This window comes from Rattus norvegicus, chromosome 1 (assembly GCF_036323735.1).
Source record: "Rattus norvegicus strain BN/NHsdMcwi chromosome 1, GRCr8, whole genome shotgun sequence".
In the NCBI taxonomy this organism is placed as follows: Eukaryota; Metazoa; Chordata; class Mammalia; order Rodentia; family Muridae; genus Rattus; species Rattus norvegicus.
The window spans coordinates 36,900,884-37,045,062 of NC_086019.1; the positions used below are offsets into that span (position 1 = coordinate 36,900,884).

Here is a 144,179-nt window from a genome sequence, read left to right on the forward strand (position 1 = left end):
CTATTATTTCCCCCATCTACCAACACTGCAGCCAAAATTTGGGATGCTTTATTACTAATTTCACAAATTGAAAAACCCAAATAAAATTGAATACATTGAATACCCTATCAATTTTAAAGTACATCTTAAAGTACAGGTAATTTGGTCACAGGATGGTTCTAGAGAAGGAAGGTTCGTTAGGTATATGGTTAAGTATATATGTAGTACTATTTCATGACATGGGACTAACACAAATGAGAAATGTAAGCACAAGCATTTAGGACTTTTAAAAATAATTTTGTACATGTTTTACTCTTCCTCACTCAAGTCTTCCCAGATTCAATTGCCTTCACATTCTACTCATGATTGTATTCTACCTCCTCACAAATGACTTGTCCTTTCTAATATTCTTCTATGTGTGGCCTTTCACTGGAGTGTGGTCAACTTATTTATGGCATTATTTTGAGAACCTTGACCCTTCCCACTCAGTAGGACCTTCGGTAGTGGTAGAACTTTGTAGTCAACTGCCCTATTTAGTCAGGTTTACTGCTGCACCAGTCTTAAGCGTAGTATGAAAACTCCTTTGAGTTTCTATGTGCAGTTGTTCTGTGTGTTCAGAAGACATTGTTTCATTGTAATCATTTACTGACTCTGGCTCTTACATTCTTCCCACCCTCTCCTAGACAATGTTCCCTAAACCTTTGGAGGAGCAGATGGGATATGTATGCTCAATTTAGTATTGGATGTTTATACAGTCACTTATTCTATGTATGTTGTCCATTAGGGGGTCTGTGCTGATCATGATCTACTGCAATAAGAAATTTTACTGATGAGAGAGGAAATGCCTTAATCTATGGGCATACTTATCAGCTGTTAGAAGCAGGTTTAATAATATGTCCACATAGCTCAATAATTGAGTAGGTTCTCCCCTAGGGTCTATGAGCTAACTAGCTGTAGGTTCTTGTTTTGATGAAGGATAAGTGAAAAAAGTTTGGGAAGCCTGTAAATGCCAGAGCTGTTAGATTCCTTCTGCAAAACTGTTTCCATTGAATAGACTAGCTCATGGCAGCTGACTATATGCATAACACCTGGATAAGTTAAATCCAGGCAGACAATGGTATGGATCAGTGAGGGGCTCACGAATCCCTAAGCTTAGTTGTGGTGCTTGTGGCAGGTACTGGGGAACAGTGTCGGTCTCAGAAGTTTCCCACACTTCAATTATTTGTCCAGTACCACTCTATATACAGGCAGCCATCAGCGGACTCAGTATATTTTAACAAAGAACACAGAAGGTTGGGAGGCAGAAGAGGAGGTAGTGAGTGATAGTGGAGAAATCTGAGGAAAAGGAATGGAGAGGGTATATATGGCTGAGACACTATATACATGAACAATGTTCTCAAATGATATAAAATTATAAAAATAAAGAACAATGACTTTTAAGGAATACTCAGGCTTAACTAGTTTCAGTAGTGATTAAATCCATGGATCTGACTGTCATAAGGTTTTCAGAGGGACATCATCTTACTATGGAGAAGAACGAAACAAGACAGAAGGGTCCTCTAAGGTCTCTGATTCTAAAAGCCATAGAGGTCTGCATCAATACATCCTCAGGGAACAGAAAGGAGATGCTCTCTGGAGATTATATGGGGCAAGACTAACCCTGTATCTTCCATTTGTTTTTTTTTTTTGACATGAATACTAAAGAGGAATTATGAACAACAGCTTTCCCAATCTTCCTTTCTTCCCCTTTTCATACAGTTGGTTTATTTGTTACCAATCACTATTAAACTTGGAAATCAAATATGCTTGAACAAAAAGCCTAAACAAGAAACCACATGCCATCTGTATTAGATGTTTTGCTGAAAACTTATAATTACAGATCATCAACAAATCTGAAATCCCATTCCTGACCCTCTCTCCCTGTGAACATTATTGTGCTTTTCAATCCCTTTAAGGCTTGTTCTAAACACAGGGTTAGAAAACTAAGTGAAGGACAGGTAGTAATCTCAATGGGCTCTATGCTTTAAAGTTTTTTCCCCCACCCATGTATATGGATGTTTGTTCTGGTTCTGGAAGCCACAGGTGTCTATGTCAATTTAACATTAGAGAACAGACGATAACTGTGTACTGTAGGTATGCAGTACCCATGGAAGTCAAAAGACGGAGTCATATCCACTGCAACTGGTGTCACTGATAGTTGGAAGTCGACATGAGTTCCCTGGAAGAGTGGAACCAGTGACTCATTTCTCCAGACCGCAGTAAAGAATGTTTTAGCTGATGGCTTAGTAAGGATAAATTCTAAACTCTCCTACCCCTACTAGTTCACGTGCTGCAGTTAAGACACTTTACAATAAACCACAAGGCTTCTCAGGGCTTTCTTTTTTCAAAAAGTACTGGTGTATCTTCAACGGAGGGTTGTTTGTTTGTTTTTTCCTATTTGTACTATTATAATACATAAGAGTTAGTCTGTCAATATAGTCTTGTGAAACTGAATACAACTGTTTCCTATGACAATTATGGGAAAACAGCTTGTAATTTCACCCAGGATAGAAAATGCCACCTGTAATCAAAATGAGGTGGCAAAGGTGGTACTTAACTTTTTTTCCATAAAGGCTGACAAAAGGCTCAAACCAAAAAAAAAAAAAACAAGGAAAAAAGATTAAAGGAACAATTGTAAATTATGTTGCTATGAAAGGTTTGATATTGTCTCTTTTTCTTTTAAATAAATTCAGTATTTATAAGCCTTTTGAATATATGCAAATAATCAAGTAAGAACTGCAATTACAATGATTAATATTTGATGAAGTATCCAATAACTAAATCCATCCTAACTTCTGAATGAGTATGTGTGGATTGTGTCCCTACTTTACTATGGCTCTAAAACAGGAATTGTGTGTCATTAGACAAAAACTACAGTTCTCACCTAAAAGGGGATAAGACCTTGTTTATTTTGGAGCCAAATATGAATGACATGTGTTAATTTAGCTATCTCTAGACATAAACAAATGCCTAGTCACTACAAAGGGGCCCATGACATACCATCTTAGGATTTCACTACAGCCCAAGTTGGTGAGTTAGTTTTCTTACAGACCAAAGGGGAAGGATTACTTACAATTGGAGGACCCAAAGGGGCGGGGGGATATGCCACACAAGGCATGGCTCAGGAATCCAGATTCAGATTATCCAGGTACAGTCTGACAACATGGCAACAGTTTCAGGAAACATTTATAGTTAAAAGAGCAATTAATCAATAAATCTTGAGAATACATTGCTTAAAAGAATACGTAGATTACAGCTAATAGACGTTTCTGCTATAGGACTCATATGTTCTTAGCTGATGCTAGGAGTCTAATTTTCCATTACAAAAAAATAAATAAATAAAAAGACACTGTGACATTCTTTCCAGTGTGAAGACTGGTGATAACTAAGATATAAAGAGAAAAGCTTTCCCGTATTCATTGCTGTCTAACTTTGACTTCTGTTGCTGTGATAAACGCCATGACTAAGAAATAAGAGAGGAAAGGGTTTATTTCAGCTTAGGAATTAATCAACCACCTCAGCCAGGATGAGAGTTCAAAAACCTTGAGATAGGATCTAACGTAGAAACCATTGAGGAATTCTGCTTACTGGCTTGCTCCCTCTGATTTTTGGTGGCCAGAATTCTCAGTCACTCAGGGTCACCTGTCCTGGGCATCAATCAACATCCAAGAAAATGTCTCAATGGACACATCTGTAAGTTAGTCTGATCCAAATAACCACACAGTTGGGCTTTCCTTAGAAAATGCAGAGAGATGTGAAGTCGAACAGTGAAGCTTATTGAATTCTTTGGTGTTGACAGAGACTTGAAATATTATTTAAAAGTTTGACACATTATCTGTATGTACTTTTTCTCCAGTATGAAGTTTCTGAGGATAATTAAAGTATGAAAAATAGGTAAAGGCCTTGCTATAAGAGTGTGTGTGTGTGTGTGTGTGTGTGTGTGTGTTTTTGGAGTACTAATTCTTTCATGCTAATACAGTGGCAAACTATAGCTAAACACCTGGCTATATTTTGCACATTTGTAGAGATTCTCTCAAGTGTGAATATTATGACATTCACCAAGTACTGAATGATGAATGAGATCTTCATAATACATTTTACCAGGATAAGGTTGTTCTTCAGTACCAATACTTTTGTGTTACTCTATGAAGAGCATTTAAAAGCCTTGTCTATTTGTTCACATTTGTAGTGTTTTTCCCCAGTATAAACTTTAAGGAAGTTAGAAAGTGTTGATTAGTATAGCACTTGTCACATTCTTCCCAAGGATTTGGTTTCTTTTTACTATGAATCCAATTGTGTTGAATAACCAAAAGCACACCTTTCACACTTGTAAGGTCTCTCTTGAGAATGAACTCTGTTCATTTATATTTTAAGAGTAAAGAATTTTCCAGCATATCCACTTGTATAGTGTTTCTGAACAGAAAGCACTACCTTGTGCTGAGTAAGGTTAAAAAGTTTAGTAGAAGCTTTCTCACATTTGTGGTCTTTCTTACTAGTATGATTCTTTTGATGTTTACAAAGTCCTAAGTGAGAGCAAAAGACCTTGTTACAGTCCTCACTCACAAGAGAGTGATTTCCCTCCAAGAGGCTTAAGGTTTGGAGGATAGCAGACATTTTGCCATTCTTTACATGGTTAAGAATTCTGTTCAGGATTTGTTGTGAGGTAAGGATGGATGAGTTAAAAAGCATTTCCATACCCTTCCCAGTTCTAGGGTTTTATCTAGAGTGAATACTCAGGTGGGAAACAAGTTCTAAGTGAGCACTTAAGACTTTGCCACACACTTCACACTTGTAGGGATTCTCTTGAGAATGAATCCTTTGATGTTCCTTAAGGCGAGAAGGATAGTAAAACATTTTGCCGCACTCCTCACACTTGTAGGGCTTCTCTCCAGAGTGGACTACTTTGTGTTGAGAAAGGTATGAATGAGTAGAAAAGGCCTTTCCACATTGCTCACACTTATAGGGTTTCTCTCCAGTATGAATTCTCTGGTGTCTAGAACGTCCTGAGCGAGTGCAAAAGTCCTTGCCACATTCATCACATTTGTATGGTTTCTTTCCAGAATGAATTGCTAAGTGTTCCTTAAGGATTGAAGGATAGTAAAAGGTTTTACCACATTCCTCACATTTGTAAGGTTTCTCCCCAGTGTGACCTAACTTGTGCTGAGTAAGATATGAGTGAGTGTAAAAGGCTTTGCCACATATTTCACACTTGTAAGGATTCTCTTGAGAATGAATTCTTTGATGTTCCTTAAGGCGAGAAGGATAGTAAAACATTTTTCCGCATTCTTCACACTTGTAGGGTTTTTCTCCCATATGAAATCTCTGGTGTTTAGAAAGTCCTTTGGGAGTACAAAAAACATTGCCACATATTTCACACTTGTAAGGATTCCCTTGAGAATGAACTCTTTGATGTTCCTTAAGGCGAGAAGGATAGTAAAACTTTTTGCCACACTCCTCACACCTGTAGGGCTTCTCTCCAGAGTGGACTACCTTGTGCTGAGTAAGGTATGAATGAGTAGAAAAGACTTTTCCACATACTTCACACTTGTGGGGTTTCTCTCCAGTATGAATTCTTTGGTGTCTAGAATGTCCTGAGCGAGTACAAAAATCCTTGCCACATTCATCACACCTGTATGGTTTCTTTCCAGAATGAATTACTAGGTGTTCCTTAAGGATTGAAGGATAGTAAAAGGTTTTGCCACATTCCTCACATTTGTAAGGTTTCTCCCCAGTGTGACCTAATTTGTGCTGAGTAAAGTATGAGTAAGTGTGAAAGGCTTTGCCACATATTTCACACTTGTAAGGATTCTCTTGTGAATGAATCCTTTGATGTTCCTTAAGGCGAGAAGGATAGTAAAACTTTTTGCCACATTCTTCACACTTATAGGGTTTATGTCCAGTGTGAACTATCTTGTGATGAGAAAGGTATGAATGAGTAGAAAAGGCCTTTCCACATTGCTCACACTTGTAGGGTTTCTCTCCAGTATGAATTCTCTGGTGTCTAGAACGTCCTGATCGAGTACAGAATTCCTTGCCACATTCATCACACCTGTATGGTTTCTCTCCAGAATGAATTGCTAGGTGTTCTTTAAGGACTGAAGGGTAGTAAAAGGTTTTGCCACATTCCTCACATTTGTAAGGTTTCTCCCCAGTGTGACCTAACTTGTGCTGAGTAAGGTATGAGAGAGTATAAAAGGCTTTGCCACATTCCTCACACTTGTATGGTTTCTCTCCAGAATGAATTCTCAGGTGTTTAGAAAGTTGCCAGCAAGTTCTAAAGACCTTGCCACATACTTCACACTTGTAGGGTTTCTCTTGAGAATGAGTTATTTGATGCTGCTTAAGGTTCGAAGAACAGTAAAACATTTTCCCACATTCTTCACACTGATAAGGTTTCTCTCGAGTATGCCCTATTTTATGCTGAATCAGGGAAAGATGACTAGCAAAGGCTTTCCCACATTCTTCACACTTGTAGGATTTCACTTCACAATGAATGTTCACTTTAGATACTGAATGGAGTGTGCAAAAGGCATTGCCACATTCTTCACACTTGAAGGCTTTCTCTCCTGGATGAATTCTCGGGTGTTCAGAAAGTAATGAGCAAGCACTAAAAGCCTTAACATATTCTTCATACCTGTAGGGCTTCTCTTCAGTACAAAAGGTCTGGTCTTTAGAAAGTTCTATGGGAGCACAAAAGATCTCGCTACACACTTCAATCTTAAAGAGATTCTCTTGAGAATGAATTTTCTGATGTTCTGTAAGGTGAGAAGGAAAATAAAACATTTTCCCACATTCTTCACAGTTATAAAATTTCTGTCCAGTGTGCTCTACCTCATGCTGAGCAAGATACGAATAAGTAGAAAAGGCTTTTCCACATTCTTCACACTTGTAGGGGTTTTCTCCAATACAAATTCTCCGGTAGCTAGAATTTCCTGAGCACGTACACATGACTTTGCCACATTCTTCACACTTGTAGGCTTTCTCTTCTGTATCAATTATACGGTGTTCAGAAAGTACTGAGCAAGAACCAGAAGCCTTACCACATTCTTCACACTTGTAGGCATTCTCTCCTGGATTGGTTCTCTGATGTTCAAGAAGGAGTGAGTTCCAATCACAGGCTTTGCCACAGTCTTTACATTTATATGGTTTTATATCTGGTAAGTAAAAGTTGAGATATAAATAAACAGTAAGTTTTTCATACATATTTATGTTGCTTTTGTACATGTTATAAAATTTATAATGCTTATCTTTAATATGCAGACCATTAATCATATTTACATAGGTAAATGAGGTTACAAATTCCCACACCTATGTTCACAGCAGTGTAATTTGAAAATGCAGTAAATAGAAACAATCTAAATTTCCACTGAAATAAGAAGAAGATCAAATATAACACAGAAATAATGAAATATTACTACAGTTAAATAGCAAAGAAAGTCATACCATTAATAATAATGGGAATTCTTGGGCTGGAGAGATGGCTTAGAGGTTAAGAGCACTGACTGACTGACTGCTCTTGCAGAGGTCGTGAGTTCAAATCCCAGCAACCACATTGTGGCTCACAACCATCTGTAATGGGATCTGATGCCCTCTCCTGGTGTGTCTGAAGGCAGCTACAGTGTTTTCATATACATAAAATAAATACTTAAATCTTTAAAAAATAATAATAATGGGAATTTTCTTAAGGACATTAACAGAAATGAGCCCATTAAAGATAAATTTATGATCAGGCATACATAAAAATAATTAGCTAAATACAAAAAATATTAGTGGTGATTTCTGAGGTTGAAAGAATGTAGAAATACATACTTTATATCCCAAATATAGTTTTAATTTAGAAGACACAAAATATATATTGCATGATAATTAGACTCTCCATAATATCATAAGTATTATATTTCAAGAAGTCAGGAAGCTCTAGGTTGTATTTTCACAAGAAAATCTGAATCATATTATGAAAAGAAAAAAAAAAACAAAACACTGTAATGATAGAATGCCTGCTGGAGGGACATATTAATCAAAGTCTAGATAACAAAATTAGCCTAAATTCTAAGAAAATTTGGTTAAAAAGATAACATAATCTTACAATAACCAGTGAAGAAATTATATACAAGACTCATCCTAACACATGAAGTAGAAACACCTGGTTCTGTTGCTCATGGAACCAGAGCTCACTGATTTATGCTAAAGTGTTTAGTATTGTATACTCTATCCACAAAAACACATAGCTTACATATAAACAAATTATTTTAAACAACCTAGACTTCCATAATGCAAAAATAAACTTGTAAATTAATGAAAAGAGAATCTTGAACCCACTCAATTCTGAAAAACAATTGGTCAACTATTAAAAACACTCTTTTGGACATATAAAGTTTCAACCTATAAAATATATCCACAACGGATATGTATTTTAAATCAGTAACACTGAGTATGTAAGAGAAAACTTTGAGAATAAATTATAATCATTATAACGTTTAAAAAAAGGATTTCAATTACTATTCACGTAAGTGATGAAAAGAAATATATTTGTGATTATATTATATTATGATGGCTTCACATACATGTCTTTAAACACATGTACAACACATGTACACATTTTCAAAAGTATAAGAAACAGTCAAAATTCCGTTGACAGGCAGATTCTCAGCAAAATGACAAACTTTGTCAGTCACTGTAAACAAAAGCAGTGTCATCTGGAGGGGTAAATAAAGCTTAGAGACCTAGGAAGCATCATAAAATAGATGCCTTCTGATAAAAATGAATGAATACATAAATGGAACTACTTTGATTTCCATTACAACATAACATCTCAATGCATATGGTAGAGTCTGGCTTTCTGTTGGATTTCTGACCTCACTTTGTCCTCTGACCTCCCTCATTCTTACATACCTGGGTGCATGGTGGTGGCTCCTACTTGTTTCTTCTCATCTGAAGGCTCTTGTCTTTGCTCCAGAAATGTGACCAGGTATGGCTTAGAGAAAGCAAGACCTGTTTGTGGGAAAAAGGCATAAGATTGATTGTGTGCTATTCACCTGGGAAATAACATGTCTATTCCAGGATTCTGCTATTGTGGGCATGGGGAGGATATACTGAACATCATTTCCTTCATTTATGAGAAAAAATATTAAAAATTAAGGATATAAGGCCCTGGGTTCGGTCCCCAGTTCCGAAAAAAAAAAAAAGAACAAAAAAAAAAAATTAAGGATATGCCTTGTGCTTGTGAACATTACCACCAGAGTAAAGGATACTTCTAAGAAACAGCCAGGTTAAAAACACAAAAAGGAAAAACAATTATCTTAGTTACATCAACAATCTCCTAAGTTCTCCCTGGATGAAGGCCCATAAACCTCACTGTTGGAAAATACAAGCTCCCATGAAATTTTTTATGAAATAAATTTAATATTCACCTTGAATTAAGAATTCACTATGAGCCAGGCCTGGTGGCACTTAATACTGGCACTTGAGAGGCAGAGGCAGAAGGGTCTCTGAATTCAAGCCAGTCTGGTCTACAAAGAGACAGCCAAGATGGCAAAGAGAGAGCCTGGCTCAAAGTACAAAATAAACAACAACAAACCCATACACATATGAAGTGGGTTGGCCTAATGTTGTTTGTATTTTAATGTTACTTTGGGGTCCCCAAGACGGGTTGTCCCAGAAAGTCTGCACGTAAGATGCTGAGTGACCCTGGCCACAAGTGACTTCTAATGGGTAAGTAAAGATGCTAACAGTCAACAGCTGGGTATAAGAGACATGGATGGGGTTTAAGTTTCTCAGGCTTGTGGGGAGAGGTGGACCAGAAGGAAGAAGAACATGCAGGAGAGGTGGCAGCAGAAGCTACCATGGGTTAAGGGTCAAGAGAGCATGGCCCTGAGGGCTGCCCAGTTAAGAGTTAGGAACAGCCCAGATGGAATATCCTAAATAATAAGTAATAACTTGGGGCTATCGATAGGATAGTGGATTCTAACAGCATGGAGGGTAGGCAGCTGCCCAGCTACGGTGCTGCTTAGAGCTTATTACAAATATAAAGGCTATGCGTGTGCCTTTCATTGGGGAACTCAATATCCAAAGGCAGGGATTTTTAGATACTTTATACAATACACACATACACACACACACACACACACAAGAATTTACTGACGGAAGTGATCCTTACCCAGGAACACAAGGTTGCTATAATTCTCCAGCATCACATCTCTGTACAGATTCCATTGAGCAGGGTCCAGACATTCCCACTCCTCTGCAGAGAAATCAATGGCTACATCCCTGAATGACAGCATTTCCTGAAATAAGGACAATCAATATCAGATTATAATAGTAACTAACAATATAAATACCAATAAGCATGTTGTACCTATGAATACATTCTGAGGAAGTATAGCAATAACAACATTTTGTTAATATTTAAAATAACTAGGTATCACTCTCATTCTTTCACTTCTCCTTTTCTACCATGTGTTTATCTTTCTTAAGCATGTATTCATGTGTTTACCATATTCATAATGCAGCCTTTGAAATCCTGACAACTTTATCTGCTGAATTTTAAGAATTATAATTTGTGATTCTAATTACTATTCTCCCTTATTTAATTATTTTTACATTTTAGTGTTGGATTGCTTTCATCTCATTAAAAAAAGTTCTCAAATGGTCAATGACAGCAGTACATTATTCCTTTTGTTCCATAGCTAGATAATAGAAAATCACAGATTTACATGTTTAAAGGGGTATTCTGCTATAGGTAGACTCATCATTGTCTTTATATCAACTTTTAAATGGTCATTTCCTTGAACACTTAATGTTATTAAGTTTAAAAAGTCCACAGTTCTTCGGTCAGGTGTTGTAATGCATGTCTTTAATTTCAGAACTTGGGAGGCAGAGGCAGGTGATCTCTATGAGTTCCAGGTGAACCTGATTTATACAGCAAGTTCTAGGGCAGCCAGCACCACATAGAACCTGTCTCACAACAAACAAACAAAAAAAACCCAACAACAACAACAAAAAAACCCAACCAAGCCAAATATGTCTTCTAATCTTCTATGATATGTACTACAAAATGGTGACTTATACTTACCATTCTGGGCAACATTTACTATTAAGCTTCTTCTATTTAACTGTATAAGAGCACTGACTGACCAATATTTTCGGCCTCCCTTTCCTGATGGGCAAAAATCATTATTTCTCCAACTTCTGTAAGTTAAAATTCTTAAGACTCAACCTATGTTTGAGGTCATGTGATTTTTTATCTTTCTGTATCTGAAATAATAATTTTCACTCTCTTCTATATTGACCCAAGTTGTAGCATTTCATTGTTTTGTGTGACTGAAAGATTATAAACATGTGTACCACAAATGTCATTGTCAAAAAATCAAGTAAATTATAGAATTTAGATTTCAGCCACACTTGGACAAACTCAAAATTATAGAAAAAGAAATATAAAGTAAAATTTAAGCACTTATACCAAAAGAATTCTGAGATTAGTTTTGCAACTGAAATGAGTACAGGGAAGCTCAAGGGTCAAGAAAACAAATATAGTAAAATAATATTTACCCTTGCTGTGGCACTAGTGATGGTAGAAAGAAACCACAGAAAAGCTTTAGAAAGTCTATGTGGCTCTGACAACAGAAAATGGGCAACTGTGCAGAGCCTGCATCACATGAGGATGGCACTTTTGTTCTTTTTAATGACATTTGTTTAATGACATGACAGCACTTAGACAAGTGTTTAAGAATAAGAATGAGATAGTTGATTCCTCATTTCCAGTTACTTATAATTTTTTTTAGATTGACTTGTCAACATTCTCTTAATAATTCCCCTTTATAAATTCCCTGCATGGATGCCATGTATCTTCATACATACAAGCTACACTTAGTGATTCAGGAAAAGCCATGATCCTTTGCTTTTCTTAAGTGAGCCTGCAAGGCAGAGTTGGGAAGATAGCCTCCAATTTCCTAGCTCCTTTCTCAGGATGTTAATCCTGCAGGGTGATGGCTCTTCTAGTCACCTGCCAGAGCTCTCTGGATTCTCGAATGAAAGACACAGATGCTAGTTATGCTAGCCAAAAAATCCTGTTTACAATGTCCTATACCTAGGCTAAAGGAAGCCTGTCCCCAGTTGGCTCTGATTGGGAAATAAAGTTGCCAATGCCCAGTGGTAGGACAGAATGAAAGAGGTACGACTTTTAGGATTCCTGGGCAAGAAATGCAGGGGAGAAGAAGACGGATTCTGTTATGAGAGTGGGTAGGGCAGACCATGCCATAACAAGGAAGCAGAGAGATTAACGTTAAGAGTCTGCCGATATATAAGAACCCGGGAAAGTGGCTCCAGGGGCCACTCCCCCGATTGGGTCTGAGGTAGCAGAGATGAAATATAGATTTAAAAAAATGTTAACTAAGGAATACCAGAGGGGAGTGTGTGCTAGCCATGGGAAGGTTTGGAAGTGTCCAGCCATTGAGCTAATAAGGCATATTAAAAATAGCACTGCGTATGTGTGTCTTTAATTCTAGAATCCAGAGAGCTCCTACAGGTGGTAAAGAGGTGCCATTACCCACTGAGAGCCAGAGCGGATTAACAATTCACCGCTACAGAAAGGCTTCTAATTTCTTACAAGACATTTGAAGGTCCTATACATTCTAACTCAAGATGGGTGGTCACTGTTATTCCCAAAGGCCAAATAAAAATAAGTACTATAAGGAATACAGATAGGAAACATGGATCAGACAAAGGAAAAACAAAACATCCCAAAGATGCCTACCCATGTTAATAATCTAAAGAATTCAAACAACTAAATAAAAAGGCACGATAATCACTCCATATGTAACAAGAATATCGGAAACCACCATGCAATAAACTATGAGAAGCACAGTGACACAGCTGAAAATGCCATATTGAATGGCAAATAACAAAGGAGCTCCAAACACTAGAAAAAGTCTGGCAGGAGGAAGGATGCCTCAGCAAAGAGGAAGCTGCCAGAAAAGCATGAAAAAAAGACACTAAGAACATGGAAGACCTGTGGGGAGACTCAGCAGGTAAAGGTGCTTGGAGTGCACTGTAAGGACCTCAAGTGGGTCCCTAGTAACAAGGTACAGTGTTTCTTAAACTCTGCCCCTACATAAGCATAGCATGATATGTGGTCCTACATATACAAACAGATTCAATAAGGAAAGAAAATAATATAAAGAAGAAAGTAAAAGAAAGGACTGGGGGGGGGGGGACGACCCTGAAGAGATCCTGTAAAGTATTTATGGAACACTCTACATAGAATAAAAAAAGAGGACAAAATCAGAATGGTGTTACATGTTTGTAATCTTAGTTCTTGGATGGTATAGGCAGGGATACCAGGTGTTCAAGGGCAGCCTCATCTGCATAGGGAGTTTAAAGCTAGTCTGTGAGATACGAAGAGGTCTCTTTAAAAAAAAAAAAAAAAGCAAATAAAAAAGGAAAAAAATTACATTTTAAGAAATGTGGTATTTAAACTTACACTGTGTAAAATAAGTGATGGAAACTAAAACTTCCAACAAATGCCAGTCTAGGTAACACTGAAGAAATTCAAGAAGACGAAGCAAGCTGTGCATGCAAGAGTTCTGGCTTTCCGCCAGGGCAGCCATCTTCCAGTAACTCACCAAGATGACGAACACAAAAGGAAAGAGGAGAGGTACTCGGTATATGTTCTCTAGACCTATTAGGAAACATGGAGTTGTTCCTTTGGCCACATACATGCGAATCTACAAGAAAGGTGATATTGTAGACATCAAGGGAATGGGCACTATTCAAAAAGGAATGCCGCATTAAGTGTTACCACGGCAAAACCGGAAGAGTCTACAATGTCACCCAGCATGCCGTGGGTATCATTGTAAACAAGCAAGTTAAAAGCAAGATTCTGGCCAAGAGGATCAATGTGCAGACTGAGCACATCAAGCACTCAAAGAGCAGAGACGGCTTCCTGAAGCAGGTGAAGGACAATGATCAGAAGAAAAAGGAAGCCAAAGGGAAGGGCACCTGGGTTCAGCTGAAGCGCCCACTTTGTGAGGACTAACGGAAAGGAGCCTGAGCTGCTGGAGCCCATTCCATACAAATTCATGGCCTAATGTATACAAAGGAAATAAAGGACCTGGACTGCAAAGTGTTTTCCTTAGGTTGAAGTGTGGTGTCTTCTCCCTGAAAGAAAATGTTAAAGCAAAGTTTCATTGTCTTTGCTGTTCAGATTTTACTAATTGTTCTTCTAAATGATATTGCTTAGTGTGCAGAAAATATATTCTTGATTAGAAAATAGTAAAAAAAAAAAAAAAAAAGAAAAGAAAAGAGTTCTAACAGGAGCAGGAAAACAACAGCTCCTTTACCCAGGAGGTGTGTCTGTAAAATCCTTAACAGTTTACCTCAGCAGAGATAGCAGGGAAGCTGAGGGATGTTGTGTCACACAGGGTGGAAGGAAAAGAACAAGAAAAGCATGGATACACAGACCAAGTTGGTCCCTAACAGACCTGGAGAGCAGAGAAGTCAACAGAACAAAAACCGGAGCCTGTGGGAGAGTTGGAATGAGGAGAAACTTATGCATTACAAACAGTCAAAGCAGCAGAGGGAAACTGCAAGGAGGAGGATGTCAGCAGACAGACTTGCAAGTCACTAGTAGAATGATAAAAAGTCGCTAAACCCAGTCCCCCACCAACTCCCTCCCTTGCAGGGTTTTTTTTTTTTTTTTTTGAGGCAAGGTCTTAAAATGGACCTGGAGGTCATGGAACTCATAATGTAGATGAGGCTGGCCTACCTTTTCCTTCCAAGTGTTGGGGTTAAAGACACATGCCACCTGACCCAGTCACTCTGAAGAAAGTAGACTCTGGTAAAAGCATCTTTATAACGTGAGAGACAAGAAACACATTTTCTACTTTCTTTACCTGTGAGATGGCATAGGCCAGGTTGTGAAATTTAACTTCCCTTCTTTTGAATGGAGGCTGGTCCTAGACACAAGCCTGGACCAATAGAATAGAGAAAAGTAGAAGTCCGAGAACTCTTGCACACCATGAATGTGTCCCTAAAAGACATTCCTTTGTTGAAACCGAACAGTCCTGACTAGCAGGAGCTTATGGGGAAGTAAAAGCTAGGTGCAAATAGAAGACTGGATTCCCAATTAGCTTCTAGCTACTAGTGACTCCCTTTTGGACACAGAATATCTATGGATTAAAGAACATGTTGCCTTGGGGGCTGGAGAGATGGCTCAGCGGTTAAGAGCACCCGACTGCTCTTCCAGAGGTCATGAGTTCAATTCCCAGCAACCACATGGTGGCTCACAACCATCTGTAAAGAGATCTGATGCCCTCTTCTGGTGTATCTGAAGACAGCTACAGTGTACTTATATATAATAAATAAATAAATCTTTAAAAAAAAAAAAAAAAAAAAAGAACATGTTGCCTTAAAACCACAACAAAGTGTGAGAAAGTAGCCAACCCACAGGTCTCTGGCCCAGCTTTTGACCCCACATGGATGTCATAACATGCAGCAATCAGTAATTCTTGTTTTTAGCCAACACATCTTATAATAATATAACTTAAGAGTGCCTATTTGGAACATTGGACATGGTAGGGGAGACCATAAGTGTTATTTACTTGCAAACTAATATGCTTCTAAAATATGTATTCCAAGTAAACAACACATGTTTTGCTCTGTATGTTCAATTTACAAATCTACCAGTGGTTTTAAATATTCAGTACAATGTTACTACTTGTTCCTAAAGAAATATTAAGTGCAGCCCATCCTGTAAACAGCTGAGGCTGAGAAGCTCATCCGTTTAATTTTTATTTAGCCACCTCATAGAAGATAATAGTTGTATGTCTTTGAAAAAGTCTGCCAAACCATCTGACTCATACTTTTCAACTCAAAATATGTCACTGCATTTGAGAACAACTACAGATAGACTCAAGAATGGAAATATTTATAAACCAAAAGGAGAAAATGCTAAAAATCTGTGCTTCATGTTTTTCACTTTGCATGTTTCTGTCTCCCATTCAAGTCTACACATATAACTTCTGTATCTTCTCTCCATGTTACCCAACATATGTCTCACAGATCACCAGAAAATGAACATCATCATCCCACAAAGTTTCCTTTTGGAGTTTTCCCAAGAACAACATGTCTAACACAACAATGGTCACTATATGTGAGTTTCTAAAATGAGTAACTCCTTCCCTCTTATCTTTACTTGCACAAACATTAGAATACAAACAAAAGAGCCTTATAGGAAAAGGCAAAACTGCACATCATGGGAGTCTGAATTCCTCACCCAAAGAGGAAGAAGAAACTCACTTTAGCAGCTTACTGGTTGAATGTGACCCACAGAGAACGCAGTTGTCATTATCCACATGCAGAGCTACAATGATGTTCAGGCTAAGTATAAGAAAATGTTCCACACACAGTTGAACCTGTTGTGCAAATCCTGGGCAAGTCATCCAAGCTCCATAGACAGACAGAGGAGTGTAAACACTGGAAGGCTACATTGATTGCAGTAGAAAACTGGGAAATGATGGATGTCTCAGATGGCATGGAAAGGAGCAGATTGGAAGACTCCAGGAAAGAACAGAAGAACGCACTACGAAGTCATAACAGAAATGAACTGAAATTAACAAAAGCACGTTAGTGAAAAAATATTAAATTCCAGGCCAAACAGTCAAAAGAACTTCTCCACCACATGTAGAAATTTTGAAAATCAGCAAAGTGTCGGTTGGATGGGTTTCTGTCTGGTTGCTGGTGCTAAGTCAGATGACAGGGGCCATAAAATGTATTTAGCGTATCCATAAACTACTATTTTAAAATATTTTTCACAAGGCTCATTTCACCTAGGCTGACCTTAAACTTTCTAAGCAGAGTGAAACTGTGAACTCCCGATTTCCTACTTCTACCTCCCAAATTTCCAATGGCAGGGTTACACCTCAGAATATGCTGCAATTGCAGGTGCGCTTACTTAAAATTATGCCTACATGAAGGGTCTGCACATTGTAAGGGAGCATGCTCCTGCATCTATGCATTGTAAGAGCTTTGATGCATAAGGCAATGAAAACAGTGATGTTCCTACAGATTGGCGACATTTACTGGGAAGTATCTGTATTTTAATTATAGTTACAAAATCCACAGAAAATTCTGATACATGAGCATGGTGGTCATACAAGACTTAAGAGAAAAAAAAAATGCAGTGAAATTAACGAGACCCAATGTCTGTTCACCTTAACTGACTTCGATATTGTTCGAGTGGCTATTCTAGGAAAGCTTAATAACACTTGTTTTTTTTTTTTTTTTTTTTAATACCATGTTTTGTTTGTGACAGGTGTTTTGTGTAGCCCTGGCTGTCCTGTAACTTGCTCTGTAGATCAGGTTGGCCTCAAACTTGGGGATCCACATGTCTCTGCCTCCCCAGTGCTGTGATTAAAGGTGTTTATCACCACCACCATTGCTAAAAACACCAAGTTCCTCATGAGTAGACTTTTTAATGCCATAAGTCAGTTTCTAGCACATAAACACTTGGTTTGACTGACGTGTAACAAATTAGGCACACAAAAGACTGAGCAGCCTACCCTGTACAAACTACAGGACCCCGAGTGAACCGAAGCTCTTCAAATTCATCTTTTACTTTAAAAAAATTTTTGTTTTTGTTTATTTTGTTTATTTACATTTCAAATGTTATCCCCCTTCCCGGTTTCCCCTCCAACCCCCACCTCCCATCCCACACTCCCTCCCCCCATCTTTTACTCTTTTGACACAGTATAAATACTGGGATAAAGAGTTCAAGAAGAACTGTTTAAGGAGAATCATGGAATGCAGATACCACATCTAGTGACAGTCAGTTTTAGATGTTCTACACAGTAGACAATGACAGACTAAAAGCATGGATTAGAGAGTTTTGTAAGCATTCTGTCAGGTATGCGGAGCTATTTCTCTTTCCCAGAGAAACTCAAGCACCTTTGTCTGTTTACTGTCAATTCCTAGATACACTTGTAGCTTCATTACCATCTCGTAAGAATTAATGACATCATAATTCCCAATGGAATTGGATGAGTTATTATTCTTTAGTACAGTATAGGATCAGTAATTTCTTGTTGTGCAAAACTAGAGTTTTTTTCTTTAGAGAATCATTCTAGGTCTACATGGGAGTGTTAGGCTGAGGATTCAGGTCACAGAGGTGATCATGAAGTATTCCTATTTAAAACAGCAGTTCATAAATCTAACTGTGCTCCAAAGAAAACGAGACTATCAGCTCACACATCAATCTCCCTCGCAAAACTCTGGGTTCTTAGAAACTAGTAACTTTATAAACTTCTATCAACGCAAACTAAAAGTACTAGATCGACTATAAAGCACAGGAGGGATCGTACCTCCACTTGGTCTAGGTGTCCTGAGAAAACTGACAACAGCAAGGAAGGTGTGGGCCAACTAGTCCACAGCCAATCTGTAATGTGTGAGCCCACCATCACCTCCAGGTGCAGGCTGTGAGCTGACACGCTTGGCCGAGCAATCCTGGATTTTCCACACTTCCTGATTCCTGTCCTAACAATCCAGCCCCTATAACAGAAGCTCAGTGTGGACCAAGGCAGCCTCCTGTGCTCACAGAGCATTCACTTCCAGCACCAACCGCACGACCTCTCCCAGGCCCCAACAGGCTTCCAGGCGCTGTGGCCCAGCCTAGAACAGCAGGTCTCCACCAAGTCTGTTCTTCCCGCCTCGGGGCCAGCCCTCCTCCGCTTCCTCAGAGCTGGACCCGCCCAGGGTCCCTGCAACCTGCATGGGTGCGTGGCACCCTGGACCAACCTCCATGTCAGCGATGCAACCCGAATGCGGAGCAGGACCAGAGAATCGCCCAACTTTGCGAGAAAATGCACTAATGCAGACGCAATGCGGAAGTGCCGTTTTCACAATGGCTCCTTGTGAAGCGTTACAGCGGAAGACTACACTTCCCACAGGTCTGTGCGACGAGGCGCCAGGAACTCAAGCTGGTGACTTGCTTGTTTCCTGTGTATCGCCCCCTCTGCAGGTGAGGATGGATGGGAGCTCGAGCTGCCCCTGCCTTGGGACAGGCATAGGGAATTGGGCTGCTTTAAAACTCCCGGATTCAGAGAAAGGACTGGAAGAGCTTGAAGGGGCTCGAGACCACATATGAACAACAATGCCAAGCAACCAGAGCTTTCAGGGATTAAGCCACTACCCAAAGACTATACATGGACTGACCCTGGGCTCCAACCTCATAGGTAGCAATGAATAGCCTAGTAAGGGCACCAGTGGAAGGGGAAGCCCTTGGTCCTGCCAAGACTGAACCCCCAGTGAACGTGATTGTTGTGGGGAGGGTGGAATGGGGGTAGAATGGGGAGGGGAAGCCCATATAGAAGGGGAGGGGGACGGGTTAGGGGGATGTTGGCCCAGAAACCGGGAAGGGGAATAACAATCAAAATGTAAATAAGAAATAATCAAGTTAATAAAGATGAAAAAAAAAAAAACCAAAAAAAAATCAGACCATATACAGAAACATATACATTTGGTGTCCTATATTTGTATTATATACTCTAAACATACACATATCTCACAGGAGAAAGTCATCATATGGGAAGAGGTACTTCTCAACAGAATAAACACAATCACAAATAAAAAAAAAAACACTGAAAATGCAGATTCTGATATAGAGGCTCTGGCTGAGGTCTGATTTTCGAGCATGTACAGAGTTCGGTAATGACAGCACATGATGGACCTCAGTTTAAGCAGCCAATGGAGACAACAAGGAAGGAATTACAAGCATTTTAAAAATCCCAGCAAGTATAGACATAACTTTGAATGTTTAAAATACAGTAGATGTCACTCTTACACTGTGATTTCTTCTTCCCTTGCTCTTATTTTTTTCTCATACAGGTATTCATGTATTTGGTATATTCCAAAAGCAAGCTTTGTGATATCTGTGTATAGTAGTACCCATTGCATTACCTAAATACATCCCAGTGGCAGTGGCATTCCTTGCTACCACCCCAATGCTCTGAGTTCCTGAATGAAACACAGACACACACACACACACACACACACACACACACACACACACACACACACACACACTGTCTGGGCCACTCCCTACCCTCCATCTACCTCTCTCCAGTATTCCTGAGTTATTACTTACAAAATCCTATACTCTCTCTTTGCCGCTGTGGACCCAGTCAGGCATGCCTTTTGGGCTGCTATCCCCTAGCTATTACATGATGGCTATGCTCTCTGTCTTGCAGCTTCTCAGGCATCTTTCCTCTCCTCCTTCTCCCAGTATAGTGGATCACTTCTCCTTCTGCTGTCCCTAGCCTGGGAGTCCTAAAAGTCCCACTTCTTTTTGCCTTGCCCAGCCATTGGCTGCCAGCAACTTTATTTACCAATCAGAACTAACTGGGGACAGTCCCTCAGTGTCTTTCATGTGGAAGTGCAAACTCTCATGAAAATAATTTTGGGGCCCCAACTTAACCCAATATAAGCAGCATTAGCACTGCATCTGTGCCTTTGTCTGCCAAGTCCCAAAATTTTAATTTGTGATGCTACTTACGAGTCTGTGTTATTTTAAAATTTCTACATTATAGTTTTTTAATCATCACATCACATAAAAGTCCCAAATAATCTATGAAAGCAGTAATGTTACTTTTTCTATCTATGATTAAATGACAAAAGCTCTGAAATTTTATATATTAATGAGGTATTTTGAAACAATTGTTAAAGGTATAGTTTTCAAAATCTTCTTATCTGTTTCAATATATTTGCTCATCTTTTTTTTCTTTCTTTTTTTTTTTTTCGGAGCTGAGGACCAAACCCAGGGCTTTGCGCTTTCTAGGCAAGCGCTCTACCACTGAGCTAAATCCCCAACCCCGTATTTGCTCATCTTATCATTTTTTTTTCTGCTTAAAATGTCCAAAATCCTGTCTTCTGGGCTTCTGAAATAGATAGCACATAATAATTATCCACAGTTAACATTCTGGACCACAGTAAACAAGCTTCTTTCTATCTACCTATAGTGGGGTATACAGTGATCATCAGTTCTTCAGGTCTTCTCTTCTAATAGAAGTGATTGGGGTGAGAACGCATTCTATATCCTCCAATTTCCTAGTTTATTCTTCAGGATATAAATAGTGGGACAGATATCCAACTTCTGTCTGATTTCAGACTCGATCAAGGAATTGACTTCTGATTTGCCTCCCTTAGGGAGCTAATTGGAAGGGAAGACCATTATAGTTTGAACGGTATGGTCAAGACCATTGAAAAAGGCTGCAACAGTGTAGAGATGTTCCTATAATACATTTGAGAAATCTTAGATATTTTAGCCTAGAACACTCACTGTTATTCCCAAAGCTCCCAAATCACAAAGCAATATAAAACGTATAAATAGGAAACATGGGCCAGACAAAGGGAAAAACACCCCCTCCACATACACACATCCCCAAAACAAAACACACAAAAGCCAGAATATTCCAAAGATGCACTGAACCTCTGTTAATGTTAATGACTTAAGAATTCAGACAACTAAACAAAAAGTTAAGATAATAACTGTATATGTAATCAAGATCAGAAATCAATAAAGTACAAAAGTATAAGGATGGGGCTGAAAATTCCATACTAAGTAGAAAAACAAACAAATATCCTACCACCAAGTTTGGTCCTGCAGAAGGGAGCCTTGACAAAGATGAAGACTGACAGAAGTTAAAATTAGCATGAAGGCCACCCTGGCAATAAGTACAGAGACAATTTTTGTTGGTGCTGTTGTTACATCAGTTATCAGTTGGAGGTCCTTTGTTTATCCTAGCTTGATGCCTGGCTTAGTGGCCAAAGATGTCTCTCATACCTAGGACTCATAAAAATCAAACCAAATCAAATCAAATCAAATGCAGTGAGGAAGAAGACAGAGACATGTGGACTACCATGCCACCCACAGCCCATGGCAGCACTAGTTCATAGACAGCTGCTTGCCACCATGCCATGCAGCACAGATGGAGGTTGTCACCCAGGGGCCCCACTCACGTGGCCAGCCTAGAGCAGGCGTCAACACAGTGTGCACGTAAAAGAGAGATATATGGTCTTCAACTTAAAGAATTTGAAGAAAATAATGGACACCAAAATTTGAACAAAAGACAGTCCAGAAACCTCTGAAGATAGTTAAGCTTAACAATGGGTTAAGTTAGCTGTTTAAGCTAAAATTCTGATAGACACAGGAGAACAATGGCTCCTGACCCAGGAGCTTCTGTACAATGTTCACTAGATTATCATAGTAGAAACAGCAGTCCAGAGAGCTGAGGGATTACACATCACACACAATAGATCAAAAAGAACAGGGATTGCAAAGATTATATGGATTCATTTCTAATTGTGAGTTGCCAATAATATGCCAGTGCAAATTAAAGAAATTTTAAAAAGCACTGCCTTTTGGAGTCTTTTAACCAAGAATGCATCTGGATTCGATCCTTCTACTTCATGTTCTTCGTGTCTTCTGTCATCTGTCTGTCATATGTGTTAACAGCATAAAAAGCATCACATGGGTGAAGGAATGGAGTACTGTATGGAACCTTTTAGCAGAGTTTTACAAGTGATTAAATTACTTGCATCAACGGATTCCAGCAGACCCAGATAACCAACATAATTGTTTATCAACCAAAATCCATAAATTATGCTTTCAGTGCTTATGATAGATTCCAAGAAGTTGCCTTGAAATTCTGTATTTGCTGCTTTCAGCATATGATACACATGCATTGTTCTGGGTCAGAAACATGGTGAAGTACATGAAAGAGCAGAATGAAGATGGAAACATTATTCTACAAGAGACTAGAGCATAACCGCAATGGAGAATTAGCTGTGAAGATTACCCCTGAATGCTTCCAGCACAGACTACCATTTTTAACTGTTCTGTATGGGAAGTGTCTGATGTGCCTAGACCTCTCTCTTCCTTGTGCAATGTCTGTGTGTGGACAGCAGAAGGCCTGCCATCAGGACATTGTTTAGTGGGGTTTTAACTGAAGCAATTAAAGGCAACATTTCAAGGGTACTTAAGACTGGCAATTTTTCATTTTACCTGGAAAAGTATAAATGCTTTCTGGTCAAGAGCAAATTATAATTCATTAAAACTCAGAATTCTCACTAATTCTCTAATAGAGAGTCCAAGTTTTTCCCATTGAATGGAGGCCTGTCCTAAAGACAATCTATCTGTAAGAGATGCAAACAGATGGCTGAATTCCCAATAATCTCCCAAATATTGGTAACCCTCCATGTCAGCCTTGGGCTATCTATCAAATACAAAACACTGTTGCTGTAAAATTATAAAAACCTTCTTTTGTCCTCACTAGATCTGACACCTTAGTGCCCTATGACATCTTAGGTATTTTCATCTCAGGCAGTAAAGCATCTCACCCACTTTGCTCCATCCCATATCACACTGCGGATGGCTACTCTCTGAGCCTGGCAACAATCTCTCTACCCATCTAATCCCCAAGGCAGGTTGCCACCATACCAGACATACACATCCAAATTCCTTGGCGGTTCAGTGTCTCTAGCCACCACATACTTTCTTGAACTCAATTAAATCACCACATGAAAGAACAATCAAAACAATAACCTCTGATCCAATTGATAATATATAATTGCCCACCTAGATATGCAAAGTCCTGTACACATCTGTCCCTTAAGAATAGTCATAACAACCTGCAAATGTGCAGAGAGGAATCTTAACATCTGCCTCCATGTTCTCTTGGTCTCCCCTCCTGTCTCCTCCTCCTCTCTAAAACTTTTCTCCCACTCATCCTTCCTTCTCATCCAATGATAGGCCTCCTCCTATCTTGTACCTGCCTTTACCTGCACAATGACATCATCCTACAGAATACAGTGCCATAAAAATACACTCTTCTCTGAGAGCAGCACATAATCCTCCTCTGATTTTCAGGATATAGCAGTGTGAGAAGATGGTCATGTACCTTTAGATGTCTCAGGAACTGAAAGTTCAGAGACGGAAATGTCTCACACCATCATGATCCTGATGAGTTCAACAGCTGTGATGAATTCAACTGCTGCATCCATTATTTCCCAGCAGAGAGGAGAGAAATTAATTGCAGCTATTAAGAACATGACTGTTCCAAAAAAGTCTTTTCCCCCTTTTGGGAAAGTTTTGTTTAGCATGATTCAGAATAATAGTGACTCTTTTAGAAAGGTGGATAAGTTCCAACAAGTTGAACAAACTTATCAAGAGTTAACTAGAAGGAAAAGAGAAATTAACATTGAGCAAGAAATGAAAGAAATTATAGAATGGTCACAAACGTTTCCATATTATTCTGAGGGGCCATAAATATAGAGTTTAAATTTTATTAAAACAAAGGTAAATGTTGAATGGATATCTGGTGCCCACAAGTCTGGCAGTATAACTGCAGTTTTCTAAACTATTGTTTGCGGCTGAGAATTGTTTCCTAGACTCTACGTTCAGCTTTCCTCCTTGCAAGGGACATTTGGTGAGGTGATGAATAAGAACTGGATGATTGCCAATTATGATGTTCTTGTTCTAACTGCTTAAATCTATGCCAAGAAGTAAAGCTTTTCGCAGCAGCACACACCTCGAGTTTGTGTCTGTCTGTTGCCCCGAATCCTTTCTCTACCTGAAATCCAAGCCTTGGTCCCTCTGCTGACACACTCCCTTGGGTGGTCTGCAGCAATCAATGAACTTTAAATTTTTGGGGAGTGGTTGTTGCTCAAGACAAGATTCAAAGGCAATATCCTTTTCAATATTTGGGACATCAAGTTATATCCTAAACAAATTGTGGCACAGAAAATTCAAATAAAAAAAGGACATTTTACTTACTTTAAATGATTTTCAAAAGTTTTTAGGAGATGTTATTTGACTAAAACCTCATCTTAAGCTTACCACAGGAGAACTTAAACCTCTGTTTGATATTCTTAAGGGGATGCAAATTTTAATGCCCCTTGAAAATTAACTATTGAGGGACAAATAGTTTTGCAGAAAGTAGAGGAAGCTATTAGTCAACACCAGATACATTATATAGATTATGATTAATTGTTGGCTGTTTGCACCCAAAGTAGTCTTTTGGCAAAAGACCATTGGTGTAGATTCATCTTTCTTCTCCAAAGAAAGTTTTAACACCTTATTATGAAGCTGTTACTATGTTAATACAAAATTATAGGATGGAATCATGAAAGTATTTTGGGAAAGAACCTGCTGAAATATTTATCGCTTATTCCAAACAGCAATTAAATTGGTTATTGCAAGAATACTGGTACTTGGCCTATTGTATTTGCAAAATTGATAATCATTATCCAAAAGAGAAGATGTTACAATTTTCCTTTATGCATGCTTTTGTATTTTCTGTAAATTTACACATGCAACCCACAGAGAATGCTCTTACTGTATTTACAGATGGCTCATCTAAGGGGGGACAATATATATCATTGGATCACAAGTTTATTCTCTTGAATTTCCCCCTGCTTCAGCACAAATTATTGAATTATGTGCTGTAGCCACTGCTTCTTGAAATGTTGGAAAGTCAGGCTTTCAATTTGTATAGTGATAACTAATATATAACTTATGGTTTTCAATTGCTTGAAATTGTTTCTGTTTTAGATACTACTAATTCTCAGATTTTGCAATTATTTACATAAATACAACCTAATTTAAGAGGATATACTGTTTCTTCACTTTACAGGACATTTAAGAGCTCATACTGGATGGCCCAGACCCCTTAGTGAGGGCAATGCCACAGCAGATTTGTATCCCAGGAGGTTATAAGCTTTACACAGGAACAATTAGCCAAACATTCTTATTCTTTACACCATCAAAATAGTTGTAGCTTGAGACAACAAACAGGCATTTCTAGACAATGTGCAAGTTAAATTGTAAAGACTTGTCCTGAATGTCCTCAATTTCTTCTTGTACCATATAATGGTGTTAATCCTTGAGAACTTATATCTAATCAATTATGGCAAATGGATGTTAACCATATTTCTGGCTTGGGGAAATTAAAATATTTACTTGTCCAGGATCTTCTAGCTTTCATAGTCTCTTTAATAAGTCTGGTATAATTGTGATAGGTCTGCCTTTATATGTTATTTGACCTTTTTCCCTTACTGCTCTCAATATTCTTTCCTTGTTTTCTGTATTTGGTGTTTTGACTATTATGTGGCAGGAGGTGTTTCTTTTCTGGTCCAATCTATTTGGATTTCTGTAGGCTTCTTATATGTTTATGGGCATCTGTTTCTTTAGGTTAGGGAAGATTTTTACTATAATTTTGTTGAAGAAATTTACTGACCCTTTAAGTTGGGAATCTTTAGTCTCTTCTTGGGTTTGATCTTTTTGTTGTGCCTCAATTTCCTGGATGTTTTGGGTTAGGAGCTTTTTGCGTTTTGCATTTTCTTTGATGTTTGTGCCAATGTTTTCTATGGTATCTTCTGCCCCTGAGGTTCTTCCTTCTATCTCTTGTATTCCATTGGTAATACTTTCATCTATGACTCCTGATCTCTTTCTTACGTTTTCTATCTCCAGGGTTGTTTCCCTTTGTGCTTTCTTTATTGTTTCTATTGCCATTTTTAGATCCTGGATGATTTTGTTCAAATCCTTCACCTGTTTGTTTGCGTTTTCCTATAATTCTTTAAGTGATTTTTTATGGTTCCTCTTTAAGTTCTTCTACCTGTTTACCTGTGTTCTCCTGAATTTCTTTAAGGGAATTATTTATATCCTTCTTAAAGTCCTCTAACCTCATAATGAGATATGGTTTTAAATCAAAATCTTGCTTTTACAGTGTGTTGGGGGTATCCAGGGCTTGCTGTGGTGGGGGAACTGAGTTCTGATGATGCTAAGTGGCCTTGGTTTCTGTTGCTTAGGTTATTGTCCTTGCCTCTTGCCATCTGCTTATCTCTTGTGTTATCTGGTTTTTCTGCCTCTGTCAGTGGCTTGACCCTCCTGTAGGCCTGTGTGTCAGCACTGCTGGAGACCAGCTTTCTCCTGGCAGGACCTGGTTACAGAGAACTGTGGCATAGGGTCAGCTCCAGGCACAGGCGGAAACTGGAAGGATCCTGTCCCAGACTGCTCCTTAGTTTCTATGTCCTGAACGCTCTAGTGGGGTTTCTTTTGGGCCAGGAATGTGAGCAGAAGTAGTGGTCTCACCTGTGCTCTCAGGATTGTCTGCACTTCTGAGAATCCAGCTCTATCCTGGCTGGATCAGCTCCCTCTTCTTGCTTTCATAGTCTCTGTTGAGAAGACTGGTGTAATTCTAATAGGCCTACCTTTATATGTTATTTCGTCTTTCCCTTGCAGCTTTTAATATTCTTTCTTTGTTCTGTGGGTTTAGTGTTTTGACTATTGCGTGATGAGAGGATTTTCTTTTCTGGTCCCACTTATTTGGTGTTCTATAGGCTTCTTGTACCTTTATAGCTGTCTCTTTTTTGAGGTTGGGGAAGTTTTCATCTATGATTTTGTTGAACATGTTTTTGGGTCCTTTGAGTTGGGAATCTTTGTTCTCCTCTATTCCAATTATTCTTAGATTTGGTCTTTTCATTGTGTCCTGAATTTCCTGGATGTTTCAGGTTAGGAGTTTTTTGCTTTTTTTTTTTTTTGAATTTTCTTTGACAGTTGTATCAATTTCTTCTAAGGTATCTTCTATACCTGATATTCTCTCTGCTATCTCTTGAATTTCTGTTGGTGATACTTACATCTGTAATTCCTGACCTCTTTCCTAGATTTTCCATTTCCAGGTTTGCCTCCATTTGTGTTTTCTTTATTGTTTTTACTTCCACTTTTAGGTCTTGGACCACTTTATGCTATTCCTTCACCTGTTTAATTGTATTTTCCTGTATGTCTTTAAGGAATTTGTTTCCTCTTTAATGGCTTCTATCTGCTTACCTGCATTTTCCTGTGTTTCTTTCAGTGAGTTATTTATGTCCTCCTTAAAGGACTCTTATCTTCATGAGATAGGATTGTAGGTGAGCTTCCAGATTTTCAGGTCTGTTGATATATTCAGGGCTTGCTGTGGTGTGAGAACTGGGTTCTTTTTTTTTTTTTTTTTCAGAGCTGGGGACCGAACCCAGGGCCTTGCGCTTGCTAGGCAAGCGCTCTACCACTAACCTAAATCCCCAACCCCGAGAACTGGGTTCTTAATGATGACCATGTATACTGGCTTCTGTGGCTTATGACCTTACTCTTGTCCCTCACCATCCGGTTATCCCCGGTGTTTACTGGTCTGGGTGACTTTGTCTGGAGTTTGCCTCTTTTGTCACTGGGTTGCTACAGGTCTCCTGGTAGACCTGCTGCACTAGCTATAGCAGATCTACTGTGGTGCCTTCCAATTGGAGGGTCTTCAGGGAGGCAAAGCAGCTGCTGATTAGTTGCCCAGGCTGCAGTAGATCTCCTAAGAGAGCTTCAGATTGTTGCCTCTTCAAAGGAGCAGTCAAACTGTTATCCTGAGAGGATTTTCTTTTCTGGTCCCACTTATTTGGTGTTCTATAGGCTTCTTGTACCTTTATAGCTGTCTCTCTCTTGTTATGTGTGAAGCTGTTTTCCAGGAGGGCCTATGTAATGTGGTTTCTGTTTCCGTTTGCAGTAGAACTCTAGCGAGGCTTTCAGTCTTTTGAGTCAGTTGCCCTGTATGCCACAGAGCCCCAGGGAGGTCTTCAGATTGTGGACCTGGCAGAATGGGAGTGGTATTTGGTGGGTGGGATGGGGGTCGGGGGATGGTGATTCCCTGAGTGCACTGGGTTCCCAGCGGCAGCTGTAGGACTTCAGGAGGCTTCTTACCAAATACCAGCATATAGCCTCTTCCAGGGGAGTAGACTAGTTAGCCATCTTTCCCAGCAGAAAGGACCAGGCAGAAGCTCATCTAAACAGCATTAATGGATGAAAGTTCATCTTTTTATTGATGTGCACAAAATCTGCTCAGTAGGGTGGGTTTACGCCCAGGGATTACTATATTAATTGAATAATGAGAGAAAAGGTATATCAGCTACAGGAAGCAATCCTGAGATGAAGTCTCACTGGGACCTTGCCTCGTAGAGCTCATCTATCACAGACAATGCAAAAATGGTGGGCCACCTTCAGGAATGTCACCTGGTAGCCTTTAGCCTCTCCTAGATCAGCTCCTGACACTGAGAATGTCAGATGGTTTTCAGGAACATCAGAAATCTGTTAATATGGTATTCAAAATGTATTAATTTTTGACAATGAGAAATGTCAGCTTACTAGTATGGCAGCACCTCAATACTGCTTCAAATAAGGTGAAGATCATTGAAAAACCTTTCTATGGAATTTGCTGCAAATGTGGCAAACTGTCAATGGGCATGAAACTGCCCTTGCCTCAGTTGCTCACCATATGTCCTCTAAGCTGTGGACCTGCTGGTCACAAAGAAAGTTGAATATCAAACTGCCAGGACAAAGTAAAGAAGTTCTATTTGTTGCCTCACAGAAAAATCTGTCAGATATTATGGGCCAGCATAATGAAGAAATAAATATGCCAACATTACAGAAGACTTTTGGGTAACTGACTGGCGACCAGAAGTCCCTAATATTTCTAGCTATGGAAGCTGTTTGATCTGTACTTCCTATTTATTCAGGAAATATTTATCTCTCCCAAGTTTCTGATAGAGAAGACTAGACAGTTGTAGTATCAAAGTTGTTTAGGATTTAAGAAAATGCTTTAAAGTTTAGAAATGTGTTTTCAGTTAATGCAAGTTATGATAGAAGCCGATTTAGGTACAGAACTTTAGACTCAAGTAGATAGGATAGTACTTTCTCCAAGGTTAATAAACAGTGTGAATGTAATTCTAAGCATACAGTGTGTTTCTTTTTTTTTTAATTATTTATTATGTATACATCATACAGCTTTCTGCCTGCATGTATGTCTTTGCAGGCCAGAAGAGGTCATTGGATCCCATTACAGATGGTTGTGAGCCACCATGTGGTTGCTGGGAATTGAACTCAGGACCTCTGGAAGAGCAGACAGTGCTCTTAACCCCTGAGCCATCTCTCCAGCCCCAGTGTGTTTCTTATTGATGTTAGCATGGAGCCTTTTATTTAGACAGAAAGTGGGAAAGCTGCAGAATATTTTATCACATTTTTGAGCTCCACGATTGTGAACAGGAAAAAAAAAAAAAAAAACTTGATGTGTGGTTCAGTCCTAACATAGGCAATTGTCTACTATGATATCTTATGCAGTGTTCTAGTGCTATGAAGAGACACCAAACCAGGATAACTCTTATAAAACATTTATTGGGCTTGTTTACAGTTTCAGAAGTTTTGTACATTATCATTATTGTAGGGAGCATGCTAGGGAACATGATGCTCGAGAAGTAGCTGAGAATTTTACATTTTGATCCGTAGTCAGTAAGAAGAGGGAGACACTGGGTCTGAGCTTTTGAAACCTTAAATACAACCCCAGTGATACACTTACTCCAATGATGCCACAGTGCTTAATCCTTTTAAAGAAGTGTTCCTGCCTGATGACTAAGCATTCAAATCTCTGAGCCCTTGGGGTCTTACTCCAACCACCACACATGTAAGAAAGTAAAGGCGACAGGAGCTTAAAGCAGGTAGTCATGTTCCATCCACAGTCAGGAAGCAGGAGATTGCAGGGTTTCTTATACTGCAGTTATTTCCAGCACGTGCTTCTAAATCACCAGATCTTCTGATGTCAAATAAACTAAACAGAAAGTGCAAATCAACAATCAGTCTTGCTTCTCACATGATGCTAGAACTCATGGAGTTAACAAAATTTAAGCATTACTTCTTGACCTCTGTTTAAAACACAGATATAATTCAGTTTGTATGTATACGTGGGAGCCCATGTATGGAGGTCAGAGAACAATCTGTAGAGGTAATTTCCTCTATTTTGTAAGTATTTGGAATAGTAACATGGGTATGAGTCTTGTTGTCTTTTAACTTTGTTCCCAAACTTATCATGCTAGCCATAGTCAGAGCTTTAATCCCCATTTCTTCCCCTTTCCCCAACATTACTCTTCTCTCATAAGTAAAATAGGCTACAACTCGAAAGGTCCACAAAGTATTCAACAATTAAAACACTATGAAAGGCCACAGTCCATGTGTCATGTGAGACTAAGGGTAATCTCTTATGTGTGATCTCTTACAACATAAAAATGAGTGACTACATTTCCAACACAATTGTATAATTGAAGTGTTCTGATTCTAAAACAGAAGAAACAAGACAGCAAGAAAGGATCAGCCCAAAATCCAGAAGAAAAAAGTCTGATAGCTGTACTTTTGACAGGATTATGTGAATGATTCCAAAGGCTTTATTTCCTCAATCTTATATGGTTTCTATTTACCATGAAGGTTTCCACAAATATTAGTGTCTGAAGAAGTATTAAAATATTCTGAATATTTAAACATTTGTATTATTTCACTATAGTTCAAACTACCTTGTGCTGAGAAATATAAGAAAGTTTATTAAAGGATTTGCAACATTTTTCACACGTGGAATTTTAGTCTCTATGAATTAAGATGTTTTACATGCTCCTTAGTAAGTACAAAAGACCTTGGAATATTTTTCATACTTGTGTGCTTTCTCTCACACAGGAATTCTTGAATGTTGCTTAAGACCAGAAGACTGATAATAGTTTTGGCTGCATTCTCCACAACTATGTTTCTCTCCAGTAGGAATTATCCCATGTTTGGACCATGCTATAGAACTTCTAACATATTTGCCACATTCTTTAGATTTATATGGTTTCTCTGCAGAATTGATTCTTTGATGATACTTAATGTTTTTGTTGAGCATTTCAACATATTCTTTGCATTTGTAAATGTCACCACATTATGAGTTACTTTGTGTAGACATGGGTATGAATTTTTAGAGGATAATCAACATTCCTCACATTTGTATGGTTTCCAATGAGTAAAAAGAATCTGGCTAGTTCTAAAAGAGTTGACTTACACTTCACAATTGTCAGGTTTCTCACCTGTGTGAATTTTCTTGTGTTCAGAAAGTAATTATAGACAACAGAAGATCAGGATACATACTTCATATTTGCAGGGTTTCTCTCTCGAGTGACTTCTCTTGTGGTTTAAAAATAATGTTGTACAATGGAAATTCTTGCCACATACTTCACACTTGTAGGGTTTTTCTCCTGTATGAATTTTCTTGTATACACTGAAAGTGATGGTGAAATTCAAGGCCTTTCAACATACTTAACACACTTCTCTCTTGTGTGAATTTTCTTTTCTTGGCACCAAGCAACATACATCAATATTTTTAAAGATATATTTATTTTATGTATGTGACTGTTCTATCTGCATGTACATACCAGAAGAGGGAATCAGATCCCATTATAGATGATTGTGAGCCACAATGTAGTTACTGGGAATTGAGCTCAGAATCTCTGGAAGAGCAACTAGTGCCCTTAACCCTTGAGACATCTCTCTAGCCCCATGAATTTTCTTATGCTTAGAAAGTCTTGATGGATAATGGAAGGCTTTGCCACATACTTCACACTTGTAGGGTTTCTTTCCTGTATGAATTATCTTGTGTTTAGAAAGTAATGATGGATAATGGAAGGCCTTGCCACAAACTTCACACTTGTAGGGTTTTTCTCCTGTATGAATTATCTTGTGATGAGAAAGTTTTGATGGAACATGGAAGGCCTTGCCACATACTTCACATTTGTATGGATTCTCTCCTGTGTGAGTTCTCTTATGTTCAGAAAGTGATGATGGAAAACGGAAGACATTTCCGCATATGTCACACTTGTATGGTTTCTCTCCTGTATGAATTTTCTTGTGGTTGGAAAGTTTTGAAGGATAATGGAAGGCCTTGCCACATACATCACATTTGTGGGGTTTTTCTCCTGTATGAATCATCTTGTGTTTGGAGAGTAATGATGGATAATAGAAGGCCTTGCCACATAGGTCACAATTGTAGGGTTTTTCTCGAGTATGACTTATCTTATGTTTAGAAAGTAATGATGGAAAATGGAAGGCCTTGCCACATTCTTCACACTTGTAGGGTTTCTTTCCTGTATGAATTCTCTTGTGTTTAGATAGTGATGACGAAAAGCGGAAGGCCTTCTCACATACTTCACACTTGTATGGCTTCTCTCCTGTATGAATTCTCCTATGTTTAGATAGTGATGATGACACATGGAAGCCCTTGCCACATACTTCACACTGGTATGGTTTTTCTCCTGTATGAATGATCTTGTGTTTAGAAAGTAATGATGGATAATAGAAGGCCTTCCCACATTCTTCACACTTGTAGGGTTTTTCTCCAGTATGAATTCCCTTGTGTACTAATAATAATGATACAAAGTGGAAGGCCTTTCCACATACTTCACACTTGTATGGTTTTACTCTTGTATGAATCTTCTTATGTTTAGAAAGTCTTGAAGGATAATCGAAGGCCTTTCCACATACTTCACACTTGTATGGTTTCTCTCTTGTATGATTTTTCTTATGTTTAGGAAGTCTTGAAGGATAAACAAAGGCCATGCTACATATTTCACTATTACAGTGACTCTCACCTAGATGAATTCTCTTGTGTTTAGAAAGTAATAATGGAATACAGAAGACCTTTCCACAAACTTCACAACTGTAGGCTTTTTCTACTTTATGAATTCTCTTGTGTTTAGAAAGTGATGATGGTGAACAGAAGGCCTTTCCACAGACTTCACACTTGTATGGTTTTTCTCCTGTATGCATTTTTGTATGGCTAGAAAGTCTTGATGGATAATAGAATGCTTTGTCACATATGTCACACTTGTAGGGTTTTTTTCCTGTATGAATTATCTTGTGTTTAGAAAGTAATGATGAATAATGAAAGGCCTTGCCACATATTTCACACTTGTAGGGTTTTTCTCCTGTATGAATTATCTTATGATGAGAAAGTTTTGATGCAACATGGAATGCCTGGCCACATACTTCACACTTGTAGGGTTTTTCTCCTGTATGAATTATCTTGTGTTTAGAAAGTAACGATGGATAATGAAAGGCCTTGCCACAAACGTCACACTTGTAGGGTTTTTCTCCTGTATGAATTTTCTTGTGTGCAGATAGTGATGACGGAAAGCGGAAGGCCTTTCCACATTCTTTACACTTGTATGGTTTCTCTCCTGTGTGAATTCTCTTGTGTTTAGATAGTGATGGTGGAAAACAGAAGGCCTTTCCACATACTTCACACTGGTATGGTTTCTCTCCTGTATGAATTCTCTTATGGTTGGAAAGTCTTGATGGATAATAGAAGGCCTTGCCACATACATCACACTTGTACAGTTTTTCTCCTGTATGAACTGTTCTGTGTTTAGAAAGTAATGATGCAACATGGAAGGCCTTGCCACATACTTCACACTTGTAGGGCTTCTCTCCTGTACAAATTTTATGTTTAGAAAGTCTTGAAGGATAAACAAAAGCTTTACCACATACTTCACTGTTATAGTAATTATCTCCTGTATGAATTCTCCTGTGTTTAGAAAGCGATGACAGAGAGCGGAAGGCCTTTCCACAGGCTTCACACTTGTATGGTTTCTCTTCTGTATGCATTTTTGAATGGGTAGAAAGTCTTGATGGATAATCGAAAGCCTTGCCACATACTTCACACTTGTAGGGATTTTCTTCTCTGTGAATTATCTGGTGCTTAGAAAGTAGTGATAAAAAGCGGAAGGCCTTTCCACATACTTCACACTTGTATGGTTTCTCTTCTGAATGAATTTTCCTATGGTTGGAAAGTCTTGATGGATAATGGAAGGCCTTGCCACATATATCACACTTGTATGGTTTTTCTCCTCTATGAATTATTTTGTGTTTAGAAAGAAATGAAGAAATGTGGAAGGCCTTGCCACATACTTCACACTTGTAGGGTTTCTCTCCTGTATGAATTCGCTTGTGTTTAGAGAGTATTGATGGATAATGGAAGGCCTTGCCACATACTTCACATTTGTAGGGTTTTTCTCCAGTATGAATTCTCTTGTGTACCAAAAGTAACGATGGAAAGTGGAAGGCCTTGCCACACACTTCACACTTGTATGGTTTGTCTCCTGAATGAATTTTTTTATGTCTGGAAAGTCTTGAAGGATGTTGGAAGGCCTTGCCACACACATCACACTTATAGGGATTCTCTCCTGTATGAATTATCTTGTGTTTCGAAAGTAATAACGGGATGCAGAAGGCCTTTCCACAAACTTCACATTTGTAAGGTTTTTCTACTGTATGAATTGTTTTCTCTTCAGGAAGTAATGATGGAATATGGGTGTACTTGGTACATTCTTCACACTTGTAGCCCTTCACTCCTAAATCAATTATCTGGTGATTTTGAAACACTTTCGTCCACTCAAAGACTTTGCCACATTCTTTGCAGGTACAGCATTTTTCCACTGTGGAGGAAGGGTTGAGAAATGAATAAAAGTAGAGCAAAATTCTGTAAACTTACAATGCTTCTGTTTAAAAACCAACATATTCTCATACCTGCACTGGTCTCTATAAATGATAAGCTACAGTCAATTTTTAATACCTGCATTCAATGAAGCCTAATTTAAAACACAGAAGTCAAAATTACATAGTGATCCATTGAAAAAAGAATACCATAAAACACAGAACAGGGGAAAAAGGAATATTAATCAAAGTCACATATAAAAGGAAAACATAAAATTAAGTAAGAAAACCCATTATGTAAATACAAATCAGCCCCTTACACAAATACAGAAATCTTATGACTAGATAAAACCAAAGTATAAAAAATTCAAACTGTGAAAACACCAAAATAAACAATATTTCTATATTTTATATATGTAATATTTTATATGAATATTATATACATATATGTAGTACTGTAGAGTTTGGATTTCAAAGTTACAAATAATAATTCAAGGGTTCAAGAAAGAAGTTCACCCATAGCTCCCTGCTCCCAAACCCGTGGGAGAGAGAGCTCACCACCCGGACAGGTGGGCACTACTGAGACTGCAAAGTGGGAGGGACCACCAATACTGCCCACCCCTGCCCACATCACTGGCCCAAGAGGAAACTGTATAGGGCCTCTGGGAAGCTGAAGATAAGGGCACTCCAGCGGCAGGTCCGCTGCGGTCCAGACACCTGCCAGACCTGAAGGGACCCGGTCAACAGCTCCCTGCACCCAAATCCCCTGAGAGGGAGAGCTAAACCTTCAGAGGGGCAGACATGCCTGGGAAGCCAGAAGAGACTACAATCTGCCCACATTTCTGACTCTAGAGGAAAACACCTAATGCCCTCTGGAACCCTGGTGCATGGGGGCCCCAGGAAAAAGCTGCGCATGCCCTCCTGGTTGCTGCCCGCACAGAGAGCTCAAAAGCAGTGCCCCAGGAGCAACTTCAGCCGCAGGACCACTGGTGAGACCAACTTTTATGCTCCTAGACCCTGCCTGGTGGACTCAGGACACATGCCCACAGGAACAGCTGAAGACCAGTAGACAGGAAAGATTACACACCTGAAAGCAGAACACTCTGGTCCCATAACTGGCAGAAAGAAAACAGGAAAACAGGTCTACAGCACTCCTGACACACAGGCCTATAGGACGGTCTAGCCACTGTCAGAAAGAGCAGAACAAGGTAACACCAGAGACAATCTGATGGTGAGAGGCAAGCTCAGGAACCCAAGCAACAGAAACCAAGACTACATGGTATCATCAGAGCCCAATTCTCCCACCAAAGCAAACACTGAATATCCAAACATACCAGAAAAGCAAGATCTTGATCTTAAACCACATTAGATCATGATGTTGGAGGACTTCAAGAAAGACATAAAGAACTCCCTTAGGAAAATGCAGGAAAACATAAATAAACAAGTATAAGCCTATAGAGAGGAATCACAAAAATCCCTGAAAGAATTCCAGGAAAACACAACCAAACAGGTGAAGGAATTAAAAATGGAAATAGAAGCAATAAAGAAAGCACAAAGGGAGACAACCCTGGACATAGAAAACCAAAGGAAGAGACAAGGAGCCATAGATACAAGCATCACCAACAGAATACAAGAGATAGAAGAGAGAATCACAGGAGCAGAAGATTACACAGAAATCACCGACACAACTGTCAAAGATAATGTAAAATGGAAAAAGCTACTGGTTCAAAACATACAGGAAATCCAGGACTCAATGAGAAGATCAAACCTAAGGATAATAGGTATAGAAGAGAGTGAACACTCCCAGCTCAAAGGACCAGTAAATATCTTCAATATAATCATAGAAGAAACCTTCCCTAACCTAAAGAAAGAGATGCCCATAAACATACAAGACACCTACAGAACTCCAAATAGATTGGACCAGAAAAGAAACTCCTCCCACCACATAATAGTCAAAATACAAAATGCACAAAACAAAGAAAGAATATTAAAAGCAGTAAGGGGAAAAGGTCAGGTATCATATAAAGGCAGACCTATCAGAATCACACCAGACTTTTCGCCAGAGACTATGAAAGCCAGAAGATCCTGGACAGATGTCATACAGACCCTAAGAGAACACAAATGCCAGCCCAGGTTACTGTATCCAGCAAAACTCTCAATTAACATAGATGGAGAAACCAAGATATTCCATGACAAAACCAAATTTACACAATATATTTCTACAAATCCAGTCCTACACAGGATAATAAATGGTAAAGCCCAACATAAGGAGGCAAGTTGCACCCTAGCAAAAGCAAGAAACTAATCATCTTGGCAACAAAAAAAGAGTAGAAAACCACGCAAAAATAATCTCACAGTCAAATACAATTATAACAGGAAACAACAATAACTATTCCTTAATATCGCTCAACATCAATGGACTCAACTCCCCAATAAAAAGACATAGATTAACAAACTGGATACGCAATGAGGACCCTGCACTCTGCTGCCTACAGGAAACACACCTCAGAGACAAAACAGACACTACCTCAGAGTGAAAGGCTGGAAAACAACTTTCCAAGCAAATGGTCAGAAGAAGCAAGCTGGAGTAGCCATTCTAATATTTAATAAAATAGATTTTCAACTAAAAGTCATCAAAAAAGATAAGGAAGGACACTTAATATTCATCACAGGAAAAATCCACTAAGATGAACTCTCAATCCTAAATATCTATGATCCAAATGCAAGGGCACCTACATACATAAAAGAAACCTTACTAAAGCTCAAAGCACACATTGCACCTCACACAATAATAATAGGAGATTTCAACACCCCACTCTCATCAATGGAAAGATCATGGAAACAGAAATTAAACAGAGACATAGACAGACTAAGAGAAGTCATGAACAAATGGACTTAACAGATATTATAGAACATTCTATCCTAAAACAAAGGATATACCTTCTTCTTACCACCTCATGGTACTTTCTCCAAAGCTGACCATATAATTGGTTATAAAACAGGCCTCAACAGATACAGAAAGATAGAAATAATCCCGTGCGTCCTATCAGACCACCATGTGCTAAAGCTGGTCTTCAACAACAATAAGGGAAGAACACCCACATATACATGGAAGTTGAACAATGCTCTATTCATTGATCACCTGGTCAAGGAAAAAATAAAGAAAAATTAATGAAAATGAAGGAACAACATACCCAAACTTATGGGACACAATGAAAGCTGTGCTAAGAGGAAAACTCATACCTCTGAGTGCCTGCAGAAAGAAACAGGAGAGAGCATATATCAGCACCTTGACAGCACACCTAAAAACTCTAGAACAAAAAGAAGCAAATACACCCAGGAGGAGTAGAAGGCAGGAAATAATCAAACTCAGAGCTGAAATCTACCAAGTAGAAACAAAAAGGACCATACAAAGAATCAACAGAACCAAAAGTTGGTTCTTTGAGAAAATCAACATGATAGATAAACCCTGAGCCAGACTAACGAGAGGAAACAGAGAGTGTGTCCAAATTAACAAAATCAGAAATGAAAAAGGGGGACATAACTACAGAATCAGAGGAAACTCAAAAAATCATCAGATCTTACTATAAAAGCCTATATTCAACAAAACTTGAAAATCTGGCGGAAATGGACAATTTTCTAGACAGATACCAGGTACCAAAGTTAAATCAGGAACAGATAAACCATTTAAACAACCCCATAACTCCTAAAGAAATAGAAGCAGTCATTAAAGGTCTCTCAATCAAAAATAGCCCAGGTCCAGACAGGTTCAGTGCAGAATTCTATCAGACCTTCATAGAAGACCTCATACCAATACTATCCAAACTACTGCACAAAATTGAAACAGATAGAGTGCTACCGAATTCTTTCTATGAAGCCATGATTACTCTTTTACCTAAACCACACAAAGGCCCAACAAAGAAAGAAAACTTCAGACCAATGTCCCTTATGAATATCGATGCAAAAATACTCAATAAAATTCTGGCCAACCGAATCCAAGAGCACATCAAAACAATCATCCACCATGATCAAGTAGGCTTCATCCCAGGCATGCAGGGATGGTTTAATATATGGAAAACCATCAACGTGATCCATTATATAAACAAACTGAAAGAACAAAACCACATGATCATTTCATTAGATGCTGAGAAAGCATTTGACAAAATTCAACACCCCTTCATGATAAAAGTCCTGGAAAGAATAGGAATTCAAGGCCCATACCTAAACATAGTAAAAGCCATATACAGCAAACCAGTTGCTAACATTAAACTAAATGGAGAGAAACTTGAAGCAATCCCACTAAAATCAGGGACTAGACAAGGCTGCCCACTCTCTCCCTACTTATTCAATATAGTTCTTGAAGTTCTAGCCAGAGCAATCAGACAACAAAAGGAGGTCAAGGGGATACAGATCGGAAAAGAAGAAGTCAAATGTCACTATTTGCAGATGATATGATAGTATATTTAAGTGATCCCAAAAGTTCCACCAGAGAACTACTAAAGCTGATAAACAACTTCAGCAAAGTGGCTCGGTATAAAATTAACTCAAATAATCAGTAGCCTTCCTCTACACAAAAGAGAAACAAGCCGAGAAAGAAATTAGGGAAATGACACCCTTCATAATAGACCCAAATAATATAAAGTACCTTGGTGTGACTTTAACCAAGCAAGTGAAAGATCTGTATGATAAGAACTTCAAGACACTGAAGAAAGAAATTAAAGAAGATCTCAGAAGATGGAGAGATCTCTCATGCTCATGGATTGGCAGGATTAATATAGTAAAAATGGCCATTTTACCAAAAACGATCTACAGATTCAATGCAATCCCCATCAAAATACCAATCCAATTCTTCAGAGAGTTAGACAGAACAACTTGCAAATTCATCTGGAATAACAAAAAACCCAGGATAGCTAAAACTGTCCTCAACAATAAAAGGACTTCTGGGGGAATCACTATCCCTGAACTTAAGCAATATTACAGAGCAATAGTGCTAAAACCTGCAAGGTATTGGTACAGAGACAGATAGACCAGTGGAATAGAATTGAAGACCCAGAAATGAACCCACACACCTATGGTCACTTGAGTTTTGACAAAGGAGCCAAAACCATTTAATGGAAAAAAGATAGCATTTTCAGCAAATGGTGATGGTTCAAGTGGAGGTCAGCATGTAGAAGAATGCAGATCGATCCATGCTTATCACCCTGTACAAAGCATAAGTCCAAGTGGATCAAGGACCTCCACATCAAACCAGACACACTCAAATTAATAGAAGAAAAAGTGAGGAAGAATCTCGAACAACATGGGCACTGGAGAAAATTTCCTGAACAAAACACCAGTGGCTTATGCTCTAAGGTCAAGAATCGACAAATGGGATCTCATAACACTGCAAAGCTTCTGTAAGGCAAAGGACACTGTTGTTAGGAGAAAACGACAACCAACAGATTGGTAAAAGATCTTTACCAGTCCCACAACTGATAGAGGGCTTATATCAAAAATATACAAAGAACTCAAGAAGTTAGCCCTCAGGGACACAAATAACCCTATTAAAAAATGGGGTTCAGAACTAAACAAAGAATTCACAGCTGAGGAATGCCGAATGGCTGAGAAACACCTAAAGAAATGTTCAACATCTTTAGTCACAAGGGAAATGCAAATCAAAACAACCCTGAGATTTCACCTCACACCAGTGAGAATGGCTAAGATCAAAAATTCAGGTGACAGCAAATGCTGGCGAGGATGTGGAGAAAGAGGAACACTCCTCCATTGTTGGTGGGATTGCAGACTGGTACAACCACTCTGGAAATCAATCTGGAGTTTCCTAGAAAACTGGACATTGAACTACCTGAGGACCCAGCTATACCTCTCTTGGGCATATACCCAAAAGATGCCCCAACATATAACAAAGACACATGCTCCACTATGTTCATAGCAGCCTTATTTATAATAGCCAGAAGCTGGAAAGAACCCAGATGCCCTTCAACAGAGGAATGGATATAGAAAATGTGGTACATCTACACAATGGAATATTTTCCGCTATCAAAAACAATGACTTTATGAAATTCATTGGCAAATGCATGGAACTGGAAAATATCATACTGAGTGAGGTAACCCAATCACAGAAAAACACACATTGTATGCACTTATTGATAAGTGGCTATTAGCCCAAATTCTTGAATTACCCTAAATGCACAGAACACATGAAACTCAAGAAGGATGACCAAAATGCGAATGCTTCACTCCTTCTTTAAAAGGGGAACAAGAATACCCTTGGCAGGGAATAGAGGGGGCAAAGATTAAAACAGAGGCAGAAGGAACACCCATTCAGGACCTGTCCCACATGTGGCCCATACATATACAGCCACCCAATTAGACAAGATGGATGAAGCAAAGAAGTGCAGGCTGACAGGAACTGGATGTATATCTCTCCTGAGAGACACAGCCAGAATATAGCAAATACATAGGTGAATGCCATCATTAAACCACTGAACTGAGAACAGGACCCCCGTTGAAGGAATCTTAGAAAGGACCGAAAGAGCTTGAAGGTGCTCGAGACCCCATATGAACAACAATGCCAACCAACCAGAGCTTCTAGGGACTAAGCCACTACCCAAAGGCTATACATGGACTGACCCTGGGCTCCAACCTCATAGTAGCAATGAATAGCCTAGTAAGAGAACCAGTGGAAGGGGATGTCCTTGGTCCCGCCAAGACTAAACCACCAGTGAACGTGATTGGTGAGGAGAAGGCAGTAATGAGTGGAGGATGGGGAGGGAAGCACCCATATAGTAGGGGAGTGGGAGGGGTTAGAGGGATGTTGGCCTGGAAACCGGGAAAGGGAATCACAATTGAAATGTAAATAAGAAATACCCAAGTTAATAAAGATGAAAAAAAAAAAAAGAAGTTCATGCATATCTTCAGGCATTATATGTTGGTGCAGTATGTAAAGATTATCCCCATATTATTCAAACACTGATTTTTCTGCCTCACATTTACTTGCCATTCACGCATGGTAGTGTAAAGCTTATTCTCAGAATTTCCTTCATCAAGTTAGTGTAAAGATTGTTCCCATTTTATTACCTAACTTGTCAATAAAACTGATCCGCTAATAGACCAACTGCAGAGAGGAAAGAGTTGGATACCTGCCAGTCCAAGGAAGAAGAGACAGAGAGAAGGTGGCAGAGGGGGGAAGGAGAGACAGAGAGGTGGGGGAAGGGGGAAGGAGAGAGAGAAAAAAGGTGGGGAAGGGGGAAAGGAGAGACAGAGAGAAGGTCGGGGAGGGGGAAAAGAAAGAGAGGGGAGGGAAGGAAAGAATTCACTATAAGGAAGGGGTCCTGTGAGACATCATGTAAGGACACATGAAGCCCAGAGAGTCAGAGCAATACAAAAATGTAAGAATCCTGAGAATTTTGTCTGGGAGGTAGGAAGATTAACTTAGAAGATTAAAATTGATTATTAACTGCCCAGTAAATGCTTTGTGAATCTTATCAAATAAATCTTATACTTTATATCTCTTTCATTTTGGAACTAGCCAGAGAGAGAGAGAGAGACAAATCTTCACTTTTAAAAATGCAGGAACACATACTTACATAAAAAATAAACATTCAAGTTAAGATTACTTAGAAATGGCAGAGCTTTGGCTGTCATAAGAGCACAAGTTAATCTCATGGTAGAAGAAAACACAGCTTATTAGACACACATCTGTAACATTAGATAATGTCCTTTTCACAGAAAATGATAGAAAAGTAGAGCTGGAAAAGATGATTTATACCACAATATTATGCCTCAGTGACTTAATATTAGATCTTAGAATTTCCCACTCTGTTCTCTGATTCCTTCCTTTAGACATACCTGGATGCTTAATGGTAGCCGTTCCTCCTTTCACATCTGAAGGCTCTTGTGTTTGCTCCAGAAACGTCACGAGATATGGCTTAGCGGAAGCAAGTCCTGCTTGTGGAGAGAGGGAAGAGCATTGTTAGGTATTCTTCTGGGGAGTAAAGAGAGAAGATAAAATAAAGGCGTATAATAGGGGGTTAGCTTTTCACGTTTCCTGATGGGCACTCCAGAATCCTGACGAGAAACTTAGGACTTGTGGGTCTTGAGCTTCATATCCCTTAGTTACCAGGACAACTCTTACTTTTTTTTTTTTTTTTTTTTTTTTTTTTTTTTTTTTTGGTTCTTTTTTTCGGAGCTGGGGACCGAACCCAGGGCCTTGCGCTTCCTAGGCAAGCGCTTTACCACTGAGCTAAATCCCCAATCCCTACCAGGACAACTCTTAAAGCCAAAGTATGTGACAGTCTCTGTAAGGTGTACCACTTACTTTCTAATAAAAATGAGTCATTTAAAAGGGGAGGGGAGAAATCAACACCAGAAATAATAGTTCTAAGGTATATAAATAATTTTAATTTTCCTAAAAAGTGGTCTTATGAACCTCATTGTTGGAAGGAAAAGCTCCCATGAGGTACTGTACAAAGGGAACAACTTTCATACTGACGATTAATTAAGAATTCTTCATTTCCATGTAGCAGTAGGGAATGCAGAACTGGAGGTAACCATTGGAGGGTCCTAGTTGCCAGGGAAGTGAGAGGCTCCCAGGACTGAATGGGGACATTAGCTGAAATGCACAATGCAGGGGGTATAGAACATGTAGAGACCATCTCCAATAGATAGGCATGATCCCCTGTCAAGGGATGTTCCCCCCCCCACCCCCCGAACTCAAAGTTTTTAACCCAGAAATGTTCCTGTCCAAAGGATACAATACACATGGACAAAATAATGGAGCAGAGATAAAGGAGGGGCCATCCAGGGACCCCCACATCTGGGGATCTATCCCTTTTGAAGACACCAAACCCAACACTGTTGCCAAAAGACATTTGATGACAGGAACCTGTTGTGGCTGTTCCTTGGCAGGTTCTGCCAGCAACTGACCAATGCAGATACTCAGACCCAACCATCAGACTGAGCTTGGGGAGCCTGATGGGGCGGAGATGGGGGAAGGGCTGGTGGAGCAGAGGTGGACTGCAACCCCATATGAAGAATAATATCAGCTGGTTGGACTACTCAGAGCTGCCAGGGATTAGACCAAGGAGTGTTGGATCCATAGCTCCAGATACAGAAGTAGCATAGAATGCTTTATCTGACATCAATGAGAGGGAAGGGATGCTTGATGCCCCAGTGTAGGGGGATGCTAGAGTGGTGGGGTGGGATTGGGTGGGTGGGCAGGGGAGCACCCTCATAGAGGCAAAGGGAAGGGAGAAGAGGGCGGATGGGATGGGAGGGGGTTGTGGAGGGGTAACCAGGAAAGAGAATATTATTTGAGATGTAAATGAATGGAATGATGAATTAAAAAAAAAAAAAGAGTTCTTCATAGAAGTATCCTCCTCACCCAGGAACACAAGGTTGCTGTAATTCTCTAGCATCACATCCCTGTACAATTTCCACTGAGCAGGGTCCAGGCATTCGTACTCCTCTGCAGAGAAATCAATGGCCACATCCCTGAATGACAACATTTCCTGAAAAACAAAAAAATGAGGAAATGCCACACACTGTTGTCTTAGTCTGGAGCTTCTATGTGTTCAAATGCTAAATACTATACCACATGATCTGGTAGCCACAAATCAAGCAAAGTCTAACATACACGAGTATTTACTGTGTAAACCTTGCTCCCAATTTAAAACTATTGGTGAAATAAAACTGGCAACAACCAATTATGGGGAAAAAATAGAGATTTATAGGGCTTCAGTGACTGGGCTGGGGGTCAAAGATAAAGACCAAAATGAGGAGAAGGAGAAATAGGGAGGAGAAGGGGAAGATGGGAGGACATGAGGTCTCCATTAGACATGATGGATCAATAGCACATGCCCAAGTAAAATGACCTCCAACTCTCAAGAAATACTGATACAGCAGAGATAATTCAGGAAAGACTCTGTCAGCAAGGAATTAGGGAGAACAGCAGAGGAAATAGTCTAGCTTTAGGAAAACAGATTAGGCATTAATCCCCCAGTAATTGAGCAAAAGCCAAATAAATAAATCATAGTATGAGTCTCATTCATTTGGAAGCTATACTAGGATAGGAATAACCACAATTAACTTACACATCAGGCTAATTATCAACATCACTAATAGGATACATACAGAGGCATCATGCGCTTCTGCATATAAATCTAAATGTGGCCCTAAGTGAGAGCAGTGCTGTAAGTACTTCTGATATAGGTAATACATCCCTAAAATAGGTAACATCACTAAAATACTCCTCATGTGGTATTGGGAGCAACACAAGATTCATCTTTAAAGGAAGTGGATCACAGAAGGTCCTAGAAATATTGATGGTATAATACTTTTAAGAACCATAAACTGGAGAACAAGGGCAACTACAAAAGTGTGTTAGGGCTGGAGAGATTGCAAAGCAGTTAAGAGCACTGGTTACTCTTCCAAAGGACATGGGGTTGATTCTTAGATGTCACACGGATACTCACAACTCTGTATAACTCCAGTTACAGAGGATTGAGACAATCTTTTAGACATGAAAGTTACCAGGATACAACACATATATGCCATAGTTAAAACTTCTATTCCTGCCATTAAACTTCATGACCAAAAACCAGCTTACAGAGGAAGGGGTTTATTGGGCTTATATTTCCATAGCATGGTTTATCATTGAAGGAAGTCAGTACAGGGTCTCAAACAGGATAGGAACTTGGAGATGCTTTAGAAATAATTGAGGGGTTCTGTTTACAGGCTTTCCATATACGGCTTGCTCAGCCAACTTCTTTATAGAACCCAGAGCCACCAGCCCAGATGTAGCACCTAACATATTAGGCTATGCCATGTTCCATCAGTCACTAGGAAAATGATATACAGGCTAACACACAGCATTCCCTAAATTGACATTTTCTGTACACCATCAAGTCTCAGCCCTCACCAGCCTCATACTAGCTGTTGGGGCTGGGAGCTGGGACCTAAAGGGATACTGAGATCTTCAAAAAGCTCCCTGGACCTGCACGTCAGGTAAGTGGATACATCAGAGACGTGACTGGTGGGGTTACTGTAATGCTCACTTGAGGAATGTGCTTTAAAAACAAGAATTTTGTTTCCCCTAGGTTCCATGGAGATAGGTTCCCCCAATCGCAGGTGTGGGGGTAGGCTTGATTTCTATTGCAAATGATGTAACATTGCATATGTTAGTATTCCTAACACTTCTTGGGACTGTGCCTCAGGGATCACAACTTGTGTAAGTTTAGAAGTTCTTAAAGGCAGTCATGACTTTTGTGTGTAGGTTCAGATAGTGTCCAGATTGGAATCCTGATGCTAAAGACTTAGTAAGACACAAAAGAGAGTTGAGAATTACTCTGGCAATTATCTTAGGGCTGAGTTTAGGTGCTGCAAGGGCAGCTACAAGGACATCTGCTGTTGCCCTACAACACAAGGCTTATAGAGAATTCAGGGCTGCCACTGACTTAGATATAAAAAGAGTAAAAAAGACTATTTAGCTGACCTCCAAAAATCCCTAATCTCCCTCTCAGAGGTAGTCCTTCAAAATACGAGAAGATTAGACCCGATATTCCTTAAAGAAGGAGGTCTGTGTGCAACACTAGAGGAAAAATGTTGTTTCTACCTAGATCATTCTGGGGTTGTTTTATTCTTAAAAGACGGAGGATTATGCGCTGCTCTCAGAGAAGAGTGTTGTTTTTATAGAGACCATTCAGGTGTATGCTAAAATTTAGTTCTATGATTAGAACTAGCCACTAGAAGAAGTGGGGAATGAAAGAATAAAAACTGCAGCCAAGAAGTCAGAAGTTTAAAAATGCTAACTCACCCCCAAGAAGCCATAAATACCTCAAATTCCAGACCATGCTCTCTGCCTATAAGTAGGTCACATTTCTTGAGCCCAGTCTCTCAGGAACTAGATAAAAGGGCATAAGATAAGGTCCTTAAATACGTGATCCGGACCTAGTAAAGATAACAGGAAACTTCTCCCAGGAACTAGCTGGCCATAAAGTTAGATTACAATCTTAAAAGCAATCTTGAGAGACAAGCGTCTCCTTGTGATTTTTTCACTGGTATTCTAGACATTTTCTAGTGACGCCATACCCCCTTGGGTTATGGCTTCTTTCTTTAAATACCCACAGCGCCCCTGCAGTGGAGTCTCAACCTAAGTACACTGGTTCCTATCAATAAGCCTCGTGTTATTACAGCAAGGACGGTCTCACATGAGTTCTTGGGGGGGGGGTCGTGTCATCCTGAGACTTGAGTGAGGGTCTCCTCACTCTGGGGGTCTTTCACTTCCTTTCAAGTTCACATGTACCCTTCCCATATACAATAAATAAATGAATGAATTAACAGTAAAATTTTGATAAATATACTTTAGTATCCCATTTGTATTATAATACAGCACACATTGCTCACAGTTCTCACAGTACAGAGCTGTGGTAATGGAGAAGGTACTTCTTAACCCAGTATGCACACTCACAATGACAAATACAATGAAGATGCAGATCTGACCTCTGGGCTGAGGTCAGCATCCTGAGTATGTACAGAGAGATGCAAATGACAGGGCACCAAGAGACCTGAGCATGAGCAGCCAGCGGGAGTCAGACCCTCCTGGGACCTGTCAGTGTATGGAATCCTTTTGTCCCTAACAAAGGAACACCCTGACCTTTCTGTTTGACCTGGGTGGTACACCACTGTAAAATCAGTTTCTGTTTTCTGTTCCTGTTTCTTTGTTCCTGAGTGTGTAAGCCTGTTTTTCTACTGTGCTTCCAGGATTTCTCTACCCAGTGAACTTGAGGTATATATTCTCTGAATCTCAGTAAAAGATTTGGCATTCAAGTAACAGAATGACCCAAGTATGTGGTTTTGGTTAAACCTCACAGGTCTATCCGATTCTTGGTACCGTGGTGGTGCAGGTGCCAACAAGTGGGTAGAACAATACATGAAGAATTTGTTTGCAAATGGAATAAATTATACTAACAAAATAATAATTGAAAAATTTAGCAATGAGTCGAGTCAGTCAGGATCTATCCAGACCCAAAGCTGTCTCAGAGGCCCCATGAACGGACAATGGGTACTTTAGTCTGTCTTGTTACAGCAGTGGCCAGACAAATCTGACATAGGATGCAGTGTCATGAAGGAGTCACTATTGCAGGAGAGCCAACTCTTCTCCTGGACCTGGGGATATCTGCCCTAAGGCAGCTGTGTGAGCTAGGTATCCTGTGCTCTTATTGCCAAGATTGTGTGACTTAGGTCTCTGGTGACCTTGGCCATTTCCCATCTATTAATACTATATCACTTGTTGTACTTCTTAATAAACACACTTGCCTTTTTGTCATCAGTTTATACAAAACATCCTGTTCCCAGATATCGTTTTGTCTTCTTTATGTCTTTCAACCCTGGTCTACCCATTCCACACCTTGCCATTTGCGATCTTAAGTCTATTGGATTCAGGACAGCATCTGTACCCTAGCATTCCTTCATCTTATCTAAATAAAGAAGGAGATTCATTGATCAATATTCTGCCAGCTTTCCTTTTCTTAAATTACCAGCCAATGGGATAAAAATTACATCTCACATCTCCCACTTGACTTACAATCCTTTACATTCAACATCTGACTGATATTGTTACATTTCTGGGGCAGCATAAACAGACAGAAGATAGAAAAGGAGTCTGATCTTTGACATACAGGAGTCACACACTTGATTAGTTCACACACTGACAGACCCACTGTCATGGGAAAGTGAGGAATATAAAAACAGAGGAGAAAGAGGGCTGCAACCATTTATCCGGGGTTTGAGAGTGAGGAAATTTGTAGCACAAAGGCCACTTTTCTCTGCTGAAGTTTCTCTATCAAACTGTTTCCCTAAGTTGAAACTGGTTGACCATTCAGATCTGTCTCTTGAAAGAGTAAGAAGGCTGGCAAAGTTACCTGTAATCTCAGAGCAATCCTGCTTTACTACCAAGCAGAGTGGATCAGTTCCAGTGACTTCAGCCAGACAAGCTCTTGATATAGGTAAGTCAGTCTGATAGCATAAGAAGCACAGTCACACAGCAAGTGGGACTTGTCTATTTAGGCCTGAAACAGTAATGTCCTTTCCCATTTGATAGAGTCTTGCTTTTAAAAACAGGAATCCTATGGGAATAAAGCTGACCTTCTGCAACCTCATTTGTCTGTTAAGAGCAATGCTTTTTAGGACAGCATGAAAATCTGCAACCATTGACAGGGGCAGAATGAGGGGCTTGGGAATGAGGCACAAAGTCCAGCTTTCTCTCCTGAAGACTCTCCTTGATCAAACTGTTTTCCAAAGTAGACACAGGTTAACCCTTCAGACATCTGTTTCTTGAAAAGGTGGGTAAGTTGGCAAAGTCACCTGTGACCTTAGAACAGTCCAACTTTATTACCAAGCAGAGTGGAGCAGTTTCAGTGATCTCAGCCAGAAGTGCTCCTGATAGGTGAGTCAGCCACAAGAAGCTTGGTCACAGAACATGTGGCACTTGTCTTTTTATGTCTGAAATAGTAAGGTCCTGCCCCATCTGATGGAGTTTTGCTTGTAAAAACAGGATTACTATGTGACTACAGCTGACTACTACTACTTCCTCAATCTTATTTGTCTGCTACAAGTCAGAGAGCTATGTTTTAGGGGACCACCTGCCTCTCAAGATAATCTGTCTTGCCTAAGCAGACAATACCAGAAAGGAGAGACTGCAAATCTGCATGGGGCTCCTAGAGCAGCATCCATTTCCTTATTCCCAAGCCCCTTACCTATGTCTTTAAAAGTGTTCAAGCAAGTTTTCTTCCCTCATATAACCCCCATCCCATGTTTCTAGGAGAGTTGGTGCCCATCTCTGTGTGCACTAACAAGCAGCCCTATCTGCTGTTCTTATCCTATTTCCTGCCTTTCTTCTCTTTGTTCTGTGCTCACAAATCTAAAATTTAACATCATCCGTATTTTCACAAATGACCATATTGCATACTGTAACATCACTGAATTAGATCACAAATTAAGCTGTGAATTAAGGATCATAACAGAGAGAAACAGTACCACAATTCCCTAATTCTTTTACTTTCATGATGTCATTAAAATTCAAGTTAAAGATGTTCATTTGTAAGCACATTAAGGTGACTTCAAAATCACAGAAAAGGAGAATATAAAGAAAAATAATGTATTTGTGTTAAGGAATATAAAGCTGTTGTATAATGGGGAAAAAAAGGAAGCTGTTATTAAGGCAGATACACAAAACTAATAAAAAACATTTTGCGACCGGAAGTCCCACACCCAAGGATCCCGGCCCGCAGCAGCTCTCTGCTCCCAAACCCCGTGGAAGAGAGACCTCACCGCCTGGTCAGGTGGGCGCTCCTGAGGCTGCAGAGCGGAAGAGACCACCAACACTGCCCACCCCTGCCCACATCCCTGGCCCAAGAGGAAACTGTATAAGGCCTCTGGGTTCCCGTAGGGGAGGGCCCAGGAGAGGCAGGACCCCTGCGCCTGAGACACCGCCAGAACCTGAAGGAAACAGACTGGATAAACAGTTCTCTGCACCCAAATCCCATGGGAGGGGGAGCTAAACCTACAGAGAGGCAGACACGCCTGGGAAACCAGAAGAGACTGCACTCTGCACACACATCTCGGACGCCAGAGGAAAACACCAAACGCCATCTGGAACCCTAGTGCACGGAAGCTCCCGGAAAGGGCGGCGCATATCTTCCTGCTTGCTGCCGCTGCAGAGAGCTTGTGGGCAGCACCCCGCGAGCAAACTTGAGCCTCGGGACCACAGGTAAGACCAACTTTTCTGCTGCAAGTGACCTGCCTGGTGAACTCAAGACACAGGCCCACAGGAACAGCTGAAGACCTGTAGAGAGGAAAAACTACACGCCCGAAAGCAGAACACTCTGTCCCCATAACTGGCTGAAAGAAAACAGGAAAACAGGTCTACAGCACTCCTGACACACAGGCTTATAGGACAGTCTAGCCACTGTCAGAAATAGCAGAACAAAGTAACACTAGAGATAATCTGATGGCGAGAGGCAAGCGCAGGAACCCAAGCAACAGAAACCAAGACTACATGGCATCATCAGAGCCCAATTCTCCCACCAAAATAAACATGGAATATCCAAACACACCAGAAAAGCAAGATCTAGTTTCAAAATCATATTTGATCATGATGCTGGAGGACTTCAAGAAAGACGTGAAGAACTCCCTTAGAGAACAAGTAGAAGCCTACAGAGAGGAATCACAAAAATGCCTGAAAGAATTCCAGGAAAACATAAATAAACAAGTAGAAACCCATAGAGAGGAGACACAAAAATCCCTGAAAGAATTCCAGGAAAACACAATCAAACAGTTGAAGGAATTAAAAATGGAAATAGAAGCAATCAAGAAAGAACACATGGAAACAACCCTGGACATAGAAAATCAAAAGAAAAGACAAGGAGCTGTAGATACAAGCTTCACCAACAGAATACAAGAGATGGAAGAGAGAATCTCGGGAGCAGAAGATTCCATAGAAATCATTGACTCAACTGTCAAAGATAATGTAAAGCAGAAAAAGCTACTGGTCCAAAACATACAGGAAATCCAGGACTCAATGAGAAGATCAAACCTAAGGATAATAGGTATAGAAGAGAGTGAAGACTCCCAGCTCAAAGGACCAGTAAATATCTTCAACAAAATCATAGAAGAAAACTTCCCTAACCTAAAAAAAGAGATACCCATAGGCATACAAGAAGCCTACAGAACTCCAAATAGATTGGACCAGAAAAGAAACACCTCCCGTCACATAATAGTCAAAACACCAAACGCACAAAATAAAGAAAGAATATTAAAAGCAGTAAGGGAAAAAGGTCAAGTAACATATAAAGGCAGACCTATCAGAATCACACCAGACTTTTCGCCAGAAACTATGAAGGCCAGAAGATCCTGGACAGATGTCATACAGACCCTAAGAGAACACAAATGCCAGCCCAGGTTACTGTATCCTGCAAAACTCTCAATTAACATAGATGGAGAAACCAAGATATTCCATGACAAAACCAAATTTACACAATATCTTTCTACAAATCCAGCACTACAAAGGATAATAAAGGGTAAAGCCCAACATAAGGAGGCAAGCTATACCCTAGAAGAAGCAAGAAACTAATCGTCTTGGCAACAAAACAAAGAGAAGAAAAGCACACAAACATAACGTCACATCCAAATATGAATATAACAGGAATCAATAATCACTATTCCTTAATATCTCTCAACATCAATGGCCTCAACTCCCCAATAAAAAGACATAGATTAACAAACTGGATACGCAATGAGGACCCTGCATTCTGCTGCCTACAGGAAACACACCTCAGTGACAAAGACAGACACTACCTCAGAGTGAAAGGCTGGAAAACAACTTTCCAAGCAAATGGTCAGAAGAAGCAAGCTGGAGTAGCCATTCTAATATCAAATAAAATCAATTTTCAATTAAAAGTCATCAAAAAAGATAAGGAAGGACACTTCATATTCATCAAAGGAAAAATCCACCAAGATGAACTCTCAATCCTAAATATCTATGCTCCAAATACAAGGGCACCTACATAGAACCCAGATGCCCTTCAACAGAGGAATGGATACAGAAAATGTGGTACATCTACACAATGGAATATTACTCAGCTATCAAAAACAACGGCTTTATGAAATTCGTAGGCAAATGGTTGGAACTGGAAAATATCATCCTGAGTGAGCTAACCCAATCACAGAAAGACATACATGGTATGCACTCACTGATAAGTGGCTATTAGCCCAAATGCTTGAATTACCCTAGATGCCTAGAACAAATGAAACTCAAGATGGATGATCAAAATGTGAATGCTTCACTCCTTCTCTAAAAGGGGAACAAGAATACCCTTGGCAGGGAATAGAGAGGCAAAGATTAAAACAGAGACTGAAGGAACTCCCATTCAGAGCCTGCCCCACATGTGGCCCATACATATACAGCCACCCAATTAGACAAGATGGATGAAGCAAAGAAGTGCAGACCAACAGGAGCCGGATGTAGATCGCTCCTGAGAGACACAGCCAGAATACAGCAAATACAGAGGCGAATGCCAGCAGCAAACCACTGAACTGAGAATAGGACCCCCGTTGAAGGAATCAGAGAAAGAACTGGAAGAGCTTGAAGGTGCTCGAGACCCCATATGTACAACAATGCCAAGCAACCAGAGCTTCCAGGGACTAAGCCACTACCTAAAGACTAAACATGGACTGACCCTGGACTCTGACCTCATAGGTAGCAATGAATAGCCTAGTAAGAGCACCAGTGGAAGGGGAAGCCCTGGGTCCTGCTAAGACTGAACCCCCAGTGAACTAGACTGTTGGGGGGAGGGCGGCAATGGGGGGAGGGTTGGGGAGGGGAACACCCATAAGGAAGGGGAGGGGGGAGGGGGATGTTTGCCCGGAAACCAAAGAATTATTATTAAGTATTAAACAAATTAAAAAAAAAGAAATGTAAATAAGAGATACCCAAGTTAATAAAGATGAAAAAAATAAAATAAAAATAAAAAAAAATTTTTGTAGCAGGTACACTGATTGGTAGGTCATTCCTGTATTTTTTTTCCTAAAAACCATATGACTACATACATAGAAAAAAAATACGCAATACAAAAGATCATGCTGGCATTTCCCCTCAATAGCCTACAAGATTTCTAGAAACATTTGCCAATATACATTACTTAGATGAACACTAGGACCCAGATTTTAGAAGTATAATCATAAACTTCATCAAAGACTACAAACATTTTTTAAAGGTATGAAGAAGCATCTCAATGCCCTTAAAAACAATGAACTTAAGGAGAAAAAGACTTGTGTAACGGCCAAGAAAACAAAATTATCAGAATGATGGAAATGACAAAATAATCTATGGTTTGAAACTGGAGTTCAATAAAAAGAAACACTGAAAAAGACTCTAGCAGAGGTGAAGACGGAGTCCAAAAGCTAATAATCCAAAAGAAAATTAAAAGAAAAACTAAGAATAGAGTAAATCAGCAGAAGATGGCATATAAGGGCTTACAGATAAATTAGATGATCTAGATAAAACAAGCTAAGAATGTGAAATAAAATAAGAAAAAAATCTGCAGAAAGGAAATATATGGGAAATGTCAGATACTGGGAAAAGACCAAATCTTCAAATTACAGACTCAGATGAGGGAGAAAAAAACCCCCAGGCAATGGCATAAATATGAGCTTCAAGACCATAAAATAAATCTTCCCTAAACCAAGGAACTACACACCAATAGTAATTAACACACGCACGCACGCACGCACGCGCGCACGCCACTAATTGGACAAGATCAGAAAATAAAATCCTCATGGTACACTGAGACCTGCAAGTGAAAGAACACATTTATTAGGATATCAGCCATTTCCTATGTGGAACTTTGAAAGCCAAAAGAGCTTGGAGTAATGCATTCTACCTCCGAAAAGACAATGACATCCAACCTAAGCTATTGCACACCGTACAAGGCCCTGCAGTAGTTGAAGGAGAGAAAACAATCAGAAAAGAAAGAGAATTTAAAAATTATATTTTACAAACCAAGCATAAAGAAAATACAGAGAGCACCACTTTAGGCTCAAGAGAGAAATGGGCATAGCCAAGACACTGTGGAAAGGAATCAGAAGCCAAAATTACTAAAACACAAAGGGCCACTGAGAACACAAACAATACTCAAAATGAGGAGCACAGCGACAAGTAATACTCACATATCAGAACAAGTGATGCTCTGTTGTACATTCAAAAAACACAGGTGGGGACACATGGTCAGAAAACAAATCGACTTTTATGTTGTCTATAAGAAGGAGATATGAGTGATATCTTTTACATTTTCCAAACGGGACAGGTTTTCAAAATATTCCCTTGTGATAGTCTGAATTCTTTGTTATCTATTGTGATGTCGCTTGCTCCTTTCTGATCCTGATCATCTGGATCCTGTTTCCATTGGTTAGTTGGGTCATGTGTCCCTCAATGTTCTTTACCTTGTTAATGAACCTATTGTGAATTTGTTGATCGTTTGAATCTTTTTCTTTGATCTACTTTCAATTATTTATCTTCTGGGTCTTTTTGTTTAATTATTATTATTATTGCCATTGAGAGGATTTGGATCTTTGGATCACACAATTTCTTCACTGTATCATTCAGTCATTTGTGTGTATTCTTTCTTTCTTTCTTTTTTTTTTTTCATTTTTAACTTGATTTCCATTGGAGAATTTATTTCTCAATAATTTACAACCTGAGATTCTAGGAATTAGGACTTTAAAAATACATTTTCGGAAGGGCACGACTCAGCCCACAACAATCAGCAGTCATGAAGGGAGCTACCATTTCCCGTTCCCTGGTCCCCAGGTACCAGGCATGTGCTCTCCACATACACCTTCAGAGAGTTCTGACCACAGCCCAGAGAGTACAATTCTGCTTTTCTCCATTTGAAAGAAAACAAACCTGAAGCTCTGAGAGGCCTCAGAGTTTTTTCAGGTCATTAAATAGCCAATAAAAGCCCAGGCTGGAGCTGGAGAGATGGCTCAGAGGTTAAGAGCACTGACTGCTCTTCCGGAGGTTCTGAGTTCAATTCCCAGCAACCACATGGTGGCTCACAACCATCTGTAATGGGATCTGATCCCCTCTTCTGGTGTCTAAAAACAGCTACAGTGTACTGATATAAAAGCCCAGGCTGGGACTCACGTGGCCCGGCCATCCACCAGTCAAGAAGCTGTGTTTCTGCTGCTCACTCCGCTGACATGGCTGCCATCTGCAAATGCTCCACAGAGCTCTTTTCCTCACACTGGAAGTTTAAAATATCCTCACTGAACTCAACTTACCCCAGCCAACTCAAAACTCGTTCCAAGAGGAGAATATCCCACACATTCATGGCTTGTCCATTAAGATGCTTTAGGAAGAAAAGAATTTTTGAAAAGCAACACCTGTCTTTTTCACTGCCTAATTCATACACCTCCGCTGATACAAATAACTGTTTTTTGTTTTGTTTTGTTTTTGTTTTTGATTCTTTTTTCTTCTTTATTAACCTGAGTATTTCTTTCTTATAGTTTCATGTAGGCAATTTGACCTATAATCTTCACCTACAGGATTGCTTTCAATCCTAGAGGTTTAGTTTTCTTGTGATTTCATTTTCATTGCGATGTACATTTTACAGATAAATAAACAAAATTAAAGGTGAAGAAATTAACAGCCTCAATGGACTCAAAACAAATGGGGAAATTGTAATAAGTTTTCCAGCTTAAAAAAAAAAACTTATGTCCTGATTAAAAGACCTGCAAGTAATCTTTCTTTAACCATTAAATTAAAATGAACAGAACAAGCTACTTCGATGAAGTTAGTATCACTCTAATAACAAAATCAGGTAGAAACAAGACAAAAACTATAAAGAACACTAATAGCCAATATCCATAATGAATCAAAGTTGTCAAACAAACAAAAAATTTACATATATATGTAAATATATATTATATTATATATTATATATATAACAGACACATGTCAAAAACATTATCCACCATGACTAAGTTGGTTTTATCCCTTAAATGCAGGGGCTGTTTATCATATGCAAGTGAATAAATGCAATAAATGACATAGAATATAGACAAGAAACACACGGTTACCTCAAGAGGGGCCGAAAAGCCTAGGACAAACTCCAACATGCTTTCAGGGTAAAAGTGCTACAGAATTAAGGCTAGAGGATTGTTCCTTCAAGGGTAGAAATTTAAAGCTGTTTTCCCTACAAAGCTTAGAGCATATCACTCATCTATTTAGTCAGTTATGATGTGTATCTCACTGACTTGGTTCCTCTAGGACATGATGTATATTTTGTGGTGCTTACAGTACTGAGGTAATTATCACCAGAAGAGCTTACACCTAATTGTGCTAGTGCATGAATATGCCTAAAACAAACAAGTGGAGGTCAGAGTCCCCCCATTTGAACAACTGCTGGTGAGTTGTGCTGGGCAAATTGCCTTCCTGCCTCGCCTGCCCTGATGTTTTGCTGGTCATGAAGCCATGAATCCTGCAGGAATGCTGTCTGGAAGCATAAGAAAGAGAACGGAGAGTACATATGACCTCATGGGGAAATTGGGAAGAATTGTGGGGTGATAATTAATTAGGAAAGTGGAAAAACATAAATATGGATCTGAAAAGGAACCATGGAGCTCTTACCCCAGCTCTCTAATAGCCTGCAGCCACTCTAGGCAACCCAGCAGTGGTCATGATGATGACAAAACCACCCAAAGATTCAACAAAGAAAGAGCATTTCAGGCAACTTTCCTTATGAACACTGATACAAAAATACTCAGTGAAATACAAAGGAAATCCAAGAACACATGAAAAATATCATAATCAAGTAGGTTTCATCCCAGGAATTCAGGGGTGGTTCAACATATGAAAATCTGTCAACTTAATCCTTCATATAAACAAACTGAGACAACTAAAAGTTATGTAGACAATCTCCTCAGATGTTGAAAAACCCTTTGAAAAGAAATCCAAAACTCCTTCATGTTAAAAGTCTTAGAGAGATTAGGGATACAAGATATATACCTAAACATAATAAAAACAATATACAGCAAGCCAATATTAAATTAATGTTAACTTAAATGGAGAGAAACTTAAAGCAATTCCACTAAAATCAGGGATAAGACAAGGCTGTCCACTCTCTCCATGTCTCTATAATACACTTCATGAAGTTCTAGCTAAAGCATTAAAACTCAAAAAGATCAAGGGGATATAATTTGGAAAAGAAAAAGTCAAAGAATAGCTATTTACATATAATCTGATAGTATATATCAGTCAACCCAAAAACTCTACCATAGAACTCCTAGAGCTGATAAATACCTTCAGCAAAGTGGCTGGATACAAAACAAAACAAAACAAAACAACAACAACAACAAAACAAAAACAAAAAAAAACAAAAAAACCCCAAAAAACCCCCCAAAAATAGTAGCCCTCCTTTATACCAGCCATAAACCGGCTGAGAAATCAGGGAAAAGAATATCCTTCACAATATCCACAAATAATATAAAGAATCTCATGTAACTCTAACAAAGCAAGTGAAAGACCTGTATGACAAGACCTTCAAGTCTCTGAAGAATGAATTTGAAGAAGATATCATAAGATGGAAAGATTTTCCATGATCCTTGGTAAGTAGGACTAACAGTGAAAATGGCCATGTCATCAAAAGCAATCTACAGATTCAATATACATCCTTTAAAAGTTCCCACACAATTCTTTCAGACCTTGAAAGAACAATTCTCAATTTCGAACTCAAAAAAAAAAAAAAAAAAAACCAGGATAGCTAAGTAGCTAAGAACTCCTGGAGGTATCAGCATCCCTGATTTCAAGAACTACAGAGGTGTAATAATAAAAAAAAAAACCTGCATAGTATTGTCACAGAAACACACAAGTTGATCAATGGAATAGAGCAAAAGACCCTGAAATAAATCCACACACCTATGGACACTTGATTTTAGACAAAGAAGTCAAAACCATACAATGGAAAAGAGAAATTATCTTCAAGAAATGGTGCAAATATAATTCGATGTCTGCATGTAGATGAATAAAAATAGGTTCATATTCATCACCCAGCACAAAAGTCAAGTCCTAGTGGATCAAAAACCTCAACATAAAGCCAGATACACTAAATTTAATAGAAGAGAAAGTAGGGAGTAGCCTTGAGTGCATTGGTATAGGAACAACTTTCTGAACAGAACACCAATAACTCAGGCACTAAGATAAACAATTAATGAATGTGATCTCATTAAATTGAAAATCTTCTGTAAGGCAAAGGACACTGTCATAATGGCAGCCTCCAGAATGGGAAAAGAGTTTCAGCAATCCTATATCCCACAGAGGGCTGATATCCAATTTTATTAAGAACTTAAGAAATTAGATACCAGCAAACCAAATAACCCAGTTAAAAAATGAGGTACAGAGCTAAGCAGAAAATTCTCATTGGAGGAATCTCTAATAGCTGAGAAACACTTTAAAAAGTTTCTTTGGTCATCAGGGAAATGCAAATCAAAGTGACTCTGAGATTCTACCTTACACCCTGCAGAATGGCTAAGATCAAAAACTCAAGCCACAGCACATACAGGCAAGGATATAGAGCAATGGAAACACTCCTTGGGAGTGCTAAGCTATATAATCACTATGGAAATCAATGTGGTTGTTTCTCAGAATATTGGGAATAGTTCTACCTCAAGAGTCATCAATATCACTCTTACCACCAGGACACTTGCTCTACTACATTTGTAGCAGTTTTACTCATAACAGTCAAAAACTGGAAACAACACAGATACCCCTCAAGGGACAAATGGATAAAGAAATTGTCCCATTTTCACAGCAGAATATTACTCAGCTATTAAAAACAAGGATATCATGAAATTTGCAGGCAAATTGGTGGAACTAGAAAACTTAGGTTTTTCAAAACTTAATTTAAGTAGAGTTCTTGAATGTTTCAACCTTCCTTCTAGCCCACATGCCAGTGGTAGGAGACAAAAAAGGTTGATAGGAAACAGGGGTTATGGCCCTGTTTAGAACTAGTTCCTTGGGAACAATTCCACTCTTGGTTGTCAGAATATCAGCACTCCAGTTACAAATCCTCAAGCATGAGTCAGTACAGGTGGCAAGATCCAACAGAAAGCACAAGGGACCACTGAATTCATGGGAAACAGTGGTAGCAGCCAGAACACCACAGAAGTTCATTGGTGAAGTTTTCACTGTGTAGTTAAGACTAGCAGAGCTTTGCAAGTCATATCAATGCAAGAGCACCCTCTCACTGTTTGTGGGGTTCTATTTATCTTTTTTCTAAACATCACCCAGCTTCTCAAGCATTGGCTCTCAGCAAAACATCACATGCCTTTTCACAAGCCAACTTTCAGCAAAATATCTCATACCCTCTGACAAGACAGCTTCCAGCAAAACATTAGACAACACAATTGATTTTTAAAGAAACTAAAAATTTCCACTTCATCTTCCTGAGTGAGGTAACCCAGAACCAAAAGGATATACATAGTATATACTCACATATAAGTGGATATTAGCCACAAAGTACAGGATAACCATGATACAATTCGCAGATCCAAAGAAGCTAGATAAAAAGGAGGGCCCAAGGGAGGATGCTTGATTCTCACTTGGAAGGGAAATAAAATAGTTATCAGTAGTGGATGGAGGAATAAAGATGGGAGGGGAAAGGAATTGGGAGGGGTATGGGAGTGAAGGATCAGGTGTAGAGAAAGCTTGAGAGAGAGGGTTGAAAGAGTAAATAAAATTTGGTGGTGGGCTGGGTTGGGGCAGAGGATCACCTCTGTAGCATTCTGGAGACCTGAGATAGAAGAGGCTCCTGGGAGCCTATAAGGGTGACTCTAGCTGAGACTCCTAACACTAGGGGATATGGAGCCTGAAGGGTCACCTCCTGTCGCCAGGTGGGACTCCCAGTGGAGAGATGAGGATGCCAATTCAACCAGGAAACCTTCAACTCAAAAAGTACATGGACAAAGATAGAGCAGAGACTGAGAGAATAGCCAACCAATGACTGGCCCAACATGAGACCCTTTCCATGGGTAAGAAGTACTACTGATACTCTGTTAGGCTTGTAGACAAGCCTGAGAGGACCCATCCAGCAGCTGACCAAAATAGATGCAGAGACCTACAGCCAAACATTAGACAGAGCTGAGGGAGTATTGTGGAAGAGAAGAGGGAAGGATCACAGTAATGGGAGAGGGTAGGGACTCCACAAAAGACCAACAGAGTCAAATGACCTTTGGGGGGTTCCTAGAGATGGAACCACGAATTACAGACATGCATGGGCTGGACTCACCATATGACTCCTGTACATTTGTAGCAGAATGGCAGCTAGGTCTTCATGCAGGTCCCCCCAGGACTGAAGTGGGGGTTATCCCTGACTGTTGCCTGCCAGTGGATCCTGATCCCCTATCTAGATTGCTTCATCTAGCTTCATTGGAAAGGTATGTGCCTACTCCTCCAGACTTAATATGCCAGTGGGGTTTGTTAGAGGGGGAGGGCTCCCCCTCCTCAGAGAAGGAGAGTAGAACATGGAGAGAGAGGCTATGTGAGGGGGACTTGGAGAAGATGGGGGCTGTGATTGGGATGAAAAGTGAATAAATACACAAATGAATGGAAATGAAAGAAGGAAAGAGAAGTGTCCTTGAACTCACTGACAGAAATATTTTAACTTAAAGGCAAAAATGACAACAACCTGTACTTCTCAGGTGTATTTCTTTCTTCTTTTGATGCCCATCAAAATCAATACAAATAAGGTTTCTGTATTCATTTTGTGACCTCTGACATGCACACCGCCAATACTAGGAACTGAATGACATCACCTAACACGTGCTTTCTTCAGAGTTTCCCAGAACAACTTGTGAAACACGACAAGGTTCCTGCTTGAGTCTGTTAAAAATCAGTAAATCCTTCATTCATGTCATCACTCACAGTAACATTTGGATGAAATGAAAAGAGTCTTCAAGGAAAAGGGCAGGAATGCACACCATAGGAGAGTGGACGCCTCCCTGAGGACGAGGGAGGGATCCCACCTTGACAGTTTACTGGCTGGATGGTGCTGACAGCACATATGAAGAACAGTGTTAGATGTGGTTGGTACTTTCCATCTGTAGAGCCAGAATGCTGTTCTGGAAAAATTCATGCAATATCAGAAGAAACAACCATGAGGTCATGACAGAAAATAATGCAGAACAGGACACAAAGAAAGCTAACTTTTCCTGCTAGTGAAGCAGGACAGAGAGAATAACTCTCCCCCAGTCTCCCCACCTCCCTGCACAGTAAACATAAACAAGATCCTAATCTTCAACACAAGGTATTAGCAAAAGGATGCTAGTGAAAAGTCAGATTTGTAAGGTTTCATGATTAGGAAGATGTCAATTAGAAAGATTTCTGTCAGGTCACTGGCGCTCAAAACTGAGGGCAATCAGAAGTAATTACTATACCCAATATACTACATTTTAATAATCTTTTAAAACATGGGGACTCATATAACCTAGGCTCACCTTGAATTGGCTTTGAACTCCAGGATTCCTGACTCCTCCTGAAAACTCAGAAATGAAACACAGATTAAGTTTTAGCTCACTTTTCTACCATAGGGTTGTTTAGTACAAAATATACACTTATTTGGTACCTGTAAGTTATATATAAGCATGCCGCTGTACCCTCTCTATGTTGTAAGGAGTGGGTTTTGATGTAGAAGGTAGCACATGATTCTGACTTCATATACTGCTTTTTTCCCCCTACGGATTAGCAACATTAACTAGGAAATGTCTGTTATCCTAGATATGATTACAAACTCATTGGAAATCCCAGTAGATAGGACAAGGTGGTCTGAAGCCCATGCTTTCCGAGAGTAGACTTGAATGCCGTAAGCCAAGCTCCGGCTCACTAACACTCTGTGTGACTGAAGAGTGACAATATAAGGAAGGTCACCCGAGATAGGGGGAGGGTCTGTAGAGGAGAAATCCTGAAAAACAAAACCCTGTGTCTGGCAGTGAATGAAAAACTCTTGGAAGGAGTCTGTGTGTGCAGAGACTGATGGCCTGTGTGGAAGTTTATTGAGGAGTAGAGACTAGAATTTTGCAGGTTTAGGGTAGCTATCTTACTTGGGCTGGTTTTCTCTTCAGGACAGTCAGCCCCTGCCTCACTTTGTAGTGGACCACACAGGTTGTGACAATAGATAAAAACCTCTCAGAACCCACTGACTTGGCAGAACAGCTTCTATCAATCCAAAAGCTAAAATCTCATCAGATGGTATCTTAGGTGAATAGGGTATCTCCCATGTCTCATAGTACATGCCTCTATCAGACTCACACCAATGTATTTTAAACTTTCCTTGGTCAATTAAATTATTTTTCTGTAAAGCCATGAAACTGATTCCATGTTTTAGAATGTTATTTGAATTAAACTAAATCTGTGTTCTCAGATCATGGCTACTCAAATGGCTCTGGACTAAACTGTTCTCTTCAGGACAAGAGCTGTGCATTTTGCATGAACAGGAACCTACTATGTGTAAATCATAAGACCCCAAGTGTGCCACGGCTTTCCAAATTTATCTTACAGCCTTTCACAGTAGGAAAAACTTGGGGAATTTTTCCTTAAACTATTACAGGTGCATCAGTAAACCTGAATATCACATTGAGGGACAAAGAAAAATTTAGGAGAGTTCAGACACTGCTGATAATGTGAGCAGATGGAAGAAAATCATGTGATGAGAAAACAACGTACAAGTCCTGGCAGGTTAGAGAGAGCAGTGCTCAGAGCTGGGCAGATTAGCAGGGCTACTTCCCCCTTCCCTTTCAAACATTTCAGCCCCACTCAGCGAACTTTCTCTCATCACACCAAGTCACGTTCACATCTAAAAAGGAGTCCAAATTCTGGACAGAACACCTACTCAAAACTGTTGAGGTATTACTGTCTAGTGAGTTTTATTCTGATGTGTAAGATTCATATTATCTGGACTATGCAAACACAAGATCATACCAATTACAAGATTATCCTATGGCTATATAGACATAAATTGTGATGATTCAGGTCACAGAAATATCTATTAGAAATTCCCATTCAAACTGAGACATCCGTAAGTGTAACAGTTCATCAAAAAGAAAAGTAACACCCCACACAAAGGTTGCCCTCAGAGGATTCTCTCTCCTTGGACAGTAGGAACTTTAGGAAGCTGTGTGAGCTCAAACAAGGAGTAGTCTCCAAGGGCATTAAGTACATAAGGCGCTAAATGTCCCCGTGTTCTGTATTCCCTGAGTATCTGATTACAGCCATGTGAGCATCTGACAGCTAGGTAGAGCACATTTCCCCAGTAAAGATGAGCGAGTTCCCTTCAGCATCTGAGCAGAGGCCGTCAGCAGACCCAGCCTGCCCTTGCAATCCTCTTGTTCCAACCTCGTTCCCGGTCAAACCTGCGTCCAGGGGCAGTGGCCCAGCCTAGTTCAGCACAGCACCTCCAGGTCAGCAGCTTCCCCTGTCTCCCAACCAGCCCAAGTTAGCTCCCTCCGCGTCCTACCCGCCACCCTGCACATTTCCTCAGATATGTAGAACGGTGCTGCTCCCTGCACCAACCTCCATGTCAGAGATCCAAACTCACCGCTCAACAGGACAGTTGCAAAAATTTGAGGAATGAAGTTTGAAGAAAGAATACGGAAGTTTGATGCCAGCGGCCCTTTCTGATGACGTCACAGCAATAAGGACTTCATTTCCCACAAGTCAGTTGGAAGGATTTCCAGGAAGTCACAGAAGAGGATTTGTGCTTTGCCTGGATTCAAGCCCAAGGATGAGCAGGTGAAGATGGAAAGAAACAGGCTTCAGCTCATGGGCTGCCACAGGGAAATTGGACTTTTTTAAAGTCCTTGATCCCAGCACACAATGTTAGCCTATGAGCCGAGCCTTTCACAATAATGTTTATCACATTTCTTTTCCTTGTTATTTCTTATAAAACATTGTGATTTTAAAGCTCAGATCTAATTATAGAATCTACCAAATGGAAAATTCATGCTTTGATGGTTTAATTAAAATATGGAAGCAGAAAGTTAATGTAGGGTTGAGCATTATCTCTTTAAGATGCTATTGAAACCATCCCAGGTGCTCAAGACAGAAGAGTTGGAAATCAGAGCTAGTTACCACCAGGCGTTTTCTGAGCACATGCTCAGTATGTCTTCCAAGAGCAGGGCACAACTCCTGGGATCATAAGGCATCAACCACAAGGACTTAGCATTTCTGAGCATAGCTAGTTTTCCAGTATGTGTATGTGTGTGAGGTTTGGTCTGTTGCTGTGGATCGTAATGTTAAATTCTATACCCAAAGGTCGAAGCCTACCGTGGACTTTTCACATTTACAAGATTTTGTTGGGCAAACCTTGTTCCTTGATTTAAAACTATTAGTTAAATCAAATTGTCTACAGCCAATTACTGGGGGGATTAGAGGGAGGTGGGTTTTTAGTTACCTGGTAGGAGGTAGAGAATAGAGAGACCAGGAAAAGGAGGAGGAATGGGGAAAAGAGGACAGAGCTGCCATGGGCTCTTCTGCATACGGCAAGGGAGAGACCCCACCTCCTGACCTGCTTCCTGTAGCAGTACTACACCTCAAATGAGGCCACACCTGCTAACAGTGCCACTTCCAATGGACCAAGCATGTTGAAACTACCACCATCTATATCCTTGTCACATAATAATCAAAGCACTAAAGATTAGAATCAATTCCTCAGTAAATAGACATAGACTAAGTTTTCAATAAAAAGACATAAATTAACTGAATGGATACAAGGGAAAAAAAACCATCCTGCTACCTATAAGAAACATACCTCAACATCAAAGATAGCTGTCACCTCAGAGTAATGTTTTATAAAAAATGTTTTCCAAGCAAACGAACCTCAGATGTAAGCTCGTGTAGCTATTCTAACATGTAACAAAATAGAATTCAAACCAAAATTAATCTAAAACAAACAAACCAAATATGGAGGAACACTTCAAACTCATCAAAGGAAAAATCCACAAAGATGTTTCAGCTCTTAACATCTACATAGCAAATGCAAGGACACTCATGTCTGTAAGAAAATGTTGGATTGCCAAGCTTAATCCCATACTGGTCCTACCACAATAATTGTTGGAGAGTTCAATACCCTACTCTCACCAATGGACAGGTTGTCCAGCCAAAGGTTAAACAAACAAAAAAATACTGTCACTGACACTCATTATATCAAATGGGCCTGACAGATATCTACAGAACCTTTCTCCCCAAAACAAAAGAATATACCTTCTTATCAGCTCTCATGGAACTTTCTTCCAAATTAATTACATACTTTGTCACAAAGCAACTCTCGATAGGCATAAAAAAATAGAAATAACCCACTGCATCTGTTCAGACCACCATGGATTAGACTAGAATTTCAAGAAAAACACAAAGGCTAAAGTCTAAAGGGAAACTAAACTCTCTCCTGAATGAAAATAAACTTTTAAAGTACACCTAGGCCAATAATTCTTAATTATTCAACAACAATAGAAATAAAGGAAATGTTTCAAAATTCATTTTATGAACCCATGGTAACTGTGATAACAAAACCACACAAAGATTCATTGAAGAAAGAGAATTACAAATAACCCACATAAACATAGCTGCAAAAATACTCAAGAACATTCTTTAAACCCAATCTAAGAACACATCAAAGATGTTATACAGCATGACCAAGTAGGGCTTCCTCAAAGACATGAAGAATAATGGTTCCACATTAAAAAAAATTTAGTCAGTGTAATATACTATATAAACAAACTTAAAATAAAACCACATGATCATCTCATTAGACACCAAAAATGCCTTTGACAAAATTCAACACAACTCAATGACAAATGTCTTGGAAAGAGTGGAGATACAATGGACATAGCTAAATATAATACAGGTGATTTACATCAGGCCTTTAGCCGATGTCTTAGTGAAGGTTTCTATTCCTGTAGAAACATCATGACCAAGAAGCAAGCTGAGGAGGAAAGGTTTTATTCAGCTTACACTTCCCATTGCTGTTCATCATCAAAGAAAGTCAGAACTGGAACACAAGCAGGTCAGGAAGCAGGAGCTGATGCAAAGGCCATGGAGGGATGTTACTTACTGGATTGCTTTCCCTGGCTTGCTCAGCTTTCTTTCTTATAGAACCCAGGACGACCAGCCCAGGGATGGTACCACCCACAACTGATCACCACCCCCTTGATCACTAATTAAGAAAAGGCCTTACAGCTAGATCTTCTGGAGGCATTTTCTCAAGGGAGGCTCCTTTCTCTGTGATAACTCCAGCTTGTGTCAAGTTGAAACACAAAACCAGCCAGTACAGCCAACATCAAATTAAATGGAGAGAAACTCAAAGTAATTTCAGTGAAATCAGGAATGAGGAAAAGGTTCCCCATTCCCTTCATATCTGTTCAATACAATATTTGAAGTTGTAGTTAGAATATTTAGAATACTGAAGGGAATAGGGGATTGAAAATCAGAAATCAAAGTATCATTATTTGCAGAGCAATACAAACTACAAATGAAGTGAGGAAAAAATCAGGGGACCAACACCCTTCAAAATTGCCACAAATGATATAAAATATCTTGTGTAAATTCTAACAGTGAAATGGAAGACTCTTTTGACAAAACACCACATCATTGAAAAAATATACTAAAGAAGATATCAGAAAGTGGTATTTTAGTACTCTCTAGGACCAGCAAATTTCAGAATAATGACACAGACACTTATTAATATTTATCTTATCTTAGGGCTTAGCTGGCTACCTCCAAGCTAGCTCTTCTAACTTAACCTGAGTATTCTAAAGATTTTTATTTATTTATTGTATGTATGTGGGTCCACTGTAGCTGTATTTAGACATACCAGAAGAGGGCATCAGATCCCATTACAGATGGTTGTGAGCCACCATGTGGATGCTGGGAATTGAACTCAGGACCTCTGGAAGAGCAATCAGTGCTCTTAACCACTGAGCCATCTCTCTGGCCCTAACCTACATATTCTAGTCCACATCTACCACATGGTCTGTTATTTATTTTTTTTTTCGGAGCTGGGGACTGAACCCAGGGCCTTGCACTTGCTAGGCAAGCGCTCTACCACTGAGCTAAATCCCCAATCCCTAGTCTGTTATTTTTCACTCAGTCGTGGCACCTGTCCCTTCCACCTCAGTGTGATGCTGGAGAATCAGCCTAGTAACAGATTCTTCCCACAGAGGGGCCTATGTGCTTTTAGAAGGATAACTATACACTGGGGGAAAAATCAGATTATTCAGGATCTATTGGATACTTGTTCTGACTTGATGCTGATTCTGGGAGATTCCATGAAACATTGTGGCCTGTGACATAAAGTAGGGACTTTTGGAGACCTGGTGATAATGGAGCTTTGGCTGAAGTCTGACTCACAGTAGGTCCCATACCTCCCTGAACTCCATGTGGTTATTTCCTCACTTCCAGATTGAATAACTGGGATAGATATGCATAGAAGTGGCCAGTTGCTCAGATTGGTTCACCAGCCTGTGGAGTGAAGGCTATTATAGTTGGTAAGGCTAAACAGAAGCCTCCTAGTTGCCTCTGCTAAAGAAAATAGTGAATCAAAACCAGTATTGTATCCCTAGAAAATTGCATAAATTAATGCCACACTCAAGGACTTGAAAGAAGCAGAAATGGTGGTCCCCAAAGGATCTCCCCTTAACTCTCCTGTTGGCCAGTGCAGAAGACAGATGGATCATGGAAAATGACAGTTAATATTGAATATGAAACCAGGTAGTAACTCCTACTGCAGCTCCTGTGTCAGAGGTAGTGGTGTCCTTAATTGAGCAAATTAACACATCTCCTGCTACATGGTATGTACCTATTGATATAGCAAATGAATACCTTTTTCTCAGTTTTGTCCATAAGGACCCCCAGAAGCAATTTGCCTTCAGTTTGCAAGGCCAGAAATATATCTTTGTAGATTTTCCTCAAATATGAATTAACTCTCTTGCCCCATGTCATAACCAAGTGAACAGGAGGTAGCAACTACTTTGAACTCATTGGCAACACATATGCATATCAGTGGACAGGAAATACATCCAACCAAAATCGAAAGGACTGTTTACCTCAGTGAAATTCTGAGGAGTCTAGTGGGGGCGTGTAGAGATATTTCTTCTAATGTGAAGGATAAGTACTTGCACCTGGCCTCTCCCACCATCAAGAAAGAAGCACAATGTTTAGCAGGTCCATTTGGATTCCTGACACAGCACATTCCTCACTTGGGTAGGTTACTCAGGCTCATACACCAAGTGACTTGGAAGCTGCTGGCTCCTTGTGGGGCCTGGGACAGAGGAAGTCTCTTCAACAAGTCCAGACTGCTGTGTTACCATCAAACTGATAAGATTATATTAGAACAGGAGACAACTGAAAAAGAAAAGAGAATAGTTCATCAGACAGCTTGATCATTCAGTCCAAACTAATTTATAAAGACCAAAGATACCTTCCATTTGATCAGGCATGAAAAAATAAAAGTAAGAAATAGAGATTTCAATTTAAATAAATTTAAAGGGTAACTACAATTCAAACTTGTTTTTTTAATCTCTATGAGTTGGAGTGATCTGGAGCTAAAATATTTGAGCCCATGCCTTTAATCATAGCAGAGATAGTCAGATCTCTTTAAGTTAGTTGTTTTCGAAATCCTAGCATTACAGTAAACAAGGTGATGGTGGTTCACATCTTTAATCCCAGTACCTGGGAGGAATACACCCTGGCTTCCAACATTTTGGAAGCAGAGGCAGGTGTATAAAAATTGCAGTTATTTAAATTTAAAAGCACTTGAAAAAAGCAAGCTAAAATTCAGATTGAATGCCTTTATTTATCTAAAAATAAAAATGTTAGGGGTTCAGGAATTGCCACCCAAACCAAACAAAGACTGATCCTAGTTAAACAAGAATAGATTATTGCATGCATACCATAATACAGAATGTCCAGATCCATGAGAAGGAAAGACTTAATTGTGGTCCTAGTCTTCTTTCAGTGTAGGCTTTAAAAAAAAGATTTCTTCATTTATTTTATGTACAGCACACTGTAGCTGTCTTCAGACACACCAGAAGAGAGCATTGGATCCCATTACAGATGGTTGCAAGTCACCATGTGGTTGCTGGGAATTGAACTCAGGGCCTCTGGAAGAGCACTCAGTGCTCTTAACTGCTGACCCATCTGTCCAGCCCTCATTGTAGACATTTTAATAGGAAAAACCAGGTTCAAAAGTTAAAGAACAAGAAGGGGAACAGTTGGCTTACTAGGCAAAGTACTATCAGCTAACCTTTAAACTGATTGGTCCTGAGTAAGTGTGTAGGTGCAGGAGAGATTGCCCAGTGGTCAGTTCTGACTCAAGTCTTTTTAGACATTGCAGTTCACATTGACCTTTGTTTTGATGGTTCCTATGTAAAGTGTTGTGGAATTTCTTAAGATTAGCAAACCTACACCAAACAATTAGAACATACAGAACAAAATAGGGTCTGTGGTCTGTATGTCCTTGAGCCAAGTCACTTCTGTGTGTCAGTGACTGGCAGTCATGTTATAGCAACAATGGAGCTTTTCTTAGGGGGTTCAGACCGTAACAATAAAGAGAAAGGGGAAATAGATATATTTATCCACTAAGTTATATTTAGTTTCAATTGTTCATAAGAATTTTTATTTCAATTGAATGATTATGTTTTTTTCTATTGTTCAAGATATTTTGCTCTACAAAAGATTAAGAAAAGGGAATACCCCCAAAGTTAGATTTGGGACAGGGTTTTGCTTTTATTATTGCAGAATAAAAGCATCCAACAACAGAATCTGTAGACCACTGGACAAGTAAAACATCTGAAGAGGACGAATCAAAAGAATATATCCCATGCAAAAGAATAAATTGGACAAATGTAACCTTTGAGGTCTTCAAAATGATGATAACCCATTTTGATAAATCCACATGGACTGTGGTAATTCTAACAGTGTAAAATTTCCCCTTACCCCCTTGCTACCAGGTTTTATGCAAACAATGGACACCTTCTGGGTAACTGCCCAGAAGTTCTACCCAGTCAGGATTGACATTAAGCTGACAAATAACACCCAAAGATCAGCTTAAGACTACAAACTGCTCAGGACATTAAAATTGGTAAGTGCAAATGAGACTGACAGGAACATTTTACAGAAGTTTGAACTAAAAAAAAAAAAAACCACTTAATCCTGTGCCCATGTGTTTGAGGCTCTTCCTTACCCAGTGTTTCTGGTTTTGTGTGGAGGTCCTTGACCCACTTGGAATTGAGTTTTATACAAGGAGATAAGAATGGGTCAATTTGCATTCTTGTACATACTGACTGCCAGCATCATTTGTTGAAAATGCTGTCTTTTTCCACTGTATGGTTTTAACTCCTTTGTCAAAGAAAAAGTATAGGTGTGTGGTTTGATTTCTGGGTCTTCAATTCTATTTCACTGATCTACCTGCCTGTTTCCGTACCAATACCATACAGGTTTTTTTTTTTTTTAAATCACTATTGCTCTGTAATACAGATGGATATTAGGGATGGTGATTCCCCCCAGAAATTTTTTTTAATATTTTATTTATTTATTATATATATGAGTACACTGTAGCTGTCTTCAGACACACCAGAGGGCATCAGATCCCCTTACAGATGGTTGTGAGCCACCATGTGGTTGCTGGGAATTGAACTCAGGACCTCAGGAAGAGCAGTCGGTGCTCTTAACCGCTGAGCCATCTCTCCAGCCCCCCCCCCCCCCAGAAATTTTTTTATTGTTGAGAATATTTTTCACTATCCTGGGTTTTTTGTTATTCCAGATGAATTGTCAAATTGCTCTTTCTAACTCTGTGAAGAAATGCCTTGTGAACTTGATGGGGGATTTCATTGAATCTTTAGATTGCTTTTGGCAAAATGGCCTTTTTAAAAAAAATATTAATCCTGCCAATCCATGAGAATGGGAGATTTTTCCATTTTCTGAGATCTTCAGTCTCTTTCTTCAGAGACTTGAAGTTCTTGTTATACAGATTTTCACTTGCTTGGTTAGAGACACCCAAAGATATTTTATATTAGTTGTGACTATTGGGAAGAGTGTCATTTCCCTAATTTCTTTCTCAGCCTGTTGATCCTTTGAGTAGAGGAAGGCTACTGATTTGTTTGAGTTAATTTTATATCCAGCCACTTTGCTGAAGTTTTTTTTTTTTAATTTAGAGAATACTTTATTAGTTTTTGTAATCAAACCCACGTATATAAGACCTTACATATTTAATACAGTGTGTTACCCCTGTACAAATGGAAAAAACTTAAGTTCAACATTTCTAGACCAATATGGCTGTTAATTTCTGTACAGTGCCAACTCAACACAGTAAACGGGGATACTTTTTTCCAAAGTTGACAGCACAGGTAAAGTTTCAAAAAATTCAAATTATATATCTGTATATATATATATTTATATTTATATAAAAAGACCAATAATAGCAGTGTGTTATGCATCAACAGCAGCAACAGCTTTTCCAGGTTCTGCAGTCATCTGAACAAAACTGTAGAGACATCCAGCATACTCCATTAAAAAAAAAAAAGTCCCCGGCCCGCAGCAGCTCTCTGCTCCCAGACCCGGTGAGAGAGAGACCCAACCGCCTGGTCAGGTGGGCACTCCTGAGGCTGCAGAGCGGAAGAGACCACCAACACTGCTCACCCCTGCCCACATCCCTGGCCCAAGAGGAAACTGTATAAGGCCTCTGGGCTCCCCTGGGGGAGGGCCCAGGAGCGGCAGGACTTCTGCGCCTGAGACACCTCCGGAACCTGAAAGAAACAGACCGGATAAACAGTTCTCTGCACCCAAATCCCGTGGGAGGGAGAGCTAAACCTTCAGAGAGGCAGACAAGCCTGGGAAACCAGAAGAGACTGCTCCCTGCACACACATCTCGGACGCCAGAGGAAAAAGCCAAAGACCATCTGGAACCCTGGTGCACTGAAGCTCCCGGAAGGGGCGGCACAGGTCATCCTGGTTGCTGCCGCTGCAGAGAGCCCCTGGGCAGCACCCCACGAGCGAACCTGAGCCTCGGGACCACAGGTAAGACCAAATTTTCTGCTGCAAGAAAGCTGCCTGGTGAACTCAAGACTCAGGCCCACAGGAACAGCTGAAGACCTGTAGAGAGGAAAAACTACACACCCGAAAGCAGAACACACTGTCCCCATAACTGACTGAAAGAGAGGAAAACAGGTCTACAGCACTCCTGACACACAGGCTTATAGGTCAGTCTAGCCACTGTCAGAAATAGCAGAACAAAGTAACACTAGAGATAATCTGATGGCGAGAGGCAAGCGCAGGAACCCAAGCAACAGAAACCAAGACTGCATGCCATCCTCGGAGCCCAATTCTCCCACCAAAACAAACATGGAATATCCAAACACACCAGAAAAGCAAGATCTAGTTTCAAAATCATATTTGATCATGATGCTGGAGGACTTCAAGAAAGACATGAACACACTTAGGGAAACACAGGAAATCATTAATAAACAAGTAGAAGCCTACAGAGAGGAATGGCAAAAATCCCTGAAAGAATTCCAGGAAAACACAATCAAACAGATGAAGGAATTAAAAATGGAAATAGAAGCAATCAAGAAAGAACACATGGAAACAACCCTGGATATAGAAAACCAAAAGAAGAGACAAGGAGCTGTAGATACAAGCTTCACCAACAGAATACAAGAGATGGAAGAGAGAATCTCAGGAGCAGAAGATTCCATAGAAATCATTGACTCAACTGTCAAAGATAATGTAAAGCGGAAAAAGCTACTGGTCCAAAACATACAGGAAATCCAGGACTCAATGAGAAGATCAAACCTAAGGATAATAGGTATAGAAGAGAGTGAAGACTCCCAGCTCAAAGGACCAGTAAATATCTTCAACAAAATCATAGAAGAAAACTTCCCTAACCTAAAAAAAGAGATACCCATAGGCATACAAGAAGCCTACAGAACTCCAAATAGATTGGACCAGAAAAGAAACACCTCCCGTCACATAATTGTCAAAACACCAAACGCACAAAATAAAAAAAGAATATTAAAAGCAGTAAGGGAAAAAGGTCAAGTAACATATAAAGGGAGACCTATCAGAATCACACCAAACTTCTCGCCAGAAACTATGAAGGCCAGAAGATCCTGGACAGATGTCATACAGACCCTAAGAGAACACAAATGCCAGCCCAGGTTACTGTATCCAGCAAAACTCTCAATTAACATTGATGGAGAAACCAAGATATTCCATGACAAAACCAAATTTACACAATATCTTTCTACAAATCCAGCACTACAAAGGATAATAAAGGGTAAAGCCCAACATAAGGAGGCAAGCTATACCCTAGAAGAAGCAAGAAACTAATCGTCTTGGCAACAAAACAAAGAGAATGAAAGCACACAAACATAACCTCACATCCAAATATGAATATAAAGGGAAACAATAATCACTATTCCTTAATATCTCTCAATATCAATGGCCTCAACTCCCCAATAAAAAGACATAGATTAACAAACTGGATACGCAACGAGGACCCTGCATTCTGCTGCCTACAGGAAACACACCTCAGAGACAAAGACAGACACTACCTCAGAGTGAAAGGCTGGAAAACAACTTTCCAAGCAAATGGTCAGAAGAAGCAAGCTGGAGTAGCCATTCTAATATCAAATAAAATCAATTTCCAACTAAAAGTCATCAAAAAAGATAAGGAAGGACACTTCATATTCATCAAAGGAAAAATCCACCAAGATGAACTCTCAATCCTAAATATCTATGCCCCAAATACAAGGGCACCTACATACGTAAAAGAAACCTTACTAAAGCTCAAAACACACATTGCACCTCACACAATAATAGTGGGAGATTTCAACACCCCACTCTCATCAGTGGACAGATCATGGAAACAGAAATTAAACAGTGATGTCGACAGACTAAGAGAAGTCATGAGCCAAATGGACTTAACGGATATTTATAGAACATTCTATCCTAAAGCAAAAGGATATACCTTCTTCTCAGCTCCTCATGGTACTTTCTCCAAAATTGACCATATAATCGGTCAAAAAACGGGCCTCAACAGGTACAGAAAGATAGAAATAATCCCATGCGTGCTATCGGACCACCACGGCCTAAAACTGGTCTTCAATAACAATAAGGGAAGAATGCCCACATATACGTGGAAATTGAACAATGCTCTACTCAATGATAACCTGGTCAAGGAAGAAATAAAGAAAGAAATTAAAAACTTTTTAGAATTTAATGAAAATGAAGATACAACATACTCAAACTTATGGGACACAATGAAAGCTGTGCTAAGAGGAAAACTCATAGCGCTGAGTGCCTGCAGAAAGAAACAGGAAAGAGCATATGTCAGCAGCTTGACAGCACACCTAAAAGCTCTAGAACAAAAAGAAGCAAATACACCCAGGAGGAGTAGAAGGCAGGAAATAATCAAACTCAGAGCTGAAATCAACCAAGTAGAAACAAAAAGGACCATAGAAAGAATCAACAGGACCAAAAGTTGGTTCTTTGAGAAAATCAACAAGATAGATAAACCCTTAGCCAGACTAACGAGAGGACACAGAGAGTGCGTCCAAATTAACAAAATCAGAAATGAAAAGGGAGACATAACTACAGATTCAGAGGAAATTCAAAAAATCATCAGATCTTACTATAAAAACCTATATTCAACAAAATTTGAAAATCTTCAGGAAATGGACAATTTCCTAGACAGACACCAGGTATCAAAGTTAAATCAGGAACAGATAAACCAGTTAAACAACCCCATAACTCCTAAGGAAATAGAAGCAGTCATTAAAGGTCTCCCAACCAAAAAGAGCCCAGGTCCAGATGGGTTTAGTGCAGAATTCTATCAAACCTTCATAGAAGACCTCATACCAATATTATCCAAACTATTCCACAAAATTGAAACAGATGGAGCCCTACCGAATTACTTCTACGAATCTACAATTACTCTTATACCTAAACCACACAAAGACACAACAAAGAAAGAGAACTTCAGACCAATTTCCCTTATGAATATCGACGCAAAAATACTCAATAAAATTCTGGCAAACCGAATTCAAGAGCACATCAAAACAATCATCCACCATGATCAAGTAGGCTTCATCCCAGGCATGCAGGGATGGTTTAATATACGGAAAACCATCAACGTGATCCATTATATAAACAAACTGAAAGAACAGAACCACATGATCATTTCATTAGATGCTGAGAAAGCATTTGACAAAATTCAACACCCCTTCATGATAAAAGTCCTGGAAAGAATAGGAATTCAAGGCCCATACCTAAACATAGTAAAAGCCATATACAGCAAACCAGTTGCTAACATTAAACTAAATGGAGAGAAACTTGAAGCAATCCCACTAAAATCAGGGACTAGACAAGGCTGCCCACTCTCTCCCTACTTATTCAATATAGTTCTTGAAGTTCTAGCCAGAGCAGTCAGACAACAAAAGGAGATCAAAGGGATACAGATCGGAAAAGAAGAGGTCAAAATATCACTATTTGCAGATGATATGATAGTATATTTAAGTGATCCCAAAAGTTCCACCAGAGAACTACTAAAGCTGATAAACAACTTCAGCAAAGTGGCTGGGTATAAAATTAACTCAAATAAATCAGTTGCCTTCCTCTATACAAAAGAGAAACAAGCCGAGAAAGAAATTAGGGAAACGACACCCTTCATAATAGACCCAAATAATATAAAGTACCTCGGTGTGACTTTAACCAAGCAAGTAAAAGATCTGTACAATAAGAACTTCAAGACACTGAAGAAAGAAATTGAAGAAGACCTCAGAAGATGGAAAGATCTCCCATGCTCATGGATTGGCAGGATTAATATAGTAAAAATGGCCATTTTACCAAAAGCAATCTACAGATTCAATGCAATCCCCATCAAAATACCAATCCAATTCTTCAAAGAGTTAGACAGAACAATTTGCAAATTCATCTGGAATAACAAAAAACCCAGGATAGCTAAAGCTATCCTCAACAATAAAAGGACTTCAGGGGGAATCACTATCCCTGAACTCAAGCAGTATTACAGAGGAATAGTGATAAAAACTGCATGGTATTGGTACAGAGACAGACAGATAGACCAATGGAATAGAATTGAAGACCCAGAAATGAACCCACACACCTATGGTCACTTGATTTTTGACAAAGGAGCCAAAACCATCCAATGGAAAAAAGATAGCATTTTCAGCAAATGGTGCTGGTTCAACTGGAGGGCAACATGTAGAAGAATGCAGATCGATCCATGCTTATCACCCTGTACAAAGCTTAAGTCCAAGTGGATCAAGGACCTCCACATCAAACCAGACACACTCAAACTAATAGAAGAAAAACTAGGGAAGCATCTGGAACACATGGGCACTGGAAAAAATTTCCTGAACAAAACACCAATGGCTTATGCTCTAAGATCAAGAATTGACAAATGGGATCTCATAAAACTGCAAAGCTTCTGTAAGGCAAAGGACACTGTGGTTAGGACAAAACGGCAACCAACAGATTGGGAAAAGATCTTTACCAACCCTACAACAGATAGAGGCCTTATATCCAAAATATACAAAGAACTCAAGAAGTTAGACCACAGGGAAACAAAAAACCCTATTAAAAAATGGGGTTCAGAACTAAACAAAGAATTCACAGCTGAGGAATACCGAATGGCTGAGAAACACCTAAAGAAATGTTCAACATCTTTAGTCATAAGGGAAATGCAAATCAAAACAACCCTGAGATTTCACCTCACACCAGTGCGATTGGCTAAGATCAAAAACTCAGGTGACAGCAGATGCTGGCGAGGTTGTGGAGAAAGAGGAACACTCCTCCATTGTTGGTGGGATTGCAGACTGGTAAAACCATTCTGGAAATCAGTCTGGAGGTTCCTCAGAAAATTGGACATTGAACTGCCTGAGGATCCAGCTATACCTCTCTTGGGCATATACCCAAAAGATGCCTCAACATATAAAAGAGACACGTGCTCCACTATGTTCATCGCAGCCTTATTTATAATAGCCAGAAAATGGAAAGAACCCAGATGCCCTTCAACAGAGGAATGGATACAGAAAATGTGGTACATCTACACAATGGAATACTACTCAGCTATCAAAAACAACGAGTTTATGAAATTCGTAGGCAAATGGTTGGAACTGGAAAATATCATCCTGAGTGAACTAACCCAATCACAGAAAGACATACATGGTATGCACTCATTGATAAGTGGCTATTAGCCCAAATGCTTGAATTACCCTAGATCCCTAGAACAAACGAAACTCAAGACGGATGATCAAAATGTGAATGCTTCACTCCTTCTTTAAATGAGGAAAAAGAATACCCTTGGCAGGGAAGGGAGAGGCAAAGATTAAAACAGAGACTGAAGGAACACCCATTCAGAGCCTGCCCCACATTTGGCCCATACATATACAGCCACCCAATTGGACTAGATGGATGAAGCAAAGAAGTGCAGACCGACAGGAGCCGGATGTAGATCGCTCCTGAGAGACACAGCCAGAATACAGCAAATACAGAGGCCAATGCCAGCAGCAAACCACTGAACTGAGAATAGGTCCCCTATTGAAGGAATCAGAGAAAGAACTGGAAGAGCTTGAAGGGGCTCGAGACCCCAAAAGTATAACAATGCCAAGCAACCAGAGCTTCCAGGGAATAAGCCACTACCTAAAGACTATACATGGACTGACCCTGGACTCTGACCCCATAGGTAGCAATGAATATCCTAGTAAGAGCACCAGTGGAAGGGGAAGCCCTGGGTCCTGCTAAGACTGAACCCCCAGTGAACTAGTCTATGGGGGGAGGGCGGCAATGGTGAGAGGGTTGGGAGGGGAACACCCATAAGGAAGGGGAGGGGGGAGGGGGATGTTTGCCCGGAAACCGGGAAAGGGAATAACACTCGAAATGTATATAAGAAATACTCAAGTTAATAAAAAAAAAAAAAAAAAAAAAAAAAGAAAAAAACAGAGACTGAAGGAACTCCCATTCAGAGCCTGCCCCACATGTGGCCCATACATATACAGCCACCCAAGTAGACAAGATGGATGAAGCAAAGAAGTGCAGACCGACAGGAGCCAGATGTAGATCGCTCCTGAGAGACACAGCCAGAATGCAGCAAATACAGTGGCGAATGCCAGTAGCAAACCACTGAACTGACAATAGGACCCCGTTGAAGGAATCAGAGAAAGAACTGGAAGAGCATGAAGGGGCTCGAGACCCCATATGTACAACAATGCCAAGCAACCAGAGCTTCCAGGGACTAAGCCACTACCTAAAGACTATACATGGACTGAGCCTGGACTCTGACCTCATAGGTAGCAATGAATATCCTAGTAAGAGCACCAGTGGAAGGGGAAGCCCTGGGTCCTGTTAAGACTGAACCCCCAGTGAACTAGACTGTTGGGGGGAGGGCGGCAATGGGGGGAGGGTTGGGAGGGGAACACCCACTAGGAAGGGGAGGGGGGAGGGGGGAGGGGGGAGGGGGATGTTTGCCCGGAAACCAAAGAATTATTATTAAGTATTAAATAAATTAAAAAGAAAAAGAAAAAAAAAACAACCCTGAGATTTCACCTCACACCAGTGAGAATGGCTAAATTAAAAAAAAAAAAAAAAAAAAAGTAAAAAAACAAAACCCGAGAAAACAGCACAGTTCTGTTACTCTTGTGGTACCTGGCACCATTTTTTTTTTAAATTAGCTTCTCAATCATCATCTGGAAAGAAAACATTCTGAGCAACATCATTAAAAACAGCTCTGATAAAGCACGGTCACTACTACGTATCATAAAGCAGGTACAAGCTATTTTACATCCACAGAGGTATGATACAGTACTGTCCTACATCTATAATACTAGAGGATACAATTTAAAAGGCATTATTTGAGACTTGATTGTACTTTTCCAGCAGAGGGCCCAAAGGATGGTGTGACACAGCTTTGTAAAGAAACATACTCTAGACAGGATTTCCTTTCACTAGTGGCACAGTTCTAAGGATTCATTCTCTCCATGAATGTCAGCTAAAACCGTTATTAAAAAAATGAAATATCCCTAGAACAAAACCGTATAACCACCGGATTCACATGAAGATGACCTAGTGGAGACAAGCTGGACCTCACCTTACCAACAAGCTATCAAATCTGTTATGTTTAAACAGTGAGACCTCCAAGGAAGGAGATGCCAAGTAGTGCTTCAAAGCTTCGGACCACAATCAAACACAGCATCCTTTTCAACAGAAGCAGAAGCTCATCTGAATATGCTCAAGGATGCTGACATCAACATTTAATCATCTCCTCACTCATCCAGGAAGAGGGGGAGATCAGTTACTACTGTACTTTATTGTGTTCAACCAAATCACCATGTTACAAAAATAGCAAGCTGCCATAATAAAAAATAAGGCTCCTCTATCCAGCACCAGATAGCATCATTTTACTTTCAAGCCTAGAAATTGCACACTTGTATATAAACCAATCGAAGATGAGGATTGAGAGTTCATCTTGGTGGATTTTTCCTTTGATGAATATGAAGTGTCCTTCCTTATCTTTTTTGATGACTTTTAATTGAAAATTGATTTTATTTGATATTAGAATGGCTACTCCAGCTTGCTTCTTCTGACCATTTGCTTGGAAAGTTGTTTTCCAGCCTTTCACTCTGAGGTAGTGTCTGTCTTTGTCTCTGAGGTGTGTTTCCTGTAGGCAGCAGAATGCAGGGTCCTCATTGCGTATCCAGTTTGTTAATCTATGTCTTTTTATTGGGGAGTTGAGGCCATTGATGTTGAGAGATATTAAGGAATAGTGATTATTGCTTCCTGTCATATTCATATTTGGATGTGAGGTTATGTTTGTGTGCTTTCATTCTCTTTGTTTTGTTGCCAAGACGATTAGTTTCTTGCTTCTTCTAGGGTATAGCTTGCCTCCTTATGTTGGGCTTTACCATTTATTATCCTTTGTAGTGCTGGATTTGTAGAAAGATATTGTGCAAATTTGGTTTTGTCATGGAATATCTTGGTTTCTCCATCTATGTTAATTGAGAGTTTTGCTGGATACAGTAACCTGGGCTGGCATTTGTGTTCTCTTAGGGTCTGTATGACATCTGTCCAGGATCTTCTGGCCTTCATAGTTTCTGGTGAAAAGTCTGGTGTGATTCTGATAGGTCTGCCTTTATATGTTACTTGACCTTTTTCCCTTACTGCTTTTAATATTCTTCCTTTATTTTGTGCGTTTGGTGTTTTGACAATTATGTGACGGGAGGTGTTTCTTTTCTGGTCCAATCTATTTGGAGTTCTGTAGGCTTCTTGTATGCCTATGGGTATCTCTTTTTTTAGGTTAGGGAAGTTTTCTTCTATGATTTTGTTGAAGATATTTACTGGTCCTTTGAGCTGGGAGTCTTCACTCTCTTCTATACCTATTATCCTTAGGTTTGATCTTCTCATTGAGTCCTGGATTTCCTGTATGTTTTGGACCAGTAGCTTTTTCTGCTTTACATTATCTTTGACAGTTGAGTCAATGATTTCTATGGAATCTTCTGCTCCTGAGATTCTCTCTTCCATCTCTTGTATTCTGTTGGTGAAGCTTGTATCTACAGCTCCTTGTCTTTTCTTTTGCTTTTCTATGTCCAGGGTTGTTTCCATGTGTTCTTTCTTGATTGCTTCTATTTCCATTTTTAATTCCTTCAACTGTTTGATTGTGTTTTCCTGGAATTCTTTCAGGGATTTTTGCGATTCCTCTCTGTAGGCTTCTACTTGTTCTCTAAGGGAGTTCTTTATGTCTTTCTTGAAGTCCTCCAGCATCATGATCAAATATGATTTTGAAACTAGATCTTGCTTTTCTGGTGTGTTTGGATATTCCGTGTTTGCTATGGTGGGAGAATTGGCCTCCGATGATGGCATGTAGTCTTGGTTTCTGTTGCTTGGGTTCCTGCGCTTGCCTCTCGCCATCAGATTATCTCTAGTGTTACTTTGTTCTGCTATTTCTGACCGTGGCTAGACTGTCCTATAAGCCTGTGTTTCAGGAGTGCTGTAGACCTGTTTTCCTGTTTTCTTTCAGCCAGTTATGGGGACAGAGTGTTCTGCTTTCGGGCGTGTAGTTTTTCCTCTCTACAGGTCTTCAGCTGTTCCTGTGGGCCTGTGTCTTGAGTTCACCAGGCAGGTTTCTTGCAGGGAAAAGTTGGTCCTACCTGCGGTTCCAAGGCTCAAGTTTGCTCGTGGGGTACTGCCTAAGTCCTCTCCGCGGCGGCAGCAACCGGGAAGATCTGCGCTGCTCTTTCCGGGAGCCTCCGTGCACCAGGGTTCCAGATGGCGTTTGGTGTTTTCCTCTGGCGTCTGGATGTGCACAGAGTGCAGTCTCTTCTGGTTTCCCAGGCGTGTCCGCCTCTGTGAAGGTTTAGCTCTCCCTCCCACGGGATTTGGGTGCAGAGAACTGTTTATCCGGTCTGTTTCCTTCAGGTTCCGGTGGTGTCTCAGGCAGGGATCCTGCCGCTCCTGGGCCCTCCCCTATGGGAACCCAGAGGCCTTATACAGTTGCCTCTTGGGCCAGGGATGTGGGCAGGGGTGGGCAGTGTTGGTGGTCTTCTCCGCTCTGCAGCCTCAGGAGTGCCCACCTGATCAGGCGGTGAGGTCTCTCCCCCACGGGGTTTGGGAGCAGAGAGCTGCTGCGGGCCTGGATCCGCAGGTGTGGGACTTCCGGTAAACACAGGAAGTGCCCGGTCCTAGCGGAATTTTGCCTCTGTGTGTCCTGAGTTCATCAGGCAGGTTTCTTGCAGGGGAAAAGTTGGTCCTACCTGCGGTTCCAAGGCTCAAGTTTGCTCGTGGGGTACTGCCTAAGTCCTCTCCGTGGCGGCAGCAACCGGGAAGATCTGTGCCGCTCTTTCCGGGAGCCTCCGTGCACCAGGGTTCCAGATGGCGTTTGGTGTTTTCCTCTGGCGTCTGGATGTGCACAGAGTGCAGTCTCTTCTGGTTTCCCAGGCGTGTCTGCCTCTCTGAAGGTTTTTCGAAGTTTTTTTTTTTTTTTTTTTTTTTTTTTATCGTGGTTAGTAGTTCTCTGCTGGAATTTTTGGGGTCACTTAAGTATAGTGTCATATCATCTGCAAATAGTGATATTTTGACTTCTTTTTTCCAATTTCCCTTTAACATCTTCTTGCCTAATTGCTCTGGCTAGGACTTCAAGTCCTGTATTGAATAGGGAGGGAAGAGAGTGGGCAGCCTTGTCTAGTCCCTGATTTTAGTGGGATTGTTTCAAGTTTCTCTCCATTTAGCTTGATGTTGTATACTGGTTTGCTGTATATTACATTTAGATATGGGCCTTGAATTCCTGATCTTTCCAGGACTTTCATCATGAAGGGGTGTTGAATTTTGTCAAATGCTTTGTCAGCATCTAATGAGATGATCATGTGGTTTTGTTCTTTGAGTTTGTTCATATAGTGGATTACAATGATGGATTTCCAAATATTGAACCATCCTTGTGTCTCCAGGATGAAACCTACTTGATCTTGGTGAATATTATTTTAAAGTGTTCTTAGATTTAGTTTGTGAAAATTTTATTGAGTAGCTTTGCATTGGTATTCATAGGGAAATTGGTTTGACATTCTCTTTCTTTGTAAGTTCTTTGTGTAGTTTTATGTATAAGCATAATTGTGACTTCATAGAACAAGTTAGGCAGTGTTCCTTCTGTTTCTATTTTAGGGAATCATTTGGAAAGTATTGGTATTAGGTCTTCTATGAAGGTCTGATAGAATTCTGCACTAAAACCATATGTTCCTGGACTTTTGTTTTGTTGTTGCTGCTGCTGTTGTTGATGAGCAACTTTTTTTTTTTTTAGAGTAATTTTGTATATATTTTAAATATACATGTGCAATACATTAAAATATATAGAGATGTGTGATTATATATTTACATATATATACATATCTATATGAAACCACAGAAGGAATACATATGCGGACTCACACGTCTGTGTGCGTACCTCAACAGGACCCATCTCTATGTAAACCAGACGCAGTCTATATCAGGCCAACTTGGACGTAAGTAAAAGCCCTGACTCGGCAGCAGATTGCATTCCAGAACCCTTCCGTTTCTCCTACCAAGTATAAGGCCATTTAAAAATACACTGAGAAGAACTCCTCTGGGTGTATGGCGGAGCCCAGGGCCCTCCTGGCAGTGCACAATTTGCCTGAGTAAGGACTGCAGGGTTGAAAGATCAAGGAGCTGTGAAGAAGGGGCTTGAAACTATTAAGCAAGCATCCGTAGTGTAACTCTAGCTCCAGAACGATGCACTAGGACCAGAGAATCCTCAGATATCTGGACTAGAAGCAGATTTTGGATAGAAGCAGCGGGAAGTGTGTGTTGCTGCACATCACCATCCAGTTTTACCCGGATAACCGGGTATAGCTTTTAGGGGTTTGATAAGTCTGAAGGACAATGAGGCAGATTTTTAAAGATTAAACACAAATTATTTAAAGTTAAAGGATTTAAAAGCAACACAAGAGGTTACAGGTATTCAGGTTATCTGTTTAGGGCTTATAAATGTTTCAAGAAGCCTAACCTTATATATGGCACCGTTTGCAGCAATATCATTAATATTAATAATCATGATGTATTTATATATACAAAAATAGGACAAAGCAATTCTACAAGAGGAAATGGAAGTGAAGGTGTGTGGCTGTGTGCAACCCGATGTCAATACACCCCAGGAAGTTTCATAGCCATTAAAGACTTTGTGGCCTATAATCCTGTAATATATATATATGCATATTACAGAATATGTATATATCCAATAAAGGGATGTGGGATTCCCTTTCTCCCTCCCGTGCATGATCACGACTTCTCCTCACTCCACCCTGCCACACACATCCACGCATCATTAAAAGAGATGACGCGTAGAGTCTGGAAGTCTTAAACTAAGTCGGAGCACCTCGATTTCGAGCAAGCGCCCCCGACATCTATCTGTATTCCTTGATAAATTTTGAGTTTACTCACAGAGAGAAACTATAGAACTCTCACATCTCTTAGCAGAGGCCTTTTGCGCCCCTCCCCCCACCATGGCGGCCTTTTCCTCACTGAGTTTGCAGCACAGGTTTTGTACATTTTATAAGTGGAGTCGCTGGTTTGCTTTGGGGGTCGCTGCTTTGCACTGGGAGGAGTCGCTGCTTTGCATTGGGGGGTCGCTGCTTTGCATTGGGGGTCACTGTTTTGCATGGGGGGGTCGCTGCTTGGCATTGGGGGGTTCGCTGCTTTGCATGACGTGTCTTTCGCCTCAGTCGTTCACGGTGACTGAAACCTAGGCTCTCAGGTTGCTGCCATTGCACACAAAGCCGGGAGGCAGCACAGCGTGTGCAGCAAAGTGTGGACGCCATGGCGAAGACACGCCTGACACTTGGTCAGGGTGTCTTTATGTTTCCCCCCACACATTTGAGCTTCTACGAGGTAACGGAATTAAAGGCGATGTGCACTTGGGGGGCGGGGAGTTAACGGAATTAAAGGAGATGTGCGCTGGGGGCTGCCTCGATACCCGGCAGTTGGTTAACCACTCACTTATCATTGTGGAAAGACCATTGCACTAACTTGCGGCTTCTGAAGCCATGGCGAGGGGGTGGCTTCCTGGGATTGTTGACAAGAGTGCAACTCCCTTCCTACGTCAGACCTCGGTCTTCCCATCTGTAAAATGACCACACTGAATCGGACTAATGTTAATGCCTTCCAGCTCTAAAGTGTTAAGACTTTTAACGTCCATCATGGAGGCCCGAGCCATGCAGGTGGTGGCGGTTGTGAGAGCTGAGGGAGGGTGAGAGAGGGAGGGTGAGGGAGGGAGGCCGGGCGTCAATCACCTGAATCTGCCTTGACAGCCATGACAGCTGAGCAGGCCGGGTGTCAATCACCTGAATGCGCCATGACAGCCATGACAGCCATGGCGGCCATCTTGGAGGAAGGTCATACCGACTTCTCTTGGGCCTTGGGGCAGGGTGAGCCCCCGGAAGACATTTTTCTGCACACGGTGTTGGTGTGCATTTTGCAGCGGCAGCCCGGCCGTCGGAGGCTGTCATAGCCCCGCTGGCACAGGCGGAGGCACCCCCGGGTGGGCAGGTAGCAGCACAGGCAGGGTAAGAAGACGGAGATGACACCCATGGCCGCCCAGCGGAGGAAGCGAGAGCCGGGCCCGCAGGAGCAGGGCTCGTCGGCGCAGTTGTCCTCGTCGTCGGTGGAGCAGTGGTAGAAGACGCCCTGGACACAGCAAAGGCAGGTGCCGTAGTCGAGGAGGCTCTCGGCGGAGCAAAGGCAACGCTGGTTGCACACCCAGCAGGAGGGCAGGGGGCGGACCGCCGTGCAGGGGACGCACTTGCAGCGCCCGCACTCCTCGCAGATGAAGAGGCGATGATCACTGGACTGCCCAGCCGACTGCTCAGCTCCTCCCTTCAGAGCACCGTCGACCTTCGGGTGGGTTCTGAGGATGGACGACGGGCCTGAAGGAGAGGGTGTCATGGTGGCCAAGAGCCTTTGGTCAGAGGCAGTGGTGGTTTGTGACACGGAGCTGGCCGATGAGCAACTTTTAATCACTAGTTTTATTTCTTTAGGGGATTGTTCTAGAAAATTGTCCATTTAATTCAGAATTTCCAGTTTTGTTGAGTATAGGCTTTTGTAGTAGGATTGGATGATTTTTTAAAATTTCCTCAGTTTCTCTTTCCGTTTCTGATTTTGTTAATTTGGATTGACTCTCTGTGCTTTCTGGTTAGTCTGGCTAAGGGCTTATCTAGCTTGCTGATTTTCTCAAAGAACCAGCTCCCGGTTTTGTTGATTCTTTGTATAGTTCTTTTGTTTCTACTTGGTTGATTTCAGCCCTGAGTGTGATTATTTCCTGCCTTCTACTCCTCTTGGGCATATTTGTTTCTTTGTGTTCTTGAGCTTTTAGGTGTGCTGTCAAGCTGCTGATGTATGCTCTATCCTGTTTCTTTTTGGATGCACAGAGAGCTATGATTTTTCCTCTTAGCACTGCTTTCATTCTGTCCCATAAATTTGGGAATGTTAAGCCTTCATTTTCATTAAATTCTAAAAAGTCTTTAATTTCTTTACTTCTTTCTCAATCAAAGTATCATTGAATAGAGTATTGTTCATCTTCTATGTATATGTGGCCTTTCTGTCATTTTTGCTGTTATTGAAGACCAGCCTTAGTCCATGGTGATCTGATAGGATGCATGGGATCATTTCTATCTTCTTTTACCTGTTAAGGACTGTTTTGTGACAGATTATATGTTCAATTTTGGAGAAGGTTCCATGAGGTGCTGAGAAAAAGGCATTTTCTTTTGTTTAACGATGAAGTGTTCTATAGATATCTGTTAAATCCATTTGGTTCATAACTTCTGTTAGTTTCACTGTGTCTCTGTTTAGTTTCTGTTTCCATGATCTGTCCATTGATGAGAATGCGATGTTGAAGTCACCCACTATTATTGTGTGAGGTGCAATGCCTGCTTTGAGCTTTAGTAAAGTTCCTTTTATGAACATGGGTGTCCTTGTGTTTGGAGCATAGGTATTCAGAATTGTGAGTTACCTTGGAGGATTGGTTATTCCTTTGATGAGTATGAAGTGTCCTTCCTTACCTTTTCTGATGACTTTTGATCGAAAGTCAAATTTTCTTGATATTAGAATGACTACTTTAGCTTGTTTCTTCAGACCATTTCCTAGGAAAGTTGTTTTCCAGCCTTTTACTCAGACGTAGTGTCTGTCTTTGTCTCTGTGGTGTGCTTTTTGTATGTAGCAAAATGCTGGGTCCTCTTTACATATCCAGTCTGTTAGTCTATGTCTTTTTCTTGGGGAATTGAGTCCATTGATGTTGAGAGATATTAAAGGATAGTCATAGTTGCTTCCTGTTTATTTTTCATTGTTAAAGGTAGAATTATGACTGTGTGTATCTCTTCTTTTGGTTTTGTTGCAAGATTACTTTCTTGCTTTTTCTAGCGTGTAGTTTCCCTCCTTGTGTTGGAGTTTTCCATCTATTGTCCTTCATAGGGCTAGATTTGTAGAAAGATAAGGTGTAAATTTGGTTTTGTCATGGAATATCTTATTTTCTCCATCTATGTTAATTGAGAGTTTTGCTGGATGTAGTAGCTACCATTTGTGTTTTCTTAGGGTCTGTATGACATCTGTCCAGGATCTTCTGGCTTTCATAGACTCTGGTGAGAAGTCTGGTGTAATTCTGATAGGTCTGCCTTTATATGTTACTTGACCTTTTCCCCTAACTGCTTTTAATATTCTTTCTCTGTTTTGTGCATTTGGTGTTTTGACTATTATGTGACAGGAGGAATTTCTTTTCTGGTCCAATCTATTTGAAGTGCTGTAGGCTTCTTGTAGTTTATGGGCATCTCTTTATTTAGGTTAGGAAAGTTTTTTTCTATAATTTTCTTGAAGATATTGAAGATACTGGCCCTTTAAGTTGGGAGTCTTCACTCTCTTCTATACCTATTATCCTTAGTTATGATCGTCTCATTGTGCCCTGGATTTCCTGGATATTTTGGGATAGGAGCTTTTTGCATTTTTACATTTTCTTTGACAGTTGTGTCGATGTTTTCTATGGTATCTTCTGCCCCTGAGATTCTCTCTTATCTTTTGTATTCTGTTGGTGATGTTTGCATCTATGACTCTTGATACCTCCCCTAGGTTTTCTATCTCCAGGGTTGTCCTCTCCCATTGTACTTTCTTTATTCTTTCTATTTCCATTTTTTTAAAACCCTGGGCGGTTTTGTTCAATTCCTTCACCTGTTTGGTTATGTTTTCCTGTAATACTTTAAGGAATTTTTGTGTTTCCTCTTTAAGGGCTTCTACTTGTTTACTTGTGATTTCCTGTATATCTTTAAGAGAGTTATTTATGTCCTTCTTAAATTCCTCCATCATCATCATAAAATGTGATTTTATATCTAAATCTTGCTTTTCTGGTGTGTTTGGATATCCAGTATTTGCTTTGGTGGGAGAGTTGGGCTCTGATGATGCCAAGTAGTCTTGGTTTGTGTTGATTAGGTTCCTGTGCTTGCCTCTTGCCATCAGGTTATCTCTAGTCTTAGCTTGTCTTGCTGTCTCTGACAGTGGCTTGACCCTCCTTTAGGCCTGTGTGTCAGCACTCCTGTAGACCTGTTTTCTTTCAGCCGGATCTGGGTACAGAAAGCTCTGCTTTCAGGTATTTAGGTGCTCCTGGCAATTGGTTTTCAGTTCTTGTGTAGACAGAAACCTGAATGATCCTGCCCCTTATTGCCCCTAGGTCCCTGTGCTCAAGGGGCACAAATGGCATTGGGCAATTTCCTCTTGGGTCAGGAATGTGGGCAGAGAGTAGTCTCCTCTGAATTCTCAGGAGTGTGGACACTGAGGGTCCAGCTCTTTCACATAGAATTTGAGTGCAAGGAGCCATGTGACCACTTTGGTTCAGTTCTGGGCTCAGGCCAGACTCAGCAGGTTCCTGCTGCTGACTGCTTCTATATTCCTGTATCCAGAGGCATGATGAAGTTTCCTCTTCAGCCAGGGTTGTGGGAAAGGTGGGCAGAAGTGGCAGACTGCCCTGTATTCTTTGGATTGTCCCAAATTCTGATTTTTCAGCTCTCTACCCCCATGGGATTTGGGGGCAGGGAGGTCATGGATCAGTTCAGATAATTTCTGGGCACAGTCAGAAACCAGAAGTGCCCTGTTCCAGAGGACTTCTGACTTTATGTGTCCTGAGTCCACCAGGCAGATCGCTTGGAGCAGAAAAGTTGGTCTTACCTCTGCTTTCAGGTGTGTAGGCAAAGCAGCCACCGGGCAGAAATTGCCTATTTCATCTGCAGATGAAACACTGTCCAGGAAAAGGACACATTATGCAGAATAGTTGGCTGTTGACTCTCCTTAGTCATGGCAAACCGTCCTTAATAATTCTGCTTTGCAGGGGTCTGTCAGATGATCCTGGGCCAGAAGGCCAAAGACTGATGCTCCAAGTCTTAAGGAATTAAGGAGCTGTCCAGGTAGTCAGCTGTCTCTACAGTTGTTTGAGAAGCTGTTTGGTGCTTCCTATATACCTAGGTGATGTTTAAGTCATTCTCATATTCCTGATGGGGTTGTAAACTAGTTTTTGTCTCATAATCAAACTCAAGTTGTTTACAATTGAGAAAGAGATTATAGAGAAGACATGGTTTCTGATGGCATTATAGGCTAAAATATAAACATAATCCAGGGATAGAATCATAATCCTTTCAGATGATAGAGTGCTTTATATAATTGACAGGTATGGACTGGATGCCATTTGTTTATCATACTGTGTAATTTAGCTGATTGTTATGGTTTTGTTCAGTTTATTTCTAGGAGAAGAGATTTTTTTTAAAAAAATTTTTATTGGACAGAAATGGAGAGGTATAAAGGGTGGTTCTGATGTTAATGTCTGTTCCCCAATTGGTTCTTGATCTCTAAGTAAAGAAAGACTTGGATAAATGATGGCCAGAAAGGACAGGTGGGACTTCCATGTCCCAGGAGGAAAAGGCAGATGAAAGAAGGAGAGCAGTCTCTGCCATGCTTTGGAGGGAGGAGAAGCCATGAGGACTCAGGAGGAGCTGGGGCCTGTGGCCACTACTACAGGTAGCTGGTCATGAATGTTTGGCAGGGGCAAGGTAGGACTAGCCACTCAAGTTTAGGGCAAGTGGGAAGAGCAGAGATAAAAATATTATTGTTAAGTGTACATTTTTGTAGGCAGGAGATAGTAACACCGAGCGATTTTATCATGACAAGTTGAAATGGTACAAACTGTGTGTGTGTTTTGTCCAAGGATTCAAGGGAAGCCAGGAGGGATGCTGATATAGCACTGTCAACTCTCTTGAGTAAAGGTAAGTAGAGCATAAAACTATGCACAACTGTACAAAACTTTGGATTCAAGAATATAGAATAGATAGCAGAGTACTTTCTCCAAAGTTACCAAATAGAAATGGACTGGATAGTGTGAATGCAATTCTTACCATACAGTATGTTGCTTATTGATGTTAGCATGGGTCTTTTAAAAAAAGCAGGAAAGTTGCAGGATATTTGATCTCATTTTGAGCTCCAAAATTGTGAACTGGAAAAAAATTGTTGTAGTGTGTGACTCAGCCCTAGCACAAACTTTTAACCCAAGAGTCAAATAAATTCAATCCTAGGTAAAGAGGCAGAGCAAGCAACCAGCTGACAGTGAGTTACCATAAGTAAATTCTGGGAACCAGTAGAATTCAGGACACTGCAAGACCCTGTGGAATCATTTAAACAGGGCTCATGGTGGCTCACAGGGACTAAAGTGGGAATCATGGAGCCAGCTTGGGCCTGTGTTAGGTCCTTATGGTTGTTGGCTTTATGTTTGTGGGGCTCCTGACAATCCAAGTGGGGAACTTTCTCATCTCTTTCCAGCTCTTGGTACCACTTTGTTCTAGCCCGTGCTGGATTTGAGGGTGTGTACCTGAATCTTGTGAAGTATTCAGTTGATGTCCTGAAAGTCCTGTTCTTGTCTGAGGGGATACTAAGGACAGATGGGTGTCAGAAAGATGGGAGGAGGGGTAGGAAGAGTAGCTATGGTAGGGATGAGGGAAGAAATACATTTTAAAAAAATCCAAAATTGAAACAACCAACCAACCAACAAACCACCTAACCACTACAGAATTTCCCTAATTAACATAAAAAATTTCAAAGACTTCAACTGAATCCCTTCGAATATCATACTTTATAACTACCTGCTTTTATGTCTATGACAAAAGGTTTGCTCTACTTGTACAAATCTTGTGTTATAAGCCACACTGACAGAGAAAAACAGAATTCACACAATTCTTTCAATAGCTGCAGACAAGGCAGTTGTGAAACATCACAATACCTATAGAACAAATTATGAGGAAAGTAGAAATGGATTGAGAATCTTTTACTAGGGTAAGGGCTGTGCATGACAAACCCACAGCCAATCCTTAGTAAAAGGAGGAGAAAGTGAACACAAGTCCTATAAAATTTGGCATGAGGTAAGGATACCCTATCTACATTGCAATGCAACAATTGTGTCAAGTAATCATTAAAGAAATAAGAATAGAAAGTAGCAAATGTAAAAATGGGGAAGAGGGAAGTTAAACTATCCCTAACCTTATACGTAAAAGGTTCAACACCACATATAAAAATCTCATGAATTTAATTTCAGCAAAATGGCAGTTCAAAAGAGTAACCTTATAGAAATCATCACCTTTTATATAACAGCAGGAACTGACTTGCTGAGAATGTAATTAGAGAAAAAACATCGTTAGGACTATTTACAATAGCCCTCAGCAAAAAATACAGGAGCAACGTACCAAAGGAGAAAGATCTGCACATATAAAAATTAAAAAAAAAATACCCAAAGACCACATTGCCAAAGAGAAGTGTATTACATGTTCCAGGATTTCCAAATGTCATGCTGTAAAAAATGGCTATATTAATACTCACATAAATTAACCATGTAGGCCAAAGTACATTAAGGTTAAAATCCTAAGCTAAATCAGTAAGTTAAGTGATGTGAGATTTTTGACCAAGACATCAAAACCATATTCTGTATACTATAAGAGCACCAGTGGAAGGGGAAGCCCTGGGTCCTGCTAAGACTGAACCCCCAGTGAACTAGATTGTTGGGGGGAGGGCGGCAATGGGAGGAGGATGGGGAGGGGAACACCGATAAAGAAGGGGAGGGGGATGGATTAGGGGGATGTTTGCCCGGAAACCGGGAAAGGGAATAACACTCGAAATGTATCTAGGAAATACTTAAGTTAATAAAAAAAAAAAAAAAAAAGGAAGCCATAAAAAAAAAAATTCTGATACAAACAGCCTTTTCAATAAACACTGCTGGCAAAACTAGATGTCCAATTGTGGAAAAACAAAATGTTGCTCACCTTACAGAAAAATCAACTCAAAATGACTCATTATTTAACCCTGAAAATGCAACAAAATGATATATTAATACCAAACACAAATGTACACAGAAAACACATATGGTATCTACATTTTAGAAAAGGATTTATAATGCAAAAGGTTATACTGGTACTACATATGTGCTTGCTCATTTAGATGTGTATGTAGAGATATAAGTGAAGAGAAGAAAGAACACTTTCCACACAGAAGTCGGTAAATGGAGGACAATAATAGGAAAGGGGAGAAAGTATAAGATTCATATGTATTAAATGTCACATTGAAACTGCAGTTGGCAAGATTATTTAGTAAGGAGCAAGTTAAAGGGGTTAATCTGCATCATAGTTCAAGGTCATTGTCTACCACGGTATCTTATGCAGTGTATCTTATTGCTATGAAGAAGCACCAAACCAGGATAACTATTAGAAAGAAAGCATTTATTGGGCTTGTTTACAGTTTCAGAAGTTTTGAACATTATCATTATTGTAGGGAGCATGCTAGGGAACATGGTGGAGACAGATATGATGAAGTAGCTGAGAATTTTACATTTTGATCCACAATCAGGAAGAAAAGGGAAACACTGGCTTTGAGCTTTTGAACACTTAAATACAACCCCCAGTGATACACTTACTCCAATGATGCCACACTGCTTAATCCTTTTAAAGAAGTGCTCCTGCCTGATGACTAAGCATTCAAATCTCTGAGCCCTTGGGGTCTTACTCCAACCACCACACATGTAAGAAAGTAAAGGCGACAGGAGCTTAAAGCAGGTAGTCATGTTCCATCCACAGTCAGGAAGCAGGAGACTGATGAATAGTTGTTATCAGGGTATTTTCTTATACTGCAGCATTTCCAGCTTATGCTTCCAAGCACAATCACCAGATCTTCTGTTGTCCATTAAACTAATGAAGAAATTGCAAATCAACAATCAGTCTTGCTTCTCACATGCTAGAACTCATGGAGTTAACAAATGAGATATAAGCATTACCTCTTGACCCATCAACATAAAACACAAACATAATTCAAAATATAATTTAGGTTTATTTTGTCTTGGCACATGTATGTATGTATGTAAATGTGGCAGCCCATGCATGGAGATCAGAGGACAACATTCAGAGGTAATTACCTCTTTATATTTTGTAAGAACTGGGAACAATATCATGGGAATGGGTCTTGTTGGCAATTAAGTTTGTTCCCAAAGTCATCATGCTAGCTTTAGCCACAAAGCTTTAATCATAACAATTCTTCTCTTTTCCCCAACTTTACCCTTACCTCATAAGTAAAATAGGCTACAACCTGAAAGACCCACAAAGTATTTAACAATTATAACACTATGAAAGACTACAGTCCATGTGTCATGTGAGACTAAAGGCAATCTCTTAACTGTGATCTCCTACAACATAAGAACATGTGACTAATTTTACTACTCACTGGTATAGAATAAGTGTTCTGATTCTAAAAGAGAAGAAACAAAAGACAGCAAGGGAGGATTAGGCTCAAATCCAGAAGGAAAAACACACTCTGACAACTGTATTTTTGACATGATTGTGTGAAGGACTCCAAAGGTTTTACTTACCACATTTGTCAATCTTGTATGGTTTCTATTAAGCAGGAAGCTGCTAACTTTTAGGGTTTGTAGATGTGCTAACATATTAACATTTGTATTATTTCACTCCAGTTTGAACTATCTTGTGTTGAGAAATATAAGAAAGTTCACTCAAGGGTTTGCAACATTTTTCACATGTGGAATTATTAGGTGGAATTATGAGGTTTTTCACAAGTTCTTAGTAAGTAAAAAAAGACCTTGGAATGTTCTTCAGACTTGTGTGGTTTCTCTCACAGAGAAATTCTTGACTGTTGCTTAAGACCATAAGACTGGTAATAGTTTTGGCCACATTATCCAATTGTAATGTTTCTCTCCAGTAGGAATTATCCTGAGTTGGGACCATGCCATGGAACTTCTAAAGTATTTGCCACATTCTTTAGATTTGTATGGTTTCTAGGCAGAATGGATTTCTTGATGACCCCTAATGTTTTTGTTGAGCATTTGGACGTGTTCTTTGCATTTGTAAATGTCACCACATTGTGAGTTAATTTGTGTAAACATTGGTATATATTTGTAGAGATTGCTTTTCCACATTCCTCATATATGTCTGGTTTGAAATGAGTAGAATCTGACAAATTCTAAAGGAGTTGACTTGCCCTTAACAATTGTAAAGTTTTTCTGCTGTGTGAATTCTGTGTTCAGAGAGTAATTATGGACAACAGAAGGCCAGGATATATACTTCATACTTGCAGGGTTTCTCTGAATGACTTCTCTTGAGGTTAGAAAATAATGCTGGACATTGGAAGTAATTGCCACATACTTCACACTAATATGGTTTGTATGATTTTTTATTTTATCTATATGAGTGCTCTATTGGCACGAAAACCTACATAGCATAAGAGGAAACAGATTCCATCATACATGGTTGTGAGCCACCATGTGGTTGCTGGGAATTGAACTCAGGACCTCTGAAAGAGTAGCCAGTTCCCTTAACTCCTGAGCCATCTCTCCAGCCCCATGAATTTTTTTATGTTTGGAAAGTCGTGATGGATAATGGAAGGCTTTGCCACATACTTCACACTTGTAGGGTTTCTTTCCTGTATGAATTATCTTGTGTTTAGAAAGTAATGATGGATAATGGAAGGCCTTGCCACAAACTTCACACTTGTAGGGTTTTTCTCCTGTATGAATTATCTTGTGATGACAAAGTAATGATGGGTAATAGAAGGCTTTGCCACACACATCACACTTGTATGGATTCTCTCCTGTGTGAATTCTCTTGTGTTTAGAAAGTGACGAGGCAAAACAGAAGACATTTCCACATACTTCACACTTGTATGGTTTCTCTCCTGTATGAATTTTCTTATGGTTGGAAAGCTTTGAAGGATAATGGAAGGCCTTGCCACAAATATCACACTTGTGAGGTTTTTCTCCTGTATGAATCATCTTGTGTTTGGAGAGTAATGATGGATAATAGAAGGCCTTGCCACATAGGTCACAATTGTAGGGTTTTTCTCCAGTATGACTTATCTTATGTTTAGAAAGTAACGATGGAAAATGGAAGGCCTTGCCACATTCTTCACACTTGTAGGGTTTCTTTCCTGTATGAATTCTCTTGTGTTTAGATAGTGATGACGAAAAGCGGAAGGCCTTCTCACATACTTCACACTTGTATGGCTTCTCTCCTGTATGAATTATCCTGTGTTTAGATAGTGATGATGACACATGGAAGCCCTTGCCACATACTTCACACTGGTATGGTTTTTCTCCTGTATGAACTCTCTTGTGTTTAGAAAGTAATGATGGATAATAGAAGGCCTTCCCACATTCTTCACACTTGTAGGGTTTTTCTCCAGTATGAATTCCCTTGTGTATTAATAGTAATGATGGAAAGCGGAAGGCCTTTCCACATACTTCACACTTGTATGGTTTTACTCTTTTATGAATCTTTTTATGTTTAGAAAGTCGTGAAGGATAAATGAAGGCCTTCTTAGATAGTTGACTGTTAGAGTGATTCTCTCCTGTATGACTTATCTTGTGTTTAGAAAGTAATAATGGAATGCAGAAAGCCTTGCCACATACTTCACACTTGTAGGGGCTTTCTCCTGTATGAATTATCTTGTGATGAGAAAGTTTTGATGGAACATGGAACCCCTGGCCACAAACTTCACACTTGTAGGGTTTTTCTTCTGTATGAGTTATTTTGTGTTTAGAAAGTAACGATGGGTAGTGGAAGGCTTTGCCACACACTTCACACTTGTAGGGTTTCTCTCCTGTATGAATTCTCCTATGTTTAGAAAGTGATGACAGAGAGCGGAAGGCCTTGTCACATTCTTTACACTTGTATGGTTTCTCTCCTGTGTGAATTCTCTTGTGTTTAGATAGTGATGATGGAAAACAAAACGCCTTGCCACATTCTTCACACTGGTATGGTTTCTCTCCTGAATGAATCTTCCTATGATTGTTAAGTCTTGATGGATAATAGAAGGCCTTGCCACATACATCACACTTGTACAGTTTTTCTCCTGTATGAATCGCCCTATGTTTAGAAAGTACTAATGAATCATTGAAGGCCTTGCCACATACTTCACACTTGTAGGGTTTCTCTCCTGTACAAATTTTCTTATGTTTAGAAAGTCTTAAAGGATAAATAAAAGCCTTACCACATACTTCACTGTTATAGTAATTATCTCCTGTATGAATTCTCCTGTGTTTAGAAAGCGATGACAGAGAGCGGAAGGCCTTTCCACAGGCTTCACACTTGTATGGTTTCTCTTCTGTATGCATTTTTGAATGGGTAGAAAGTCTTGATGGATAATCGAAAGCCTTGCCACATACTTCACACTTGTAGGGATTTTCTTCTGTATGTATTATCTTGTGCTTAGAAAGTAGTGATAAAATACGGAAGGCCTTTCCACATACCTCACACTTGTATGGTTTCTCTCCTGAATGAATTTTCTTATGGTTGGAAAGTCTTGATGGATAATGGAAGGCCTTGCCACATACATCACACTTGTATGGTTTTTCTCCTCTATGAATTATTTTGTGTTTAGAAAGAAATGAAGAAATGTGGAAGGCCTTGCCACATACTTCACACTTGTAGGGTTTCTCTCCTGTATGAATTCGCTTGTGTTTAGAGAGTATTGATGGATAATGGAAGGCCTTGCCACATACTTCACACTTGTAGGGTTTTTCTCCAGTATGAATTCTCTTGTGTACCAAAAGTAACGATGGAAAGTGGAAGGCCTTGCCACACACTTCACACTTGTATGGTTTGTCTCCTGAATGAATTTTCTTATGTCTGGAAAGTCTTGAAGGATGTTGGAAGGCCTTGCCACACAAATCACACTTATAGGGATTCTCTTCTGTATGAATTATCTTGTGTTTCGAAAGTAATAATGGGATGCAGAAGGCCTTTCCACAAACTTCACATTTGTAAGGTTTTTCTACTGTATGAATTGTTTTCTCTTCAGGAAGTAATGATGGAATATGGGTGTACTTGGTACATTCTTCACACTCGTAGCCCTTCACTCCTAAATCAATTATCTGGTGATTTTGAAACACTTTTGTCCACTCAAAGACTCTGCCACATACTTTGCAGGTACAGCATTTTCCCCCTGGTGAGGAAGGGTTGAGAAATGAATGGAAGCAGAGCAAAATTCTGTACATTTACAATATTTCTTTTTTTAAAAACAAACATATACTCATACTTGAATTTATCTTTATAAATGATAAGCTACATTCAAATTTCTAAACCTGTATTCAATGAAGTCTGAGTTAAAACAGAGAATAAGTGAAAATCATGTAACCTTCTGTGGATTGCTGTTGATATGTAGGTGAAAGCTGGGGAAATATAATACTAGAGTCTGTGATTAGGCAATGAAAAAGGAAGGCGGTCCTGAGAGTTTCAAGGAGAGAGGACAGGGGAGAGACTGATAGAGGGCAGAGAAGATGGAGGAAGAAGGCAAACCAGATTCATGTGGCTTGAAATAGAATGTCAGAAATGGGATAGAATAATATAGGACAATTTGTCCAACATAGGAGGGAGGCTCATGTCAATATCAATTGGCTCTGATTTCACTGTGTGGGCATTTTGTGAGTTGAGAATTTATATCTGATTAATAAATTACAATCCTGTAGAGTTTTGATGGACAAAGGAAGGTCTTGCCTTATGGGTATTTGTGACAGTTAACCACAGGGAGGAGATAGCTGGAAAGATACAAGCTGTTGGGAGGAAAGCGAACTGAAAGAAGTTGGATGGAAGCTACATGACGTTAGCCATGGGAGAGGGGACACCACAAGGGCTGTAAAGTAGCCAGTGATAGCATGGGTTGTTTTTTAATTATACAACAACCTTCCATTAAAAGAAGAGCATGACCACACAGAACATGGAAACAAAGGAATATTAATCAAAGGAACATTAATCAAAATATAAGCAAAACAAAATATTAACTAAGAAAACCGATTCTGTAATTGCAAATCAGCCCCTAACAAATACAGAAATTTTATGACTAGTTGAAAACAAAGTATAAAATATTCTAACTTTCAACACACTGGAACAAACAATGCTTCTATATTGTATAAATTATATGTATATAATATATTGTATGAATATGATGTAGAGATAAAGTATTAGTAAAGAGTTTAGTTTGCATAGTTATGAATAATAAATTTCAAGGGTTCAAGAAAGAAGTTTTTGCATATGTTTAGGCATGATGTGTTGGTGCAGTATGTAAAGATTATCCTTGAATTATTCAAATACCGATTTTTCTGCCTCATATCTACTTGCCATCCATACACGGTACTGTAGTGCTTATTCTAAGAATTTTGTGTAAAGATTGTTCTCATTGTATTATCTAACTTGTCAATAAAACTGACCAGCCAGAAAAGAAAACAGGAAAACAGGTCTACAGCACTCCTGAAACACAGTCCTATAGGACGGTCTAGCCAGTGTCAGAAATAGCAGAACAAGGTAACACCAGAGACAACCTGATGGTGAGAGGCAAGCTCAGGAACCCAAGCAACAGAAACCACGACTACATGGCATCATCAGAGCCCAATTCTCTCAACAAAAGCAAACACTGAATATTCAAACACACCAGAAAAGCAAGATCTAGATTTAAAATCATATTTGATCATGATGCTGGAGGACTTCAAGAAAGACATGAAGAACTCCCTTAGAGAAACGCAGGAAAACATAAATAAACAAGTAGAAGCCTATAGAGAGGAATCACAAAAATCCCTGAAAGAATTCCAGGAAAACACAATCAAACAGGTGAACGAATTAAAAATGGAAATAGAAGCAATAAAGAAAGCACAAAGGGAGACAACCCTGGATATATAGAAAACCAAAGGAAGAGACAAGGAGCCATAGATACAAGCATCACCAACAGAATACAAGAGATAGAAGAGAGAATCACAGGAGCAGAAGATTCCATAGAAATCATCGACACAACGGTCAAAGAAAATGTAAAACGGAAAAAGCTACTGGTCCAAAACATACAGGACGCAATGAGAATATCAAACCTAAGGATCATAGGTATAGAATAGAGTGAAGACTCCCAGCTTAAAGCACCAGAAAATATCTTCAATATAATTATAGAAAAAACTTCCCTAACCTACAGAAAGAGATGCCCATAAACATACAAGACACCTACAGAACTCCAAATAGATTGGACCAGAAAAGAAACTCCTCTCGTCACATAATAGTAAAAACATCAAATGCACAAAACAAAGAAAGAATATTAAAAGCAGTAAGGGAAAAAGGTCAATATAACATATAAAGACAGACCTATCAGAATCACACCAGACTTCTCACCAGAGACTATGAAAGCCAGAAGATCCTGGACAGATGTCATACAGACCCTAAGAGAACACAAATGCCAGCCCAGGTTACTGTATTCAGCAAAACTCTCAATTAACATAGATGGAGAAAATAAGATATTCCATGACAAAACTAAATTTACACAAAATCTTTCTACAAATCCAGTCCAACAAAGGATAATGAATGGTAAAGCCCAACAAAAGGAGGCAAGCTACACCCTAGAAAAAGGAAGAAACTAATCATCTTGGCAACAAAATAAAGAGAAGAAAAGCGGGCTGGAGAGATGGCTCAGTGGTTAAGAACACTGTCTGTTCTTCCAGAGGTCCTGAGTTCAAATACCAGCAACTGCATGGTGGCTCACATCCATCTGTAATGGGAACCGATTCCCTCTTCTGGTGTGTCTGAAGACAGCTATAGTGTACTTATTATATATAAGTAAAGAAACCTTAAAAAAAAAGAGAGAGAAGAAAAGCACACAAACATAATCTTACATCCAAATACGAATATAAAAGGAAGCAACAATCACTATTCCTTAATATCTCTCAACATCAATGGACTCAACTCCCCAATAAAAAGACATAGATTAACAAACTGGATATGCAATGAGGACCCTGCATTCTGATGCCTACAGGAAACACACCTCAGAGACAAAGACAGATACTCCCTCAGAGTCAAAGGCTAGAAAACAACTTTCCAAGCAAATGGTCTGAAGAAGCAAGCTGGAGTAGCCATTCTAATAACAAATAAAATAGATTTTCAACTCAAAGTCATCAAAAAAGATAAGGAAGGACATTTAATATTCATCAAATGAAAAATCCACCAAGATGAACTCTCAATCCTAAATATCTATGCTCCAAATACAAGGGCATCTACATACATAAAAGAAACCTTACTTACTCAAAGCACATATTGCACCTCACACAATAATAGTAGGAGATTTCAACACCACACTCTCATCAATGGACAGATCATGGAAACAGAAATTAAACAGAGACATTGACAGACTAAGAGAAGTCATGAAGCAAATGGACTTAACAGATATTTATAGAACATTCTATCCTAAAATAAAAGGATATACCTTCTCACCACCGCATGGTACTTTCTCATACATTGACCATATAATCGTTCATAAAACAGGCCTCAACAGATACAGAAAGATAGAAATAATCCCATGCATCCTATCAGACCACCACAGGCTAAAGCCGGTCTTCAACAAAAATAAGGGAAGAACGCCCACATATACATGGAAGTTGAAGAATGTTCTACTCAATGATAACCTGGTCAAGAAGGAAATTAGAAAGACATTAAAGACTTCTTAGAATTTAGTGAAAATGAAGGTAGAACATACCCAAACTTGTGGGACACAATGAAAGCTGTGCAAGGAGGAAAACTCATAGCTCTGAGTGCCTACAGAAAGAAACAGGAAAGAGCATATATCAGCAGCTTGACAGCATACCTAAAAGCTCTAGAACAAAAAGAAGCAAATACACCCAGGAGGAGTAGAAGGCAGGAAATAATCAAACTCAGAGCTGAAATCAACCAAGTAGAAACAAAAAGGACCATACTAAGAACCAACAGAACCAAAAGGTAGATAAACCCTTAGCCAGACTAATGAGAGGACACAGAGAGTGTGTCCAAATTAACAAAATCAGAAATGAAAAGGGAGACATAACTACAGAATCAGAGGAAATTGAAAAAATCATCAGATCCTACTACAAAAACCTATATTCAACAAAACTTGAAAATCTGGAGGAAATGGACAATTTCCTAGACAGATACTGGGTACTGAAGTTAAATCAGGAACAGATAAACCATTTAAACAACCCCATAACTCCTAAGGAAATAGAAGCAGTCATTAAAGGTCTCCCAACCAAAAAGAGCCCAGGTCCAGACGAGTTCAGTGCAGAATTCTATCAGACCTTCATAGAGGACTTCATACCAATTCCAAACTATTTCACAAAGTTGAAACAGACGGAGTGCTACCAAATTCCTTCTATGAAGCCACAATTACTCTTAACCTAAACCACACAAAGACACAACAAAGAAAGAGAACTTCAGACCAATTTCCCTTATGAATATTGAGGCAAAAATACTCAATAAAATTCTTGCAAACCCAATCCAAGAGAACATCAAAACAATCATCCACCATGATCAAGTAGGCTTCATCCCAGGCATGCAGGGATGGTTTAATATACAGAAAATCATCAATGTAATCCATTATATAAACAAACTGAAAGAACAAAGCCACATGATCATTTCACTAGATGCTGAGAAAGAATTGGACAAAATTCAACACCCCTTCATGATAAAAGTCCTGGAAAGATCAGGAATTTAAGGGCCATACCTAAATAAACACAGTAAAGGCCATATACAGCAAACCAGTAGCTAACATTAAACTAAATGGAGAGACACTTGAAGCAATCCCACTAAAATCAGGGACTAGACAAGGCTGCCCACTCTCTCCCTACTTATTCAATGTAGTTCTTAAAGTTCTAGCCAGAGCAATCAGACAACAAAAGGAGACCAAAGGGATACAGATTGGAAAAGAAGAAGTCAAAATATCACTACTTGCCAGATGATATGATAGTATATTTAAGTGATCCCAAAAGTTCCACCAGAGAACTACTAAACCTGATAAACACCTTCAGCAAAGCGGCTGGGTATAAAATTAACTCAAATAAATCAGTAGCCTTCCTCTACACAAAAGAGAAACATGCCAAGAAAGAAATTAGGGAAACGACACCCTTCATAATAGTCCCAAATGATACAAAATACCTCGGTGTGACTTCAACCAAGCAAGTGAAATATCTGTATGATAAGAACTTCAGGGTTGGGGATTTAGCTCAGTGGTAGAGCACTTGCCTAGCAAGCGCAAGGTCCTGGGTTCAGTCCCCAGCTCCGAAAAAAAAAAAAAAAAAAAAAAAGAGAAAAAAAAAAAAAAAAGAACTTCAAGCCTCTGTAAAAAGAAATTGAAGAATACCTCAGAAGATGGAAAGATCTCCCATGCTCATGGATTTGCAGGATTAATATAGTGAAAATGGCCATTTTACCAAAAGCGATCTACAGATTCAATGCAATCTCCATCAAAATGCCAATCCAATTCTTCAAAGAGTTAGACAGAACAATTTGAAAATTCATCTGGAATAACAAAAAACCCAGGATAGCTAAAACTATCCTCAACAATAAAAGGACTTCCGTGAGAATCACTATCCCTGAACTCAAGCAGAATTACAGAGCAATAGTGATAAAAACTGCATGGTATTGGTACAGAGACAGACAGACAGACCAGTGGAATAGAATTGAGGACCCAGAAGTGAACCCACACATCCATGGTCACTTGATTTTTGACAAAGGAGCCAAAACCATCCAATGGAAAAAAGATAGCATTTTCAGCAAATGGTGCTGGTTCAAGTGGAGGTCAGCATGTAGAAGAATGCAGATGGATCCATTCTTTTCACTCTGTACAAAGCTTAAGTCCAAGTGGATCAAGGACTTCCACATTAAACCAGGTACACTCAAACTAATACAAGAAAAAGTAGGGAAGCATCTCAAACACATGGGCACAGGAGAAAATTTCCTGAACAAAACAGCAATGGCTTATGCTCTAGGATAAAGAATCGACAAATGGGATCTCATAAAGCTGCAAAGCTTCTGTAAGGCAATGGACACTGTCGTTAGGAGAAAATGACAGCCAACGGATTGGGAAAAGATCTTTATCAATCCCACAACTGATAGAGGGCTTATATCCAAAATATACAAAGAACTCAAGAAGTTAGTTGGGAGACAAATAACCGTATTAAAAAATGGGGTTCAGAACTAAACAAAGAATTCACAGCTGAGGAACGCTGAATGGCTGAGAAACACCTAAAGAAATGTTCAACATCTTTAGTCATAAGGGAAATTCAAATCAAAACAACCCTGAGATTTCACCTCACACCAGTGAGAATGGCTAAGATCAAAAACTCAGGTGACAGCTGATGCTGGCGAGGATGTGGAGAAAGAGGAACACTCCTCCATTGTTGGTGGGATTGCAGAGCAGTATAACCATTCTGGAAATCAGTCTGGAGGTTCCTCAGAAAATTGGACATTGACCTACCTGAGGATCCAGCTATACCTCTCTTAGGCATATACCCAAAAGATGCCCCAACATATAACAAAGACACATACTCCACTATGTTCATAGCAGCCTTATTTATAATAGCCAGAAGCTGGAAAGAACCCAGATGCCCTTCAACAGAGGAATGGATACAGAAAATGCGGTACATCTACACAATGGAATATTACTCAGCTATCAAAAACAATGACTTTATGAAATTCATAGGCAAATGGATGGATCTGGAAAATATCATCCTGAGTGAGGTAAGCCAATCACAGAAAAACATACATGGTATGCACTCATTGATAAGTGTATATTAGCCCAAATGCTCAAATTACCCTAGATGCACAGTACACATGAAACTCAAGAAGGATGACCAAAATGCGAATGCTTCACTCCTTCTTTAAAAGGGGAACAAGAATACCTTTGGGAGGGAAGAGGGAGGCAAAGTTTAGAACAGAGGCAGAAGGAACACCCATTCAGAGCCTGCCCCACATATGGCCCATATATATACAGCAAATAAGTGCCGGATGACAGGAACCGAATGTTCCTGAGAGACACAGCCAGAATATAGCAAATACATAGGCGAATGCCAGCAGCAAACCACTGAACTGAGAACGGGACCCCCGCTGAAGGAATCAGAGAAAGGACTGGAAGAGCTTGAAGGAGCTCAAGACCCCTTATGAACAACAATGCCAACCAACCAGAGCTTCTAGGACTAAGCCACTACTGAAAGGCTATACATGGACTGACCCTGGGCTCCAACCTCATAGGTAGCAATGAATATCCTAGTAAGAGCACCAGTGGAAGGGGAAGCCCTTGGTCCTGCCAAGACTGAACCCCCAGTGAACGTGATTGTTGGGGGGAAGGGTGGTAATGGGGGGAGGATGGGGAGGAGAACACCCATATAGAAGGGGAGGGGGAGAGGTTGGGGGATGTTGGCCAGGAAACCGGGAAGGGGAATAACAATCGAAATGTAAATAAGAAATACTCAAGTTAATAAAGATGGGAAAAAAATTAAAATTTAAATCTGAAAAAAAGAAATGTAAATAAGAAATACTCAAGTTTATAAAGAAAAAAGTACAACTTATATTAGGTACTAAGATTAGAATTAAAATCCATTTTTTTCTTAAAAAACAAAAAACAAACAAACAAAAAATCCAAAAAAACTGAACAGCCAGTAGACCAACTGCAGGGAGGAAAGAGTTGATCACCTGCCAGCCCAAGGAAGAAGAGACAGAGAAAATGTGGGGGAGGGAGGTGAGAGAGAGAGGGGGGAGGGGGGAAGGAGAGAAAGGGGAGGGGAGGAAAGAATTCACTATAAGGAAGGGGTCCTGAGAAACATCAGGTAAGGACACATGAAGCCCAGAGAGCCAGAGCAATAAAAAAAAATGCAAGTATTCTTAGAATTTTGGCTGGGAGGTAGCCAGATTAATTTAGAAGATTAGAATTGATTATTAACCGCCCAGTCATTGACTTGTGAATCTTATCAAATAAATCTTACAGTTTGTCTCTTTCATTTTGGAGCTAGCCAGGAATAGAGACAAATCTTCACTTTAAAAAGTGCATGTGGGTTGGGGATTTAGCTCAGTGGTAGAGCGCTTGCCTAGGAAGCGCAAGGCCCTGGGTTCGGTCCCCAGCTCCGAAAAAAAAGAACCAAAAAAAAAAAAAAATAGTAAGTCTTTGGAAAAAGTGCATGTATACATTTTTAAATGCAGGTTTTACATCTTACATATAAAAAAAATAAACATCCAAGTTAAAGACTACTTAGAAATGACAGAGACTTGGCTGTCTCAAGTTAATCTCATGGTAGAAGATAGCAAAGCTTATGAGACTCAAAGCATCCGTAACATTAGATAATGTCCTTTCATATAAAAATATAGAATATTAGAGCTTTAAAAGGTGACTTATACCACAGTATTGTGTTTCTGTGGCTTTATATTAGATCTTAGAATTTCCCACTCTGTTCTGTGATAGGCTCCCTTCAGACATACCTGGGTGCATAGTGGTAGTTGCTCTTCCCTTCACATCTGAAGGCTCTTGTATTTGCTCCAGAAATGTGACGAGATATGGCTTACAGGAAGCAAGACCTGTTTGCGGGAAAAGGGAACAACAGCAATGCTCCTGGGAGATAAAATGGTCCTTTCCAGGACTATGTGTATAAGGAACGAGAAGACACAATACAGGAGTATAGGGGATTAATTTTTCACATGTTTCCTGATGGGCACTCCAGAATCCTTAGGAGAAACTTAGCACTTCTAGGTCCTAAGCTTCATATCCCTTAGTTACCAGGACAACTCTTAAAACTGAAGTATGTGACAACTTACTTTCTAATAAAAGACTTTTATGGGGGGCGGGGGAGCCAACACCAGAAGAAATAGTTCTAAGGTATATGAATAATGTTAAGTTTCTTGAAAAGTAGCCCTGTAAACAGATATTGTTGGAAGCACAAGCTCCCATGAGGTATTGTACAAAGGGAACAAGTTTCATAGTGACAATTAATTAAGAATTCATCATGGAAGTTTTCCTCACCCAAGAATACAAGGTTGTTGTAATTCTCCAACATCACATCCCTGTACAATTTCCACTGAGCAAGGTCTAGGCATTCCCACTCCTCTGCAGAGAAATCAATGGCCACATCCCTGAATGAAAGCATTTCCTGAAAAACAAAAAATGAGGAAACACCACACATTGTTGGAGGTCGATTTGTTGCTTCTACATGTTCAAGTGCTATATCAATACCATAAGATCTTGCTGTCACAAGACAAGCAAATTCTAAAGTACACCTTCATTTATTTTGTAAACCTTGCTCTCAAATTTAAAACTATTGATTAAATAAAACTGGTAACAGCTAATTATGTGGAAAAAATAGAGGTTGATAGGGCTTCAGTGACCAGGCTGGGAGTCAAAGTAAGGATCATGAGAAGGAGAAATAAGGAGAAGGGGAAGATGGGAAGACATGAGGTCTCCATTAGACATGATAGATCAGTAGCACATGCCCAAGTGAAAGGATCCTCAAACCTCAGCAAACATTGATAGAGCAGAATTTATTCAGGAAAGACTGTCAGCAAGGAATTGGGAAGAACAGCAGGGGAAATAGTCTAGCTTTAGAAAAATAGATTAGGCATTAATCCCCCAGTAATTGAGCAAAAGCTCAATCATAGTATGAGTCTTATTCATTTGGAAGCTAAACTGGGATAGAAATAACCACAATTAACTTACACATTATGCAAGTTAGAACCATCAATAATAACATGTATACAAAGAGGCATCATGTGCTTCTGCATATAAATATAAAGGTGGCCCTAAGTGAGAGGAGAGCTGTAAACACTTCTGATATAAGTAAGGAAGAATCCTAAAATACTTCTCATCTGGTGTTGTTTTAAGTGAAGTAGATCACAGAAAATATTAGAAACTTCTACAGTATAATACATCTAAGAACAGTAAACTGGAGAAAAAGGTCAACTACAAAACAGTGTGTTGGGGCTGGAGAGATGGCTCAGCAGTTAAGATTACTGACTACTTTTCCAAAGGACATGGGTTTGATTCCTAGATGTCACATGGATACTCACAACTGTGTGTAACTCCAGTTACAGAGAATTGGACAATCTCTTAGACATAAAAGGTAACAAAATACAAACATATAAATACCTTAGTTAGAGCTTCTATTCTTGTCATGAAACTCTGATCAAAAATTAGCTTTGAGAAGAAAGGGATTATTGGGCTTATACTTCCATAGCATGGTTCATCATTGAAGGAAGTCAGTACAGGGTCTCAAACAGGACAGAAACCTGCAGGCAGGAGATGCTTTAGAAATAATGAAGGAGTTCTATTAAAGGGCTTTCTGTACATGGCTTACTCAGCTAGCTTCTTTATAGAACCCAGAGCCACCAGCCCAGGTGTAGCACCTCACAAATCAGGTTGTGCCATGTTCTGTCCTTCACTAGGAAAATGTTATACAGGCTGACACACAGCCCGATCTTAGGGAGATGTTTCCTAAATTGTTATTTCCTATAGTCACATAAGTAAAGTTTGTTTAAAGTGCACAATAATCTAGCCAGCACAATAAAAAATAGGAAATTCAAAAAAAATACTTTAGTGTCCCCTCCTTGCATTATATTACAGTGCACATTACACATATTTCTCACACTAGAGAGCTGTGGTAATGGAGAAGGTACTTCTTAACCCAGTATGCACACTCACAATGACAAATACAATGAAGATGCAGATCTGATGAGCACCTCTGGGCTGAGGTCAGCATCCTGAGCATGTACAGAGAGATGCAAATGACAGGGCACCAAGAGACCTCAGCGTGAGCAGCCAGTGAGTAGAATAATACATGAAGAATTTGTTTACAAATCTCTGATGGGCTCCTAGAGCAGCATCCATCTTCTCATTCCCAAGCCCCTCACCTGTGTCTCTAAAAGGTTTAAACTAGGTTCTTCCCAACATACCTCCCCATCCCATGATTCCAGTGTTAGTGACCATCTCTGTGCATACTAATAAGCAGCCTTATCTGTTGTTCTCAACCTCTTCCCTGCCTTTTTCTTTTTTTATAATGTGCTCAAAAGTCTAACATTGTCTATATTTTCACAAATGACCATATTGCATCCTGTGATCACTGAATAAGATCACAAATTAAGCTGTGAATTAAGGAATATAACAGAGAGAAACTGTGTACCACAATCTCCTAATTCTTTTCCTTTTATGATATCCTTAAAAATTAATTCAAACTAAAGACATTCATTTGTAACCACATAAAGATGACCTCAGAATCACAGAAAAGGAGAATATAAATAAAAATAATATATTTGGGTTTAGGAATGTAGAGCTTAAAGGAAGCTGTTATTAAGTCAGACACACAAAAGAAATAAAACAACAATTAATTTTGCAGCAGGTAGGTTGACTGGTAGGTCCTGCCTGTATTTTTTTCCTAAAAACCATATGACAAGATCTCATAGAAAAAAACTAAACAATACAAAAGATCAAACTGGCATTTCCCCTCAGTATCCTACAAGATATCATTTGAAAGATTTCCCATGAGCATGGGTAAGGATTAACAGTGGATATGGCCATCTCATCAAAAGGAATCTACAGATTCATTGCACTTCTCATCAAAACTCCCATATAATTCTTTACAGACCTTGAATGAACAATTCAACTTCATATTAAAAAATAAAATGGCCCAGGCTGCTGTACCCTCTCTATGCTGTAAGGAGTGTGCTTTGATGTCTAAGGTAGCATGCGATTCCAACTTCATACACTGTTCATTCATATTTTTCCTAAAGATATAGTAACATAACTAGGAAATGTCTAGTCATTCTATATATGTTTACAAACTCATTGGAAATCCCAGTAGATAGGACAAGGTGGTCTGAAGCCCATGCTTTCCGAGAGTAGACTTGAATGCCGTAAGCCAAGTTCCGGCTCACTAACACTCTGTGTGACTGAAGAGTGACAATATAAGGAAGGTCACCCGAGATAGGGGGAGGGTCTGTGGAGGAGAAATCCTGAAAAACAAAACCCTGTGTCTGGCAGTGAATGAAAAACTCTTGGAAGGAGTCTGTGTGTGCAGAGACTGATGACCCTTGTGCAAGTTCATTGAGGGTCAGAGCCTGGAATTTTGCAGGTTCAGGGGTAGCTAGCTGCCTTACCTTGGGCTGGTTTGACCCTGTAGAGATCATAAGTTCTTGCCTCACTCTGTAGTGGACCTCACGGCTTGTGACAATAGATTTAAAACCAGTCATAATCTAACTTGGCAGAACATGAGATTCTATCAGTGCAAAACCTAAAATCTCATCAGATGGTATCTTAGGTGAATAGGGTATCTCCCATGTCTCATAGTACATGCCTCTAGCGGACGCATACCAATGTATTTTAAACTTTCCTTGGTCAATGAAATTATTTGTTCTGTAAAGCCATGAAACTGATTCCACGTTGGAGCATGGAATTTGGATTAAACTAAATCTGTGTTCTCAGATCATGGCCAAATGGCTCTGGACTAAACAGTTCTCTTAACCCTTCAGGAGGAGAGCTGTGCATTTTGCATGAACAGGAACCTACTATGTATAAATCATAAGATCCCCAGTGTGCCATGGCTTTTGAAAGTCTCTCAAGCACAGTACAAAAACTTGAGGAATCCTTTCTAGAACTATTCAGGGAGCAACAGTGAACCAGAAATGCACGTTGAGGGACAGGGTACATTTAAGAGAGTCTACTGCTGATAATGTGAATAGACAGAAATAAATCATGTGGTAACAGAGCCCGCAGATTAGCAGAGGCATTTCCCCCTTACCTTTCAGACATCCCAGCCCCTCCCAGTGTTCTTTCTCTCATCACACCAGTCACCTATCCTATCAGAAAAGCAGTCCAGATTTTGGGAAAAAAAAACACATACTCAGGATTACTGGGGTATTACTGTCTAATGATATTTAATCTTAAGTATAAAACCACAATTATTTGGATTGTGCAAACACAGGTTCATACCAATTCCAAGATTATTCTGTGGAGACATACCTAAGACTCAGGTCACAGCGGCATATATTAGAAATTCCTACTCAACCCGAGGCATCCATAAATCTAACAATTCATTACAAAGGAAAAGGAACCAACATCCCACACAACAGTTGCTCTCACACGACTCTCTGTCCTTGGACACTAGGAAGTTAGGGAAGTTCTGTAAGTCTTGAGAGTATGACTATAGTCAAGTGAGCACGGGTCAGCTAGGCAGAGCAGGCTCTCCAGCAAAGTTGAGTGAGCTTCCTTTAGCATCTTGCACATGCAGTCATCAGACCCAGCCTACTCTTGCAATCCTCTTGCTTCAAACATTCTCCCTGGTCAAACCTGCGCTCAGGCGCAGTGGCCCAGCCTAGCTCAGCACCTCCAGGTCAGCAGCTTCCCTTGTTTCACAACAAACCCAAGTCAGCTCCCTCCTCGCCCAACCCGCCACACTGCACAGCCCGTCAGATCTACAGGACGGCGCTGCTCCCTGCACCAACCTCAATGTCAGAGATCCAAACCCAGTCTGAGCAAGCTTAACTTTGGGGAGAAGCGAGGTTTAAGAAGAATCCGGAAGTTTGATACCAACAGCCCCTTTTGGTGACGTCATAATTGTTGAGACTACATTTCCCACAAGTCAGTGCAAAGGACTTCCAGGAAGAAGCCAGAGGAGTTCTGTGTACTGCCTGGGGACCTGACCTGCTGTGTGCAAGTGAAGTTGTTATGAAAGGAGTCTAACGCACATGGGCAACCACAGGGCTTTCGTGCTTTTTGAAAGTGCTGTGGTATCAGCGCGCGATGTTAGTCTATGAGTCGAGCCTTTCAAGTAATGTTTATCACATTTACTAGTTATTTCTGCTAAAACTCGATTTTAAAGCTCAAATCGACTTATAAAATCGACAAGGGAAATCTTCCATGGTTTGCTTTACTTAAAAATAAGGAAGCAGCAAACTAATTAGGACTGCGAATTTCTTATTGAACCATGCTTGATAACCCTGCCTGACATGCAGCATTTCAGGTGCTTAAGACAGAAGAATGGGAATTCAAAACTAGTCACCACCAGGTGTTCTCTGAGCACAGGCTTTTCTCATCGTCATCATCTCCCAAGAAGAGACACAGAGCTCCTGGGCTCACACTGGTGTGTATACCGACTCTTGGTACACTGTGCACTATAGGATTTCCCTTGTTCCCTTTGATGTTCCTTATCGAATTTTCTCTCTCCACTGATCATGTCATTGTTCATGTTTGACACTATTTAAACATTTGGTATCTGTCTGGAACTTCCCTCACTTCTAAGCAGAGCACTGAGATGATTCTTCTTTGAATACAAAAGCATCAGAAATATGTCCTTAGGATTGTCAAATGAGCTCACTGTGGTAGAGACATTGAACCCTACATTGGAACGATTGAGCACTCAGAATGCCCGTCTCTTCTTGGGAAGGTTTATTCCACTGCAGTTCATGCTTGAGACAAAGGTACAAACCCCATCACAAGGAAGACTTCATGCTTCCATAATGCATACTGATTGACAAGGAATCTGTTTCAGAGCCGAGACTGTGTTAAGTTCCTATTCAATTCTTCTATTCCAGGCAGTGTATTAACCCAGTGATACAGCTAGAGGAACTAGAGTCAACAAGCAGTACATTCACCTAGACACTTGATTCGCAAGTCTGTTTCGAATGAGGTCAGTAGTGGTCTGTCCTCCTCCTGAATGCTGCAGTGAGGGCATTGCCAGTAACCACAAGGTTAGAATTTCTGAGCATAGCTAGATTTTCAATATGTGAAATAAGTGTGTACATACATGTCTGTTACATGGAAACCTACCTGAAAGTGTGCTGACTCATATGAGAGGCACTGATCTGTGAGGATGCAGCCTTCATTCTCAACTGTTCTGCAATATCCTTTCCCTCCTACTGAGAGTGTTTAAGAGGAGGAGAAGGAGTAACTTAATGTGGTGCAGGCACAAAGTGAATATGAAGACTCTAGAGGAAGCCTTGTTTGGCATGATATTAGGGACCAGCCATACTTAGGGAAAGTTTACCATAGCCCAGTCCTCGTCCTTTGGTTAGACTATGTTGGCAGTTTCAAGTTTATTACGTATACTACCATTTTATAACATCTTGATCATTTAAGTTTCTTCCATAAAAACATTCTGCATTAACTGTGATTTTTGGCCAAATTCCTTTAAAATCTATGTTTACATAAGCTAAAGAGATTGTTCAGTAGTTGAGAGTAATTAATATTCTTACAGAGCATGAATTTGTTTTCTAATAATATTGTTCTTGCTGAGATGAATATGGCATGTAGGAAGGTTTCCACACATACATGGACAAAAGAAAGTTTGCCTAAAGAAGGATCATGCATAATGTCCTTAGGCCTGAGTATTCTGCAGTTACTCCCATAAGCAGAGAATGGTGGGCTTCTGGGAAATTGTTCTTGTCTGGCAGCCTGTCTTGTTAAAGTAATAGATAACATGAACCATAAGAGTTTTGATGATGAATTTTATAACTAGTTTCTGCTTGCTCTAAGCTGAGCAAACAGGGCATGTAGCAGAATCAGCTAGCCAATCGCCTTCTGTAAGGGCCCAGATTAATGTGTGTCTAAAGATGCCTTACAAAATTCAGGGAAATTCTACTGTGTAAAAAAGTTGCAACTTAAATAAAAGTGAAGATATGGTAGTTTTGTTTAGAGCCAGAGTAGTGGTTTCAATGGCTGGGAAAACTTTAACTACATATTGTTAATCAGAGTAGAGAAGAAAAGGACAGTCTTGTAACTTAGTAAAGGCAAAAATTATAGTGATTAGTTCTGTCCTCTGTGCAGAAGTTTCAAAGGTTTCTTGAGTAAAAGTTTCACCATTAATGATAGTTACAGCCTTGCCTTTTGCAGTTCCATCAGTAAAAGCAAAAGCTGCATTGGGCAAAGACTCAACAGACTACTGTAAGGGGAAGATAATCTGTAGAGATTTCAAAAGTTGTAACAAAGGATGACTGGGCAAATAGTGTAAACTCTGGCCTGTAAAGTTAATTAGCATAATCTGTCAATCTTCTGGATCTAACAGGAGCTCAGTCAGTTGTTCATTCTTGTAAGGCACTATAATTTTAGAAGCATCTTTACCCATTATTTCCTTACAGCACTTGTGCCCTTTGGAAAACACATGAATCACCAGAGTAATATAGGAAGTGCCATTTTTTTCTAGAGTGACAGGCAGAAGGATCCACTCCAAGGGACCATTCTGCCATAACGCTCATGTAGGTGTATGAATAGTAGTGGGCAGTCCATAAAGCCCCATGGACCATCGTCTTATCCTCTGCAATTGTTGTCTACTAATAGCCTGTTTCATATTCATTAATGCATTTTTGTTTCCTCAGTTCAGAAGCAAGAAGACAGTGGGTTGGAATCACCTCTAAGAAGGTCACATAAAGGCTTAAGCTCCTCAGTGTTTAATTTAAGAAAAGGATGAATCCAATTAATTTCCCCTAAAGTCCTTTGAAAGTCATTTAAGGTAGTTACTTTGCTTTAATCAAGCTTTAAAGGTTGATGGGCCACAGTATCTGAATAATTAACTCTCCCCAACTTTATGGTTTTGCAACTTTATGACTCAGAAAGTGGAATACACCATGAAAGGATATAGGAAAACACATATAGAATCTGCTTTGGAGACATGATGCAATTATAATTTTAACTTGAACATAAATATTGCATGCTTTGTTCTAGATGAATCTGTGGATTTTAAAGAGCCCATATATTGTTCTGAGTCTTAAAGCATCAATACATGGAGTGTATTCAGTGAAGAGTGGGGACTTGTACTCTGATCCATCTGACTTATGTTTACATGGATTCTGGAAAGAAGAGAACATGGAATTCAGATGTAAAGAGAATTGGCACGGGGCTGGAGAGATGGCTCAGCGGTTAAGAGCACCCGACTGCTCTTCCAGAGGTCATGAGTTCAATTCCCAGCAACCACATGGTGGCTCACAACCATCTGTAAAGAGATCCGGTGCCCTCTTCTGGTGTATCTGAAGACAGCTACAGTGTACTTATATATAATAAATGAATAAGAGAGAGAGAGAGAGAGAGAGAGAGAGAGAGAGAGAGAGAGAGAGAGAGAGAATTGGCACTATATGTTATGGCATTTGATAATGACTATGGAGGACATTATGACAGACACCTGTATACCAGAAAATGACAATGTCCTGAGAATCTGGGTTCCTCTGCTTTATTACTTGCAAATGTGTTTGACTCCTGTTCCAATCCTTTGTAATTTCTCTTCATGGCCTCTGACATAATTATATACATCAGCAGGATCTGAATGTCAGCACCCAGCACAGATCCCCTCAGAGTTTCCCAGATATGACATGTCCAACACAGCGAGGTTCATGCATGAGCTGTAAAGACAAGTAACTCCTTCCCTCATACTAACATACAATGAAGGAAGCCTGGGAGGGCAGAGAACAACCCACCAAGGGGAACTGGGCTTAAACCTGTGCAAGAGGAAGGCGTCCCACACTAGCAGTTTGCTTTACTGGCTGGAGATGGCAGTATGCATGAGAGACAGTGGAGGTTTTGTTCCTGGTAACTGGAAGCAGCATCTGCAAACAGCTGAAGCTCTGGGACAGGGACACGGGAAGGCATGTGCGACGCAGCTTTAGAAAAAGACACAGGGATGTAAACCACAGCAGCCTGCATCAGTCGGAAAGAAAATAAAGAAATGATGAGTCTCAGCTTAGATATGAAAGGAGTAAACTGGAAGAATTTAGGGAGGACCAGAAGAAAGCATTATCAGGTCATGGCAGAATCTAACACAAACTACTTTCTAAAGGGAATGAACATTCACTGCAAATAGGAGGAAATTAAAGCACAAGAAAGAGGAGAATCAGTCCTTACACAGTAAATGCAAAGAAGTATCTAGTCACCAAAATTTAATGTCTTTTACAAGAGTAGGCTAGTGAAAAAGGTTAAAATTACACATTGAATGGGTCAACAGAAGTACACAAAGTTTATAAGTCAGGAAAGTGCTGATTGTATGCGTTTCTCTCAAGGTGTTTTCTCTAAGAAACATGAATTGAATGATAGAAAAGTGTTTCAGAGCCTGCCCCACCTGGGGATCCAGACCATATACATACAGCTACCAAAATTAGACAATATTGATAAATCCAAGAAGTGCATGCTGACAGGAGCCTGATATAGCTGTCTCCTGAGAGGCTCAGCCAGAGCATGACACAGAGGCAAATGCTAGCAGCAAACCATTGAACTGAGAATGGTGTCCCTATTGGAGGATTTAGAGAAAGGATTGAAGGAGTTGAAGGGGCTTGCAACCCCATAATAACAATACCAACCAACCAGATCTCCCAGGGACTAAATCACTACCCAAAGAGTACACATGGACAGACACATGGCTCCAGCTGCATATGAAGCAGAGGATGGCCTTGTTGGGGACTAATGGGGGAAGAAGCCCTTGGTCCTGCCAGGGCTGGACCCCCTAGTGTAGGAGAATTTCAGGACAGGGAGGGGGAAGGGTAGGGTGGTTGCAGAGAGGGAAGGCCCTCATAGAAGTAGGGGGGGCGGAATAGGAGGCTTATGGATGGGAAACCGGGAAAGGGAATAACATTTGAAATGTAAATAAAAAATATCCAATAAAAATTTTAAAAAGTGTTTCTCATGTCCATCAATTTCCCAAGCTTGATGTAACCACAATAAATACCTTACACTGCTAGAGTTGAGGCTCGCAATTCTGACCCACTGAGATGATTACTGTGAGAGTCTTTGCTTTCGAGCTCATAAGAAAGACCCTTAAGTGTTTGCATTGGAGTTGGCTCCTTGGTGGTCTTTGGAGTTCCTGTGACTTGGGCATAACAACAATAATGTGGACACAGTACTTTTCCCCTCCCTCTCCTCCTCAGTCCCTGTGGTTTCCTGCTAACCCATGAACTGTATCAAGAAAGAGCAAACACAGCACATTGGTACAAGACCAAGCGAACCTGGTTGGCGGCAACTGTGGTCACAGTAAGAGATGTGATAGATAATTACCAAGAAAATTCTGATTTAATTATTGGCATGTAGCATCTCCCCCATCCTAATCAGGATATCTCAAATGTGAATCAGTTCCTTACCCTTTTTGGCTCACCTCTGAATGTTCCTATGAAATCTTGGAACCAACAATCTAGGAAGACCTTCCTATGGGCTTGCAAACCCCACTCCTTTAGTCCTTTCTCTAACTCCTCCCATGGGGACCCTGTTCTCAGTTCAATGGTTGGCTTGTATTTGTCATGCTCTGGCAGAGCCTCTCAGAAGACAACTATATCAGGCTCCTGTCAGCATGCACTTCTAGGCATCTGCAATAGTGCCTGGGTTAGGTGACTGTATATAGGAAGGATCCCTGTGTGTGGCAGTCTCTGGATGGACTTTCCTTCAGTCTTTCCTCCAAACTTTGTCTCCATATTTCCTCCTGTGAGTATTTTTGTTCAGCCTTCTAAGAAGTACTGAAGCACCCACACTTAGGTCTTCCTTCTGAACTTCAAGTGGTTTGTGAATTGTATCTTGGGTATTCCAAGATTTTGGGCTAATATCCACTTATCACTGAGTGAATACCATGTGAGTTCTTTTGAGATTGAATTAGCTCACTTAGGATGATATTTTCTAATTCCATCTATTTGCCAAAGAATTTCATGAAGTCATTGTTTTTAATAGTTGAGTAGTACTCCATTGTGTAAATGTACCACATTTTCTGCATCTGTTCCTCTGTTGAAGGATATTTGGGTTCTTTCCATCTTCTGGCTACTATAAAGAAGGCTGCTAAGAACATAGTGGAGCTATAGTGTCCTTGTTATATGTTGGAGCATCTTTTGGGTATATGCCCAGGAATGGTATAGCTGGTTCCAATTTTGTGAGGAAATGCAAGACTGATTTCCAGAGTGCTTGTACCAGTCTGCAATCCCACCAAAAATGGAGGAGTGTTCTCTTTCTCCACATCCTTGCCAGCATCTGTTGTCACCTGAGTTTTTTTTTTTTTTAATCTTAGCTATTCTGACTGGTGTGAGGTGGAATCTCAAGGTTGTTTTGATTTGCATTTCCCTGATGACTAAAGATGTTGAACATTTTTTAGGTGCTTTATGACTATTCTTAAGTCCTCATTTGAGAATTCTTTGTTACTGTTCTTGTAAAAAGATAAAAAATAAAAAAATATGTTGGTCTTTTATCCCACTAGGTCCAGAACTGCAGTGCTCCAAAATATTTGCTAGATATCTTGGCAGAAACACATCCCAACTCCACGGTGGCCGAGTGTCGCCAGCCACCACACACTTTCCTATACTCAAACCGTCACATAAAAAAACGCACAACACAATAATCTTTGACCCAATTGATAAGATATAATTGCCCACTTAAACATACCAAGCCCAGTACCATCCATCCCTTAAGAACATTAATAACGGCACTCAAGCTGCAGGTCCCCTGGTGTCCAGACTGCTCCCGGATCAGAAGGGACCCAGTTAAACAGCTCCCCGCACCCAAATCCTGTGGGAGGGAGAGCTAAATATTCAGAGGGGCAGACACGCCAGGGAAGCCAGAGGAGACTACACACTGCCCACATTTCTGACGCTAAAGGAAAGCATCTAAAGCTATCTGGGGCTCCTGTGCACAGAGACCAGAGAAAAGGCTTGGCAGGCCCTTCTGGTTGCTGGCCTCACGGAGAGCTGAAATGCAGCACCCGAGGAGCAACTTCAGGCCTAAGACCAGAGGTAAGACCAACTTTTCTGCTCCAAGTGACCTGCCTGGTTGACTCAGAACACACAAAGGCAAAATTACTCTGGAACCAGACACTTCTGGTTTCTAGCTGGAGCTCGAGCCTCCCTGATCATGGCCCACAGCTCCCCGATCCCAAACCCAGTGGGAGAGTTCATTGCCCAGACAGGTGGGCACTCCTGAGACTGGAGGGCAGGAGACACTTCCAGTACTGCCCACCCTTGCCAATATCCCTAGCCCAAAAGGAAACTATATAGGGCCTCTGGGAACAGGAAGATAGGGGCACTCAAGCTGCAGGTCCCCTGCTGTCCAGACTGCTTCCAGATCAGAAGGAACCCAGTTAAACAGCTCCCTGCACCCAAATCCCATGGGAGGGAGAGCTAAATATTCAGAGGGGCAGACACGCCTGGGAAGCCAGAAGAGACTACACTCTGCTCACATTTCTGACTCTAGAGGAAAACACCTAGCACCATCTGGGTCCCCTGTGCAAAGGGACCCGAGAAAAGGTGGAGCAGGCCCTTCTGGTTGCTGGCCTCATGGAGAGCTGAATCACAGCCCCGGAGAAGCAACTTCAGGCCCAAGAGCAGAGGTAAGACCAACTTTCATTCTCCAAGTGACCTGCCTGGTGGACTCAGGACACATGCCCACAGGAACAGCTGAAGACCAGTAGACAGGAAAGACTATACACCTGAAAGCAGAATACTCTGTTCCCATAACAGGCTGAAAGAAAACAGGAAACAGGTCTACAGCACTCCTGACACACAGGCCTATACGATGGTCGAGCCAATATCAGGAATAGCAGAACAAGGTAACACCAGAAACAACCTGATGGTGAAAGGCAAGCGCCGGGACCCAAGCAACGGAAACCAAGACTACAAGGCTTCATCGGAGCCCAATTCTCCCACCAAAGCAAACACTGAATAACCAAAGACACCAGAAAAGCAAGAGCTAGACTTCAAGAAAGACATAAAGAATCCCCTTAGAGAAATGCAGGAAATCATAAATAAACAAGTAGAAGCCTACAGAGAGGAATCACAAAAATCCCTGAAAGAATTACAGGAAAACATAATCAAACAGGTAAAGGAATTAAAAATGGAAATAGAAGCAATAAAGAAAGAACAAAGGGAGGCAACCTTGGATATAGAAAACCAAAGGAAGAGACAAGGAGCCGTAGATACAAGCATCAAAAACAGAATACAAGAGATAGAAGAGAGAATCTCAGGAGCAGAAGATTCCATAGAAATTATCAACACAACTGTTAAAGATGAGGTAAAATGGAAAAAGCTACCCCAAAACATACAGGAAATCCAGGACACAATGAGAAGATCAAACCTAAGGATAATAGGTATAGAAGAGACTGAAGACTCCCAGCTCAAAGGACCAGTAAATATAATAGAAGAAAACTTCCCTAACCTAAAGAAAGAGATGCCCATAAACATACAAGAAGCCTACAAAACTCCAAATAGATTGGACCAGAAAAGAAACTCCTCCCTTCACATAATACTCAAAACACAAAATGCACAAAACAAAGAAAGAATATTAAAAGCAGTAAGGGAAAAAAAGTCAAGTGACATATAAAGGCAGACCTATAAGAATCATACCAGACTTCTCACCAGAGACTATGAAAGCCAGAAGATCCTGGACATATGTCATACAGACCCTAAGAGAAGACAAATGCCAGCCAAGGTTACTGTATCCAGTAAAACTCTCAATTAACATAGATGGAGAAACCAAGATATTCCATGACAAAACCAAATTTACACAATTCTTTCTACAAATCCAGTGCTACAAAGGATAATAAATGGTAAAGACCAACATAAGGAGGCAAGCTACACTCTAGAAAAAGCAAGAAACTGAATGTCTTGGCAACAAAACAAAGAGAAGACAAGCACACAAACATAATCTCACATCCAAATATGAATATAACAGGAAGCAACAATCACTATTCCTTAATATCTCTCAACATCAATGGACATAATTTACCCAATAAATAGACACAGATTAACAAACTGGATACGCAATGAGGACCCAGCATTCTGCAGCCTACAGTAACACACCTCAGAGACAAAGACAGACACTACCTCAGAGTAAAAGCCTGGAAAGTAACTTTCCAAGCAAATGGTCTGAAGAAGCAAAGCAAGCTGGAGTAGCCATTCTAATATTGAATAAAATAGATTTTCAACTAAAAGTCATCAAAAAAGATAAGGAAGGACAGATCATATTCATCAAAGGAAAAATCCACCAAGATGAACTCTCAATCCTAAATATATATGCTCCAAATACAAGGGCACCTACATACATAAAAGAAACCTTACTAAAGCTCAAAGCACATATTGCACCTCACACAATAATAGTTGGAGATGTCCACTCTCATCAATGGACAGATCATGGAAACAAAATTAGACAGAGACATAAACAGACTAAGAGAAGTCATGAACCAAATGGACTTAACAGATGTTTATAGAACATTCTATCCTAAAACTAAAGGATATACCTTCTTCTCACCACCGCATGGTACTTTCTCAAACATTGACCATATAATTGGTCATAAAACAGGCCTCAATAGATACAGAAAGATAGAAATAATCCCATGTGTCCTATCAGACCACCACAGGCTAAAGCTGGTCTTCAACAACAATAAGGGAAGAACGCCCACATGTAAATGGAAGTTGAACAATGCTCTACTCAATGATAACTTGGTCAAGGGAGAAATAAAAAAAGAAATTAAAGACTTCTTAGAATTTAATGAAAATGAAGGTACAACATACCCAAACTTATGGGACACAATGAAAGCTGTGCTAAGAGGAAAACACATAGCTCTGAGTGCCTGCAGAAAGAAACAGGAGAGAGCATATATCAGCAGCTTGACAGCACACCTAAAAGCTCTAGAACAAAAAGAAGCAAACACACCCAGGAGGAGCAAAAGGCAAGAAATAATTAAACTGAAAGCTGAAATCAACCAAGTAGAAACAAAACGGTCCATACAAAGAATCAACAGAACCAAAAGTTGGTTCTTTGAGAAAATCACCGAGATAGATAAACCCTTAGCCAGACTAACGAGAGGACACAGAGAGTGTGTCCAAATTAACAAAATCAGAAATGAAAAGGGAGACGTAACTACAGAATTAGAGGAAATTAAAAAAATCATCAGATCCTACTACAAAAGCCTATATTCAACAAAACTTGAAAATCTGGAGGAAATGGACAATTTCCTAGACAGATACCAGGTACCAAAGTTAAATCAGGACCAGATAAACCATTTAAATAACCCCATAACTCCTAAAGAAATAGAAGCAGTCATTAAAAGTCTCCCAACCAAAAAGAACCCAGGTCAGGTCAGGTTTAGTGCAGAATTCTATCAGACTTCCATAGAAGACCTCATACCAATACTATCCAAACTATTCCACAAAATTGAAACAGATGGAGTGCTAACGAATTCCTTCTATGAAGCCACAATTACTCTTATACCTAAACCACACAAAGACCCAACAAAGAAAGAGAACTTGAGGCCAATTTCCCTTATGAATATTGAGGCAAAAATACTCAATAAAATTCTTGCAAACCAAATCCAAGAGCACATCAAAACAATCATCCATCATGATCAAGTAGGCTTCATCCCAGGGATGCAGGGATGGTTTAATATATGGAAAACCATCAACGTAATCACTATATAAACAAACTGAAAGTTAAAAACTACATGATCTTTTCATTAGATGCTGAGAAAACATTTGACAATATTCAACACCCTGAAAAGAACAGGAATTCAAGGCCCATACGTAAGATAAGAATTTCAAGCCTCTGAAGAAAGAAATTGAAGAAGATCTCATGCTCATGGATTGGCAGGATTAATATTGTAAAAAACAGCCATTTTACCAAAAGCGATCTACAGATTCAATGCAATCCCCATCAAAATTCTTACTCGATTATTTATAGGGATAGAGGAATTTGTGAATTCATGTGGAATAGCAAAAAACCCAGGATAGCCAAAAGTATACTCAACAATAAATGAACTTCTTGGGGAATCACCATCCCTGACTTCAAGCAGTATTACAGAGGAATAGTGTTAAAAACTGTATGGTATTGTTACAGAGACAGGCAGATAGATCAGTGGAACAGAATTGAAGACCCAGAAATGAACCCACACACCTATAGTCACTTGATCTTTGACAAAGGAGCTTAAAGCATCCAATGGAAGAAAGATAGCATTTTCAACAAATGGTGCTAGTTCAGCTGGAGTTTAGCATGTAGAAGAATGAAAATAGATCCATTCTTATCACCATGTGCAAACCTTAAGTCAAAGTGGATCAAGGACCTCCACATCAAACCAGATACACTCAAACTTACAGAAGAAAGAGTAGGGAAGCATCTCGAACACATGGGCACTGGAAAAAATTTCCTGAACAAAACACCAATGGCTTATGCTCTAAGATCAAGAATCGACAAATGGGATCTCATAAAACTGCAAAGCTTCTGAAAGGCAAAGGACACTGTGGTTAGGACAAAACTGCAACCAACAGATTGGGAAAAGATCTTTACCAATCCTACAACAGATAGAGGCCTTATATCCAAAATATACAAAGAACTCAAGAAGTTAGACTGCAGGGAGACAAATAACCCTATTAAAAATGGAGTTCAGAGCTAAACAAAGAATTCACAGCTGAGGAATGCCAAATGGCTGTGAAAAACGTAAAGAAATGTTCAACATCTTTAGTCATAAGGGAAATGCAAATCAAAACAACCTTGAGATTTCACCTCACACCAGTGAGAATGGCTAAGATCAAAAACTCAGGTGACAGCTAATGCTGGCGAGGATGTGGAGAAAGAGGAACACTCCTCCATTGTTGGTGGGATTGCAGACTGGTACAACCATTCTGGAAATCAATCTGGAGGTTCCTCAGAAAATTGGTAATTGAACTACCTGAGGACCCAGCTATACCTCTCTTGGGCATATACCCAAAAGATGCCCCAACATATGACAAAGACACATACTCCACTATGTTCATAGCAGCCTTATTTATAATAGCCAGAAGCTGGAAAGAACCCAGATGCCCTTCAACAGAGAAATGGATACAGAAAATGTGGTACATCTACACAATGGAATACTATTCCGCTATCAAAAACAATGACTTTATGAAATTCATTGGCAAATGCATGGAACTGGAAAATATCATACCGAGTGAGGCAATCCAATCGCAGAAAAACACACATGGTATGCATTCACTGATAAGTGGATATTAGCCCAAATGCTCGAATTACCCTAGATGCACAGAACACATGAAACTGAAGAGGGATAACCAAAATGCAGATGCTTCACTCCTTCTTTAAAAGGGGAACAAGAATACCCTTGGGACATAATAGGGAGGCAAAGTTTAGAACAGAGGCTGAAGGAATGGCCATTCAGAGCCTGCCCCACATTTGGCCCATACATACATGCCACCAAATTAGATAAGATGGATGAAGCAAAGAAGTGCAAGCTGACAGGACCCAAATGTAGATCTTTCCTGAAAGACACAGCCAGAATATAGCAAATACATAGGGAGTGGTTAGGGGATGTTTGCCTGGAATCTGGGAAAGGTAATAACAATTGAAATGTAAATAAGAAATACCCAATTTATTAAAGATGGAGAAAAAATATGAGGATGTAGAAAAGAAGAAAATAGTATACAGTCGGTGTCTTAGTCGGTGTTGGTTTACTTCTGTGAATAAACACCATGTCCAAGGCAAAAAAAAAAAAGAAAGAAAGAAAAAAAAAAGAAAACATTAATAACAACCTGTAAATACACAGAGGGGAATCTTAATGTCAGCCTCCATTGTACTTCCATGGCTTCTCTCCCTCTCCCTCCTGTCTCTTCTCATTTCCCTTCCAGTCTCTTCCTCTTCCTTAAAGTTCTCTCCCACCCATCCTTCCTTCTCATCCAATGACAGGCCTCCTTCTATCCTGTACCTGCCCCTTACCTGTATTTTACAGATTCAATGGGGAGAAGAGTCTGGTGAAGTCACCTGAGTCCTGAGTACATGACTAGGCAGCTGTCCTTTGGGTAGTGGAATTAGCATCAAAATACAGATAACTCCAGGGCAAACCATAACAATGTACCCCATTTTTAATCGGGTTATTTGGCTCTCTGGAGTCTAACTTCTTGAGTTCTTTGTATATTTTGGATATTATCTCTCTATTAGAGGATTGGGAAAGGTCGTTTCCCAATCTGTTGCTTACCGTTTGTCCCAATGGCAGTGTCCTTTGCCTTATAGAAGCTTTGCAATTTTATGAGGTCCAATCTGTCAATTCTTGATCTTAGAACCTAAGCCATTTGGTGTTCTGTTCAGAAAAATTTCCCCAGTACCCATGTGTTCAAGGTTCTCGTCCACTTTCTCTTCTATTAGTTTGAGTGTATCTGGTTTTATGTGGAGGTCCTTGATCCACTTGGACTTGATCTTTGTACAGGGCAATAAGAATGGATCAATTTGCATTCTTCTACATGCTGACTGGCAGTTGAACTATCACCATTTTTTGAAAATGCTGCCTTTTCCACTGGATGGTTTTAGCTCCTTTGTCAAAGATCAAGTGACCAGAGTTGTGTGAGTTCATTTCAGGGCCTTCAGTTCTATTACACTGAGCTACCTGCTCTCTCTGTACCAATACCATACAGTTTTTATCACTATTGCTCTGTAATACAGTTGGAGGTCAGGGATGGTGATTCACCCAGAGGTTCTATAATTGTTGAGAATATCCTGGGTTTTTTGTTATTCCAAAGAATTTTGAAATTGCTCTTTCTAACTCTGTGAAGAATTGCCTTGGAAATTTGATAGGGTTTGCAGTGAATCTGTAGATTGCTTTAGACAAGATGGCCACTTTTACTATATTAATCCTGACAATCCATGAGCATCGGAGCTCTTTTCATCTTCTGAAATCTTCAATTTCTTTCTTCAGAGACTTAGAGTTCTTGTCATACAGATCTTTCACTTGCTTGGCTAGGGTCACAGAGAGGTATTTTATGTTATTTGTGACTATTGTAAAGGTTGTCATTACCCTAACTTCTTTCTCAGCCTGTTTATCCTTTGAGTAGAGGAAGGCTACTAATTTGTTTGAGTTAAGGTTATATCCAGCCACTTTGCTGAAGTTGTTTATCAGGTTTAAGAGTTCTCTAGTGGAATTTTTGTGGTCACTGAAATATACTATTATATCACCTGCAAATAGTGATATTTTGACTTCTTTTCCAATTTGTATCCCTTTGACCTCCTTTTGTTGTTTAGTTGCTCTGGCTAGGACTTCAAGTACTATATTGAATAGGTAGGGAGGGAATGGGCTGCCTTGTCTAGTCCCTGATTTTAGTGGGATTGCTTCAAGTTTTTCTCCACTTAGTTTGGTGTTGGCTACTGGTTTGCTGTATATTGTTTTCACTATGTTTAGGTATGGGTCTTGAATTCCTGATCTTTCCAGGACTTTTATCATGAAAGGCTGTTGAATTTGTCAAATGCTTTCTCAGTATCTAATGAGATGATCGTGGGGTTTTTTTTCTTTGAGTTTATATATGGATTACATTGATGGATTTCCATATATTGAACTATCCTTACATCCCAGGGATGAAGTCTACTTGATCATGATGGATGATCCTTTTGATGCATTCTTGAATTTGGTTTCTGAGAATCTTATGGAGTATTTTTGCATTTATATTCATAAGCGAAATTGGTCTGAAATTGTTTTTCTTTGTGGTTTAGGTATAAGTGTAATTGTGGCATCACAGTAGGATTTGGATAGTGTTCCTTTTGTTTCTATTTTGTGGAATTGTTTGGACAGTATTGGATCTGGTCCTGGGCTTTTTTGGGTTGAGAAACTCTTAGTGACTGCTTCTATTTCTTTAAACGTTGTGGGACTGTTTAGATGGTTTATCTGATCCTCATTTAATGTTGGTACCTGGTATCTTTCTAGAAAATTGTCCATTTAATTCAGATTTTCCAGTTTTCTTAAGTATAGGCTTTTGTAGTAGCATCTGATGATTTTTTGAATTTCCTCAGATTCTGTTGTTATGGCTCCCTTTTCATTTCTGATTTTGTTACTTTTGTTATTCTCTCTGTGCCCTCTGGTTAGTCTGGCTAAATGTTTATTTATCTTGTTGATTTTCTCAAAAAACCAGTTCCTGTTTTGTTGATTTTTTGTATTATTTTTTGTATTGTTTGTTTGTTTGTACTTGGTGGATTTCTGCCCTGAGTTTGATTATTTCCTGCTGTCTACTCCTCATAGGTGTATTTGCTTCTTTTTGTTCTAGAGCTTGTAGGTGTGCTGTCATGCTGCTAGTGTATGCTCTCTCCAGTTTCGTTTTGGAGGCACCCAGAGCTATGAGTTTTCCTCTTAGCAGTGTTTTCAATGTGTTCCATAAGTTTGAGTATGATGTATCTTCATTTTCATTAAATTCTTAAAGAGTTTTTACTTTCTTTATTTCTTCTTTGACCAAGTTATCATTGATTAGAGCATTGTTCATCTTCCATGTATATGTGGGTTTTCTGCGGTTTTGATTGTTACTGAAGACCGGCCTTAGTCCATGGTGATCTGATAAGATGCGTGGGACTATTTCTATCTTCTTGTATCTTTTGAGGCCTGTTGTGAGACTGGTTCTATGGTTAATTTTGGAGAAGGTATCATGAGGTGCTGAGAATAAGGTATATTCTTTTGTTTTAGGATGAAATATTCTGTAGATATATGTTAAATCCATTTGGTTCATAACTTCTGTTAGTTTTACCGTGTCTCTCTTTAGTTTCTGTTTCCATTATCTGTCCCTTGATGACTGTGGTATATTAAAGTCTCTTACTATTATTGTGTATGGTGCAATGTATGCTTTGAGCTGTAGTAAAGTTTCTTTATGAATGTGGGTGCCCTTGCATTTGCAGCATAGACATTCAGAACTGAGAGTTCATCTTGGTGGATTTTTCCTTTGTCGAATAAGAAGTGTCCTACCTTATCATTTTTGATAACTTTTGGTTGAAAGTCCCTTTTATTTTATATTAGAATGGTTACTCTAACTTGTTTCCTGAGACCATTTGCTTGGAAAATTTTTTCCTAGCCTTTTACTCTGAGGCAGTGTCTGTCTTTGTCACTGAGGAGTGCTTCCTGTATATAACAAAATGCTGGGTCCTGTTTATATATTCTGTCTGTTATTCTATGTCTTTTTACTGGGGAATTGAGTTCATTGATACTGAGAGATATTAGTGACAAATAATTGTTTCCTATTACTTTTGTTGTTAGAGGTGGAATTATGTTTGTGTGGCTATCTTCTTTTGGGTTAGTTGAAAGATTACTTTCTTGCTTTTTCTAGGTTGTAGTTTCCCTCCTTGTGTTGGAGTTTTCCATCTATTAACCTTTGTAGGGCTGGATTTGTGTGAAGCTATTGTATAAATTTGGTTTTGTCATGGACTATCTTGGTTTCTCCATCTATGGTAATTGAGAGTTTTGCTGGCTATAGTAGCCTGGGCTGTAATTTGTGTTCTCTTAGGGTCTGTATGACATCTGCCCAGGATCTTCTAGATTTCATAGAAGTCTAGTTGCTTCAGCAATGAAGGATAGTAAAATGATTTGCCACATTCTTCACACTTGTAGTTTTTTTTCATCAGAATGATTTTTCTGGTGTATAAAAACTGATAAGCAACTAGTAAAGTCATATGACACTCTTTATATTTGTAGAATTTGTCTCCAGTATGAAGTCTCTTGTGTATAGAAAGTGTTGAGAGAGAACTAACTTTACCACATTCTCCACACTTCTAGGGTTTCTCCTAGAAATGAATTCTCTGTTGTTGAATAAGTCATAACTTATGTTCAGTGGTCTTGCTGTGATCATTAAACTTATTGTTTATTCTTTCTGTTGACTTAAAGTTGAGATATGAACAAGAATTAAGGAATATTCTCTATATTTACAATGCTTAATTTTAAAATGAAAACATTAATGTATACATATTTAATCATAAATAAAATTCTGCAGTATATTTCCATACCTGTAGGCACAGAGGATAATTAACAGAATAGAGTAGGTAGAAATAATCTATACTTCTACTGGACAACCAAATAGAACATAGAAATCGTGGCATATTATTCAAAGCCAAATAGCTAAGCAAGTTGTAAGGGCAGTTTTCTAACAGAAATATGTCCATCAAGCAATATAGTTATTATATGGCCAGATAACCATGAAATTATAAAATAGCCAAGCCTGAAGAAAATGTTCATTGTGCTTATATGAGATTGGATGAACACTGAAATATACAACTTTCATATTCGGTTTTGAAGATACAAAGGTACACAGCATAGGAGTAGACTTTCCAAAAGACTAGATAATATATCTTTACAATTCAAGATGGTATTTTGTTTTCTTTTGCTGAAAAGAAAATATTTATCTGAAAGATGTGAAGTTATGATAAATCTTAAATTTCCCATGGGAATAACAGAAGTTTTGCATCTTTGTCAATAAATGGATGACAAAATTACCCAATCTTTGTTTCTTTGTTGTTGGTTTTTGAAACCAGGTTTGTCTGAGTAGTCCTGACTACCCTTGGCTATGTAAACAAGGCTGGCTTCAAGTTCAGAGAACCTCTACCTACCAAGTGCTGGGGTTAATGGAGTGAGCTGCCATACCCCAGTGATAAAAATAACATATTGTAGGGTTCCCAGCGCTGGGGTGCTCTCCCATAGAGATCTCTCGCCCAGCTAGGTGCTGCAGCTTTGGTTGCTTGGGCCAGGCTAAGCCAGCAGGAGACTGACTAGCCAGTGAGGGGTGCAGGGGAGCTTCTGGCAGCGATTTCGATTTTGGGAGAGCTGATCTCTTCACAAGCAGCAGCCTTACAGTTCTTATGACAGAAGCTCTCAGACAATGGAATAATTCCTGCACACCTTTAATTTTGAACAGGACCCTTAAATACAGTGTTTTGGATGGGTCAGTGTCTGACAGCAGGTACTTCCTATTGGTTTGTCCTGAGAACTTGGGAAGACCTCATCTACATATTCAGGGATATGGTCCTGTTTCTGTGACTGATCTGTCTTGACCCTACAAGACCTGTGGTCATGTCCTCACCTGTGAAGGAGGGGCTTGGGGCATTGCTCCACATGAGTCATCTGTCTCAAACCTAGGGTGCACAGCTATGTGACACCCTGATATTCTCAGAGAATGGGAATGTACCTGTCATCCCTTTTAGGGCCACCCGAGGATTCAACCTGTCTCCACCAACCTTTCAGCACCGCAGCATATTTATAAGATTTATTCATTTATAAGATTAAACAGCCCCTGAGCACTGACTGGAGAGAGACAATGTATAAAACATAAAAACTAGAGACTTCTATTTTCTATGAAGTGGAAATCCATAGAAGCAGAGTTCACTGATCTTGCACTGCCCTTATGTGTTTTTATTGATGTGCTTTACCGACCCACGGAGATGCATTACTTTAAACAAATAACTATAGGCAATGCATACTTCCATGCAGCAGTACAGAATATAAAATTGCAAAGTAGAAAGAAAACTTTAGATCCACAAAATTCTGAAAGCTTATTGGTGAGCTGTTAAGCATATCCTCCTAGTTGCAGACAGTTTTGATCTTTGACTATATATATCCACAAATGGCATGCTTTTTTTAATTTTTTTATTAACTTGAGTATTTCTTATTTACATTTTGAGTGTTATTCCCTTTTCTGGTTTCCAGGCCAACATCCCCCTAACCCTTCTTCCTCCCCTTCTATATGGGTGTTCCCCTCCCCATTCTCCCCCCATTATCGCCCTCCCCCCAAAAATCATGTTCACTTGGGGTTCAGTCTTGGCAGGACCCAGGGCTTCCCCTTCCACTGATGCTCTTACTAAGATATTCATTGTTACCTATGAGGTCAGAGTCCAGGGTCAGTCCATGTATAGTCTTTAGGTATTGGCTTAGTCCCTGGAAGCTCTGGTTGGTTGGCATTGTTTTTCATATGGGGTCTTGAGCCCCTTCAAGCTCTTCCAGTCCTTTCTCTGATTCCTTCAACGGGGGTCCCGTTCTCAGTTCAGTGGTTTGCTGCTGGCATTCGCCTCTGTATTTGGTGTATTCTGGCTGTGTCTCTCAGGAGAGATCTACATCCGGCTCCTGTCGGCCTGCACTTCTTTGCTTCATAATGGCATGCTTTTTAAATCCTTATTACTGAGTGTGTGATTAAAAAAAAAAACCTTTAGAGGATATCTTTGTCATTCACAAAGAATTCAGATGAAGTGACTTTCATTAACATGAAGGACATATGAAGAGACTTGTGTGAGGTTACGGTCTTACAATGGTTTCACACCTAGGCTTGTTAGAAAGTGCAATTTTCTGAGACACAGAAACAGTAAAAGGGAAGTAACTGAACTGTTCACCCAAGCTAACCATTCCTGCTGAGAAAATATTGTCATGGAGCCTTACCTGTAGCATTGGAAGATCTACTGTTTTACAACATAAAGAAAATAGTTTGGAGAGACCTCACCGCCTGGTCAGTTGGGTACTCCTGAGGCTGCAGAGCAGAGGAGACCACCAACACTGCCCACCCCTGGCCCAAGAGGAAACTGTATAAGGCCTCTGGGTTCCCGTAGGGGAGGGCCCAGGAGCGGCAGGACCCCTGCGCCTGAGACACCGCCGGAACCTGAAGGAAACAGACAGGATAAACAGTTCTCTGCACCCAAATCCCGTGGGAGGGAGAGCTGAACCTTCAGAGAGGCAGACACGCCTGGGAAGCCAGAGGAGACTGCACTCTGCACACACATCTCGGATGCCGGAGGAAAACACCAGGCGCCATCTGGAACCCTGGTGCGCGGAGGCTCCTGGAAAGGGCGGCGCATATCTTCCTGGTTGCTGCCGCCGCAGAGAGCTCGTGGGCAGCGCCCCGCGAGCAAACTTGAGCCTCGGGACCACGGGTAGGACCAACTTTTCTGCTGCAAGTGACCTGCCTGGTGAACTCAAGACACAGGCCCACAGGAACAGCTGAAGACCTGTAGAGAGGAAAAACTACACGCCCGAAAGCAGAACACTCTGTCCCCATAACTGGCTGAAAGAAAACAAGAAAACAGGTCTACAGCACTCCTGACACACAGGCTTATAGGACAGTCTAGCCACTGTCAGAAATAGCAGAACAAAGTAACACTAGAGATAATCTGATGGCGAGAGGCAAGCGCAGGAACCCAAGCAACAGAAACCAAGACTACATGGCATCATCAGAGCCCAATTCTCCCACCAAAATAAACATGGAATATCCAAACACACCAGAAAAGCAAGATCTAGTTTCAAAATCATATTTGATCATGATGCTGGAGGACTTCAAGAAAGACGTGAAGAACTCCCTTAGAGAACAAGTAGAAGCCTACAGAGAGGAATCGCAAAAATGCCTGAAAGAATTCAAGGAAAACATAAATAAACAAGTAGAAACCCATAGAGAGGAGACACAAAAATCCCTGAAAGAATTCCAGGAAAACACAATCAAACAGTTGAAGGAATTAAAAATGGAAATAGAAGCAATCAAGAAAGAACACATGGAAACAACCCTGGATATAGAAAATCAAAAGAAGAGATAAGGAGCTGTAGATACAAGCTTCACCAACAGAATACAAGAGATGGAAGAGAGAATCTCAGGAGCAGAAGATTCCATAGAAATCATTGACTCAACTGTCAAAGATAATGTAAAGCAGAAAAAGCTACTGGTCCAAAACATACAGGAAATCCAGGACTCAATGAGAAGATCAAACCTAAGGATAATAGGTATAGAAGAGAGTGAAGACTCCCAGCTCAAAGGACCAGTAAATATCTTCAACAAAATCATAGAAGAAAACTTCCCTAACCTAAAGAAAGAGATACCCATAGACATACAAGAAGCCTACAGAACTCCAAATAGATTGGACCAGAAAAGAAACACCTCCCGTCACATAATTGTCAAAACACCAAACGCACAAAATAAAGAAAGAATATTAAAAGCAGTAAGGGAAAAAGGTCAAGTAACATATAAAGGCAGACCTATCAGAATCACACCAGACTTTTTGCCAGAAACTATGAAGGCCAGAAGATCCTGGACAGATGTCATACAGACCCTAAGAGAACACAAATGCCAGCCCAGGTTACTGTATCCTGCAAAACTCTCAATTAACATAGATGGAGAAACCAAGATATTCCATGACAAAACCAAATTTACACAATATCTTTCTACAAATCCAGCACTACAAAGGATAATAAATGGTAAAGCCCAACATATGGAGGCAAGCTATACCCTAGAAGAAGCAAGAAACTAATCGTCTTGGCAACAAAACAAAGAGAATGAAAGCACACAAACATAACGTCACATCCAAATATGAATATAACGGGAAGCAATAATCACTATCCCTTAATATCTCTCAACATCAATGGCCTCAACTCCCCAATAAAAAGACATAGATTAACAAACTGGATACGCAACGAGGACCCTGCATTCTGCTGCCTACAGGAAACACACCTCAGAGACAAAGACAGACACTACCTCAGAGTGAAAGGCTGGAAAACAACTTTCCAAGCAAATGGTCAGAAGAAGCAAGCTGGAGTAGCCATTCTAATATCAAATAAAATCAATTTTCAATTAGAAGTCATCAAAAAAGATAAGGAAGGACACTTCATATTCATCAAAGGAAAAATCCACCAAGATGAACTCTCAATCCTAAATATCTATGCCCCAAATACAAGGGCACCTACATACGTAAAAGAGACCTTACTAAAGCTCAAAACACACATTGCACCTCACACAATAATAGTGGGAGATTTCGACACCCCACTCTCATCAATGGACAGATCATGGAAACAGAAATTAAACAGAGACGTAGACAGACTAAGAGAAGTCATGAGCCAAATGGACTTAACAGATATTTATAGAACATTCTATCCTAAAGCAAAAGGATATACCTTCTTCTCAGCTCCTCATGGTACTTTCTCCAAAATTGACCATATAGTTGGTCAAGAAGCGGGCCTCAACAGGTACAGAAAGATAGAAATAATCCCATGTGTGCTATCAGACCACCACGGCCTAAAACTGGTCTTCAATAACAATAAGGGAAGAATACCCACATATACGTGGAAATTGAACAATGCTCTACTCAATGATAACCTAGTCAAGGAAGAAATAAAGAAAGAAATTAAAAACTTTTTGGAATTTAATGAAAATGAAGGTACAACATACCCAAACTTATGGGACACGGTGAAAGCTGTGCTAAGAGGAAAACTCATAGCGCTGTGTGCCTGCAGAAAGAAACAGGAAAGAGCATATGTCAGCAGCTTGACAGCACACCTAAAGGCTCTAGAGCAAAAAGAAGCAAATACACCCAGGAGGAGTGGAAGGCAGGAAATAATCAAACTCAGAGCTGAAGTCAACCAAGTAGAAACGGGGAGGACCGTGGAGGGAATCAACGGAACCAAAAGTTGGTTCTTTGAGAAAATCAACAAGATGGATAGACCCTTAGCCAGACTAACGAGAGGACCCAGAGAGTGTGTCCAAATTAACAAAATCAGAAACAAATGAAACTCAAGACGGATGATCAAAATGTGAATGCTTCACTCCTTCTCTAAAAGGGGAACAAGAATACCCTTGGCAGGGAAGAGAGAGGCAAAGATTAAAACAGAGACTGAAGGAACACCCATTCAGAGCCTGCCCCACATGTGGCCCATACATATACAGCCACCCAATTGGACAAGATGGATGAAGCAAAGAAGTGCAGACCGACAGGAGCCGGATGTAGATCGCTCCTGAGAGACACAGCCAGAATACAGCAAATACAGAGGCAAATGCCAGCAGCAAACCACTGAACTGAGAATAGGACCCTCGTTGAAGGAATCAGAGAAAGAACTGGAAGAGCTTGAAGGGGCTTGAGACCCCATATGTACAACAATGCCAAGCAACCAGAGCTTCCAGGGACTAAGCCACTACCTAAAGACTATACATGGACTGACCCTGGACTCTGACCTCATAGGTAGCAATGAATATCCTAGTAAGAGCACCAGTGGAAGGGGAAGCCCTGGGTCCTGCTAAGACTGAACCCCCAGTGAACTAGACTGTTGGGGGGAGGGTGGCAATGGGGGGAGGGTTGGGAGGGGAACACCCATAAGGAAGGGGAGGGGGATGTTTGCCCGGAAACCAAAGAATTATTATTAAGTATTAAATAAATTAAAAAAAATAGACCTGAAAAAAAAAAGAAAATAGTTTGAGGCAATGGAAGAGAAACTTTTGAAATTTTATGCCCCTGGCCTGGGTTTGGTATTAGTAGTAGTCTGCTTGGGAAAGGGACAAAACATAGTGCACAAAACAACAGCTGAGACAGCATACATTAAGCAGATTGTTCAATCACTCGTTCAGCATCTACAGAAATGACATAAGGTGATTAACCATTGCTTCTCTAGTCAACATGTTTACTCTTACAAGACCCATGGAAGGAGTTCTCCAATCAATTGAAATGACCAATGTATTTCCTGACACCAAAATCCAGCATAGTCCTTCTGGTCCTCCAAGGAAATATGTTGGGTATATTTGTCGGTCCAGATTGTGGTGCGTGTGTTGGGGGGCATCTTGTCATTCAAAGCATAACAGTTTAACAGTATGTGCACAGGTAATATTAATTCATCATAATCCATTAAAGATACCAGAACATTTATTTACCTGTTGTGTCCAGACACATCAGAGCTAGTAAAATGTCAGAGTTATTAGACATAGTCTTATAGGTAACATTATGGCTAATATTACCATAATTCTCATGGGAGGAAGAGATCCTATGGTCCCTACTTCCAAGTTCTCCTGTTGAATTCTGCAAGCTTCCTCCTTGTGTGCATAGGCTCTCAGGTCTGTAACAGGAGCAGGGCTGAGGAGCCAGTCCAGTTGTCTCTGAAATGTGACTCAGAGAGACTGCTCTGGGTGGGCTTTCACAGTCCACATCTCCTCTCCTTAGGCCATATTGCTTCCTTTACCTGGCTGTGGTGGGTCCACATGTGGCACATGTACCTTCGTTGAAGGGAATGCCCACAGTTCAGCCTGCTGTGCTAACTGGCCCTGTGGTAGAGCCTCTGTCATATACTGTTTCACACTGTGCTAAGGACTGCTTACAGAATCAGGCATTAGCTTTGTTAGGAGGAAGAGAAATCAAAGCATGGCCATTTGAACTATCATGTAGTTCCCATACCATTTGGGTGGCAGGTGCTGTTAATGAGGTGTCAGATGCTCCTGGGCCCCCGTCAGTGTTTGACCCCTGGTGAGCCTTGCTGATGCATGTGGAAGCCTTTGTTCCTAACAAAGGAACACCCTGACCTTTCTGTTTGCCCTGGGTGGTGTACCTGAGTTGTAACACTGTTAAATTGGTTCCTGTTTTCTGTTCCTGTTTCTTTGTTCCTGAGGGCTTAAGCATGTTTTTCACTGTGCTCCTGGACTTCTTCACCCAGTGAACTTGGGATATATATATTTTGTGAACCTCAGTAAAAACTTTGGCATTCTCATAACACGAATGTGTTTTTTCTTAAACCTCACAGGCCTATCCCCAGTTCTCAGTACCGTGGCAGCGCGTTCCCTGTATACTATATCCTCAATTATCAGATCAAGAGACATTGAATGAGAATAATTTCAATGAGTGCTTCCATTTGAGACTTTAAGACAGTTGGTGCTAAGTCTGAGAACCACCTCAGCATGAGAAGATCCATCCCCCTGTCTTTTGAAACAGGAGTAATTAATTCATTTTCCTTGCACATAAGGAGTAGGAGTTCCTTACAATGTCTTACAGGCCAGAGGGAGTCAGGAGCAGCAGCTGCTGGCAAGTCCTATTCCTCATGCAGCCTTATCCTGTGATGAGGCTAGCATGCCGTTTACTCTGATAGGTCTATGTTGCAAAGAAGGGTAAGTGTACTATTTGATCATAGGTGTGTCCTCCATACAAGTGTAGTATCCCTTTTTACTCAAAGCTTCAATTCACTAGTTAGGTTTTTTTTTTAAATACATCTGATTTTGAATATTATTACATATTAAGTAAACTTCAAATTGACTTCAAAATTTTTTTGAGATATGTTCTTTAGTCTTAAGATGGACTATGCTGGACAGTTCTCCAGTCAACTTCACACTAGCTAGCTAGCTAACATCATTTGAAGAGAGAGAGGCACTGTGTGAAAGAAATGCCTCCATGAGATTGTCTTATAGCCAAGCCTATGGCATTTTCCTAATTAGTGTTGATAATGAGATACCCACAGTACATTATGGGTGGGACCCCACTGGGGAAGTATAGAAAAGCAGGCCGAGGAAGCCATGGAAAGCAAGCCAGAGAGCAACATTCCTCTGTGGCCTCTGCTCCAGTTCCAGCCTCCAGGTTCTTGCCTTGACTTCCCTCAGTGATGGGCTGTTACTTCAAGTTGTAAACTGAAATGAACCCTTTCTTCTCCAAGCTGTCTTTCCTTGTGGTCTTTATTACAGTGATGCAAACCTTAACACAGGCATCATGTGCTGTGGACACAAACCTAGATTCTGTGTAAGGATGAAAGAGAGCTAGAAGTGCTTCTTACATCACTGAGTAACATTCCTCAGACACGTCAAAAGTGCTCATGTGACCTCACAATGGACCCATCTTCAAGGTAAAACAAGGCAAAAGATGCTATGAGACCATGTGGATTCTATACATTGAAGACAGGTGAAATGTAAAATGAGTGCATCCACAGAACATGCATTTACTGCTATATGCTTGGATTGAACACTGCACATGTAAACATTTCTCAGAGGAGGATGTCCTGCTGAGGGAGAAGGTACTGTTAACCCTGAACATGCAGAGTCATGAATGTGAAATGAAATAAAAATGCATCAGACTCTGATGAGGTGGCTCTGGCTGTTGTCTGGGTTTCTGAATTTGTCCAGAGTTCAGCAGTGTGACACAAAGCATGGTGACAAGTGACAGGGGATGGAGGAGTCAAGGGGTAGAACTGTAAATGAAGAACTCAGAGACTAATGTCATTTAAGTATCTGAACATATGGGAAAATCAGCATGCTTAGGACTAACCACACAGAGAATTTAAAATAGAGCAGAAGCCTCTGTGCTCTTTAGGCAGGTTCCCTCTCTGTCCTTTCTCTGATGGGTACTGAATGATGTTTGTGGCATTCCTAAAGTGTGTTTTGCACATATGCCACTATGTACCAGTGTGCTATAGTTGAGCAACAAGTTTGCTATGTTGTTCTGTATTTCAAAAATTTCTAATTATAGAATATATATATTTTTACATCTCTTTGAGTAATGTCCAAGAATGACCTACAAGAATAATCATACATTCCCTTTTCTTTTTATTGATACATGAAAATATCAGCAGTTTATGAATTAATGGGGTACTTTTAAATAACTGTATGGGTAAGCTTTAGATTGTCTAAGTATTGCTATGCTCATCCCAAACATTATCTTCTCAGATTCTAAGATGTAGCCTGCATAATCCTTACACACCTCCAGCACTCAGGGCAACAAGACTGCAAGCTTCTCTCTATTCCACTGTTCTAGAGCATCCATTGCTCAGGATATCCCTGAGCCTTGGCTTTCTGACATCACTGGTCCATAATAAAAAACTATTTTCTCTCCTTCTTCTATAAGTTACAATTCTGTATCTTTAATTTAAAAATCTCTCAACGATTTCAATGTGTGATGAGAACATGTTGACACTCTGGGTGTCATGGTGCATGCCTTCAGTCCCAAAACTAGAGAGGCAGAGTCAGGGGTATCTCTGCGAGATCCAGGTTAGTATGGTATAGAAAGTTAGTTCCACGACAGCCAAGAGAAATTCTGTCTTGAAAAAATAAAAAAACAAAAAGCAAAACAATATGACATGCTGACATAACCATTGTGGGTCAAGCACACATTCTTTTTTTTTTTTTTAAATAATTACTCAACCCTAAATTAGGTAAGGAGGACCTTTTACTCCAGTCCTCAAGGTGAAACAGGGCTCAGATTCCCCACAAGAAGATCTCTCTGGTGCATGTGTGTGCTCTCACTTCTGGTCAAAACCTTTTTATAGCAGTTCATTCTGGCTCATTAGTCTCCTATATTCAAGAATTTGCCACCTGCTACCCGTTGCGCCTGGGATTTACCCTAACTTAGTTCTTTCACTGACACAGAAAATGAACACAATCAGACCCCAAGACCACTACAATCAGCCAGTTACAGAGTACAGGAGGAACAAGAAAGCCATTTTCTCTAAAGATATCGAGGAATCTGCATCCAAGTGAGAATGGAGCAGCAGCTAGTGAAGGATGCTCCCTGGCAAAGTTGTTACATGAACTCCTGAACCACCTCAGAGACAGATGAAGTCCTGACCCTTGCACTTGTTATCCACTCCTGGGATTGCAGGCTGCTCTGGTGTGCCAGAAGTACAGGGCGAACTCGGGCTGCACGCGGTGTCCTAAGGAAACCATTACCTAGGGTACAATTCCAGTTACCCTGATCTACAACCTCACATGTCCCAGCCACTTCAGCCCAGCAAGTCCAAGCAGCAACCTCCTTGCCCTCCCACCCAGCTCAGGTTCGCTCCCTCTGAGACAGAACCTGTTCCCGGAACACAGCCCCAGGCTGTGCTGTTTCCTGGACCAACCTCCATGTCACAGACAACGGGAATACACAGCCACACAGGACTCTTGCAGAACTTGAGGGGAGACCGGCATGTGTTGAGCAAAAGCCTGGTGGGGATTTCCTGGTTGGCTCCCTGTGATGCCCCGGTTTCCAGACTACATTCCCCAGAAGTCTATGCGAAGGAATGCCTGGAACCCAAGTATTATACCTGCTAGGGTGATTCCTCTGATTCTTGAATTTGTCTCTGGCAACCCAAGGTAGAGAGTAGATGGAAAGAAGCAGAGTCTGTAGCACAGTCTTGGGGAGTCAGGCTGGTTTTCATCCCCGGATCCACAACAGGAGATAAAGTGAATGAGTCAAGTCTTAACAGAAATGGGGATTTAGCTCAGTGGTGGAGCGCTTGCCTAGCAAGCGCAAGGCTCTGGGTTCGGTCCCCAGCTCCGGGAAAAAAAAAAAAAAGGAGAAAAAAAAAGAAACAGAAATATTAGGAGTACACGTAATTCCTGGCCCATATGGTGTAATTTTAATCTTACTTAAAAAAAATCACGCTGGCTCAGTTGTATTTTTTTTCTCCATCTTTATTAACGGGTATTATTTACATTTCGAATGTTATTCCCTTTCCCGGTTTCAGGGCCAACATCCCCTTAACCCTTCTTCCTCCCCTTCTATATGGGTGTTCCCCTCCCCATCCTCCCCCCATTACCTCCCTTCCCCCAACAATCACGTTCACTGGGGCTTCAGTCTTGGCAGGACCAAGGGCTTCCCCTTCCACTGGTGCTCTTACTAGGCTATTCATTGCTATCTATGCAGTTGGACCCCAGGGTCAGTCCATGTATAGTCTCTGGGTAGTGGCTTAATCCCTGGAAGCTCTGGTTGGGTGGCATTGTTGTTCGTATGGGTTCTCAAGCCTCTTCAAGCTCTTTCAGACCTTTCTCTGATTCCTTCGACCGGGGTCCCGTTCTCAATTCAGTGGTTTGCTGCTGGCATTCGCCTATGTATTTGCCGTATTCTGGCTGTGTCTCTTAGGAGAGATTTACATCCGGTTCTTGTCAGCCTGCACTTCTTTGGTTCATCCATCTTATCTAGTTTGGGGGCTGTATATGTATTGGCCACATGTGGGGCAGGCTCTGAATGGGTGTTCCTTCTGCCTCTGTTCTAAACTTTGCCTTCCTATTCCCTCCTAAGGGTATTCTTGTTCCCCTTTTAAAAAAGGAGTGAAGCATTCACAATTTGCTCATCCTTCTTGAGTTTCAAGTGTTCTATGCATCTAGGATAATTTGAGCATTTGGGCTAATATACATTTATCAATGAGTGTATACCATGTGTATTTTCCTGTGATTGGCTTACCTCACGCAGGATGATATTTTCCAGTTCCATCCATTTGCCTATGAATTTCATAAAGGCATTGTTTTTGATAGCTGAGTAGTATTCCATTGTGTAGATGTATCACATTTTCTGTATCCATTCCTCTGTTGAAGGGCATCTGGGTTCTTTCCAGCTTCTGGCTATTATAAATAAGGATGCTATGAACATAGTGGAGCATGTGTCTTCGTGTTGGGACGTCTTTTGGGTATATGTCCAAGAGAGGTATAGCTGGATCCTCAGGTAGTTCAATGTCCAATTTTCTGAGGAACCTCCAGACTGATTTCGAGAATGGTTGTACCAGTTTGCAATCCCACCAACAATGGAGGAGTGTTCCTCTTTCTCCACATCCTCCCCAGCATCAGCTGTCACCTGAGTTTTTGATCTTAGCTATTCTGACTGGTGTGAGGTGGAATCTCAAGGTTGTTTTGACTTGCATTTCCCTTATGACTAAAGATGTTGAACATTTCTTTAGGAGTTTCTCAGCCATTTGGCATTCCTCAGCTGTGAATTCCTTGTTTAGCTCTGAACCCCATTTTTTAATAGGTTTATTTGTCTCCCTGTAGTCTAACTTCTTCAGTTCTCTGTATATTTTAGATATAAGCCCTCTATCAGCTGTAGGATTGGTAAAGATCTTTTCCCAATCTGTTGGTTGCCGTTTTGTCCTAACAAGAGTGTCCTTTGCCTTACAGAAGCTTTGCAGTTTTATGAGACCCCATTTGTCAATTCTTGATCTTAGAGCATAAGCCATTGGTGTTTTGTTCAGGAAATTTTTTCCAGTGCCCATGTGTTCGAGATGCTTCCCCACTTTTTCTTCTGTTAGTTTGAGTGTATCTGGTTTGATGTGGAGGTGCATGATCCACTTGGACTTAAGCTTTGTACAGGGTGAAAAGAATGGATCGATCTGCATTCTTCTACATGTTGACCTCCACTTGAACCACCACCATTTGCTGAAAATGCTATCTTTTTTTCCATTGAATGATTTTGGCTCCTTTCTCAAAAATCAAGTGACCATGGATGTGTGGGTTCATTTCTGGGTCTTCAATTCTATTCCACTGGTCTATCTGTCTGTCTCTGTACCAATACCATGCAGTTTTTATCACTACTGCTCTGTAATACTGCTTGAGTTCAGGGATAGTGATTCTCACAGAAGTCCTTTTATTGTTGAGGATAGTTTTAGCTATCCTGGGTTTTTTGTTATTCCAGATGAATTTTCAAATTGTTCTGTCTAATTCTCTGAAGAATTGGGTTGGAATTTTGATGGGAATTGCATTGAATCTGTAGATTGCTTTTGGTAAAATGGCCATTTGTACTATATTAATCCTGCCAATCCATGAGAATGGGAGATCTTACCATCTTCTGAGATCTTCTTCAATTTCTTTTTAAAGAGGTTTGAAGTTCTTATCATACAGATCTTTCACTTGCTCGGTAAAAGTCACACCGAGGTATTTTATATCATTTGGGACTATTATGAAGGGTGTCGTTTCCCTAATTTCCTTCTCTGCTTGTTTCTCTTTTGTGTAGAGGAAGGCTACTGATTTATTTGAGTTAATTTTATACCCAGCCACTTTCCTGAAGATGTTTATCAGGTTTAGTAGTTCTCTGGTGGAACTTCTGGGATCACTTAAATATACTATCATATCATCTGGCAAATAGTGATATTTTAACTTCTTCTTTTCCAATCTGTATCCCTTTGATCTCCTTTTGTTGTCTGATTGCTCTGGCTAGAACTTCAAGAACTATATTGAATAAGTAGGGAGAGAGTGGGCAGCCTTGTCTAGTCCCTGATTTTAGTGGGATTGCTTCAAGTTTCTCTCCATTTAGTTTAATGTTAGCTACTGGTTTTCTCTATATGGCTTTTACTGTGTTTAGGTATGGGCCTTGCATTCCTGTTCTTTCCAGGACTTTTATCATGAAGGGATGTTGAATTTTGTCAAATGTTTTCTCAGCATCTAATGAAATGATCATGTGGTTTTTATCTTTCAGTTTGTTTATATAGTGAATTACATTTTCCATATATTAACATCTCTACATCCCTGCAATGAAGCCTACTTGATCATGATGGATGATTGTTTTGATGTTCTCTTGGATTGGGTTTGCAAGAATTTTATTGAGTATTCTTGCCTCAATATTCATAAGGGAAATTGGTCTGAAGTTCTCTTTCTTTGTTGGGTCTTCGTGTGGTTTAGGTATAGTAGTATTTGTAGCCTCATGGAAGGAATTCGGTAGTGCTCGACCTGTTTCAATTTCGTGGAATTGTTTGGATAGTATTGATATGAGGTCTTCTATGAAGGTCTGATAGAATTCTGCACTGAACCCGTCTGGACCTGGGGTCTTTTTGGTTGGGAGACTTTTAATGACTGCTTTTATTTCTTTAGGAGTTATGAGGTTGTTTAAATGGTTTATTTGTACCTGATTTAACTTCAGTACCTGGTATCTGTCTAGGAAATTGTCCATTTCCTCCAGATGTTCAAGTTTGTTGAATATAGGCTTTTGTAGTAGGATCTGATGATTTTTTCAATTTCCTCTGATTCTGTAGTTATGTCTCCCTTTTCATTTCTGATTTTGTTAATTTGGACACACTCTCTGTGTCCTCTCGTTAGTCTGGCTAAGGGTTTATCTATCTTGTTGATTTTCTCAAAGAACCAACTTTTGGTTTTGTTGATTCTTTGTATGGTCCCTTTTGTTTCTACTTGGTTGATTTCAGCTCTGAGTTTGATTATTTCCTGCCTTCTACTCCTCCTGGGTGTATTTGCTTCTTTTTGTTCTAGAGCTTTTAGGTGTGCTGTCAAGCTGCTGACATATGCTCTTTCCTGTTTCTTTCTGCAAGCACTCAGCGCTATGAGTTTTCCTCTTAGTACAGCTTTCATTGTGTCCCATAAGTTTGGGTATGTTGTCCCTTCATTTTCATTAAATTCTAAAAAGTCTTTAATTCCTTTCTTTATTTCTTCCTTGACCAGGTTATCATTGAGTAGAGCATTATTCAACTTCCACGTATATGTGTGCATTCTTTCCTTACTGTTATTGAAGACCAGCTTTAGCCCGTGGTGGTCTGATGGGACACATGGGATTATTTCTATCTTTCTGTATATTTTGAGGCCTGTTTTATAACCGATTATATGGTCAATGTTTGAGAAAATACCATGAGGTGGTGAGAAAAAGGTATATCCTTTTGTTTTAGGATAAAATGTTCTATAATTATCAGTTGAATCCATTTGGTTCATGACTTCTCTTAGTCTGTCTATGTCTCTGTTTAATTTCTGTTTCCATGATCTGTCCATTGATGAGAGTGGGGTGTTGAAATCTCCTACTATTGTGTGAGGTGCAATATGTGCTTTGAGCTTTAGTAAGGTTTCTTTTATGTATTTGGAGCATAGATATTTAGGATTGAGAGTTCATCTTGTTGGATTTTTCCTTTGATGAAAATGAAGTGTCCTTCCTTATCTTTTTTGATGACTTTTGGTTGAAAATTGATTTTATTTGATATTAGAATGGCTACTCCAACTTGCTTCTTCAGACCATATGCTTGGAAAGTTGTTTTCTAGTCTTTTACTCTGAGGTAGTGTCTGTCTCTGAGGTGTGTTTCCTGTAGGTAGCAATATATTGGGTCCTCATTGCATATCCAGATTGTTAACCTGTGTCTTTTTATTGAGGAATAGAGTCCACTGATGTTGAGAGATATTAAGGAATAGTGATTGTTGCTTCCTCTTATATTCGTGTTTGGATGGGAGATTATGTTTGTGCTTGTCTTCTCTTTGTTTT

General features: G+C 40.0%; 3 protein-coding genes, 1 long non-coding RNA gene and 1 pseudogene across 15 annotated transcripts; 1 reads left to right on the forward strand and 4 right to left on the reverse strand.

Annotated features, from left to right (window-relative positions):
- Positions 1-2,905: 2,905 nt before the first annotated feature.
- On the reverse strand, positions 2,906-18,912 carry Zfp748 (zinc finger protein 748). Of its 2 annotated transcripts, none has more exons than XM_008758701.4 (4): positions 16,312-17,688; positions 10,175-10,301; positions 8,911-9,009; positions 2,906-7,172 (listed from the first exon to the last, which is right to left on the reverse strand). In XM_008758701.4, the coding sequence occupies exons 2-4, from the start codon at positions 10,296-10,298 to the stop codon at positions 4,735-4,737; spliced, it is 2,661 nt and encodes an 886-aa protein (XP_008756923.1). In that variant the 5' UTR covers positions 10,299-10,301; positions 16,312-17,688; the 3' UTR covers positions 2,906-4,734. The 2 variants fall into 2 exon arrangements, with proteins under 2 accessions (XP_008756923.1, NP_001388796.1); NM_001401867.1 differs by lacking the exon at positions 16,312-17,688 and adding an exon at positions 18,805-18,912 and having other exon boundaries at positions 2,909-7,172.
- Positions 18,913-30,227: 11,315 nt separating this feature from the next.
- On the reverse strand, positions 30,228-64,601 carry Zfp729b (zinc finger protein 729b). 8 transcript variants are annotated; one of them, XM_039099396.1, is made up of 5 exons: positions 64,495-64,601; positions 62,399-62,436; positions 44,736-44,862; positions 43,202-43,300; positions 30,228-35,355 (listed from the first exon to the last, which is right to left on the reverse strand). In XM_039099396.1, the coding sequence occupies exons 3-5, from the start codon at positions 44,857-44,859 to the stop codon at positions 32,321-32,323; spliced, it is 3,258 nt and encodes a 1,085-aa protein (XP_038955324.1). In that variant the 5' UTR covers positions 44,860-44,862; positions 62,399-62,436; positions 64,495-64,601; the 3' UTR covers positions 30,228-32,320. The 8 variants fall into 8 exon arrangements, with proteins under 8 accessions (XP_038955324.1, XP_063129687.1, XP_038955330.1 ...); XM_063273617.1 differs by having other exon boundaries at positions 43,202-43,297; positions 64,470-64,588; XM_039099402.2 differs by having other exon boundaries at positions 64,470-64,578.
- On the reverse strand, positions 85,857-86,459 carry Spry3-ps1 (sprouty RTK signaling antagonist 3, pseudogene 1; annotated as a pseudogene).
- On the reverse strand, positions 93,224-106,929 carry Zfp729 (zinc finger protein 729). 2 transcript variants are annotated; one of them, XR_010058905.1, is made up of 4 exons: positions 106,806-106,929; positions 106,268-106,363; positions 94,384-97,970; positions 93,224-93,709 (listed from the first exon to the last, which is right to left on the reverse strand). XR_010058905.1 is itself a non-coding variant. In XM_063276645.1 (3 exons), the coding sequence occupies exons 1-3, from the start codon at positions 106,927-106,929 to the stop codon at positions 95,269-95,271; spliced, it is 2,922 nt and encodes a 973-aa protein (XP_063132715.1). In that variant the 3' UTR covers positions 93,224-95,268. The 2 variants fall into 2 exon arrangements, 1 of the variants encoding a protein (XP_063132715.1); XM_063276645.1 differs by having other exon boundaries at positions 93,224-97,970.
- Position 106,930: 1 nt separating this feature from the next.
- Positions 106,931-114,971, forward strand: LOC120099100 (uncharacterized). 3 transcript variants are annotated; one of them, XR_010058907.1, is made up of 5 exons: positions 106,931-111,909; positions 112,072-112,246; positions 112,361-112,455; positions 114,140-114,273; positions 114,486-114,971. It is a non-coding gene; the product is annotated as an uncharacterized LOC120099100 (long non-coding RNA). The 3 variants fall into 3 exon arrangements; XR_005497910.2 differs by lacking the exon at positions 114,140-114,273; XR_005497908.2 differs by lacking the exon at positions 114,140-114,273 and having other exon boundaries at positions 106,931-112,246.
- Positions 114,972-144,179: the final 29,208 nt, after the last annotated feature.

Bases quoted from the DNA above. Each gene is read 5' to 3' on its own strand.
- Zfp729 (XM_063276645.1), bottom strand. From the start codon at position 106,929: ATGCTTTCATTCAGGGATGTGGCCATTGATTTCTCTGCAGAGGAGTGG. The intron at 106,364-106,805 runs GTGAGGAAAACT...TCCCGCAAACAG, and splicing joins CAACAACCTTGTATTCTTGG to GTCTTGCTTCCTGTAAGCCA. The intron at 97,971-106,267 runs GTATGTCTGAAG...CTTCCTCACCAG, and splicing joins AACTACCACTATGCACCCAG to GGGGAAAATGCTGTACCTGC.
- Zfp748 (NM_001401867.1), bottom strand. The intron at 9,010-10,174 runs GTAAGGATCACT...TCCCACAAACAG, and splicing joins TAGCAACCTTGTGTTCCTGG to GTCTTGCTTTCTCTAAGCCA. The intron at 7,173-8,910 runs GTATGTAAGAAT...TTTACTTACCAG, and splicing joins AGCCACCACCATGCACCCAG to ATATAAAACCATATAAATGT.
- Zfp729b (XM_039099396.1), bottom strand. From the start codon at position 44,859: ATGTTGTCATTCAGGGATGTGGCCATTGATTTCTCTGCAGAGGAGTAC. The intron at 43,301-44,735 runs GTGAGGAGGATA...TCTCTCCACAAG, and splicing joins CAGCAACCTTGTGTTCCTGG to CAGGACTTGCTTCCGCTAAG. The intron at 35,356-43,201 runs GTATGTCTAAAG...CTTCCTCCACAG, and splicing joins GGCTACCATTAAGCATCCAG to TGGAAAAATGCTGTACCTGC.